The sequence below is a fragment of the Prinia subflava genome, chromosome 11, assembly GCF_021018805.1.
Source record: "Prinia subflava isolate CZ2003 ecotype Zambia chromosome 11, Cam_Psub_1.2, whole genome shotgun sequence".
Taxonomy (NCBI): Eukaryota; Metazoa; Chordata; class Aves; order Passeriformes; family Cisticolidae; genus Prinia; species Prinia subflava.
Window position 1 is genome coordinate 17,909,738 of NC_086257.1, and position 144,179 is coordinate 18,053,916.

Genomic DNA, 144,179 nt, shown 5'->3' on the forward strand with positions numbered 1-144,179 from the left:
CCTGTCTGTCAAAATCAGCTTTGTGGGCTAATGTGGGTTTTCCTACTGCTGTGAAATAAGAACACAAAATTGAGGCCAGAGTCAGGAACTCAGTGGAGTTATCAGGTAACCCTGGTGCAGGTGAGGGCACACACAGCCCCACACAGTGCAAAATGGAGCTGCCTCTCCATTCCTTTCTACTAGACACAGCAAAAAGCCCTAGGAAGAAAAAAAAAATTCTCCTCTAAAAAATGTCAGTATTTCTGCCCACCAAAGGCTGAGTGGCTATTTTTGAGCAGCTTGTTTTAAGTGTCAATGTGTGTTATTTGGCCTGCACAAGACAGAGAGCTGATAGCTGATGAAGCAGGCAAGACATGCAGGAGGAGTTGGAAGAAATGTCTTAAATTTTTGAGCCTGTCTGTTTTGCCAGTGACCCATAGAGTGAGGAGCTGTGTCAGCTAATCACACAGCTGGCCACTGCTGACAGACAAATACCTTATGGTGACATCTGATGGAGTCATTACAAAGCACCAACATTTCAGGGCTTGGAGCCAAGGCTGAGCCAGAGCCTGGTGCTTGTGTATAGCTCCAACAAGTGCAAAACACCCAAAAGTGTTCAGATGAATTCCTTAAAGAGCAAGCATTTATGTTTACTTGGACATTTTTACCCTAAACCAGTGATGATAATTAACTGATTAAAGATATCACAGTCATCAAAAGTGACAGCACGTTTTCAAGCAGCATGCAACAATAGCTCACTGCTTATAAGGCTTTAACTGTAAAAGCAAATAATTACATCCTTTTCAGGGCTTGAAGAGAATTGCTTTCAACTGTAAACAGAAACCATGAAAATTCTCCAGCACAATACTCATTTTTAAATGACCACTTTTCCTAAAGGAAAAAAAAAAAAAAAAGCTTGCAACAGATGGGTTTTAGGAGCATAATCAGGGACTAATTACTGATATGGACAGTACTCAGATAATCAGATGAGGCTCTGATCATCATCAGGGTGTCTTGACCCATTGATGGAATTGGCCCCCATTATTATTATTTTTTTTTCATCACAACAGGGCTCCACGTGCAATGCTGGTCACACTGAGAGGAATCAGATGACCTCAGGACTGAGTCAGTTCCTCTATCAGTACTGTACAAACCAGTGCAGTGACTGGATCACTTTTCTTCTTTCCATTTCTCCTCCCAGCATCTGCTAAATCTCATATTCTTTGTGCATTGAGAAATAGCAACTCATGGAAAATTCTGGATGCAAACCATAGAGGAAGGCAAAGTGTGAATGCAGCTCTGTTTGCCTCACAAACCTTTTATATTCTGATGGACTTTGGTACCTGGGCTTGATCTCTGTATAAGCTGCACAAACAAAACACAGGCCACAAAGGACCATCCAACAAATAAACCTAATTACTGATACCCTCCACCACAATCAGCAGAGTTTTTACATCAGCTTTCTTCTACCCTAACTTCTCTGGGGTCTGACCAGTCTCCCCCAAAGTGGCAACAGAACAAGATATAACTGGACTAGGTTTGAATGGAGCTTTGCAAACATAAGTTATAACACATTCAGTAAACGAAGTTTGATATCAGAACTGAAGTGCTTTAAAAGTCCATTTTTAGCTGCTTAAACAGGAGCAGGCTTGCCAACCTGTGAGGTATGAAGTGTATGTGGAGTGTGGAACTGCACCAAAAGTCCCTTTCACATCAGCAGTCTCAAGCACTCAGCACTGAGCATTGTTGCTTTGAATATTTCCAGCTCCTGAAGCGATTCCAGGCAGACAGGCTGACAAAAGAATAATTTTATCAGCATATGGCTGATCACAGCATCCAATTCCACCAGTATGAAATGGCCCCGTAGCGCACACCAGCATTTCTGCACACAACTGGAACAGGTGCTGCAGAGATCAATGTAATAACAGTTTAATTAATTTTAGTGTCAAAGTCAAATGCTTCCTTATTTCCAGTTGACACGTCCCTAATTTCATGGTTGGCTCTATAAATTTTGGAAATGGGAGGAGAAATTTGATTTGAGGGTTAAATACTGCAGAAAGGCCTTGAAAATGCAAGAGAAGCACTTCATAGTATTCATAACCTTGAAGCCATAGTACTATTCATTGTCCTCACTTTGTTATGAGTGTTCTGCAGTCAGAGTTTCATTTTCACAAAACACACCCCTTGCTCCAAGCAGTCCTCTGGCATAAAAGTACAGCAGCATCCTGGAGCTCCAAGCCTGGAACAAGGTCCCACTGCAGGTGACAAACAGGGCTAGGAGTGGAGAGACTTGGCTCCAGACCTCACTCTGCAAGCAGTGAGGTCTGTTGGACATCCTGAGAATCTATTTACAACTAAAAAAATCTCATTGCATCAGAGTGAGATCTTTTACTTCACAGCACTGTACAGCAGTTGTTCTACTCCAAAATGGTGCTCAGCAGATTAGCTGGACATGTGGAGGAGAGGAAATATGTCCTTGGACAATTTTTTTTTATATTTCAGGTCACCAAGCACTATCTGTATATTACAACAGTGGAAAGGCTGCCTGTTCTGCATCTCTTGTTATTGCCCTGCTGTCCAGCTCCACAGGACAGACAGAGGAACAACAGCATGCTAAAATAAAAATACACTCAACAAGGAAATATTGCACCCTGACATCTGGTCAAGGGAAGTTAAGCAACCTATTAATAAAACAATTCTAGGAGCTATTGACATAGTTGTGTTCTGAGTAGCCTTTGGATTGTCACAACACTGAGGAGAGACAGAAGGTGGTGAGAGATTGCTTGCTGCACAAAGTATTATTATGCTGAAATGTGTCCAGCAAATGTTTGTTCCACAGGCAGGAACTGCGAGTGCCTGATGTGGTCACTTAGGCCTGAAACCCAAGACTTCAGTGATTTTGTCTGAATGCATTTGCGGAGCACTGGGTGACATTCACCAACACAGGCAGCCTCTCAGGTTTCAGCAGGAACTACTCTACCATCCTCCTGCATCTCTCACTTCCAGTGACCCACACTAAAGAGCATCATGCACACCCTGCCCGCTCTGACACTCGCTGGGCTATCACCTCACAATTAGGACTCTGCTTCTCGAGGCATTTCATTAGCAAGAGGTTGCCAGGACTCTGCACACGTTGTCAAACAAAGAGTGCCCTGATCACAGCAGGCACTGCCACAGAAACCCCCCACCCCTCCAGCAGCCTCCTCCCATCCTGACACAAAGGCAGGTTGAGGGCAGAAGTGATGGGGATGGGAAAAGGGAAACCTTAGCAATGCTTGAGCAAACACTTTTGGAATGAGGCTTGGGTTACTACACATGTCAAGGGTTTTTTTTCCTCCCTCTCCTCCTCATCATGTTGGCAAACTGTTGATGACCACAGGCATGGAGGGCTCTCAACAGGGGACCAGCAGATACCAGAGGCAAAAGGACCTGGGGGTTGGTTGTGCAAAGGAAAGCATCTGACAAGGCACATCCTCTGGGTGCTTTTGTTTGAGGGCTATGCTTCACTAACAAATCCTGTTGCACTAAGATCGCAGGCTGCAGATATCCTAACAAAAACAAACCCAGGGTACTACCTTTACATCCAAATGATTTCAGGGAAGAGCTGTTAACAGCAGGATGACAAACACCGCAGCCCTTGAGCTCGTGTGTGCAAATCTGGAACAACTGCTTGCGTTAGGATATCACACAGAAAAATCCCACAAATCAAACACAGTAATACCAAGTGCTTGTATAGCATGTTTTACCTGCAGCTCTTGGAGCGATTACAAAGAGAAATGAAGAAGAAAGGCTCATTACCACCATTTCATAGATAAGGAAACTGTGGCACAGAAAGGAAGTGATTTGTCCTGCAGCCCAGTGGAAGAACAGGGCAGTCAAGTCAAGCCTCTTAAGTCCCAGTCCGATGCCCTCTCCCCTGAACTATTGTAGCCGACTCTGACCCTGCAGGAACTTCACATTTGTCATTATGCTTTACACCTTGATCATGAGGCTGGGTGTCTTCAAAGCACTGCCCTCAGCTCCTTGGCCAGGAGAGGAAAAAGCTCCCATGTACCTAATCAAATATAATTGCCATTCCCAGAGAAAAGAGATTCCTTCTCAACTCCTCTGGATGATAATTCACCCTGTGTTCAGGTGTAAATGTAATGCTATATGTAAGCCAAGATAAAAGTAGCTCCTCTGACCACTTTTAACTCAACATCCCTTATGCAGTAAATTTCATACACAGCTATTGAAATAGTGCCAGAAATTGGCTGTAATTTTGTTGTCTATTAATATAATTTCATACAGCAGTTTTAGAGTATTCTTACTAAAACGTAGGCTCCAGGGAAAGCTTGTTTAACAATAAAAGCCTTTCACCTTTAAACACACAGATAGCAGAGAATTAGTTTAACTATTGAACTGCAACTGGGGGACAAGTTTGCACCACGGCACTGGCCCAGCATCCTTGGAGGCTCAGGTACAGCACTTGTACCTGCTACAAGCTGCAGGTTGTAGCTGCAGTTGTGTCACACAGGAACAGAGAAATAGCCAGGACAGGAATATGGGTCAAAATCAGCACTTAAAAGTTAACCTGGAAATCAGTAAATCACCAGTGGGTATTCCAGAGTGTGAGCACATGGCACTTGCAAAGAGGGACGCTGCTTAACAAGTCTCTGCAGAGTGTCACTCCCACCATCAGAGGTGTGGGTTTAGGATGCAACATGAATACAACCTCAGGAGACACATGAGAGCATCCTGGTGGTAGACAGCAGGTTTCCTCCCTGTGCTGCTACCCAAAGGTCATTACTGTGACCAACTCATGCAGTTAAATTATCAGATGGGAACAGTTAACAAACAGGGCTAGGGAGGAAGGGATGTTTTTCCCTTAGGTGCCTTGGGTAAACTTAGAGCCTGCTATGCTCGAAAGGTGGCCATAGGTGACTTGTAATCCTGGCCAAAAGCAGAAAATCACAGGATTAAAAGTGGGTGGTCAGATCATTCATTTGACTTGCAGGGGAATAAAACCCCACGATATCTGCTCGTAGACGACAAGCAGTTTTGCAGAGAACAAAGAAATCTCTCTCACAGACAAAATTGGTCTGCCAGGAACTGAGCCCATCTAGCTCCTCACCTCCCCACCACCCTCCCCATATCTTCCCCTCTAAAAGGATCTTTTCTGGGATTCAGGGAATGCGTGTTTATAAAATAGTTCCATTCAATTAGGGCACAGAGTACAGCAGCTTTATATCAGAGGCAACCCAGAGCGAGAGCTCTGTGGAAGTGCAGGTACATGGTAATGATGACAACCCTGCACTGGTTGTAGTGTCATCACCTCTTATTCTTAATCAAAAGGCTTCCAATCCCTTCTCGACATGTGCACTCGGAAATGAAGGGACTGCTGGAGCATCATTTGAATGTGGCAGCCCTAGATAATGATGAAACGAATAAAAGACTGACTTTTTTGTTTAGGTTTGAGGAAAGATTCAGGATTCCTCTCGTGAAAAGGCAGCAGTTTAATAGCACTGAGGCAGAAGGGCTTCTCGTTATCCACAGAGGCTGCTGCCAGCACAGCACTAATGGCCACGGCTCGGGCTTCCCCGGAACGCTCCCTGTGCCGCGGCGCCCGAGGAGCCCGCGGGCCTGGGGCTGAGGGGACACTGAGGGGACACTGCTTCACACGCTTGGCCTGGGGCTGGGAAACAGCACAGGGTTCAGCTGCATGGGCTTTCCCTTGTGGATAAGGCAGGGACAGAGTTTCTGGGGTGAGTTTCTGCCCCGAGCAATGCAAGCCACACAAACCCACAGCTGGGTGGCCAAGGGTGGGGTGTGGGCACCTCTGCCCTCGATATCCTCATCCCTGCTGGGGAAGCAGCTGCTTCAGCAGATGTGATGCTGCACACAGGGGAAAGGCCCTGCAAATCAACTGTGGGGCAGGAGTCACTCCCATGAAACAGGGGCCTTGGGCAGGCACATAACACCTCTGGGAAGCAGCCTCTTGATAAGCTGTATCTCTCTATTCACTGCCCTGCAAAGCTGATTTTGATTCTGGATTTGAGTGAAAGGAATGGAAAACAGCTGAACGCTCTGCTTCTCCCCATAGCTCATACATACCTCTCAACACAACCTTCTAATATCTCTTGACATATGTTTTTGCAGTGTCTTTTGTATACTCGAGGCAGCAGCCACTGTAAATCTTAGGATCTATTGTCTGAGGAAGGTGAGGGGCTGTGCTGAGTGACCTACTGCATACCTGCTGCTTCCATTTGGGGAATACCAATTCCGTGCCAGGCAAGAGTGAGAGCAAAGGCTTTTTTTGTTTTGTTGCTTTAAAAGAGCATTATTTCAGAAAAGAAAGTTGATTAACAAACACTTTCTCAGTGACTTAGGAACTTCTAATTTCTGCTTCTGTTTCATTACTGGCCTCTTTGTCTACAAGTAAAGTTTTCACAAAAATAAATTTTGACAAGAACAAAATTGCGACTATCTTCAGCCATTTGCTCAGCCCTTCTCAGGCATTCACATTTATCTGTACCAGAGATAAATACACAAACCAAAATTCAAAACAACTTCTGTTTAACATCAGCTAAAGTTACTCTGTTCACTGCAGTAACATTTGCCCCAAATGCAGAGCTGGGCAAGGTCAATAGTTTCACTTTTTGTGCTCCAGCTACATTAATATAACAGTTTGCCATTCCTCTCTATTACTATATACGTTCAAAGCCTCATGAGCTATCATGAGCAGCCTGATCTCTGACACACAAGACATGTTAACAACAGCTTTTCCCATTCAGAAAGCCAGCAAGGAAGAGAAGTCAGACCTTTCAATGTATGTTAAGTAACAAATACAAGATCTCCATGATGTCCTACATGATGAAACACCTTACAGCAGGTTAGAAAAGGAGGTATGGGGAATCAATACATTTCTTCTCACAGTTACATAGCTGCATACATCACCACTTTTAACTTCACTGTCTTCAATCTAGCCCACTGTGTCCACAAGTAATATCATAGGGACAAGGCTATAGAAAAGCCAAGGACATTATAAATGAACAATGTGGTTATTCAGCACATACATCTAGGGTTAGGGCACAGTGACCAGCCACATGAAAAGCCCAGAACACTATGATGAGATTTCACTGCACAGCAATACCCGATAGTATGAACACCTAATAGGAAGGAGCAGCTGATAAAACAAGCTCACAGAACGTGCACAAGAACCTGTGTTTAGTCAGGAGACTAAATGTAGTCAAGCATAAACACAGAGCAGATATGTACATGATTTCAGGATTTCCTCTCCCCCTCCTCAATCACAAAGCCATAGTGAATGAATTAGGACATTTGGTTTATGTGGCACAGTTTGGTAGTGGGAGGTGCAGGGGTGGCCCCTGGGACAAGAGGCCAGGAGCTGCCCCAATATGGGGCAGAACCAGCTCCAAAAGGGACCTGGCCAAAACTGAGCCCAGCAGCAGTGCTGGTGGCATCTCTGTGAAAACACATCCAAAGAGTGACAAACTCTGCCCAACAGCTACAAGAGAAAGGAGTGAGGAAAATGCAGAAGAACAGCGCTGCAGACACCGAGGCCTGCAATGAAGGAGAGGCAGGAGGTGCCCCAGGAGCTGGAGCAGATTCCCCTGCAGCCCATGGAGAGGCCATGCCCAAGCAGGATGTTCCCCTGCAGCACAGGAGGGCCAACAGGGGAGCAGAGACCCTGCAGCAGGGCCCTGTGCCTGAGGGGAGCTGCAGCCCTGCTGGAGCTGCTCTTGAAGAGGAGCATTCCTGCAGGACTGCATGCCATGGCAGGGACAGTGGAAGAGTGCAGGGAAAGAGTGGCAAGGACAAAGTGTTGTGAACTGACCACACCTCCCCCATCTCCCTGTGCCAAATGTGGGGAGGGGGTGGAAGAGCTGGGAATGAAGGAGTGAGGTTGAGCCTGTGGAGCACAGGTGAGGTGGAGAGGATGCCTTTTTTTTTTTTTCCTTCTCTATTTTTAAATTGAAAAATGGATTAAATTATTTTCCCTAAAACCTAATTCCTTCTGTTTTGTTGGTGATGCTGATTGGCAAGACATCCTCTTGTCTTTATCTTGACCCATAACCTTGCTTTCTTCCCCTGCTCCATTGAGGAGAGGGAGCAAGAAAGTCGCTTGGTGGGCATCTAGCAGAAAGCCCAGGTTATTCCACAGAACAGCATTTGGCTCTAAATGCTAAAGTACAAAACAAAGCTCCACAGCTCCCTAGAAAATGAGGTTTACTCATTACAAAAATATACCTTAGACCAAAAGAAGTAAAGCTATTGTCAAAAAATAAAAGGAAGAACAGATTAAAATTCAAATAGTTACTACTTTTTTTAAAAAACTGTAAACCAAGTAAATTAATACATCCCATTAATAAGTCTTACCTTTTTAAGAGTTTAAATGCTCAATTTCTTTTTTTTTGTCTCGAATTTCTTCTACTTATTTCTGACAAAAATGCCTTCCATTCCTCCTTCAATAGCCTCTCCTCCATCCTGATACACAGAAAGTGACCTCACCTGTGAGTTAATAAGCCCAGCACCATCTTTTTCTATTAGTCTGCTTCTTCCTCAGTCATTTTCAATAGAGCAATTAAAAGGCTCAGCAAACTCACAGTGCTCTCCATCTGATTTGCAGGTAGCTTGGTGAAATGCACAGCAAGGGGTTGGCAGATGAATGTACACACGAACTTCAATAGCATAAACTGCTGAGAAAACATTTTAATCTTGGATTATAATAACCATTTCAGGTTGAGCTGAGACTGTTTCCTAATCATTTCAAGCTTCATCAGTCATAAAAATGTCCATTCACTTGGGCGTGAGTTTTATGAACCCAGCCTATGATCTCATAATAAATCTCTTATAAACTAGTTGAGGATCAGCCCTGATTATGGACATGGGAAGGATTCAGCAAACACAAGACATGAGAAAATAGACTATATTTGTACTGTGCTTTAGTTATTAGATTAGCTGGAGAAAAGCTGAGTTGAGAAAGGCCATTGTATCCTTAACTGGGTAGAGAAAAAGTCTCTCTTCCTATAGCAAACACATGAATGCCAATAAAGAAGCCGGGTCTTCTCCTGTTATCTGACCCCTTTGGCATTCATGTGTTTGCTGCAGGAAAAGATGCTTCTCTAGAGTGTGATGAGATGCTTCTCTCCCAGCACTGCTGGGTGGGTGTGTGCTCTTTCCAGGGTAAATGAGCGTCTTGGTTAACTATAAATTAACTGCAGACAGTTCAGCACCCTGCTTAGCTGTAATCCCCTATTTGGATTAGAATGTTGCTCCAATTGCATGTGCCATTTTGGGTGCTAATGAGTAAAATACAGTGTATTTTACTTACACTGAATGAACATCTTGTAATTAGTACTAACCCACCTCGTTGCAAGGCTGTGTTCTCCCACAGATGCCAGGAGCTGTTGCTGGTGGATAATTGCAAGGGCACGTTTTGGCCACAAAACAGCAACTTTACAGCACAATCCTGATAATCACTTTTGACAAAACCCATGTCATCACCAGCCTCTCATGCTAAGGATCCTCCATGGAAACTCCACAGGGACCCCTGGGGAATCGAGCGATGGAAAAAAATTAATCTTTCTGAAGAAGCCTAAAAGTGACCGACAAATGCTTCTGAAGTATTGAACTGAAAAACTTGGGTGGAACTCAGTGAATTATGCAAGCTTCAAAATATCAGTGTGTCAAAACATCAGACTTACGTAATGCCATGTTCTGCTTCACAAAATTCCAGCGTGTCTTCTCTAGAGGCAAAGTATTTCAAGGCAAAACACTCAGAGGTGTGGAAGCCACCGACCTGAGCCCTTTGCAGTCTGGGGTGCTCCTGTGGCAGCCGTGGATCTGAGCACTGCTGGGTCCCCGAGGTGCTTCCCTCAAGGTGTTAATCCTAAAGCTCAGTGACAGAATTTTAATATCACTGCTCGTCACCACTGCAAAGCCACCACTAGTCTCCTTGTAAAATAGATGTATTTTACAAACCCATCAAAGCACTGTCCTACTTTGTTCTGTCCAGAGAAGAGATCAGGAGTGGAACTGCAGCCAGACGTTGCTCATGCTTGGTGCTGTCCTTTCTCTAGACACCATCCTTGGCTTTCCATTATTTCTTTATGAGTGTAGTAAAAATGCTCTGGAGAGGCTTTCGTGTTTTGCAATGTGAATGAGCACAGCTGACCCAAAAAGATTATTTCAGGCTAGTTTGGAGCAGTGATAAAAACTACATTGTACTTCTGTTTGCTTTAGATGATGTCTGCTGTGCTCATACATGCAGGAAAAAACAGAGGGGAACAGGACAGAAATAAAAATTTGTTGCAAAGAAGGTCTAAATTTAGTCCAGAGAATTAAACCCCAATGTGCCAACATAAATGAAACAGGGCCTTCTTTAGAGGTGGAGGATCCATAGCCATGTCACAATAAAGTTGTTGTTCATGGGCTGAAAATAGGGTAAATTTGTCACCTTCATTTTCTTCCCTCTCAAGGCAAGAAAACAGGAATGCTGCAGCACTGGGAGTTGACTCCTGTGGGGCAGTGGCTGAGCAGCAGAGCCTGAGGGAAGCCCAGCTGCCCCATATGGGATAGGAAATCCCTGGCTGAAGGAATGACAAAATATACCACCCCTGTCAGCAGATGGTCCTCTCCTGTGCTCTGAGGCCCAAAGTGAAATAGAGTCAGAAGAGGTAATCATCCTGACTTTTAATTTAAAAAAAAATATACATTAATGGCATAGTTAAATACAGCAGGGCTGCCACTAAGTGCTAGCAGTGTGCAGTAGAATATTTTCAGGCTACTGTGCTTTTATTTTGGGCTCAGACCTGGATCCTGTCACCTGCAAAACACTGCACCTAATGCTTAGCAGGATATCTTATCCTGCATTTTGCACATCTGTATCATTAGCTGGAGAAGAGAGGAAAAAGGAGAAAGAACAAAAAAATCCACCTTTGTATAAATAAAAACTTAGTGCTGTTTGTTTAGTGTGAAAGAATGATTAGCAATTTTTAGTGAATAGCAATTTTCTCCCTCAGGTGTTTTTTCTGCATTCCCATAGAGCTCACAAACATACCTGGTCTGCCAAATGGGAAGGAAAAGCTGAGACCCCAAACATCATAGTTCATCTTTTTTGTTTTATTATTTATAAACATCAAGTCTAATCAACAGAAAGAATATAGTCCTTTTTTTTCTAAATCACCCTGTGTTTGTGGAAGCTATGTAGTTACCTATAGATACCCATATATATGTATAGATATAGATAGAGGGGAGAGCAGAAAGCTCATCTAGATGTCTCTATAGATATAGATGGATACAGATGTAGATATACAGATATCTAGGTGTGCTTTACCCTGTTCCCTGCATTGTTTAGAACTGAACAGAGATGAAAGAAGCATCTTGGTTATGCCAATTTCCCCTCTCTCTCCTCCCTGTGACATGCTGAGGAAATTGTACTCTGGTTTCCAGGACTGGTTTTCTTTGCCCCATTGTGCAACAAAAAAGTGATTATTTTTAATGTGGTCAAGAAAGAAGCATTTTTTCCCATCTCCTTTTTCCAATTGATTCTGCTGCAGGAGGGATCTTGCTTTATTGTATGAGTAAGGAACATGGGGCCAGACTCACACGTGGGTAACTCCTACTGATGATGCTGGAGTTACATCAGGGATAGATTTGACCTGTGATCTGTTATTTTTTTGCCTTAACTACAGCTTGTCTGCAAAACCTCAGTCATTACACCTGGTTAGACTAGAGCCTTGACAAACTGTGTGGCCTCAGCATTTGCTTTTTATGAATCATCCTTTGTCTCATATAAAGAAATCCAAGACAAGCTGAAAACGGCTGCTTAGTTTGATGGCAATCACACATTTTGCCCACCTTAGGGCTGTGTGTCTAACCCTTTCCAGGAGCTGGGAAAATATTCTCAGCTTAAACCATCCCATTTAGTGCTGCTTTTAGAACAGGAATAAGAATATTCACTGCATTTACTGCAGGGAAAGGTGCTGGAATGAAACCATTGTAGACTGAAGCTGTACACATCCAGAAGTGGTGCTACCTCTTCCTGGCTGCCTCATTAATTTCCTACCCTGCCAGCCCACCCCAAGGAGCAGGAGGGCAAATTAGAGTCTACAGCCAGTCACTCTTAAACCAGTAAAGCCAGCAGCAGTGGTGGGTTTTCATGTACTTGTTTCATGTGAAAATGACCTGGGATCTGCTAACATTATGGAGATTTCACCCAATGGGCCTTGTGTGAGCCGGCTTCCAAAGCTCCAGATATTTTCTCATGGTAAGGCACAAACTCCTCCAGGACTGGATGTGAACCATTAATAGAAATAAAAAGCTTATTTCATGGCACTCCTGGAAAATCTGACTGGGCAGCTGGGAGGGAAGCTGAGGAAACATGGAGTCTCTCACAGTTCCTCCAGACCTTCTCTTCAAATTTGTTGAGATCCTCGAGCTCACACCATGCAATGCCCTAAGCTGAGTCACCCTGAGAAACAGTTAATGAGCTAAACAAATGCTGCACAAGCTGAAAAGCAGATTTAAACAGGGAGCTTCAGAAAGATGATGAGTGGGTTTTGTTTTGTTTTTGCTTTGCTGTTTTGCTTTTGATTCAGAGGAAATGATTAGCTCTTCAAATTTCCCCAGTACTCAGGAATGTGACTGCTCAGTGGCCACCTTGAAGGATGGGATGCAGACAGAGAGATTGGAAGCCTTGGGTTTGTCTTTTCTTATCATTTTTGTTTTAGATGATTATGATGCTGCTCATTTAAATGGGTAAAATACAGCATCTCATGTGCACACACACACAGAGTTTTCTACAACCAGCTAATTTCCTCAGCTTGCCTCTTCCCCGGACCTTCATTTGCCCAGACAGCCTGAGGGATGGACATTAATGTGATTATATTTTTATATCTTTTCCTGGCTACCAGAGATTCCTCAGTTACTTGGGCAATGCAATTTGTCTTTTTGGCTCAATGTTTGCCCTCACAGTTGTCCTCTCCCACCTTTTGGTGCACGTGTGTTTAAGGGATCCACACAGGGCTTGGGAGCACTCGTGTGCGCTGCTGTCACAGAGAAAGGGAATCTCTCATGCAGGCAGCAGCACTTTCAGCTTCAGCCACGCTGCCTGGAAAAACCTCTCTTGAGGCTGTACCTGCACCTCAGGGGCCTGGCAGCCCACCCTGGTGCTGTCAGAGCACAGGGAATTTGGGAGCACAGGGAATTTGGGAGCACACGCAGCCAGGGGCCAAGCAGAGCCTCCAAGGGGTTTGCTGACAGCAGGGATGGTTCCAGCCTGGGAATGTCAAGATATTTGGGCTGTTGTTGCCCACTGCTGCAGAGAATGCCAGCCCTCCTCACACTCCAGACTAGATGTTCTTGGCTGAAGAAATTATGAATTCCTGGTGGAACAAGAGTTACTTTTAAAAATTATTGTGAAATTTCTGCAAGTGTCTCTGTATAAAGAGGCAAAAGAGGATTCCACAGAATAAGTAAATTTTAATTTGATTAATATTAGAGTTAGCAGATATTTACAGAGGAGGATGTCTCTCTTGATGAGAGCAGCTTTCCAGGTCCTACTTCTATTTCTTCCTTCTACTGTTCCCAAGAGTGGGAACCTTGACCTAGTCAAGCTTTTAACCCACTGTTTTTTGGACTCACATGGGAACATTCTGACCTCATACAGTGCCACTACATCTCATAGTATCACTCAGCAGGATAACTCTCCATTTATACTTTATTGACCAAAGGAGATATTATCACCTTCTCTTTGAGAAGGGAAATACGATAACTGTCTGATTTAGTCATGGTTTGACTGTCTGAGACAGGATTGGTAAGAGAATTTCTCAGAGGTCCCACAAATAAAAACCCTGTGGGAAAGTCAGAGTAGAATTCAGATGAATGGAGGAGTAAACTGAGGCACAGAGTAACCAAAGTGATGTAACAAAGCCTGTTCCTGCCAGTGCCCACAGTGGGGACCAGGAGAAGATGGTGCCTTCCACGGATTCAGTCAGTGGGAACTGGTCCAAGAAGACTGGTCCAAGTATAAAAAAAGAACCATGAAATAGTTTGGAGAAAACTGCTTGAAACTGAGCAAACACAGTTATGCCAGTGTTTGTTTTGGAAACACAGTGTATGCTCAGGTGAGAAAGTGTCCTGACTTGCAGCATATTTTGGCTTGCCTGTAAACAGAGCTCCTCTGGGCTTTACACAAGAATCACTTTCCCTCCTTTGGAGAAGAATGACAGACCATCCATTTAACATATGACAAAAATAAGGAAAATATAGGCCAAACACAAACTTAACAGAACAATCTGTCATAAGAATCAATCACTATTTTCCTATTATTTGGAAGATAATTAAGTGCTTGAGCTCAGCCTTACTGACCTATGAAAATAAAATATTTATCATTTTAACTACAATTCCAACATTTATTCATACTTATTGCTTTTGACCAAAGCCACATCAATGTAAGACCTGGCTATAAATGTTCAGTTTGAGAATGCTCACAGCCAGCCTGCTGAAGTTCAGTGATAGAGCAATCCTGCTCTTCTCCACGACTGATGTCTGTGTTAGGAAGATGCTGATAATATCCTGAATTTCTCCTGGGTTTTCCCTCCTGCTGGCTCTTGGACATGGAAGAGCCATCTCTAGGACCATGCTTTTGCTCCCCTTCACATTCTTGTCCAATGTGAGGAAAGGAGAAGGGTATCAGTGGGATTTTCAGAAAAAAACCCCAAATGTAATTGTAACAAACTGCAGTGATGACCTTACAGGAGGAGGAAGAACAGGGATGGGTAGTGATAAACATAAAACCTCCACTTTCCCACCCAACCTGCATGAAGCCAGTTAAATGCCTGTCTTTGATTTGTTTAGAAAATAAGTTACCTCAGTTCTCACCTTTGCTGCTTGAATTTTACCTCTTTCTTTCCTCCAGGAGTTTCCTTGACTCTGAAAAGCTCCTTTCCATTTTAGTCTCAATTCTGTTTATATTTATTTCTTCCTGAAGTGCTCTGGTTCAAATCCATCTGGACTCCAAGGGATCCTGACAGCAAAGTTAGTTAGAAAGCAGAAACCTAAGTGCTGCGAGCGGTGTTCAGGATATCCAGCCTCAGTTTAGTTTTCAGGAGCATATCCTTCCTTCCAGAGCACTTACTCTTGGTTGGGGCTATCATGCCCTGATTTTCTGACCTGTTACTTCTAATTCAGAAGGCTCTCCAAGGCTTATCTTATCTCTTGCTCTCTCTAGGAAGTTTTTCTCATAGATAGCTGCCACCACATCCCCAAAGTTCTCATCCCACCCTCTCAGGATGAGAGATTTCTTAATGGAGATTATACTCTTTCTCCTGCTTTCCAATACACTCTGCCAAATCTGCCACCTCAAGGACTTTGCAGCTTGGTGGTTTTTTATTTTTTATATTTTTAAAACCTTTACTGCTCAGAAGCCTCAGCTGATTGGCAGACACCTCCTGGCATTCTCTTGTTTTCTGTGCATGAGAGGGGCAGCTGATGGTGCAGGAGATGATGTGAAGTCCAGAACACCTTACATGCAGGAAATAAACATTTCAGGATGTGCTGCTATAACCTTTTGCTCTTCAGGCACTGAGCTTCGGTTCTTTTCCTTTATAGCTGATAATGGGGCTGGATTTGCGCCCATGCTGGTGACAAATGTCCCACTCAGTGCTGGCCATCAAACCCTGCGACTTTGGATTTGCAGCCATTTGGCAGCGATCCCATTTCTCACTACAGGGCTCCTTCCAATTTGAGATAATATTTTTTTTCTAGGACAAAAAGGAAAAACCACACGGCCAAACTTCTTCCACAGTTTATGACAATCGATGCTGGTTATCCACTAGGTGACACTGTTTACCTACAGATTTTGTTGAATTTGTGTGAAACTCCACAAATCTTTCAAAAGTAGCATACAATATGTTTTGCTCTTAAAGAAAAAGGAGACTGGTTGCAGAAGAGAAGGAAAATGGGCTGTCAGTGAGGTATAATTAAGGGCAAACCTACAGTTATGAGACTTTATGGTCTGGTTTCAAACTATTTACTAAAATGCATTTTAAAAGCTACTCTTTATCAGCCCCATTTCAAAGCCTTAGGAAATTGTTTTATTTAAAGAAAGAAAAATAGAAAGAAAGGCAGGCACTCACCATCAGCACAAATCTCAGCCTGGCTCAGATTTTGTCTTGGAGAACAGCGTGAACAGAATTGCCTGGTGCCAGAGCCAGGGAGGAAGGAGAAAACAGAAGAATTTCTGCAATCTCATCTGAGGGGAGCTTGGTGGAAAACTGCTCTCCAACCTTGCAGACATTTCAGAATTTTGCTTTTTCTCCTCAGTCTTAAATAGGATCATAATTGGTAATCTCAATTTCTGAAAACTGGCTGCCTGAAAGAAAGAAAAACTGGTTAGATGCTGATTTGTTTCATGTTTAAACATTATTTTATCCTTAATATATTTTCCTCTCTAGAATCTTGTGCTCCACTTTGAAAAAGAATATATTTCATTACGAAATGCTGACCAAGTAAAAATGTTTAAAACTGAAAATTAGGTGGGCCAAATGCAAGAGCTTCCCACAAGGTGTATCAGCTTTTAATTAATATTTTTTAATTAGAAAAATACAAATCTGCTTCTGCACACTAATGCCTCTGGTGATGGTGTTAGGGAAGTCTGTGCTAGACCTAGCTGTAGTCTGGAAATCACACTTGCAAGGAAGCCGGATGAGTCTGTTTGAATTGGGCATGCACTCTGGAAAAACTCTGCAGAATTCCATTCTTTCTTCTCATTTCTGCTGCTGTCAAGCCAAAAGAAACATTTCTCATCTTCAGCCTGTAAGTCAGGCTTTCAGAAATACCAGCGACCTGCAGGTGTCAAGGGAAGTGTCTGGGGCCACGGGGTGTTCAGGGTCTCCAGGAGCAGGCTGGGCACCCCCAGAGCTCAGGGAGGACTGCATGGGAACCTTCCAGCCTCATGCTCTCCACTGTGAGTCAGCTCTTTCTATTTTTTTGTAACCACAGCCCATAAGTAGCTTATGGCCCAGTTCATAAACATGGCCACAGATCACCTTTAATTCCACTGTCTTGCCACATTCAAATATAGGTTTTGGCTACAGCTCCAATCAGCCTCATGAAACACAGATTTGGGGAACATTTCTGTATGATATTGTTCACACTTGCAAAGGAAGATCTTTCTCGTATAATTTTGGCTATTGGGCTTTTCTCTCCTGGGTTCTGAAGGAAAAGACTAGCTAAATTAAAACTGGGCATTTATTTTCTGAAGCCCTTTCCCTCATCTGTCCTCACCAGATCCTCCCCTTGAAACCCTGAGGTGTCCAGCCCTGGTTAACATCAGTGAGGCAGAGCTTCAAAGCTCTGAGGTGCAAACCCACTTCCTACACCACACTCTGGTACCTTTTACAGCCAAACACTGCCCAAATACCCACCCAAAGCAAGATCTCCTCATCCTTTCTGCTGAGCACGGGGCTCTCTCTTCACGTCTAAGCTGCAGCTCAGGGGTTTTCTAGATATTTGCACATCTCTGGGGATATTTTATTGCTGACAAAGTTTGGTTTACCAGCAATAAAGATGGAACAAGAGGCAAATTTTGCAGTGCTTTTGTGATCAGAGCACAGAAGACAGGAGGGAGGAGAGGTACAGGGATGCTGCAGGGATTGCGGCCCTGACCCAGGAGCAGAATTGAGGTGTGCGTGGACATCCTGTGGAGGAGGCACAGCTGTGCTTCCACCTCCCTCTGTGTGATTTGCTGCGTGGCCCCTGTTTCCAGCAATGCCTTTCTGAAACCCAACCACAGAACTAATTGATAATTGTGCAAAAAGCCTTGAGAGCTGGACAAGATAATAGTAGTTTTCCAAGAACCTGCAAGGCACTGAAAAACTTTTATGGTGTTTTTGATGTAAAATTATTATTTTTCACCGCTGTTCAGTGCACACAGTAGCTGCTGGCACAGTTTCAATGGTTAGGTGGATGACATGTTATTTTTACATTTTTGAAGTGGCTTTGGGGCCTGATTCATACACACAATACTTGGAGCAAAAGAGGAACAGAAGAACTGGTGTTAAGAATCAGTGAAGCCCCTGATTTGTCTTGTGGTATGGGCAGAAACAGATTTTATTTAGACTGTAATCTCTAATATGACTTTTGTCTGTGTCGCTCTTCCGAAATTGTTTCTACAGCATGAAGAAATGCCCAGGAGAAGGCATTGAGGTTAAGGGCCTTGTTTTAAGATGTGGAACAAACAGCACAGAGGAGATTTCCCAGCAATGTTCCTCAGGCTCAAATCTGAACATGTGCATTTCAGCCCTCATTGGGGCTCTCCTTCCCCATGAGTAGTACAGACAGAAAATATTTCAAGCAAAATATCTTTCAAGTTAAAGCTTTGTAAGGCAAAGTAGGGGGGTGGGAAAGGAGAAAAAGGAACTAATTCTCCAGAGAGCTGAGTCTAGGAGGCTCATTGCACTGGTGACACTGTCCAGATCCGAGACTGCACCTCTGAAGGCAAAGGGCAGGAGCCAGTTTGTTTAATTTTGCATATTTGCATATCTCTTTCTCTCACTGTATTGGTATCAGATCTGCAACAACCTATTAAAGCTTTCATTTGAATAGCCATTATATGCCTGAGAATGGAGACTGGGCTCCTTGGGGGCGCTTAGGAATAAACAAATCATTTGTGGCACATGTGTTGTTCAAGCTTCAAGCAAGGTAAATGGAAAATACAGATTATGGTGCCTCAAGTCCTCTCCATTTTCCCCACTTGTCAAACATTCCCAGATTCTTCAAAAGAAGAATCTAGCCATATTATTAGCAATAAAATGGCTTATAGCTGAAATTTTGAAAAGATTTAACAATGTTCTTTGCAGGAATTGTGTTTCTCATTACATAAATCTCCAGGCTCTCAGGCAAACCACCACCACCACAGCAAGCCATTATGTCCTGCTGTGGCGGTGTCTCCACTTTAAAAAGGTAAAGATTCAGGGCTTTTTGACTTTCTTGCTTTCTGTTCTTATTCCTTTTGAAGAAAAAAAAACCCAAAAAACCACCACAAACCCACAACAAACCAAACAATATATTTACCACAGAAAAGTCTCTGCAGGTTCATCTGCACTGGGGCAGATCAGTCCCCATTAGCAGCGTGGCCAGGGGTGGCTGGAGACAGGACATGGGAGAACAGATGGGGGACACAGGGATTTCTGGGTGCCCCTGGGAGTGGGTGCAGGCTCCTTCCCCATCTCCATGGTGCTGGATGCAGCTGCAGGTTCCCAGAACACCAAATACACGGTTCAATGGCAAAGCCAGGAGCAACCTCCCTTCCCTCCACCCTGCAACTGCTCTCCAGAGCAACTAAAAAGCTGAAACTGCCTCCTGCCTTCAGCCAGAGTGTTTCTGTTGGTGCCCGTGGCCTTTCCCAGCCTGTAGGATGTCTCATAGGCTTTCTCCCTGCTACTGATGTTGGCTGTGTTTTGACCTGGCTCCTGACTTCTGCACATGGACTCCTGAACCTGAGATGTGCCTGGGCAAAGGCAGGGTGGGCATTCTTGGTCGTCTGCTAACATGGCTTGGAAAGCAAATACTGGGAACGAAGTAAAATAACATAAAGTGAAATCCTAGCAAAAAATGCTGAACCTGATGCAACTAAGTTTTTTAATCTTCAATTGAAAAATATGCCGTCAATTGCCAGGCAAATTTCTCAGGTTGATATGGCAACTGGAAACACTGGAAATTAAAAAGCTGAGCAAATGTTGTTAAAGGAGAAAAAGAGTCTCACTCCTGATCAGCAGGGATTTCCAAACTCCCTTCCTCAGCCTGCCTTCTTTTAAAATCACAACCTACAGGAACAGGTGATTTTCTTTCCATCACCAGAGGCTGTTCCTTGGAGGGTGCACTAACAGCTTTGGGCTTTTGTATGATGTCACAGCTTAGCTCTTACTCTCTTTTCAACAGCAGCATCCACTTGCTAGCAAGGCCTGATGTCCCCACAAAATTAATAATATCACTCTTTTAGATAACCCTGTCAGTATATGGAGGGTAGTTTGGGAAAACAGACAGAGCTCTGGTTATCTGTATTATTGCCTTATCACCTATATTTCTTCTAGTCTCAGCAGAAAGCTGATAATGTCCCTGGGGTCCTGGTCCCTCCTGAACAGGTCTAGTAGCACAGCTCAGTGGGAATGGGCCAGCAGCCCATATGGAGGGAGCAGCCCACACTGGGCAGGAGAGCTGCTCCTGGCAGGCTGGCTGCAAACAAAGGAATTCATGACCTGTAGGTATCCAAAGAGCAGTCACAGGAGGAACATAAACAATATTTGCTGAGTTTATGCCCTCCCTCTCCTCCATGTCCAGCCAGTTAAGTACAAAAGAGGAGAAGGAAATGGTTGTTAAGCACCCAAGGCTGCCCCTTGGGAAGAAGAACTAAACAGGACTTTCACATTTACAGGCCAGCTTCTTACTCCAGAAAGATTTAGAGGAGTGAACAAACAAGATGACCAGAAAATTATCCGCCTCTTAAGATGGACAAAGGACTGTACTAGTCTAGTATCTAATAATAAATACTTTAATTTCTAACCTCTTGTTTTCAACTTCAGTTGCTTGACCTGTTCTGGGTATGCCAAGAAAAGTGATGGGTACAGCTGTCCGAGATAGTGGGCAAAAGGAGACAGTTCCTGCCATAAGATGCTGTGGTCTGTGGTAGGGACTTTACTGCCTTGTGCTAAGTTTTGGGGCAGGTAGAAAGAGGTGCCTGCAAGGTGCAGATGGCAGAGCTCTGCACAAAGCTTTGGACAAAGACAAAAAACTCTTGGGTGTGCTGTGATCACCATGGGGTGTGACTGGAGCACACAGTCCCACACAGCCTGGGATGCACGGGAAGGAACTGGTGGTGCCTGGGGCACTTTCAGGCTGTCATTCCCCCTGCCCCTTGCTGGTCAGTTGTATCCTGGGACAGGGGCTGTGCCAGCGAGGCCAGCAGCACTGCCCAGCACCTGGCAGGAGCCTGCCCTCTGGGCACACCTGTTCCAGGGGACAAACCCCACCTCCCTTTTGCTCCTTCCCTTCATAAATACTGACAGCGTTTGACAATTAGGTCAAAACATCTCAGATCCAACTGGCCATATCTTCTCAAGCCACAGTCCCACAAATCAGAGCCAATTCATATTTATCCTCTGAAGGGGACAAGAGAATGTTTAGGAGCCCACCTCAGAGAGAGCAATTAGCTGTTATTTCATTATTTATTTTATCATTTCTTTAAACAAAAGTTTGCTATTCTTTTCTCTCCCTACAACTAAGTTAATGGATTTATTCATCAAGTTTTCCAAATTTAGACATCAAACTGATGTTTTTCTCCCACTGCTAATTTTATTCTTAGCAGCACTTACATAAAGGCAAGTATTGCAATATGACAAAAATACAAACCTCCTCTGACCTGGAATGTACCAGCAGGTAAAGTACAGGGGAAAGTACAGGCAACTTCTCACCCAGGCTCTCCAAAACAGCAAGTCTTTAAATAGAACTGAGAGGTTTTTTAATGCTTTTTTCTCTCAAAATCTACAACTGACCTATCTGCCTTTGTAGTCTGGCCCTGGACTACCAGGTTGTGCCCTCACATTACCACAGTGGTTTGGGATGATGCTGTGTTTTGCAGCAAGGCCAGAGTTCCTGGTCTCATTTCAGCACACAGCATTTTGTGTCCTTATGGGGTCTATCTCTGTTCGTGGAGGCCATGTCCAGGCTCTCAGTCCTTCAGGTGTCAGTCTGCTGATTTTTCTCCCCACCTGTATTCTCTGCAAGCACAGTTGTGCTCGCACTGAGCTCCCAGGAACATGCCTTGGGTTTGCATTCTTGCATCTGGCCCAGTTTAGATGCTTTGGGCCCAGCCAAAGCAAAGAGACTCCAGCCCTCTGTGCTCCTCCAGCCTCTTGTGAGTACAGCTGATGCTCTGCACTTGGAGTGGTGCCCAGCAGTGCACGTGAGGGAGAGCTCCCATGGACAAGCTATGCCTCTGGTGACTCTTCTTCTTGCAGAGCAGGCAACCTGCAAAAACACTTTACAGTGTCTCTGCTGTCTCCTTTTTCTTATTTCCCAAAGTGATGCTGTTTAATGTTGGTGAAAATGATGCCTTGGACACTGAACTGTCTGTTGAAAAGCCAAGAATGCTCCTGTGCACATGCCCAAGAGAAAGAGCCACTGGGCCAAATTCAGACCCTGAATGTAGAGACACACTGAGCAAGAGTCAAGCCCAAACCTAGTTTTAAACCCTGCTAAGCACACGAGGCACTCTCACATGTAATTACCACTTGAAGGGGGCGGTCCGGCACCAGCAGCGTGAACCTCCCTGCACTGCTCATTTCTGTTCCTGCACACCCCATCCCATGGCATCCCGTGACTTTGCCTGGCACAACAGAACCCAGCCCCCAGTAAAGCTGCAGGTTTCCACCAGCTTTTGCAATGCCTCAGTCCCACACATTCCCATTGGCCCCGGTCGTGCCTCATTAGTTTGGCTTAATCAAGTGACGAGCAGGCCGCTCAGGGCCGGGGAGCTGCCGCAGTCAATGGGGGCTATTCTCCCTGGACAGACACATGTCACAGCCATTAGTGTCAGGGCAGTTACAGATGCACAGCGGAGAAAGGCCCCAATGTGTCCAGGGCGCATTAGGGACGGGCAGAGGGGTCAGTTCAGCCCTGGGGTAAGGGCCTGCAGCTCAGCCGGGCCTCGCAGCAGAGCAGAAATTCAACTCAGCCTCAGGCTGGGCCCGTGGGATGAGCACCAAACAAGGAAAGAGAACAAACAAGAAACTGGTGTCAACTGGTGGGTGACTGAGTCCCATGGGACACCCCCAAGCAGTGGCTGAGGGCAAACAGGTGCCCAAACACCGTCAGTGTGCCCCAAGCTGAGCGGCACCGCGGCTCCAGCACAGGGGCACCCAGGCTTCAGGGCTGTCATAAAGGGATAAAGGGATATTTATCAGAAAAGTTAAAAAAATAAAATAAAAAAAAAGGGGAGTGCAGCTGGGAGACACCAAGGACAGGCTGGGGGCTGGCAAAGAGAGCAGGCTGAGTGTCAGCAGCAAGTATGAGAGAGGGCCACCGTGTCCTCTGTGTGCGCCCATGCAGGGCCCATCCTTGGTGCACAAGAGGGGGATTCTTCACTGAAATCAGCCTGCCCCTGACAAGGGTCTGGCCTCCTAGGAGCTGCATCTCAGCCAAAATAGTCAACTGGCTATTTTGAGTTTCCCAATTTTGGGAAGCTTTTTACTTTCATATTTCTTCTTTTTTTAAAAATTAATTTCAGTTTCTATTAATTCTTTGTAAGACTTAAAATTTTAAAATATTTGAAATTTTGGAAAGGTTTTTTAAAAATATTGTCCTAACCTGGGAGTTCTCATCTATGTCCCAGTGAGGAAAGAATGAGCCTGCACATGTTTCAGAGGTGTGCCTAGCAGAGATGTTGGGCAATTACACCAAATGGTTTTTAAACATTTGCTGTTCAGTTTGTGCTTAAATGAATGCAACCCCATAACTACTGCCATTGATGCTGTTTCATTACCTAGACATGGGACACAGGACCCCTGCATCTGCACCATTCCCGTGGAAATTTTCCTAGAACTTTGGTGATATTTGGCTTGCCTTACCTTTTGTGAAAGAAAAGTCTAGTCCAAAATGTGTAGCTCTATATCAGACTACAGGTACTTCACTGGTACTCCTAGAGTTAATAGCCCTAATATATATCCCAACAAACTGTCTTTAGCTTTCTCCATATGTTAATTCCCTCTAATCCTGTTATCAGTACAGGTAGTTGGACAAACAGTGTGATAATAAAGCAGTATTTATAATACATGTCCTTCAGTCCTAGATTAACCACGAGATTTCCCAAGCACCTAGGGATTTGATTTACCTACTGTGTGCAAATCTCCAGTAAAAAGAAAGTATCCAGGAAAATATACTTGCTCCCACACTGTATTGTTTACCATCCACTTTTCCCTTGATCTGTATGTGTGTCTGATCTGTGCAATTTATTTATTCAAGCCCTCGATGATAGTTTAAAGCGGGGTCTAAAGAACAGGGACATTATCAACACACTGAAGGAGTTTTCTGTGAGCACCAGCCATCCTCCTTCTCACCTCCCAAGTGCTGCCCCTAGCAGCACAACCAAGATTTTAAAAGGCAAAAGAAGAAGAAGAAATGAAGAAGCTCTTTTCCCCATGACTGCTACAGGTGCTTACTTAGTTCTGGATAAATGCAGCCCACTTCCCCCCCAACCCACCACCATTTTTTTTTAATTCCTCTCAACGTGTCGTAGCTTTATATGAGGCTAATGGAGCAAGGCAATGCTCAAACGTCAAATTAAACTGCACAGCTCTGTAATCACTCAGACTGACATGGCATAAAAGGATAATTAGTAGTTCATTACATGGAACATTGTTTGTTCAGCTAAATTGATTTCTCTCAGCTGCCCATGTTTTCTGTTTACTTAGTGAGTGCTCCACTGCACATTCTTATTTGTGAACTAGGAAATCCCTTCCCCTGAACTTTTTCCTTCCCTCTAATCAGCACTGAGGATTTTAAATATAGTTTGCTGGAGGTAGATGAACCTCCAAAATTACAGACAGGTGCATGGCAACAATGGCCTGTGTGGAGCAATATGGAGTGCAAAACAAGCTGTGGTGGCTAAGGAGACATACCCAAGTATTCCAGAAAGGGCTGTGTGTGTCCATCTGCTTTGTACATAGAAATTCCTAGCCTGCTTATTTGCTTTTCAACTTACAGTGAACTTGCCTTATTGTCATATTGTAAAGAAAAAAAAAGTGGGGCTCTAATCCTTCAGTGTTTGGAGTGGAAGTTCTGCAACAAAGTTTTCTTTAAAGCCTCATTTTTGCTCACTAGGACCCAGAGAAAAGAGGAGACTGTTGTTTTAAACATGCTTTTCTTTCATTTTGCAACTAGGGCTGCAGCAGTACTACCCAATTTCAAATGTTTCTAAACTGGCTGCCTCATGACACCTCTCCACTCAACTGAATTTCAAAATCCTGACAGTAGTTACAAGTAAAAGTGTTGGAGCTATCAACTCCCACGCCCCTAGTGTCAGTCTCAATACATTTCTATTTTGCTTAAAGCCCTAACTTCTGTAGTCATTACATTTTAAAAAGGATTCTTGTTTAGGTAGAAAATATGATCCCTAATGAGTCAGAACACAGGAGAAAAACAGACAAATTGCTTATTTTTTGAAGGCTGTTTGGAAACTTTTGATTTAATGCTGCCTACAACATTCCAGACACCACCAAAAGACGTGCACTGCCCCCTTTCCTGTAGCCCCTGCAGATATCACATTTTTGCTTCTGAGGTGTTTGAGTTGGAAGGCACAATTGTTTTAACATTATTTCTGAAAGAAGCTTACAGTTTCTCATGGTGACCCTGTAAGAAAAGTGGTGCTGGCTTTCTCTGAATTTCAATGACATTTGTGGACAGGCTCCTGATGGCAATATCAAACTAAGATATTTGATATTCCCATGCCCTGCTGCTTGTCACGGCCTCCACTCCCCCTTGGAAATGTTGCCACAACACTGAAGTGGATTGCAGAGCCAATGCAGCTGAAAAAGGATTTTCCATTTGTGCCAGGTTATTTTCTGGGAAGATCAGAGCCTCAGCCAGCCCACAACACAGACCCACAGACAGCAGTTCTGCCATCTGGGAATGGGACAGGGGGAGCAGCCAGGACCAGTGGATAGGTGGGATCTGTTTGGGCTCATGGCATCATGAGAAAATGAACTTGGGTCTGTGGGCAGATCAACCCCTTGCCACACTTTCATCCTGGCTTTATTCACTGCTCCTTGGATCCCAAGGCAGTGCCATGATCCCCCAGCACAGCCCTGCCAGTCACATGAAAAAGCAAAGCACTTCTAGTGCCATGTAAACCTCTCCAGATCTTTCCCTCTTTCCCATTTCCTCTTGGTCTCATGGCAGGAACCCCTGTAAGTAATAAACAGCAATAAATCACTTCTTTTTGCTTTCAGCACTGTCTTTTTCTATGTGTTGATAGCTGGCCCCAGCATCCTAAGCACCACCACATCCCATCTATGGGTAGAGATCTGTAGATGATCCTTTTGATAGGAACCCTGGAAAATCACCACATGCTTCACCTGTACTGGTGTTTCCTCAATTCCCAGGTTCTCCCTTGTCACTAAGGGGCTCCTCTCTGCTTCTGGCTGCTTGTCAGAAAAGCAAATTTAGGAAATGGACAGATCACCTTGGGCTCACTCAGCTAAAATCTCCAGCAAAGTGCTCAATCTTAAAACTGCTTTCAAATTTTTTTTAATTTGGTTCTGTTGTTTGGTTTTTCCAAAATTTTTTCCCCCCACCCTGGAAAATTCCTGCAGCATGTAGCCCTTATTACACTGTCTGCCCTGGACAGTTTGCTCACTTCAACTAATTGCCTGGAAATCATTTGTTTGATCCAAGACACGTCTTTAAAGGGAGTTTCCACAGACTATTCCTGGCATCTAATACAACGTTACCAGTCATAATGAGAAGCAAACCAATCATTAGCTCATCTTCTAGCTCAGCTGTCCAGACATTTTTTCTTTGCTACAAGGGTCCAAATTTCTGAGTGTTTGGACAATTGCACTGTGCTCCATAGCTGTCTCCATTTGAGGGCAATTAGGTCATTTGGGTTTGGACACCTCACAGATTCTGAACGTGTCTGGTCTAGTAGCAGTTTTGCTGGAGCCAGGATCCACCATCCCCACACACTTCCCAGACCCTGCTGCCCTTTCAGCAAGCAAACTTCTCCTATGGCTGTTTAACTCCGTAAGCAAAACAAGCATTTCTGCAAGCTAAAGGAGATAATGAGGTTTGGTTTCTTACACATTTAGCTCTCATCATTGCCTTTAGTGTCTGAGGACAACATTTCAGTAGAAATATTTGACATAATTGGTAATTTATATGGGCTCTTCCCCCTTTCCTAAACTGATTTTTCAGAGTATAGGCCCCTGCCTCAAGGCTAATTGAAAACCTCTTGAGACCTGTAGGAACTTATTGACCTTTGAGACCTTCAAGAGTTTGTCAAGCTTAGATGAAATCAGTATATAAGTTAAAAAGGCCTTATCAGGGATCACACAGATGGACATAAACATAATACTTTTGTAACCCTTTGGCCCCACAGGAAAACATGGCACTAATTCCCACTGTCCCACCTCAGCCTGGCACAAACCCTTCACCAGACTGGGGAAAGATGCCCACAGACACAGACAGTCCTCCCTGACCTCCAAGAGTCTTTTAGATGGCATTTCACAGTACTGGTGTGCAAGTGAACTACTCCCACTAGCACTGCACTTCTGCAAATTGTTTTTATTTGACTAAATTGACATATTTTCCACCACTGTTTCAAAACACCTGAAAGCAGAACTGGAGTCCCCTTTCCCTTCTTGCATCCTGGACACAGTTTCACTTGCTGTGCTCTTTTTTATCTTCCACAGTGGCTGATTCCCCTAAAATCTTTCACTGAGATTGAATGATGCTGAGTAGGAAGCTGTTTATTGGTTTTGCATATCTTTGACGGTACCAGATAATTTTTACACCTGAAACATTAGCATTATCCTTCCAAAAGGATTCCAGAACATTAACAGACATATATTAAAAAAAAAACCAAAAACCAAATATATTAAGAGACATATTAAAAAAACCCCGAACGTGTTTAAAACATGTTAGTATGCACAAGTAGACTGGAGCAAGCTTCTAATGATAATTCATTTCTATCCCCAAAACAATGACTGATGCACAACATTTTTCTTGCAGATGGCTGACAAGAACACCATGAAATTTCGAATGCTGGTGACAATTTGACATCAACAAGACCAAGGACCAGCAGATTCACAATGTGGAGCAAACTCACTCTAAACCATTCTGAAAACAAGCAGTTGATTTTAACTGGTAAGTTTGAAGAACTTTAGCCTTAGTTGAAGAGATTTATAATCCACATATAAAGCTCACTAGTGAGCAGGCAGTAAACACCACCAACCACAAAAAAGTCCCCTCTCTACATGGCGTCCAGCTCCCTCCCTTCTCTTGAAGTGTTCTGCACACTACAGCAGTGCTCTAATTAATAATTTTCTTCTGCCAATGAATACATAATTAGATCATAAATGCATCTCAGTCTTGGAGAGTAGAGTTGCCATCCACTCTGTATAGTGAAGGCTGGAAAGAAGCTAACTCACCTGTCAGCGACTACATTCTCAATTACTTAAGTTTGTTAAGGAAAAAAGCCCCCAAAAAGGGCCAGAAATGCAGCAATCTCTTTGGACAATGTCAGTGCCACTTGCTCCTGTGCTGCCAATCCCAAGACCCAGAAGCAAGTGCCTCTTTTCCCACCCCTCACCTAAGTTACTGCTTGGTGATGGGACAGAACACAGCTCCTGTCATCACACCAGAACTGATGAAGTGCTAAAGCCCTGCGAGTGCTTGGGGCTGCTGTGGAGGCTGCACAGGGAGAGAAACCAGTCCCAGGGCAGAGCCAAACCCACAGCTGCCAAAAACCCCCCAGAAATGGGTGCTGGAAACTCGAGGCAGACCCTGGGGCTTGTTGCTCCTCTTGGTTTTAGACCCTGATCATACAGAAATTCTCATGTGCCGAAAGTCATGAATAGCAATGGTGTCTCTGAAGCCAAGGGAGCTCTTCACATGAATAGATTTTAAAAGAAAATGCAAGGATTTACGGGATTAGGACCTGAAATTCTTGGCTTTATGTCTTTCAATAGAGTTGTACAGTGCCAGTTACACTCAAGGAGTGCTACCACTTTAAGAGACCAAATGTTGTCAAATGCCAAGAACTTTGCTGGGGATGAGATTTGGGGTCTTCTTACTTGGCCAACCTGATGAAAGAGGATTAAGCTCCAAATGAGCCAGATTGCAAATTGAGGCTATAAAGGTCAGTGATCATTATTTTCTGGCTTCTGAAAATAGCTGTTTCCTCTTCTGTCTTTGATAATTTTTAACAATTATTGATATCCTGTCCTGACCTAATATATAAAAAATGCTTGTTCATATATTCTGCTTATAGTACCAGACTTTAGCTTTTATAAATAGCTTTCAAGGAGAGCAGAAGTGTCCACTTGTTTCTGAGCATACCCTGTTTAGCCATATACTAATTCAAGGCCACATTTCTGGAACTTTGGATAAATTATATCAAAAATGCACCAAGAGACACAAATATCAATGATAAATCGAATAAATACACCTTATTTCCCCGCACTAACAGGCCTGGTTTGGAAATATCCCAATGAACAACTCTTTGACCTCCCACCCTGAGCGTTATCTCTGCATCTTTTCCTTATCAATTACCAATGTGCCACCCTGTCAAGGGATTTTGCACCCAGACTAGGTACAGGAATCATCTCCAAGCCTTTCTTGTGAGACAGATGGCAACCATATCATCAATAATTAATCTGTTCATCTAGGATTAATAAAATTAAAATCTGCTAAAATTTAACTAGAAAGGAAAAGCCAGTATAAATCAGTGCACACTTGCAGAATTGCTTATTTTGGTCAGGCATAGAATGATCTCTCCCTTTCTTACACTGCAATAGAAGTGTTTTTTTGGGCCTCCAATTCCTGGCAAGCAGATCCAAGGCAGGGGGAGAGAGGGGCATGTGAGAGTGTAGAAGGCACACAAGGTGCAAACTCCAGGAGTTAGGAAATGGGAGTTACAGAGCAAGATGGCCTATTTTTTGTACTCTTTAATGTGAGGCCTGTTTTTTTTTAAACCTCTCAGCAGGAATAGCAAAGTTTTCCAAGTCATCACCTAGCAACAAAACCCAGAAAAACATTTGCAAAGCAGTTTTGCATCACTGCCATCCCTGGAAGAACTAACTTGTTGAAGGCTGAATTTGCTATGGAGAGGGATTGAATGCTCTGTTCTTATTCAGAGTGCTGAGACGTGCAGTCCTCTTTCACTGAGAACAGAAATTCATTAATGCACACACACACACATTAAGTGTTGCTTTGGAGGTGTTCTCAGAGTTTTTGGACCACAGGGGTGTGGTTTCAACTGAAAACCGTGTGAAAACAAATTGAAACAATTTCTTCTTTACAGGATGTCATCCCACATTACAGATTGTGTTTACACACACTTTCTGTAACAGGATCAATATTTAATCTCAAAATCTATTCTTAAGAGTATTTAATTTCAAATTAAAATAATTTTGATGAGTAAAACCCCACTTCTGTAGCAGATTACCTTTGCAAAATCTCAAGTCATGGTGAACAGCCTCTGCATTTTATGAAAGTAATTAATACACTCTGTATTTTATGAAAGTAATTAATTTCCATCAGCACATTTACAAAACCCACCCCCATATATTTGTTGAAAAATCATATTTTCCTGGTAAGATTCCTCTTTTTGCCTTCCCCTTGAAATCAAGGACTTTTCATGATTGTGAGGTTTTTAACTGCAAAGTCCAGCAGGAGCAAGGCCCTACAAGAGCTGCTGCAGAGGCTCTGCCCACACAGTGCAGACCTGAACTTTCTGAGGCACCTTCCAGCCTTTGCTCTCAGCCTGCAGAGACACCAGCTCAGAGCCCAGCAACAATCTGGCCCTGCCAGTGCAGTGTTAGGTGGTGTGGGTCAGCCCAGGCTCACCAGTCCAGTTGCACCTCTGTGCTGACTGGTGCTTCTGGTTTTTGTTAGCACCACCTCTAAAGTGTCTGTACCACGTTGCACTGCACAGTGTAAGCAAATAATGAATTCATGTTTCCATATTTAATGGGCAGAGAAGGTATAGATATTATTGGACCAGGAAAAAAAACCCTAAAACTGAAGTTACTCAGGGATGTTACTTGCATTTACAGATTATCTTCCCTTACTACTCTAATGGTGGGAATACTGCTAATGGACCAGCCCTATGGCCACTATGTACAAGGAGTATAGAGCTGAACAGAGCAGTCCTATTAAATTCAGTATGGCTTTTAACCTCCAAATTTTCCCCTTTCAAGTTGTAGATACATTTTTGAGAGGCATTAGTAGTTCTCCCTAATCACTTTAGACCAGGGTCTGCAGAAAGAAGAACTTACTGGAGGATATGGATGTCACCCCACAGTGGTTATACATAACCACTGTGCAGCTTTGCATAACGTTTTATTGCAGGATTGGTTGCATCTCTTATTATTGTGGGAGTTTTACACAGTTTCCAAATATTTCCTGGGATGTTTTTGGTTATTACAGCTTTGCTGCTTTTGCAGCTTTCACCAGAGAGTGAAAAACATTTGGAATTCCACAGGACTTTCAGAGAACACCTCACTCATGAGCATTCCTATTTTACAGAGAAATGTTTGCCAGGACAGAGCCTGTTCTTTCCTTTCTCTGCTACTAAATAAATGGTTAAATGCCGAGCTCTTAAAATCCTCCCAAAGCGCTGGCAGGCCTTGGGGAGCACGGATGCAATCTCAGGTTTGTGACCCACGCAGGGGGGGTTAAGTGCTGCTGCACGGCTGGCTCAGAGGAGCCACTGCTCCTTTGCTCCCAGCTTTGTGCACTGGGGGTGTCACACACGGAACCCTGGAGCAGCAGAGGGAAGGATCAGCCCTGCAGCCCTCTGTCTGTCCTCCTGCTTTGTCAGCCCTGCTTCCTTGCACAGCCAATGCCCGAACTTGCAAGCATAAGAGGGAGGACTGACCCCTCGAGTCCTCATTTCTCTCATTTGATCTCAGCGAACCTTTCATCCCGCCACTGCTTCCTCTTGTGCTGTGTCTCATCTTTTTAACATCCCTGTGTAACCTCGACTTAGTGCCCATTCACAAGGCGAGCGAGGGCAAACGCAATCTATGGAGGGGTTGCTTTCCCCTCCCGAATCATCTTCAGCTTTACCCCTCTCTGTTCCCCTTGCTCTGATTTTTCACCTTCGTTTTTCTTCCAAACTGGCACCAGGTGGACAGTGGTTGTTAGGCTGGGATGGGAAGATGGGCCTGTCTCAAAAATCAGCATTTCTGTGGAGCACACACTGCTGTCGTTCACAGGCTGCTGGATGAGCTGCCCTACTGGTAGTCCCTCACCAGAACAGGTGAGAGAGAAGACAACAACACATGACAAATATCACACGTACACCTGTACTTTCTGTGCTTTCTACCTGATACCAACTTAAGATCAGAAGTCAGCTTTTTTATCCTGTCATTAAATCAGAATATGTGGCCTACAGGTATGAATGTGTCTGCAGCACTCAGAGGAACACATTTCTGAGAGGCCAACAATTACAGTAAGGGCCTGGGTTTGGCTACTATTGCTTTTCTTTAATGTGTTGCAAAATAGGAACAATGCTTTCCTGTGATATTCTTCAAGAATTCACAGGACTCTATGCAGTAGAATTATATTCAGAAAGATCATCACAAAGCAGAATTCAGTGAGTTGGGTGCTGTGGTGGAGACAACTTCATTTTAGGCAGAATTCATACCTTCAATTTCTATCCAAATCACAACAAAATACTCCTGCCCTTGTTTCATCAGGTGCATGTGAGCTGCTGCTCTGTGCAAGCTGCTGCTCGGGTCAGCTGCAGCTCTGGGCCCGTTTGCCTCCTTCAGTCTTTATGCATTGCTTCATATTAATAAATTCTCGTTTTCTTGTGTATTAATATATTCAGAATGACAATTGACATAGCTGCCAGCTGCTTCATATTGAGACAGAACCACAAGCAGCAGCATTTTAGGGCCATATTAACAGCTTATTATAATAAAGATGCTATCTTGGAGCCCTCATTAATGTCAGTATTGCAGCTGTACATACTGCAAGTAGATGCATCATCATGATATAAAGTGTGTGTACAGCAGATGGAAACAAGATAAGGTGAAATCAAAGCTGTAATCTTAAATATGTAGTCTGCTGCTCAGTGAAGCCAACAGAATTCCTGAAATATCTGTGGCCTAAAGAGCTCGGTGTAAGCATTTTAAGAAAAGCTTATTAAGAACACACAAACTACAGGTCACACATATGATCATGACTAGACTGAAACAGAGAAGTGCTAAATAAATATGTAGAAAAAAGCAGGAAGTGTCTGCAGCTGTATCTGTTCTGCATGTGGAAACCAGCAGGAAGATGCCACTTTCTTACTGGGGTGCTGGCATTGCACTAGAAATAAGGATGGGACTCTGCACCTACCAAAGCCAGACATTTTTGCAACACGAGTGTGGCACATCCCAGAGTGTGTGCAGCACACTGGCTCTGTGTGTACAGAGCTGGTGAGAAATGCCCTGTTAAACTTACCCCAATGTCAGAAAACAGTGGAGAGAGACAAAGAGAGAAGCAGCACACTGAGCTACTGCTCCATCAGCGCCCTGACACTTCTGGGGTCAGCTCTGCCAAGGTGAGGTCCCTGTGAGGCAGTAGGCTTGGCTGAACAATGGACATTATGTTGAACTTCCTGCTTCCCCTCTTTTCGTTGGAATTTATTTTCAAAGCTCACTACTAAGTAACAACTCTGGAATATTAGTCTCACCAGGAAATTTAGTTCAAACTGATTCTTAATTCCAGTTATTGCTGGTGAGGCATGAGTGGTGTCCAGGTCTGACTAAATAAAATTGTTTTAGGAAACCAAACTGTACAGAGGTTAATTAAGAGCAATCCCAGAAAAGTAAAGCAACAGTTTGTTTGGTATTTTAATAACAGATAATTAGTGCCAAGGACATAATTCATACCTGTGTATGTATGAATCTATTTCAATGCAGGTAAAGAATTAGAAAACCTGTCTGGGAGATATTTTTGGGGTTTAAAGGACAGGGGAGAAGGATTATGGGGTAGGCTCACAAAGACAGTTTGTTAACTAAGTTACTAATGAATTTTTCGACTGTTAGTGAAATTTTCAGTGAAAACTTCTGTTAAGAGGAATCACATATACACCTTCTATAGCTCAAAACCATCTTTGTGATGAGTTCAGTTTTGAAGGGAGAAATACCAGTTAGCAGGATACCTTTAGCAAGATGCATGGAAAAAATGTAGAAATATCCCCTCATGGTCTGAACTGCAGAGTTGTTTGGTTTTGGTTTTTTTTAATATTGATTTAAAGATTTTTACCAACCACCTGGGTCATGATATACAATTCTCACTGATAAGGTTTCAGCAGACATCACCAAGATTGGTTACTATTACAGAGTGAGCTGAATCTCCTGGTCAAACGATTGTGATTCAGTGTGGCTGCATTTAATCCAGCCAAATGCAAGGTGATACATCTGGGAACCTGGAGGGCAGATTACAGCTGTAAGATGGAAGATTCTGTCTTGGAAAAACGTGACCCTGCGTGAGACTGAAAAAGTCAGAGGAGATAAGAGCTTCAACATGAGCTCTCAATGCAAAGCTGCAGCTCAAAGGGCAGGTGTGTCCTCTTAGGGGGTGAGAAGGGAGGTATCGGGTTAGAGCTGGGGAAGAGATCCTGCCTCAGAGGGGAGCGACCCTGAGATCTCAACAGCAAACCCGTGGCTAGTTTGGAGGTCCACTTGTGTATCTGGAAACAGGAGAGGGAGTTTAGGTGGGAATCACACAAATGATGCAGCAGCTGGAGAGCCAGGCCTGTGGGGGAAGATCTGTGGAGCTCAGTACACTCAGCTGCTTGAGGAGGAGCTTGGGAGGAGACCTGGTCATTACAAATGTTCAGAGAAGATGTTCTCAGAGGGAACAGGCAATTTCTGCTCCCAGAAATCATTTCAGCAGAATGTGTTGTCACAAAAGCATAGCAGAGCCTTCTGGGCTGGCAGGAAAGAGAGTGCTACCAGCAGCTCCTGGGAAGGCATTTCACCTGATAAAATTTCACACTGGTGCATGCTGTCAGTTTTATCTGGGCTTCACATAACAGCAGAATTATTTGACTTTGCTACACAGAAAGACTGTCAAAAGAAAGAGTACCACACTGCCATACTCAAACTTTTATCATCTGGCCTTTAACTGACTGCTAAGGATGCCAGGTCTGTAGAATAGAATGCTCTCAGCTGTAAAAGAATTAGTATTTTATATTTTTAGTATTTTTATCAGTATTATAATTCAGTGATCTGGTCTGTCCTTAATTATATGTGTATGTATAACTACATGTAAATACAGTAACTTATCAGCTGAAGGAAAACAGGCTGTGAAGACCATGGTGCTATCAGATTTCTTCCCCTCTCAACTATCTTAGTCAACAGAAATCCTAAGCTTTAAATTCAGAAATTACCCTGCTTTATAAGAAGATGCTGAGCTAATTTAGTTTCTTGTCTCTTTGAGGATCTACATCATTTCTAGAGAAATCAGAGTGCTTCAGGGGACACTTGGAGTAGTTCACAAGAACTTTCCTCAAAGAAAGCCACAGAAACATGCGCTGCACACAGCAGTCACTGTCTGAGTGTCCAAGTGATGCTCCCAGTTCTGCTGAATGATGGGCAGCTAATCCCCAAATACCTGCAGTGGTAAAACCCCACCCACTCACTGCCTGAAAAAAAGATATCCCAAGTCAGGTGTTCCTCCTGTAGTAACACCTGGCAGCAAACAGAACCCAGACATCATTTCCTGACAAGCTGTACATGATGTGTCACGTTGCAATGTGAGGGAAGAGACATTTTCCATGTTTGCCACCCACTGTTAAACTTGCTTAAAGAAATGCTGTCTCCTGAGTTTGCTTGGCAGAGAGAAGCTCTTTAGACCTTTCAGTCCTTAGGCTGCCCAAACATTTTAGGAAAGCTGGTGACTGCTCCCTTAGAAAAACAGATTGGAGGTTTTAAAATAACCTCCCACATGAATATGTTTTTCCTCAAGTTCTAGGCATTAAAGGGATTCCTTCCTGCCCCCTTTGGAATCCCCTAAGGATTGTTTTTGTAGCCTGTGTGAGAGGCAGCACCAAAGGTCTGGAGTTAATTCCCTAAGGATGAGTGCCCCCAGCTCCCTGGCACATCCAGGCTTTGCTAGTGCAGACATGAGGTCCCAGCCACTGTCCCTGTCACACCTGCCTGACAGGATTCAGCAGATCACTCTCTGCACTTCCATCTCTGAGACTGGGGTGTTTTGGGTACCTGAAAATTAGCTCAACTGCAGGTGCTGAGCCGCATTCACCCAGTGACTTCATGTTGGTGCCTCACAAAATCCCTGCAATTTTGCAGACTGGCTCACTCAGCAGGAGTTACGCAGCCTTTTGTGAAAGCCCTGCAAGGATGTCACAGAATATGTTCATAAATTGCTGTTGATAACAGATTAAGGAAAATGAATGCTTGGGTTTGGAAACTAAATTGCTTTTTTCTGTTTCAACTCAGTGGCAAAGGCAGAATAAAGACATCTGAAATGCCAAAGTTTTGGTGGTCATAGATTCATTTTTTGTTTAGTCAAAATCAAGAATAGAGCTGAAATCAATGCAGAGTAAAGTTTGACTGCCCTGAGGAGAGTTGCTGAGTATCTCAAGCACATTGTTGAAGAGTCCTGATCTGATGGCATCAACAGAAGGCTCATGGGATCTCCATAGTTACACCTATCTGCTTTCCTGGGAAGAGAACGTGGGGTGCTCAGGGAGGCTTGGGGGAAGTCAAGGCCCAACAAGAGATTACATATAGGAAAAAGTGAATATTATGAAGGAAATAACATCAATTTTTTATCCTCTTTATCTGTTGCCAAGGAATGTCAAACCAAGCTACACAGGAACCTTCCCTGGGTCTATTTCTTGTAATAATCCTAATTGCAGCTTAGTTGGTGTGTGCAAAAATCCTTCTCCCCATTTAGCAAAATGAAAGGTTCCATCAGAGAGAGCACATCTGCATGTGCTAAAAATGGAAATGCAAGAGCAATGCAAAATCTATTAAATAAATATTTTATTTTTTTGGGGGGGAGGGGCAGGAATCTAAAAGTGCCAGGGCTGAACCACGAAAAAAGGAGGCAAGATAAAAGCCTGTATCAGAAGTTTTCCTTGCCAAAGAGGTGTGCACAATAGTTGAAAGTACTTATTATGCTGCATTGTTGTACTGTAGATCTGGCATTATGAAAAAAATCTCCTTTAACCATTTAGTCTGAAAGAAGACCCACATGGTTCAGACTTGCACTAATATGGAAAAGTAGAAATACAAGTCCATAGAGAGGCTCTGGGGAAAAAAAATGAAAGAAAAAGGAAAGCCATATTTCACTCAATGCCTTTGCTATCAGCCATCCTTGCAGCTGTCAGTCAGTCCCTCCAGCTGTATGTGACTGACGTGGGCAATGGGCAGGGCTTTCAGAGCAGCAATTCTGAAAGTCCCCAAACCATCCAGCCTTCCAAGCACTAACTAAATTCTGCAAGAGAGAAGGCTGGGTGCAAGTGAGGTGATTTGAGCAGCACCTTGACACCAGGAGCCATCCCCCTCCAAGCTTGCAGGCTGCTATTGCATCTTCATATGTTGCCAGATACAGGGAAATCCTCTTTCTGCTGCATTACTTACAGTTTTATTAGTGGTGCTGCTGTCCTCAGTGTAAATAAGATTGATTTCTGCAGTTCTGAACTGATCTGCACCGGAAAAATCACTTATCCTTAGGAGACACAGAAAGTCCTGTTTCTGCAGAGAAAAGAAACCCTTAGAGAAAAGGAGACTGGAAAGTTTAGAATTCCAGTACCTTGATTCCCAGTGAGTTTAAACATTCAGAAAACATTAACAAAACACTTTCACCCCTTAATTGCACATATAGCAATGCTCATGATAACATCCTTAATATTTTTCCAATTAGTTCTTTTCAAAAGAAAACTGCCAGGACCTACCAAAGTCTTTAGGGACTGCCCTTGCCTTTCACAATCCTTACCTGCCTGGCCATACAAAGCCCCATGTCCCATATCAGCAAGAATCTGATTTGTGGCTGGTATGAATCAGGTTCTGCAAGAGCTCAAGATACCATGCAGCCTGAAATGTTTAAAGAGTTGAACTGCTACATGCAGGTAACTCAGTATATCAGAGGCACATCATGTAGGTTGATATGTCTGTCACATATTTTGGATACCTTCATTTACTCCACAGTTCATTCAAAAAGTGTGGTTGCCTTAGAAACCACAAAAGTGCAGAATAATTCTAAGATAAACCCAACTGATAGAATCACTCAGCAGTGGCTCAGAAGTACACAGCCTTTCCATACACTCAAAAAGATATATTGCATTAAAAGCAGGAGAGAAGGATTATTTCCTCATTAAAAAATAGGGGCAGAGAGAAGTGGCTGATTACCCAAGAGAGGATGACAGATCCCGGGATCATGTTACGTGTTCAGGCAGCCTCAGCCTGGGAAATGCCCCTGGTCATCGGGGTAATCCTGTGGGAAAGGAGGAGGCTGCAGAGGATGGGGAGAGCTCCAAGCCAGAGCAGGAGTCATCCTCTGGGCCACAATTGCCCTGCAGCTCTGGGAGGATGAAGAAAAGGAATATGCAGATCTCCATTTCCAGATGTTCCCTACAGACCAGGCTCCCTCTGCCTGCTTCTCCTGCAGGGATTTCCCCATCTGTGTGAAGGGCTTCAGTTAAAAAGCTAAATCTGCTCCCCTTCCCTGCCCCCCCTTTTCTCAGTGCTGAAACGCTGAAACTTGTCTGCACTAAGGTGATGATTTCCTATCTGAAGGACATAAAGTTAGCTCCCGAATGGAATGTGAGCTCTTCCAGCTAGTAAAAGTTTTATAACCAAGGACAAAAAACCCCTATAAAAATAAAATAAAATCATGCACCTCAGCTGGTGTAAATCAGCACTGCCTAACTCCAGTGGAGCTTGCCTTAGGCAGGGATGGAAATTTTGAGGTATTTCCAGTACATGGATGGCAGGTTTATTGGAAGTCATTAAATTGGAAACTGTTTTGTTTTTAAAAAAGAAAAAAAGAAAAAAAAAAAAAAAGAAAAAGAAAAGAAAAAAAAAGAGTAAATATGACCACTCCCAGGATCATCCTCCATTCAAGATCCCTTCAGTCAATCACTGGAAATGCTTAGACAGGGACACTGAATTTTGGTTTATATGAGTACATTAACAAAATAATTTACACCCACCGTAGCTAATCCCTGGTTTAGTATGAATAAATATAAAGCCTCATTACCAATCCCCTTTCTGTATTACCTCTTCCCATTTGTCTTACATGCTTGTCTTCAGCTGGCAGAACACACTGGTGGCAGGTATGACTGGTATCTCATACTTGAGGCAAGATATTAAAAAGAGTTTCCCTTGGAAGGGGTAAGAGTCCCCAGTTTTTCCCCACTAAATGGCTTGGGATCTGCATGGTTTTGCTCTGGTGCTTCAAATGCAGCCACAGTGCCTGAACAGAGGCACTGCTACGTGCTGGATCTCACCCATGGCCTCTCCATGGGTTCATCAGGGAGCAAAATTCACCAGTTTACTGACACACTCAGGTGACTTGGAAAAAAAATTGGTTTTGGTCTTTGTTGGTTCTTGAACAGTAGCAGACTGCTGACCCTGATGCTGAGAGGCAGCAGGGGCAGATTGGGAACAGGGCACTGTAGCCACCAGACATGCAAAAGCTGATTTATTTCCCTAATAGTTGCTGCAGTTTGGGTCCTGCTTTAACCAGCCAGAGAAGAAATCCAACACCATCTATGATAGCAAAGTGACAGTTCATCCATCATAGCCTGGAGCCTGCATATCCCTGCCTGTCCTCAGCTATTTGCTAACTGAGGTGGTTTTTTGAGTGCAGCAGTCCCAATATTCAGTTTTACTGGATAAAAGAGGAGAGATCCCTATGATCCCTTAAGAACTAAACAGCAAAAGAACCTCTGTAGATGGCCAACTCTATTTGACTCTAATGACAGTAACTTGCTTTGCTGTTAAGAACATTAAACCTTGAATAAGTACAGAAAAGTCAAAGCAGTACATATAGGCAAAGGAGCCACTTGTAAAAAAGGTTGAGAGAATTCCAACAGTCCTTTATTTAATATAAACAAAGAAGCTGATCCTTCACTTTGATCTCATCTATTCTTCCCTCCCCCAGAAAATAGAGAAGCAGAATACAAAGACCCAAGAAGGCCAAACAGGGGAGAGAGAAAAGAAAAAGCCAGATCACCAAGGTAAATGATTGACTATGAGTTATTCACTTCACAGGATGATGACACCAAGTCTTGTGTGTGGATCCTCCCTATCTGAGACAGCCTCTTCACTGAGGATCCCAAAGCCTTCTGTACTCATTTCACTTCCCCTTCCTGCTGCCAGTGCTGAGGAAAAAGCCATGCAGATTTACACTAAGAAAAACAGTTCTCATGAGGTATGACCAGAAACAGCAGGGCTGAAATCATTAGGAAAGGGCTGGAGAGCAAAAAGTACTCCCCAGAAGGGAGATGGCTAGGCAGGATAAAAGATGTCATGGATCCACTTATATATGAAGCCCTTCTGCCAATCAGATAGTGTCTAGAGGGGCAGCTTGTCCCTCTGTGGGAATCTAATTTCAGACACAAGATCACTGGATTTCCTTTTTCCTCAGAGCAGGCTGTATCTGCAGATCAAAGCCCCGCCGGGAGCTGGTGCACAGAATATTCTCACTTGCATGGAATTGTAGCTCCTGTGAATGCAAACATGGCAAGAGGAGAATACATCCTTTATGTGACATTTCCCATGTTTTTCTGACCACTCATATTGCTGGCCAGAAGAAACAGATTTAAAGGGCAGATTTAGTCAAATTCTGCTCTTTGTGCTTTTTCTCTGCTATTGTGGTGCTTTATTAAGGGTGATGAGGGATCTACCCCACCCACCCCAGTCATCCTCCAGAGCAGGTAATATATAACTCCATTCATTGTGATGCTAACGAGTTCTATTTAGCTGTATTTAACTGGATATCATGACTCCACAAGATGACCTTTCACTCCTGGGAAGTAGTTTTAAATTTGATCCACAGCAAAGGAAAATCCCTCCAATTCATTGGCTGTGAAAGGTCACAAGTGAAATGTGTTTTGATGGTATCTGCTTGTGGTTCAGTTCTCAGTATACCTGAGCATGGAGCTGGTCTGAATCAGCTTTTGTGCTGGCAGTCTGAGCACCAGGCACCCTGAGAAAGAGCTGTGCAAAAGGCAGCCAAGCCTCTGGCAGTGCCAGTTTGTGTAGGCACTGCTTGGAGAGGAGATGCCCCATTGAACTCAAGGCATGTGCTACCCTGGATGAAACACAGAGGGCCTTCTCAGCTGTTTTTTGAATGAAAATATTAAAAAATGCATGTAATATTCAATGTTAGATACAAGCATAGATAAGCATCAGATAGCGAAGCCACAAAATACGCTTGTAAATGCGACTTCCCGGACAAAAAAGGATAGAGAGAAAAGGAAAAGACTAAAATTGTTTTAACACTGTGGTGTTAAAACTTCGCTGGCACCTCTTCTCCCCTTGGCTGGCAAGTCCAAGCAAACCATTCAGCTTGGAATTTCAAAAGAAAAGACTGTCAAAAAATTGTCTTGTCTTTCCTCCCTCCTTTGTGGCCATTTCCCATGCAGAAGTGCAGAAACTTGTTTAGCTCTTCTCACCAAAAAATACTTGGCACTGTGGTATGGTGTACCATATACAGGGTGGGAAGAAGTGTTGTTTACCAATTTCTCATTACTTAACGTTGCCATTATAGCAAAAACCTGGAGCTACTGGTCAAAAAACCCAATCAAACAAGCTGGCCACCCCACCAAAGCAATAAGAAGGTTATTCTAAAAGCTTTCAGGTAAATGGGGAAGGGCTGAGAACTCTCAGTCCATTTTTACACCAAGAACAAGGGAGACACAGGTGGCTGAAGAGAATCCCTCTGTCACACCAGCCTGTGCCAAAGCTCAGATCCTGACTTGGACACTCCTCACCCGGGTCACCCTTCCAAATCATAACAGGTGTATCAGATGTAACAGAAACCAGAGCTTAAAAAATGATGAAAAGCACCAAAACCAACATTACAATGGGAAAGCTTAGTCACAAAGTTGTGGCAGAAAAGCAACTGTTTTTACATTGGCTCTGGTCAGATTTGTACAGCAGTGAGCTACTGCTTAGACATTATTAAATGAGGTGTCTTGGTATTTAAAATTCTAATGAGTGTCCTGAAAGTCAGTCTGAAAAGCAGCCTAAAAAGACCTTTCCCTTCCCTAAAATCTTAGAACATTTGAAAAACCCTGCTCAGACAAGGTTTGAGTTCACATTAGTCAACATGAGGAAAAAGAACAGCCTTTACCCCTGCCTAGACATGTCCAGTCTATAAAAGAAACCAAACCAGGCTCAAAAATTGAAATGGAAGGCAACCTGAGTTACATTGTCAGTAACTGACTCCCCTGCTGATTTCTGTCTGTGGCAGCATAGGAAAAACAAGCAAGTGAATGCCAAACCTGCCAGAGACAACGAGCAGCCTCAGGGTTCAGCATCCAAGGTGTTGCTGCCATCAGGATGGTGATGCTGAGTCTCAGGAAGATGGTGAACAACCAACCTCTGCTGCCATCAGCACGGGGATGTCTCCTTCCCAAGGGAGCAGTGCCAGCTGCATGGGGCAGGAGGCTAAAAAGTATTTGAAGTGCAGGAGCTTAGAGGCAAAACCAACTATGTGACTAAAAACGCATTAGTTTGTCTCACCTAGTGCCAAATCCATTCATTTACAGCATGCTCAAGGCTTCCCACAATTCACTCAGTTCCCAGTGGGGTCTCTGGGCTCATCCAAGGAAAGAGGACAGGCAGGAGTTACCAGAGAGGATTGTCCTACAACACACACCAGAGAGTCCTGTATCCACCACGTGCTAGAGCCGTGCCCAGAGCAGAGTGCAGAGTGAATTCTCACTGTACTGTTGGCTCAGGCCAGAGGGCAACTGCACCCAGCACAGGAGAACTGGGATGGGCAAAAACAAGGATGCAATGTGAGCTCTCAGTCAGATCAAATTCAGGTGACACAGACCTGTGGCTTTGGCACAACACTGGGACAAAGCAGTACAGACCGTATTCCCACCTTGAAAGCAGAGCCCGTATTCCTACCTGGACACCTCCACTGTGGAAGAAGGAGCAGTGCACAGCAGAACAACTCCAGCTGAGAGCTCTCAAGAATCTCAAGTTCAGCCAAGTTTCAGATTTTAGTGCTGTAAAAAAACCCAAAAAACCCAACCCCGCAAAAAACGCCAACCAACAAAACCTTCTTCACAGAACAAAGGCACAAGGCCTAGTCCAAGTGTGACCCTGCCTTTGTGCTACAGTCAGAATAAAAATAAGTAGACCAGGGCCACTCAGCCCTTGAAGTTTTTGACCTAAAATGCAGAAGAAATACACAGGGTGGTGAGTTAATAAAACACACCTGCAATAACTTCTTTTGGAAACATGCCTCAGCTGAGGTACCTGGCTTCACTCCCAACACTTAGAAACAATCCCCAAGTGTCAGTGACTGCTGTTTAACAGACAGCACCATTTCCAGGGGGTCCTAAGAAAACCTGAACTGACACATTTCTTTTTGAAACACTGTAATAACTTATAAAGCTGTCAAAGTGGAGTTTTATTATTATTATTTAAAACATGCTCCTATGTAAGTCCTTGTATGACAAATTTTAGCCAGCAGGTAATTTTTAAAGTCAAGACTCAACATCAACTCAAGAAAGCTGAAAATCTATAGAAGTTCTGACACAGCTTTGATTTGAGTTTTGTAACCAGGTACAGGTAGATTGCTAAAATGTGATTGGTCTGAGGCTCTTCACTTTTAAGCACAATTAACACCTCTAGTATGTGGTTCATAAAATGCTTTTGTGCAGCTGAACAGATACATCTTTCTAATACAGAGTTCAAAAGCACAATCATCCTAAAGAGTCCTTATCTGCCTCTTGTGTCTTTATTCCCCTTTGCTCTTAAAGAGTACTGTAGGTTAATTAAGTTTTGTTAACTGGAATTCTTACTCCTGAGAGGAAATTTAAAACACAAAATAGAGTTGTGACTTACAAAACTACTTTTTGACCATTTTAGACATAAATGGACCTGTGGATCCAACTAAACTTCAAGCTGCCTTTGCCTTGGGACCTTACTTTGACTTTTCCCTCTGAATAAATAAAATTATGTACTCTGCATTTACAAGCTGTTGCTGAGGTTTCTTTTTCAAATGTTCCTGTCATTCCTGCTTTTACACAGCTTTTTAATTCCTTACTGCTCCATTTCAGCTGTTTCTACAGACCTGCACAAACCATTCTGATTGATCTCACCTTTCCCTTGGAATAGATTTTTGTGTAATTCTTTCATAGTGAGTTCCAAATCTTGTCTCACTTCTGATGTACAACTACTATGTGATCATAAAAGAAGGCCTAGTCTGGCTTGGGTTATAGCTTAAGAAATAGTTAGATGTAAATAAAACAAACAAACAAAATGTGCATTCTTTGTTTATCTTTGTGGAAGCTTTCATAACCCTTACAGATGTCCTTTGTTTTCAATTCTGTCAAGTACTTTAATTTCCTCATTTAATTTTAAACCCCAAAGTCTAAATAGAATAACTAAGGGAGAAGTGCTGAATTTTTGGACATATCTAACATGTAATACAGTGCAGAGCTGTCTGAGTCAGCATTAGATTATCCAGTCTAGATGTCAGAAATTATGGATGCACCAGGGCCACTGAGCTCCCTCTAGGATCACTGATACATCTCAGAATTCTCTTCTCTGTGCTTCACAGCCATCCTCAGCTACAGCCTCATCTCTGCAAGGTGCTGAGCACCACCACAGCACTGAGCAACTTCCAGAGGAGCTGAAGGGGCTCAGGACCCTGCTGGGCTGAGCACAGGCTGAGTGATGTTGTGGGTGGATGCTTCCTGAAGTGCAGTTAAATTCACTGAAGCCTGGGTTTTCTGCCAAATAAACGCCAGCTGAGGAAGTCATGCCTGCCCAGAGGCTTTCTTCACTGTACATGTTCTAGTTAAAAAAGAAATTCTACTGTAAGTTTTGTGTTCATAAACTGATGTTCTCCTTTTTCTTCCTCTTTTGCCCTCTCTGACTTCTGCCCTTGCTCTTCAGCTGCCAAGAAAGTGCCCCTTTGTGTATGGAAATGCCCAACAGTTCACAGAAGTTAACTAGAAAAGACACATTCAGCCACTTTCTGTCAAAATGCCTTGACACTCATTCTGTCCAAAAGACCCTTTTGCTATGGAAAGGCCCCATTGAACACCTCCCCCCTTTCACCTCCCTCTTGAACTTACCCTGCAACAACAATGCAAAATAAATAAGTAAAGGAGGCACCCTTCTCCCCCGCCCCCTGCCTTTGCTGCAGTATTTTGTTGTTGCCATCTCCACTATTAATTTCATGCAAGACACTCCCAAAGTCCAGACTGGTGCAAAGCTGCTGCTGCTTGGCGTTATATTCACAGAAATTCTGTTCCCCTTTCATGGCATTTTGCTGTTGCCTCGGTGTTGTTTTTATTTGGTTTCTTTGGCTGTGGGAAGAGATCCCCCGGTGCACAAACCCCTCTGGGAGTGCTGGAGGGAGGGACCCTGTCACACTCTGCACAGAGAGCTCCAGGGGCAAGGCCAGAGCAGGCAGGAACAGGAACTCCAGGCTGCTCCTTTGGTTTGAAAACAAGCAAGGAGTAGATGGATAATCTCAAAATCAAACCACAGCTCTGGAAGATCCCATCGTTTTGATCAATGTTTCAAAGTCCTTTGGACCCCCATCTCTGCTCAAAGATACTCAGTGTCTGGTGGGACTCCTGTTAAGCTGTGATATGTTAAGACAAGTGCAAATGGCTCTGTTTAACTAAACCTTAGCTTTTTTTGCTGTATAAAACTTTCTGAGATAGGCCCAGGAACAGGTCCTGCAATGGATAAAACAAATGTGTTAACTCAGATCCCGTGCTAATGGGTAAATTTAGTTCTGGATCCACTTTGGCCAGAAACTGAGAGGCTCTGCCCAATGTGTATAATCTGGCTAGAAATTACTGGAGGTTTTACACAAGGATAGGCTCTTTGGAATTTGTAGCTATGTATTTTTAATACTGTCAATAAACTACTTCCTTGAGACACAGAAGGGCAATAATGGGAGCTGTTAACAAAGTGTGAAAAGAAACGGGCAAGCAAAGGTTAATCACATGGCTGTCCACTAATGACCTCTCCAGCCCTGAGTTTAAACCCTCCGCTACTTGTAAAGACCAATCACGTGAATAATTTCCTGTCTGAGGTAGTCTTTATGGTTAAGAATAAAAGCTGAGCTTATTGTGAAAAGAAAGTGCTCAGCAGGGGAGAAGGTTATTATTTTTAAGCTGATCTAAACACCTGGGTTTCTCAGTAGACCCTATTAAACTTCCTCCATTATGTCTAAAGATTTCAATCATTCCTACCACAGTAGTAAATTAGTGTATTACTGCTTAAAGCAGATAAGCTGTAGTGATGGGGACATCCTAAGCTGATGCTGCTCACCCACCCTGAAGAGAGGCCTATGCAGCCGGCTCCTTCACCATAAATAAGGCAACAAGGCCTGATGCCATCCCAGAATATCGTCTCCTTTCAGTGTGTTGAGGTGTGAGGGGAGCATTGACTCTTGCTGCCTGCAGGGCCACAGCACAGAGCAGCCCTGGGGCATGGGAAGGTGCCTGTAAGCGGGTTGCTCTGGGAGCAGGCTGTGCCTGAAGCTGTATGGATGGGAAAGCTTGGCAAAACCTTGCTGCCATCTCTTCTAGAGACCTCCAGTGACAGCCAGAAGGAAAGTAGAGAATACAGAATTGTGAGATATTCTTGCTTGAAGGTTTAGCTTTTGTAGCAAAAGGAGTTCTGTGAGTGAGAAAAAGTAACGCTGTCCTGGCCAGTGGCTCTCTGCCCTCACTCCCTCTTTCTTATCTTCTCACCCCCACATTATTGATGAGACTTATTTCATTTTCTTCTTGGAGGTATAACTCTGGAAATCCCTGGAGATCAGACTGTGCACAGAGGGAGTACTCAGCCTCCATTGCTCCCATCCCATCTTGCTGCTGCTGGGATCCCCACAGCTCCCCAGCACCCCCCACCCAAGGCAGGAATCCTCACTGGGGGTAGCAGAGCCCAAGCCCTGGCCAAGGAGCCCTCCTGAGGCTTCACACAACGTGTCTGCTGTCCTGACTGTGGTTTGTTTATGGGCTCGTATATAAAGAGTGCCAGATTCTCAGCCAAGTCCAATTTATCTCTGGGTAAACTCCACCTATGCCATTTATTTCAGTCCTGATTTACACACATCAAACAAAATACCTGCAAATCTTTTCCCTTCTCAACTTCCCAAAACGTTTTGCCTGGCACCTTCAAACCAAGACAGTCTGCAAGAGTTGTAAAGTGAGTGTGAAATTTTAACTCAGGTCAACACAAAGTGCCCACCTTACAGTCTCTGGAGGGAATGATATTATACCTTATTAACCTGCTGAAAATGCTGCCCAGAAACGGTTTGATATTGCACGGGTGGTGGCACTGCTTTTTCTACTTAACAAATGGAGTCCTTGAGTCTTCCAAGGGTGCACGAGAGAGAAACTCTTCTGTTCTGTAAACAACTGTGTGTCCAGTTTCCATGCACGGATACCCAATTTGTGCATGCAACTGTAGTTATTGTGCATTCAAATGGGGCACACCACTAGTCACGGGCCTGGGCTTCTTGCCAGTTTAAAAGTCAGCCCTTCTGTATGTAGAAAGAGAAAGCAGTATCCAATAGAAACAGTGCTCTGCATGCACTCACAGCTCTTATTCAAGGCTCTCAGAACAATGTCTAACTGTTAATCTTCCCAACACTGCCGTGAGGCAGGGAATATTTTATCTACATTTTACAGTCAGAGGAAACTGAGGTTAAGTGACTTGCCCAAGGTCAAAAGACAGATTTAATGACAGGCTCGGGATCTAGCCATGAGAATATGCTGCCCTGACACTGGCTGCTACACCTTGGAGTGGGTGAGGAGTAAATGTGTCCTTCCCGCAACATCCGAGCACTGTCGTTTGCTAAAGGTCTAATCCAAGGAAGCGCAAACAAAAATCTGCAGTGGTGCCAAGATTAGGGAAATATCTCCTCTGTGGTTGGGCTCTTTTTGTGTTGCAAATGCAGAGGCTGAAATTTCCAGAGATGTGGATGCCCAATTTCCGCTAACATTAATAAGCTGATGTGTCCAAATCCTGTAGGCAGCTTTGAAAGCCTGTTTGTGCTTTCCCTCTTCCTACTATTCAAGCATAGAGTAAGGTCAGGGCTTTCCCATACCCTCTCCCTTCTCTGCCGGTGGAAAAATTCTGGCCATACCTTCACTTACTCGGCAGTGAATGGATAATGTCACTGGGGATTGATTGATCTAATACCCACAAAAGGCCAGAGGAGAGATTCCCTTGGTTGCCACAGATACTGGATCAGGACCTTATCTTTTTATGGCACTCATATCACTCTCACTATTTTAATATCTGAACATCTCGTGGTTTATAATATATTCCCCTTCCTAACTCACCCATGAGATAGAGGTAGCATTAATCACTTAATCCCATTTTACAGATGATGAACTGAGGCACATCAGACTCCATACTCATTTCAGTCTGAACTACTCTGAGACACTCTTGGCATAGGCAAGAGGATGAGATAAGCACCTGCAGCCAGAGATTTAGACACTGTCTTAGGAGGGATACTACAGCAAGAACGAGCAGCCCTTTGGAAAGTGCCTTTTTTTACGTTGGCTGCAAAGGGAGCCCGGATGATGAGGTAGTTAAATTCCCTCCCTTCGAGACAGATACTGCTGGGTCAGGCGAATCCCTTCCTAAATGACTTGCCCAATGCCATGGAGAAAGCTTGTGGCAAAGGAAGAAATTAAGTCCCAGACACAATCACAAGGCTATTTTCCTTGGACTGAGCTTTGATTTCAGGTAAAGGATTTTTTTTTTTTTTTTTTTTTTTTTTTTTTTTTTTTTTTGGTTAAGGCAGAAAAAATACTAATAAGTTTAAAACTATCAGCTTTGCTTGGATTAGTCACTGGGAATCTCAGCAGCCGGGCTCTTGAGCTCTGGCCTCTTTGACTTTCGTATGTTTAGATGTTCAGGCCCTAATGAGTTGATCTCGTTGATCTTTAGGTACCTATTCATATGCAAATCCTGGCATTCTACTTTTGCTAAATAGTCTTTGTATTAACACATGAAATAAATTTTTTAAAAAAGAAAGTCAGGCTGTGGTAAATCCTCATACTTAGGTTTGTTTGCATTTGGATAAATGATCATGGTCCCTCTTTATATGATCTTGCTGTACCCCTGTTAGGAAAAGATGGGGGAGGGTTGGGTGGGTATTGAGAAATCCAACTTTTAATCTCTTCCACATCATTGTAATGTTTTATCAAAGGAAAAAAAAAAGTCCAAGAACTGAAAGATAAAGATGCAAAAATATGTGTATTCCTGTTTCCTCTTTGGCCAGATTTTTAAGATTACCACAGAAGTGTCCTCATTCCAGTGTCCTAAGTGGTTTGTCTACTAAAAAGACCAAATGTGTCTTCTAAGGCTCCAAAAACCATGTCCTGCCACGGGGAGGATGCCTTTTCACAGCAGATTTTGCAGGTTCATGGTGCATGTGAGAGACCTGTACCTCACTGTGCCATGCCAGCGCACACTCGAGAGATTGTGAGCATGAATCCTGACCCCAATAGTGAATGAAAAGCACTCAATGACTTCAAAGGGTCTGGGATTTCACCCATCATTTTTCAGACTGAAGCTTGCGATCATTAGTGGTTTGTTCTAAAAGTGGTGGCTGCAGAGCAGTGAAGTCATATGGGAATTTCATTCAACTCTGTGACAAACTTCTACTATTTCTATTTAAAACTTGTGTATTGTGCAGCTATGCATATAATGCCTACAGTACAGTTATATGTTTCATATATATATATATGTATTTAACTAGATTAGTCATGAAGAGTAATCTGAAACACAGAAACACAAGAAAACTCTCGCAGGGCCTTGAAACCTACTCTGGGCACTACATATACACTTGTATGTATTTATGGACGTGTGTATGCACTTAAACCTTCCAAAAAAAAATCTCAGCCTGCATTTGAACAAGTTGCTTGGAGTTGTAGCTGAGTTTCCTTGGCTAAAGAAAAGCTGTTTAGGAGCAAATGCAGGTTGCAACAAAATGTTAGGAACAAACTGTCCAGGATCTTCTTTCACAACAATCCCACGCGCTTACAAATCTCCCTTTAAGAATAAAGTGGTAGTGCAAACACCTAATTAAAAAAACGGCTTGTATTCAGAGTTACTAATTAAAAATCCTCATGTTCCCCCGACTTTTTCCCCCCTCTGTGGAAATCTGCAAGTTATTTAATTGAAGTCCCATTTTGTCGGTGCAGATGCACGAAGTGTCTGAATCATCAAACAGATTTAGGGTGTTTTGATTGTTGTGTGTGCCTCATTGCTATTCCCAGAATGTCGAGCTGAGCTTATGCTGATCGGCAGGACTTAGAAGCATGAAACAGTAAAAGAGTCCTTTCTTCTCATCCCAGCCCCATCCCCCTTGCCCCCCTGGATTTACATTGAAACTTTGCCAATCTCAGATCGCACTCTGTCTGCTGCCTCTGCATTAAAATGGAGCTGCTTGCCTGTTTCTTTGGCCCCACGCTCCATCTTCAGATTCCCCTCGGCTGCCCCAAGACGCCCCTCGTGTTTCTTCAGAGAAACTTCTTTAAGAAGACAATTTCATTTTCTGTCCATTTTTTTCCTCCTTGTTTTCCTTTTCATTTTTTAAAATAAAAATCCTGCTCTGTTTTTACGTTTGTGTGCTCTGTGAAAAGAAAGGAGACAGAGGAGGAGAGAGAAGCCTGTTTTCATCTAGAGGTGAAAACAGCCTGGTGAGCAGCAGGTGCAAAGCCCCAAAGCAGCTGCTTTCTGCTCTCAAGTTGAAGCGCCTTGGTCCCCCACCCTCCACGCCAAGAGCACTTCATATAATCCTCTCATGCAATTCACACTGTAATTGCAGATATCCAGGCTGCTAGGGCTCATTTTATTATTATTTTTACTGATAACAAGATCTGCAAACAGGGGACCGGTCGCAGTAATTAGTTGTGTGTCGCTAGGCAGCTTCTGCAGAAGCAACTTGGATTCTTTTCCTTTCTTTTTCATTCTTTTTTTTGGGAGGGGAGGACACGACTGCTTTGCCCCTTCCTACCTCTCCTGGTTTTACCCCCTTGAAGGCCACTCAAAGCAGCACATGGGGAACTTTCCTGCTGGCTCTGTTAGGTCCCTTTATTACCTCGCCTGCCTCTTTCACTCCTCGAGTCGAAGGCTGTTGGATGGGTGCTAGCAATGAAGATTATTGCCTTGAGGACCAGCTTGTTTTCTCAAGGCTCTGCTCGTTACATTGCTAATTATGGGTCTATGGGATCCTTTTCTGATATTTGACTAAGTGGCATGGATTACTGTGTAATCATTTCCCACTGGGGAGGGGGATCTTTTTTATTATTATTATTATATACCTCTGGACAACTTTTCAGTTGCTTTTATTTAGGTAATTGCTCTTCCCTGTAATCCAGGAGTTCTTATTTTTTTAATCATATTATGGATTTCACCAAACACTAGTTAACATGTTAATTACTGGTAAATACACACTTTTTCCCTTCTGTTCAGAGTGAATACAGATCCTATGAATGTGCTGTTTGTCATCTGTACCCCTTATGTGTTATCTCTGTCTAATAGGACACTGTTGTTTAAAGAATGAAAAGACTGAACATGGACATTTGGCTCCAAACTTTTGTTTTAGATTAGGGCTTAATGAGTTTATGCTTTTTTTCCCCCTGTTTTATTTTTCAAGCCAAAATATAAAGGAATAAAAATCAGTTTGATGACATAATTATTTTTAATAACCTGAACAGATTTTGCAGTGCTGAGACACCATACAAAAGCCTGAAAAATGGGATCCTTTATTTAGTTGCAGAAAGCTTGATCCAGCTGCCATGAAGTCAAGGCAAATTTTCCACTGAGTCAGAGAAACTCAAATCAGTGTGGAAGACCAGACAAGTTTCTTCCAGAGTGTCCTGGTAACACACCAGGGTCCAAACGGACAAGTGTGGTTCAGACAGAGGGGAGTGGAGTGGGGAGGAGATTCCAGCATGATTCAATTACTAGAAATATTTTCAGTTTGCCTTAAAATGGCTTATTTTCCTGGCTTATCCCAACTGTGATTTTTTTTCAAAGCTTTAAGTTACTGAGATCTTTCTTTTATGCTGCAGTCCCACGTTTTTATAAATAAAACTACTGCTAAACTGACCACTGCAAGGAAAAAAAAAAGGGTTGAAAGTTTCAAAAGCTCCAATAACCCCACTGTAAGAGTGCTGAAAATGGTGCTGGGGTACAGTGGCTTTAAGGAACCTCAAGTCAGATTGACACGGAACTGGAAAGGTAAAATAATACCTTATTTTGGGTACTGGATAAGTGAATTCAGACTGAGATGTAAATGAGAACAGTCTAAGGCTGATTACATCTGTGCCATTCTATCTAAAATGTCAAAGACTCTTTCTGGCAATGAGGAACACCCCAAAGCACTGGTGCTCTCTGGGGACTCTGGAAACTCTTCTCATGGGCATGGTTCATATGTCAGGATGTTGAGTTTCACACCTTTTTATGGGTTTTTTCAATCACTCCAAAACTGGTGTGGCAAAAACTTTCAAATGAGCTCTGCAGGCCAGCTGAGCATTGTCAGAATCCAAAGCACCATGACAATAATCCAGCCAAAAGAAGTTGTGCTGGTGCAAACCCTCCTTATTTATTACATTGTTTGATAAACAGATACTTGCCTAAGAAAGCATAACAACTCTGAGCTCTGCAGCCTCTGGTATGTTTGCCTAAAAAGTTTCATGGCTTAAGACCCATTTGTTTTTAAAAATGGCTTGGTAGTCTCTTCTCAAATTTCAGCCCAAAGGACTGCTGGGCTTGCAGCAAAGTAAACACAGTCCAATACTAATTCTCAGCAGTCAGTCCAAAAGTGCTTTTCCCAGGGGGGGCCAACAGGGATGTCCACAAGCTTTCAAAATAAACATAATTCAAGGTGACACTGGCACACCAGGACTTGCATTAGGGATATGTCACAAGAAGTAAATTGCAGGCTGGCAGAGTGGGAGAGAGCAGGTCGAGTGATACTGTAAAAAAACCCCGGTGTTGGTTCCTATAAAACTTCCAAGCAGTTCAATTGCTTCAGTGTAAATGCTATTAGTTGTAAAACTACTCTGGATTTAGTCTATAGTGTCAAAAGAGTTTGCATTCCTTGCCATCAGAAATGTGAACTTCTTAGAGACATTCCTGAAGGTGAGATTTATTAGGCTAAAAAGTGACAACTCCTGGCTATTTCCTGGAGAAACGTATAATTCCATCTCAACTAAAATTAAAACAGGTCAAGTAAACAACTCTGAAAGCTGGAAAACTCAATTTCTTGCCCATCCAATTATGCCCAGCTAGGCCAGCCCGTACAATTTTCCATTATGACTGTTATGAGCTGTGTGTGGTCCCCTGACTGTACCATACGAGCTGGAGCACTGGAGCACAATAAGGCACGTTAGAGGCTGTCAGCGTGCTTTAGGATCTCCTAATTCTTGCTCACTGTAATCACACTGCTGTGTACAACATAGCAGCTGAGATGACCCTTTGGACAAAATTTCTTATTTACATCTTTGGAGTTTGGAAAAGTTCAGTTTGAGAGAAACTGAACTTTTTTTCATTAGATGCAATCAAAACTTTGAGTGCTGATATAGGAGCATTCTCCTTGGTCCTAGATTATGGCCTTAACTGTGCTTTCAGGCTACCCTTTTCATGCATGTTTATTTATGTATGGATTTTTCTTTATTTTTTTTAAATTTTTTTATACTGACCTGCTTTGCCTCATGATCACCTATCCGGTGTTGCTGTAATTTGTTTGTTTACTCTTACAGTGTTGCTTGAATAGAACACTGCAAAATCTTCTTAAGCACCAAATAACCTTCAGCTCTTAAAGAAAAATCCATTTTTATTTAAATCAAAGCAAGAAAATCCAACCAGCTTTTCTTTCTCTTGTTCCTCCCAAGGCACACGTACTTGCCAGCAGTTACAGAACTATAGAGCCATTCTACAAAAAACAGCTCATATTTTTATCTCAGCACTTACCAGCTTTTTTTAATAGTGTAGATGGGCTGCAAGAACAATCCTTCCACAGCAAATTGAGAAGTTATAGCACTGGCTCAGGAAACCAGTGACAGGAAGCAGCAGCACAAGCAGGATTTTCAGAGGGTGAGAATTCCCTCGTCACATGCAGAGGTACAGAAGATATTTCAGAAAGGCCAGCAATGAAGAAGGAGAAAATGTCTTGTTTGGCACAGTCACAGCTTTGTGCCAAGGGTCTGTGGGGGGCATATGCTCAGGCTGGGAGCAGGGTGGGGTGTAATAACTGCTGGGAGATGTCTGGAGCAGTGGCAGGGGTGCAGAGGTCCTTGGACAAGCATGCCCTGTCTCATTTCTCATTTTGGGACATCACTGCTTAGAAGGACAGGGCTTCATGTGGAGAGGCTGCACTCAGCCAAAGTGGCATGAGGCCTGCAAAGCAGGCATGGCATCAGAAATCACATTAATTACAGTCATTGAAATACCATGCAGGAATAAGAAAGACTCTGTAGCTCGATGTCTACACCTCTGTGTTGCCATCAGCCCTTTCCCTGCAGGTTAGCAGCACTACAGGTGTGTGTCTGTGGGGACAATGTGAGGGAGGAGGAGGGAGGATGGAGGAGCTGCTCCCTTCTCCTCTCCTTTAACCCCTTGCAGTGCCAGGGTTGGTTACCCAGAGGTCTCCTCACACGCCACTTGTGCTTCAAGTGTCTCCTCCATAGCTGGTCCCTTGTCCTCATATCATTCCCTCATTTAGTATCAAATGGCTAACCCAGCTCCTGGTCCACTCTGGTCCTTGTGATGATTTCAATCAAAAATATCTTTGGGCTCTGCCTCTCCCTTGGGAGGACAAATCTGCAAAAACTGTCCCACCAAACACTCAGAGGGGTGGGCAGTAACTCACCCACCGGGGTGCTGACCCCACCCTCAGCCTGCTCTTGTGGGGAGCTCTGGTGTCCCCAGCCTGCCTGCATTTCTGCTGTCCCTGGCACGGCTGTAGCATCAGGGAAACTGGTGCTTGCACAAGTCCTGCTCTGTGCTCAGAGCTCTGGGATTCTATAATAATGCAAGATGTAACATAAATAAGAGCAGTATGTGGGCAGGCAGACACCACCCAGTGATTTGCATGTGCAAATACTTGTACCAAATTTAAAGGCTGCTTGTGAAACAGCCTGTAAGTATTGCTGAGGCTTCAAAGCAGTAAAAACCACCATTAAAGCAGTCCATTAAAGCACAATTACACACAACAGCAACACACCTAACTGTTGTGGGTCCAATACAGCCATTTCTAGACTGGTCTGAAAGATTTCATGTGGTGGGTTTCACATTTGGTGCAATTGTTCTCTACTGGTTTTATCTCTGTATGTATTAGAGTAACACTAGAAAATACTCTGTAAAACTGGGGCCCCATCCTGGTCATCAACATAAAAAGTCATAGGAAGTGATAGTTATCTTAATTTCAGCAAATTTAAATACACACGTTGAGGCAAAAAGGTGGGAAAGGACACAAAAATGGGTTAAGGGACTTGCCAGAGGTTATAAATTAGGTCAATACCCAGGGCTTCAGAGCAGTGGTGCAGTGACACATCCACTGCACAGCCCTGCCTCACACTGCCCCAAACACTGAGAGTTTGGTTTCCTCCCGCCTGCACAACGCTTACGACACCTACTAATTTTCTACTCTCACCTGCAATGAGGACAAAGGGCAGATGACTGGATTCTGTTCCTCTGTGACTGCCAGCTTTTCACAGCCCTTCCACAAGCTTGAGCAGCACATGTTGCATCTGGAGTGCTGAGAGCCATATTTTAAACATCTCAGCACCCGGCAGCTCCTCCAGGAACACTGTTGGGAAGCAACCACCAGCCAGATGTTCAAAATAGCTCACTACCAACTTGCTGAGGCCTTTGGCCATTTACACTGCGGCCTGAGAGAACAGAACAATTTTGAAAGTCTGCAAAATGTAGCCTGCTGGGTATTTTTAGTATAAATATTCTTAAAGATCCAGTACTTGTAAGCCAAATATTTAAGGAGCTATGATAGATGAGCTGTGGGATATCCAGTTATAAAACTCACCTATCCATGGGAAAATGAACTGTTTTGCTTTACAAAAAGAAGTGCACAAATTCTGTGCCATGATAAAAGGGCTTTTTAAAAAATTGCCAATAGTAACATTTTTTAGAGACAGGTAAAAGACCTACTCCATTCCCCCACATTTTTGAATGGAATACTGTTCTCTTTAAATTCATAGAAATTATAAGATGGCAAAAATATCTTTCATATCATGAAGTCCAACCATCACCCAGCACTGCTGAGTCTTCTGCTAAACCACATCCCTAAGCACCTTTTCTACACTTCTAAATACCTCCAGGGATGGGGACTCCACCACTTCCCTGGACAGTGCTTGACAACCCTTTCAGTGAGGAAATGTTTCCTAATATCTAATCTAGACCTTCTCTGGTGCATCTCGATGCCATTTCTTCTTGTCTTATCCCTTGTTCCTTGGAGAAGAGTGTAATGCTCACCTGGATACACCCTCCTTTCAGGGAGTTGTAGAGTGATAAGGTCCCCCCTGAGCCTCCTTTTCTCCAGACTAAACACCCCCAGCTCCCTCAGCTGCTCCTCACAGGACTTGTGCTCCAGACCCTCCCTCAGTTCTGTTGCCCTTGGCTCACTCCAGCCTCTAAATGTTTTTTTTTTTGTAGTGAGGTGTCCAGGGCTGGACACAGACCTTGTGAGCTGTGGCCTCACCAGTCCCACTACTGGGGACAGTCACTGCCCTGGTCCTGCTGGCCACACAACTGATGGAACAATCCAGGTGCCATTGACTTTCTCAGCCACCTGGGCTCACACTGGCTGATTGTCACCCACATCATCACCATCATTAAACTCTGGACAGTCAAACCACTCCCTAACACACCCAGGACCTCTCCTTCCTCACCTGGCCCTTCTGAAGAGTTTATAGCCATCCACTGCAGCCCTCCAGTTGTGCCAGTCACCCCACCATGCTCCATGATGGCAAGGATGTTGTGGCTTTCCTACTGCACCACGGCTCCTCCTGTTTGTCACCCATGCTGCCTGCACTGGTGTCCCTCAAACATCTGTGTGCCTCCCCCAGGCGTATCTGCTGTGAGCCTGGGGGCCTGCACCCATCTCATCTATCAAACAGAAGGGTGGCTCCCAGTGTTAGCAGTGCCCACATTCAATTGCCCCTAGTAAAAGCCAAACTCTAGCTTTTAAGTGCTTTTATTCATTTTTATAAGCCAAGAGCGACGTGTTCACCAGAGTTCATCGCAACTCTATTTCTCCCCAACCCCCTCCCATTTAAGTTTAAAGAGGGGGGCAGCCCCAATATTTGAAACTCCTGCTCCATTTCTTTTCATTCTCTTTTTCTTCCTTCCTTCCTTCCCCCTCGCCCCCTCCCTCCATCTCCTGCTCTGTCCCCTTCAGAAGCCCCCAGGATGACACCGCTCATTGATGCTTCTCCTTCATTAGCATTTCAGCAACTTGGCTCAGTAGTTTCAGAGACAATCCGTCATGAGAAAACTGAAGAATGTGCCCCATTTGCATGATTCTGTGCCAGAATGCAACTTTTTCTCAGCTGTTCATTGTGTAATTTCCCCTTAAGCCTTCAACTTTCCCATGAAGTCCCAGAAATCATATTATAGAATTCCAGACCAGCTGCAATGCACCAAAGATTAGTTTTATGGACATTTTAACCAATCTCACAGCTCTACAAAGAGAATCACATACATAAGAAACATGGTTTTACTTTCTGTTGTTAGGAAAGGCAGAGTGCCTACTTGAATAAAGTTCTTTGAAACTACCAGAAGGAATTTATGCCCCATGATGAGAATGATCCAATAACTGTTGTGAATTCTTAGGCATATTTTTAACTTCCACTTGTACTGCTTTAATTATTTTATTCCTCTTACAATTAAATGTTTGTAATCCATTTTGAGAGTCTTTCTGAAATGAATGGATATGCAAACAACTTGATTGAAATGCTCAGTGCATATGACTAAAAGTTACTGGCTCTCACACATCAGCAGAACAAATCAAGCTTTTCGCTAGTTGGTTTTAGAAATCAAAAAGTGCTTTATAAAAAAAGACAGGCAGATAAAACCTGCTTCTAATTACTTTCTAAAGGGCATCTGAGTTTGTAGAAATAGAAGAGTTTATTATATTAAAAGTAAGCAAGGAACTGAAAACTGGTGCAAAGCAATCAAACTACTTTGTCAATTAAAATGTATCCCATTAGGAAAATTAGGCACCTGTTCCACAAAAGTTAGACAATGGAGCATGGGAGGAGAACACTGCATTTTAACAATCTGGTTGCTAATTAAATTCTTTACTTTTTCCTATGTATGCCAATAACTATCACTTTTCCCATGTAATTTTAAACCTACTGAAACAGAACTCATTTTTTAATTATTCTACCTCTTAAAACCACCAGATCTCTTCAGTGCTTTCAGAACCAGAAATCTAAGTGCAAACATTTAGATAAATATTTTAAATACAGTCTGGATACTTTCTAACACAGATTTTTGTCTTCACCCCTCCCCTTTCCAGGAGGGTTGGCTGTGTGAAAACCATCCTTGCTGCCTCAGGTTAATCTATGAAACAAACACAGGCACACACTCACACTATGTGAGTATATACTTATATATATCCTTGCATTTTTGTGTGTATGTATATATAAATATATATGGTGCAAAAATCCTATGGAATTAAAGTTTGCCAAGGTTAAGACTTCATAAACAGATAAATTAGGGTTCTTCCGATGTGAAAGATAGGTGGGTTTTTTCGGTGAGAAGCTCACACGGTGATTAGAGTGAGGTTGTGGAAGATTTCATTAATTATAGGTGACTGGTTTTCCTCTCAGAGGACAGCTCAGGTCCCCCAGCTCCCCCTTGGCAGCTCATCTTAAATTGTTGTCTAACCTTTCCCTTAATTCAGCTCATCTTGAGCTGATGGGAACTGCTTTCATTCCACCTCTTGTGGAGGTAATGAAACAATCTTCTTATTCACTTGGTTCCTCTGAGCCGGTGACACACAACAAAAAACCCAGGGCCCTGATTAATGGCCGCTAATTAGCAATGTTAATGACCAGGTGTCCAAGAGCATGGCCAGCTTCTCTCAGCATGGAGTGATCCCTCAATGAGGGCCCTGCAAATCCAGCCCCAGTGACCCTTCCCCTCAGCTGCCAGTAATGAAGCTGAGCTCTCTCATTACACCCAGGAGAGGCTCAGGGGGAGGCCCAGGCCTTGAGAGCCAAACCCTTTCCTTCGGCTCTAGTGGGCCTTCCATTAATTAAGGTCAGCATTTTTGCTCTCCATCCCCCCCCAGCCTCAGCCTTTTCCCTCCTTAAAAAAAAAAAAGGCAACAAAACAACACCAAAAATCCCCCAACCCTCAAAGGTAAAAGATTTGGATGAAGGAAGGCTTAGTTTTCTCATCTTCTCTGCTTTCCCTGTGATAAAGATGTTGTTTCTCAGAGTGTTTGGGCTGTTTGTAGCCTCTTTTTCCCCTTCACGTTTTGAGCCCTCCAGCTACAGACTGAGGGAAATCTCTGCTGGCTGCAGTTGCTCTCTGCCAAGCCCTTTACCTTCTACCTCCCACAGAAAAAGAACTTGTAAGAGCACAGAGGTGGAGAGATGCTTGTGCTGGCAAAGGAAAAAAGTCCTGCATATAAGCTAAAACCCAGACTTGCATCTCCACAGGTCAGGCTGGCTGCACAGAAACGGATTCATGTATTATTTCTCAACACTTTTGTCATGTTTACTACTCCTAAGTTTAGACACATAAAAAGAGACCTTCAACATAAACATCCAGTAAGATACGGCTGCAGTTTGTAACTCCTTTCCTGCAGCACGAGGTGGAGGTGCTGTCTGCTCTCTGCCTGTGGGCTTGGGAGAGCAGAAAGGGGAATTCTCCCTGTCCAGCTGTGGCCCCAGTGCAGGCAGAGCTGCCCAACCCTCTGATCATCATGACACAGCCCCCCTCTCCTAGGACAGGCTGGGGAGATGGCAAGAGTTTATAAATTCTAGAAATCGATCTTGGTTTTGGTGGGAGGGGGTTTTTAAAGGATGGGAGATGTTACATCAGCGTGCGCGCAGTACATGGCTACAAAAAAGAGAGAAATGTTTAACGAAATAAAGAACTGTTGCATTTTTGCTTTGTAACTTAGCAAATGTAGTGCTATATGAGTGAGAAAATATTTGTAGTGCACCTGCCTGCAGCCTGTGTGCTAAGGATGAGTGCCTCTGAAGTTTCCAGAAACTTCAGAAGTCGGTTTTATTAGCTTTGACAATGCAAACCTTTTCTTTTAATTGGAAGAATATTACTACAAGTCTCTAATTTTTTTTCCTAGTTGTGCACTGTGAAATGAAGACACAAAATTAACATGCATTGAAAGAGAGCAGTTAAAGGAGCTGATAGGGTGATAGGAAGCCTTTTACTCTAGGTCACATCTTGAGCTGGAAGTGACAGAAAGTTAATACTGCAAGAATGCCATTTGGTGGCTGTTCTAAGATAAGGGGGAGCCAAGCTCAAACTTTAATGTGTTAATGCCTTCACAAATACATTAGCAGTAGTTGGGGAGGTAGCTGGACACCATACTGCATCAATTGTTTTCCTATAAATCCTTAAAGGGGTGATTTCCATCTGTGTAATACTGTCTCCTTCCAAAGGACAATTATTCCCTGCTCTCTTGACCGTCTGGGCATTACAGCAGTGACAAACACGGCAAATTAATATCAGGATGATAATGCATTTGGATTTTTCCAGTAAAATTTAATGAGCTACAGAAAAGAAAAGGTGCTGCCTTTTGACATGGCTGCATGCTCGGGCACAGGAGGTGACACTGCACCAAGGCTGCACTCCAGCTACTGGACTTCTATGCATAAACAAATTACTAAACCTTTCGTTCTTGCATTTTGAGACAATTTTCCTGGCACCCAACTTGACTAGAGAAAAATCTTGCAAGATGTACTGGTTCATTCCCTGTCCATTAGTTGCTCTCTGTGGGTCCTTGGACTTTCTAAGTGGATGCAGCCTTGAAATTGTGCTGCTTTCACCTTGCACACAGCAGGTTATTCAGTAAGGACCTGCTCTGGCTTTGGCTTGCTTCACCTGAAACTGTAATCCTACAGTAGGTCAGCTGTCTTTTAAAAGGTGTTTTTGAACCTGACATGGATTTTGAATGAAGGTTTACATCTATTCCCTATCTAGAAGTGTGCATTGACTGTCATTACAGTTATGAAAGGTTCAGTTCCCAGTTCTCCCAGAGACCTCCTCAGAGATTTTGGGTAAGTTACTTATGGCCAAGGAGGGTTGCTAATGAAAAGAGGATACAGTGATAGTGAGTGCATCAAAAATAAAAATGAATTTAAAAAGCTGATTGAAAATAAAACTCACTCCAAACCCCAAACCAAACCAGGGGAAAATGTAGCTTGACCCTTTGCCTTCCTGTGAACAGTCATAACACCATTGATTGCCTTTATTTTCTGCCATCAAGACAGACTGAAGCAAGGACTGACCCTTCCTGTGCATTTCTGTGGCATCAAAATCCTATGGGAAACCAGTGGCAATTGAGGGCTTTAGCTACATGACATAAAGAATAACTGGGTTTTCAAAATATCATTCACTCCTTGTAACATCATTTGTAGCACCGTACTGTTCGCACAGCCATGAAGAGCAAAGCACCTCCTGCAAACTGTAAGAGCTTTTGTAACTCCATCCTACACATCTAATTGATCAGCTTTGCCAAAAAGAACAAAAGTCTTTCTATAGCTATAGTTATTCTATTACAGGTTATGCAGATAAGGTTACAGCTAGAGCCAGACACATTTTTTTCCAGATAAACGTTTCCACTGACAAATACACATGATCACAAACTTTTCATGAATGGGTGTTGAGTTCATCTCTTTTCTAGCTAAGAGTCTGAAAATGTTTTCAATCTAAATTTACTTGCAGTTAATTAGAAATGTCTAGGAAGATTCAAACGATGAAATATGAAATTTTTTTTCAGTGTTTTAGTTAATCAAAATTTTGCCAAAAATTTCACTTCAGGCCTTCACCTCTGTTATTTCATACACACCCCTGTTATTGCAGAACCAGCTAGCTGAAGAGCTTCACTGGCCTCCCTTCTGCCTCCTGGAAGCTTCTCCTTTCAGGCCGTGGCTGTAATGCCTTTTAAGTGTATCATCAAAAGTATTTCCTTCCCTATGTTAGAGCATTGCTGAAGCCATTGCTTAAATAAAACAACCAGGACTCTGACTATTCATTATAAATTGGGAGTTCATTTATGAAGGGAATAGGGATCCAAAGCAAAGTTTTGCCTAGCTCCAAACTTCCACAGGCATTTGGACACAGCTTCTGTTCTGTGCCCCACAGGGAAGGAAGGAATGAGAAGCACATGAAAGCAGTGACCATCATGTGGGCCAAATCCCAGTCACTGGCACCAAGGAAGTTCTGACACCGACTTCTGTAACAATGAGCTGGAGCCTTTGGAAGATGGAACTGCTCAGAGTTGTGAAATCAGCTGACAGTAAAGATGCTCATCCTCCTTAATCCCGTACTGCCCCTGTTACATGCAGTATTCTGTTTAGGAAACTCTTCACTAACAGCAAAAATAAGTCTACAAAACTACTGAAATCTTCTTGGCACTGGCAATACTTTGCTTTTATACCATCTTGGTTTATGCCTGCTATAAAGTCTCAAGAAGGATAAACCTGAGGAGTGCACAGCAAGCATAGAGTTTGGGATAAATGTTTTGATTGCTGAGTTACATTCTTGGGTTATCTGACAATTTACTTTGCAACTACAGTTTGTTAGGATTCCATGGATGATTTTCCATTTGCTTTTTCTAATCACTTTCCATTACAATCTTTTGCCTCAGTTTTCCCTGTTGAAAAATGGACGTGGCACTACCTTTTCAACAAGACAAGGTAAAAATTTACTCGGTAGTGTTTGCAAAGCAATTTGCAATGACTGGTTTGTAGCCGTGCTAAATACAATGTACTATTAATAAAGTAATTAAAGAAAAATAAATAAGGAAGGAATTATGTGGATTCTGATAAAAGGCAACTGGTAACAAGGGAAGAATTTTGCCCATTATTGGAGCACATAGCTCCATAGGCAAATTAAAACAAGGGCTCTGTCCTCAGAGTTTTGGGCAATCCAGGCTACATAATTGATTTGAGAAGAGCTACTCCAGGCTACTGTGTAATTACAGAAGTATTCACTCTTCTGGCTCCCACTCTCCTTGTCATGTTCTACCTCATTGCCCTTTATGCTAAAGCCTTTGTTGATGAGGGAACGGAAGGAGTAAGGACAAATAAAGCAATTAGCAGGTAGGGGGAATGCTACCACTGTTTAAGGATAACACACAGCTTGTGTTGGGACATTTATTAAGCAGAAGTCTAGATCCTGCAGGTCAGAAGGAAAATACAGGTAATCCAGAAAAACAAACAAAATTTTAAAAAGATCCCTTTTCTTATATATGTAGCATTCAAGAAATCTTGGCAGGAATAAAACATTTTCAAATAGTCTATGTAAAAAACATAATGATTTTACTTAACATATTTTTAGTGAGATTAGCCTCCAGCTTTCTAATTTTATTTCTTTTTTAAACCAGAATCCCATCACAAGAGTGCTCTTCTCTCCTATTTCAAGTGTGCATTGGCAGTAAGCAAACACCAATTTTTTGAAGGGCTAAAATCTCATTTAAAATTGCTGCAGAGCCAGCCAGGAGAGGGAGCCAAGACCTTGAACAAACCTTTCTTCCTGGCTCTCTGACGCCCTGGGAAGGAAGCTGAGCCATTTTGGCCACGGCTCCTGTGTGCTCTCAGGGCTTATGTGAATCCATTGCATGAGGAAAGGACAAAAGTGACTGGGAAACAAAATTACACATGGAGTCCCCAGGCATCAAATGTTGGATGACTCATGGTATAAGGAGAGAAGAAAGCAAGAAGAAGATAAATGAGGATGGTGGAAATGAGCAGTACTGTAGTTTTTCACTTTTCATGCTGCCACTGCCCATCAGCAGACCAGGACTGGAGGTTGTTAAAGTCCATGGACCCTGGTTCTCTTTGTAACTCATTATCATTTGAACTTGAGATGGGTGTGAAGAAAATCCTACAATTTCTGCTGAGTGTAGTAGACTGAGATAATGGACGGTCTAAACTCGGATCAGAACTTCAACCCCAGGCACTGCAATGTCCCAAAGTGCTGCTGCTCCTCCAGTGCTGGGGAGGAGTTTGGGTTCTGAGCTCCAGAAGGAAGTCTAAACTACCCTTTGTCTCCATAACACATCAGTCCAAGGGGCAAGGACATTGCATGGGGAAAAAATAAAGGAAACAGAGAACATGAAGAACATGAGTGGACAAAAAAAGCCCATTTTAAATGTTTAAGAGAAGAAATATTAAAAATTAAGAGGACAGTTTCATTCAGAGCCATTTGTCATATTTTTCTAGCTGAAAACTAGAAGAAAGGAGAAGATTCTGAGACAAATTTAATGTTATTTTTTCCATTTTCAAGCTTCCAGTATTTCTAAATATAATTTCTGTTCATTTTCTTCCAGTAAAATAAAAGATATTGGGACCAGTCTATAATAGAGAAAGCAATCATCAGAAAAATTTTTAAAATATTTCTTGCTAATTAAGTTTGAGAACTAAGAATTAAGTATTTCAAACTAAACTTTAACAAAAATGTCTTCATTTTGATTCCTTTGTCCTGAAACTTCACTCTGAAATCATTAGATAGTCAAAGTGTACACTTTTGGGGTTTTTTTCTAAAAATCTTTAGGAATTTCATTTTTTTTCAAGCATTTTAAACAATTATAATTATTGTGATTGTTACAATCATTTATTTGTAGACTCAGATAACAAATTAGTTCCTTACTACCAGATTGGTTTTTTTACTGTATGGTGTTGATTTCTTTTTCCTCATAGTGCAGGTAGCAACTTCTCAGAAGTGCATCCAAAATAAACTAATGATGAATGGCAAACTGAATGGAAAACAAAGAGAACTTTTTGTTATTTGTTAACTATTCTTATCTAACAGATCAAAGTATTTGGATTGGAGACAAACACATTACACTCTATTTCCTGAACTACTTTCTGTTTGTAGAAGCCTGTCAGTATTTCTTCAGGCACTTCACCCAAGCTATGAAATGGTGAGTTTGTCCAGATCCTCCAGCAGGGAGGGAGGGATCAGCTCGGAGATGTTTCTGAACACCAGCCCCAAGAATAGAAATTAGTGGACAAACTTCTCACAACTCATTTCAAGAAGCTCAGGGGAAGTAAGTTAATAACTGTGCCTAAAGTTAGACGCCAGGAGCATTTTTTACTCCTTCTGGTCTCTGCAGAGCAAGATCTTCCTCAAGATCAATGTTGATTGGTATCAACATTGATACCAATCTGCAGCAGAGAAAACTGAGGCAAACAGAGAGGCAACCCTGCATGGAAGTGGTTGGCTGGAGACCTGAACCAGATATCTGAAATCCCTTTCTGCTGCTCTCTCCTTGCACCACACCGTGCTGTGGTGCAGGGAAATCTGCCTTGCTCCCCTTGCTTTGTACAGAAACACACAAGTTAATTTCCCAGACTTTAGAACCTGGCCAGGTGCTGCAGAGCTCTGTGGATTATTGTGTTTCCAATGAGGGGAATAAAAGGCAGAGCCTGCTGTATGAATGACTGCAGACCGTGTCCTGTCAGAGGCTCCGTGGCAGCGGCAGAAGCATCATCACGAATCCCTAGAGCCATCCTGTAAATCTTCATTAAAGTCAGGGGAGTTTCAGGTCTGTTATTAAATGTTCAATTGCACTCTGCAAGTAACTACAGAAGCAAATTGATAAAAACAGGGTAGGAGACAATAGGTTTTGAGCAAAGGAGATCGCTAAAATATGTTTGTGTAGAGAGCCTGGAATAATATGAATAATGAACAAATTTGTAAAAATCAAAGTCTATTTGCAGATGAATAATAAACAGAGAAAAGGGCAGGATTGGTTGAATGAATTATGCATTATGAGTCATTTAACAAGCACTGATATCTATAAAGATAATGGTTCTAATGTAAATAACAAGCCTTTAATATTTATGCAGCCTTAATAGTCTGGGGTGTCTGTAATGATAGTTAAGAATTATACCTCTCCTCAGTGTTTTTCAATGGTAAACAGGTTTATCACAATGTCACAAACCCAAAGCAGTTTCATGCTGGGTTTGCTACACCTTTAGCTCCACTTTGGACCGTGTCTGCCCTAATGCTGGAGTCTGGGCAGAACCACCACTTCTAAGACAGCAATGCCATGGCAATAAAATCAGGGCCTTCTGAACTGGATATCACAGAGCTCTCAAACAGTGACAAAACTGGAGATTGCACTCTCCTTTCCGCTTTGAGATAAGGATCTCTGCACTGACCTAACGCAATCTCAGCAGCGAGAGAAGAAATTAAATGAAAAGTGCCCTCCCCTCTCCCCTGTGCACAGCTCTGTGTGGGAACAGGAGAGCTCCAGAAAGCCCTGTGCAGTCACAGCTGGGCTGTTCACTGCCTGTGCACTCACAGCTGGGCTGTTCACTGCCTGTGCAGTCACAGCTGGGCTGTTCACTGCCTGTAGAGTCACAGCCGGGCTGTTCACTGCCTGTACAGTCACAGCCGGGCTGTTCACTGCCTGTACAGTCACAGCTGGGCTGTTCACTGCCTGTGCAGTCACAGCCGGGCTGTTCACTGCCTGTGCAGTCACAGCCGGGCTGTTCACTGCCTGTGCACTCACAGCCGGGCTGTTCACTGCCTGTGCACTCACAGCTGGGCTGTTCACTGCCTGTGCACTCACAGCCGGGCTGTTCACTGCCTGTGCAGTCACACCTGGGCTGTTCACTGCCTGTGCACTCACAGCCGGGCTGTTCACTGCCTGTGCAGTCACAGCTGGGCTGTTCACTGCCTGTGCACTCACAGCTGGGCTGTTCACTGCCTGTGCACTCACAGCTGGGCTGTTCACTGCCTGGCCTGGGCAGTCACACCTTGCTGCTCCTGTGCCACAGGAAAGGCCACCCAGCCCAGCAGTCCCTAGGCAAAGGCGGGAAGGTTTCCAGAATTTCTGTGTGTCATTCTCAGCTCATGGAAGTGCCAATGTGCCAGCATGGGCACGACCCTGCCTGGACCCCACGGCTGACAGCAGTGCTGAAAGTCAGGGACTGACTGGGAAAATGTGGGTTTCTCTACCCCCTTTTTGTTAAATTGAGGTTACAGCCCAGGAAAAAGCATTTATTCACAGGGGCAAAGGCAGCTGAATGCAGCACCATGCACCTGGCCCCTGGTCATAGCAGCAGAGGGCCCACTTTTCCCAACCATTCTTTGTCTTTCAGAGTGACAATGCTGATTCTTAAAAAATTTTCACACAGACCTTGGGGAGACAAGGTTGTCGTGTTCATTTTCCTTCTGGGCAGCCATGGTTTTCTGCAAAACCTACTTACTTGGAGGTCTGATCTGGTACTTGGAGGTCTGATCCCTGGCTCTTAATTCAGATGCAAAACTGGCACATGCTAAGGGTGACACTGAATTGAATTGCATAGAGCCTGCAAAATATGTTGAGGTTTTCTTTTTTTTTCAAATAACTTGACCTGCAGGATATTAATATAGTGGCAACTACTCCTGCAGGATATAAAACTGGCACTGACTCTAAGAACTTCCATTAGTGTAGTAGGTTTCTAGGCCTAGTAATGGTCATTTCATCTGAACATGTGGAAATAAAACCAAACCATAATAGGACTTAAAAAGGATTCAATGCATATTTGTCCATAAACACATCATATAAATAAAAACTCTTTTTAAAAAAAGTGCCAAATGAATCAATGTGTATTCTATTATGGAATACTAATATCCTTTACCACATGTGTTGCTGAGGAAAATAACTTTAGCTGGTATGATAGTATTTTCCACTTTGTGGTACAGTTTATATTTTCATCTATTGATTAAGGACCTGCCCCTGAGAAAGTTAATGATGAGAGTTCCCCAGGCTTTAAAGGAGAAGGAGAAATGTGTAAACGATTTGGCTGAAAATAAGGAAACAAATGTATTTCCTCCTCCCCTTTCTCCTAGTGAAGTGAGTGCTGAACACAAAACCAGTTGAAGACAGTGGAAAGATTTGCTCCTTACTTCAGCAGCTTTGGATCTGGCTCTAAGAATGTATGTGTGAGATCAATTTTGGCACTACTGGAAGCCCCACCTCATACCTCCCACTGTGAACATGTCATCCTTCTATGTGCTCATGCATGCCAAAGATTTATCTCTCTTGAAATATTGCCCAGAATCAAGCTATGTTTACTCAGGTAATAGGGAGATTCACTTATATGCAATAATTTCTTCAATGGAGAGGCTGTCTTTCCGCACTTGTACTTTGGACTTTGTTCCTAGTTTAGCTTCTGTTTTTCTAACTTGATGATTTTATCCAGGCTTGACAAGAGGGTTGGATTTTTGGTGAGTATTTTTTGATTTTTTTTTTTTTAAGTTACACACCTGGAATTAGCTTTTGCTGCCAAGAATTACAGTGCACCTGGAAGTACTAAATCATTTTAATCTGTTTTTTAGTGGTTTTGCACAATGGAATTGCATCTCTTTAAATCTTTCTTACCTTTTGCAAAACTAAATTGCAGCTCTAGACAGAGCATTTTATGAGTATGTAGATAGTGATATCATGAGATAGTTGTGCCCTACTGGTGACTGCCTCTGCTGATCCTGGAGGCAGTTAGCTGAGAACTACATCTCCGGGTTCCTTTCCTCTGCATGGCTCTGCTTACCTCCATAACCTATGGAAATGTGAGCAGATTGTTTGCTATGTTTACACCAGTTCTAACACTAATCCCCATTAATGTTTGATATTGCTCCCAAAGAGTTTAAATAAATGTCAGGCCTCAGATCCATTGCATACGTGTTAGGCATCGTATAAACTTCGGATGGAAAGATACCGAAACGCTGTGGGGTGTCCTTTTTTAAACATTGCTTTTACTGCCTGGATTAACCTCATCAATGTATGCAAAGCCCTGCTACTTTCATGATTTCTGTCATCACATTTAAGAGCCCTATTTTCAAGAAAAACATAAGCCAGTTTCACATCACCTTAAAAGTCCACTGTCTTGGTTCTGCTCTCAGTGACTTCCATTTATCAAATGTGTGAGTGCAAAAAGAAAAACAGCTAAATGCACACTAACAAACACAAAATTTCTTTCCTCTCTGTTAAAAAATGTCAGACACAGCCATACTAGCTGCACTTTTCTGCAGAACAATAACCACCAGGGTCATGGCAAAGTTTGCCCCAGGCTGTGCAGCCCATCCAGCAGCAGCCTGGGTGCCTCAGCTTGTAAGAAAATATTGAACTGCTGTGCAGAGAGACATGCAAGAGAACAGCCTGCAGACCACAGAAATGACAAGTGCCAGGCAAATTCCCAGCTCAAGCTGTTCCTTTGACCAGTATGAGTTAGATGTGCTTACTGGGATTTTATGTTACAGTAGAGAGAAATCTAGAGATCTTCATTCTTTGCCACATGGAGAAGCAAGAGGAGAGGAGAGGCCTCCTCTTTTCCAGGTATTCCCTTTCTCTCTCACCTTCCTTTCCCAATCTGATTATTTTACATGAGGCTGTTTCTCACGATGATTTTATTTTTGTTTAAGTTACTGTTTCAGATGCTCAGCTCTGAGGCTGCAAAACTTTCCGGTTAACCACCACCACCTCTGTCAGTCAAATTTGGGATGCAACCACTTTACATTTAGAGGACTTTCTTATTATATATTTCCATAGTGCTCAGTTCAACAAGACCTAGATCTTAGCTGGAGCCTTTCTGAAACCCTTGTATTATCATACAGGCAATAGCAACAATATTCATCTACAAATTCACCAGCACAAATACACAACACTGTGGGAGCGTGCCTGGGGACAGCAGACAGTCAAGAGCAGAAAGTGGTTATTGAGACAGGCTTGTAATTGAACACAGCTGATCTGTTCCTTTAGGCTAAAGGCAGCTAATTCTTACTTCACCCAACCACAGAAAAAGTAAATAAAAGCTGTAGACAAAGCCATATCTCTTAAAACACAGCGTTGTTTAGTAACAAAAATAATTAGACTTCACATGTTAATAGGTTTTGCAGCAGGAGATAATTTGATGTTAAATGACTAAGCTGTGTCTCAACCTTTGCTGGGCTCATTATATCCTTTAAGTAGTTCAAGTTTCCAGATAACCAGCAGCAGAACCAGGTAAGCAGGCAAAATTAGTATGGCTGGGAAAATTTGTATCTGTCACACAGGTCTGGTTCCCACACACTCTGGTTACATCATTACTTAGTCTGTTAACTAGGAAACCAATTAGGCCAGAGAGCCACTGTCAGGTGACCAAAACACGAAAATGCACAGGAAACCCTACCCGAAAGATGGGATTTCAGCAGAGGCCCGCAGATAGCTGACTCCTCTTCTGCTGCACTGCAATTTTCGTATTTCGTTTCGCCTTTGCTTTCAGGCTGAGCTCTGAGGTCCCACAGATTGATGGTTGAAGGAGCCTTGTTTCTCCCCTCAACAGGTGTGCTGAGAAAATTGTTTCCTGCATCAAAAATTACACAAAATTAGGGAATAATTTCTCTCGTTCCCTCTGGCGAATTTCCTTCTCCTTCACACCTTTTAATCTACAGGGTGAGAACGAGGCAGTAGGTACAGAACTGAATGCTGCACTGTGGTTAACAATATGTTCATCTTAAAGGAAAAGGGTTTACAAAACCAGAAAGCAGCTAAAATTCAGGGCAAAAACACCTTCAGCAACGATTGTTTGTTTTTCTGCAAATGCTGAAGACATTTCTCCACGCACAGAGGAAGCACAAAGGTCTCTGGGCTCACCCACAGCAGAGAAGTGCAGGGGCAGAGGAGGCCAGCACAGGGCACTGGGAGGAGAGGTGAAAGACAGTTTCCTGTAAAGCATACGTAAGAAAGGAATGTATGTCTAAATAAATATACCTCATCTCTATATTACATCACTATCTGGCTAAAATGCAGCTTACAGGACTATAATAATTTTTCTATGCACATATTGTAGACACATACACATATATATAAATGTATATGTATTACATACTACCAGTGGTGCAGATATTCTCTAGCTTGCACATCTTTCTTGATTCCTGATCACATGAGCAGCTCACTGATCTAAGTCCTTGCTCTTATCCACTGCAAAAACCTGCAAACACCTCCAATACCTTCACTCCGGGCCAAGAGCACCAACAAGGCCGTGTGCTCTCTCTCTCTGTTCTCCAGGTTTGTTTTCTGTTAGGACAAGGAGAAAGAGGGAGAGAGCTGATTAAACCTCACCTCAAAAGCCTCAAGAGGAGAATTCATGGACCAGGGGAGGGCAGGCTGAGGGCACGGGGGTCCTCCCCCACTGGAGGGTGATACTCGAGTACCAGCACTGCTGTTTGATCTGTAGCACAGCGCCTTGGGGCTAAAGGGTTTGCCCCGGGGTGGCCCCCTTCATTTCTCATGGCCTGCCATGTTTTGGAAAATTTTTTGGGGGGATGTTCATCAGAGGAAGCAAACTAATCAGAAATACTTTCCTTGCCAGTGGTTTTGTTGAGCAGACGATTTGATCAGTGTGCAGAGAAGAGCAGAGCAGTCCCTGCCAGCTCGGGGAGCCAGGCTTTGCATGTTTTCCAGCACAAGCACCTCATTATTAATTCATGCTCCAGGTCCTCTGTACATGCTGTTACTAATATTAGGTTTCAACAGAGTAATGAGCAACAGCAATAGACTGACTATCTTAATATATTTTAAATAATGTTTGAAATATTAAATTTGAGTTTGGATTTTTAATTAGAGCCTGGGCAGGGTATTGACAATCTTCCTACTGTTTTGCAGCCAGCAAGCAAATAAGATAGGGATTGTTCTGATCTGAACACTGAAAGCCAGTCTGATTTAGGGGATGGATCTGAAATACAACACCAAACTTTAAAGCGTGAGGGAAATTTGGCTCTGGCTTCAGCAGACAGACTTTGACCCATCCCTACACTAAAAAAGGACTTTTGATATGGGACTTTTGTAAAAGTAAATAGTTGTGAGACCAGCAGTTATGGATATGCTCTGGAACATCCTGTGACTGAGGTGCACAGGGACAGTTTGGCTCCCAAGGACACCTCTCTTATTAAATAAAGGGGACACGGTGTGGCTGGACATAGAGAAAAGTGGTTGTTGTGGTATAAATATAAATATATGGTATAAATTGATATCCTTAGGACATATACAGTAGAAAAAAAAAAATAAGGCAGGCAAACTGTTTGTCTGAAATGCCACAGGGCTTCAAAGTCCTTCCCACTGCTGTGCTCCAGGCAGGAGCAGAGGTCAGCATCTCTTCCTTGCTTGGACATACACATATTAAAGGACTCATTTAAAATTGGAGCTGGGTAAAGAGCTAGAGCCATTTTCCTGAGAGCGTGCACATTTCTGAATGTGCTCTCTTTAAGGGGGAGTTCGCAGTGAAGATTTTGCTGTTCTGGAACTCTCACTTCCACTTGGTCTGTTGGGACTCTGAATACATTGACCTATGGGGCACATTGCAAAGCCTAACTATTTTCCCAGGATTTTTCTGAATGAGTGACTTGAGTAGGTAGAGAGAAGAATGTTTCATTTGTACAGTACGTGGAGGCTTTTAATTAATAATGTTCCTATTTGAATGCCTATTGTATTTTTAAACGTGCTTTTTACATAGACCTAGAGCATCGGTTAACTGCAGGGGTTTTTTTCCAATTAAAACAAAAATAAATCCCACAACAATGTGGCATTGCTGCTACATGTCTTTTCATGATATCTTTCTACAATATCTAGCACAGTAGTCCCTGATCTGGACCATGACTGCTCAGTTCCAGCACCTGGGCAGAACTGTCCAAGCTATGGCAGGTCTCGAGGAGATGAAGTTTCACACCAGTTGGAGAATTTGGCACTGCTGATCACCACTGTAAAGTTGGGGATGTTCTCCAGTCAGTCACTGACATCAGAGCAGTGCCCAGGCTCCTCAGGGTGGCTTTACCTTCTTGCTGTCTGGATTTGGAGCTCTTGAGAGATTGTGTCTTCTCTTGGGTATGTTGGTCGTTTCATATTTTTATAACAAGAGAATCAGCCCAGTGAGTCTTCTCACAGGAGACAGGTTTTATTTGTTGAAAATAAAGGTCTTTGTAGGAGTTGAAGTTTGTACTGGTTCCTACAGCTCAAGTAAAAATTTTCAAATTTTTTTTTTCCTTTTTTTTTTTTTTCCTTTTTTTTTTCTTTTTGGTAATAAAGCCCTTCTTTTGGTAAAAAGATACTCAGCTTTGATATCACAGATTTCCATTTTTTTTGTCTGCTTTGGTCCTCCCCAAACACCCTGATACAGCCTGAAGATAAACATTTTATATTTTCATTTTAAAATGTCTCTGAATTTAAAATTTTCCTACAGAGATATTTATTTAGCTGTTGAGTCCAGTTAGTGATCTGCAGGTCAAATCTGACTCACGAAAATGTTTTTATATGGTCCAATTCCTTCTCCCTGTGGGAGATGCAGGCACCTTTCCTGTACTGCGTGCTTCTAAAGCATGTGAGTACATCCTTCTGTGCCTGGTCACCACATTTTTCTGATTTCAGTCTGCTGACTGCTGCTTTCCTCTAAATCTACACCTGGACCAGTGTATCAGATATTTTGTGGAGACAGGTGAGGGCGCTGCCAGCAAACTGGAGTTTTATTGCACAATTCATTGTGTTTAAGCTGTTTTATTGATTAAGAAGTTGTTGTGCAAAGACAAGTATCCAACAGCCTTTTTCTACACTGTGTTTGTCCTTCTTTCAGTTGTGTGTTTTGCTGCTGGAGCAAACCACCACCCTCCCTGAAAGCCTTAAAACCCCCTCCTGCCACCTCCGCTTTTTCATTCCTTTTCACTGAGTAGGCTGCCAAAACTGATTTCTGATTATTTACTGCAACATCCTTTTCTCCATTGCCATGGGGCCTTCCCTCCCTGATCAGGCAAGCACAGGGCAAAGGACCTGGTGAACTCAAACCTGTCTCCAGAATCTTAATGCAGAGCTCCCCTAAGAAACACCAGGCCAACCACGCTGTTTTTCTTCCTCTCTGAAACCCCTGTGAGAGTCTTACACTTAAATCAGGTATTGCACAAGCTTCCTTATGTGGCTCACTGCAACCCTGACCTGCCCTACTCCTCTATATCTATCTCCCTTAGGAGAGACAGAATGGTTTGTACTGAACTGTGAGAACAGCTCAGATTATTACAAATTCTGCCCTTACGTGAGGATGCACAAGGTCAGTTACAAGGAGAGGGCAGGGTTTAGCTTTAAGCCAAGATAAAACACCACTTCCCAGAAGAAAAGACCTGAGGAGATGCGTTATTCCACAGAGTAACTAATCTCTTGCAGGTACAGTGGTCAGCATCTTATCCTATTTCTTGATTTTACTATACATGATGCATCTTTGACAGAATTAAAACCTCTCAAATTTCCATTGTTTTTGCAGAAGATTTTGACTGGAAAACAAACCCCATGCTTTTCAACGGGAATGGTGACACACAGGAGGAATAAAAGCCCTTCCTGTATAAAACGTGTTTAAAAAACTAATTCACAACAAACTGCTCTCAGGCAGTTGAGATTTACATCCAAAGGGATGAGGTACAATCACACGTTTAAAACATCCAATGTTTCTTAGTATAGCTGTTCAGCTGTGCTTACTGATGCTGGCAGTGAGATGCCACCAAGCAAAGGAATAGTTTACTGCAATTGCCTTTCCCTTAAGGAGTCCTCTTTTAAGACACTTATCTGAACACATGCTATGGTGGAGACGGTTGTGACTGAATTATTCAATCTGTTTTATGTTAGAAATCTGTACACAAAGTCAGAAGGATGGGCAATCCCTGCTCTTCTCTGATTATGCTGAGTGTGAAGAGCTCTGGGACACAGCCTTATAACTGTGCTAGGAGAGAGTGACTGAACTGACTCCAGAGTCTGCAACAGACAACAGCTCCTCAGAATCAGCCACACAGGCAGTGATAACCCCTTACAGACAGACACCTAACTCCCAACACTAGAAAAGCACAAGTGATAATGGGAAATGTTTACAGTGGTTCACCATGGGTGTTTACATCAGTCAAAAGCAGATGTTTTTTCTCCAGCTAAACTGGACTGTAGTTTTGGTGTTCTCAGGTCCACAGCACCCATGGATATTCAGGCAATATCCCTGCTTGCTGTGTCCATTCCCATCTCGTCTGGCTGTGAGGTGGCGAGATCTGTATCATATTTCTGTAAGCTGCAGATTCCAGATTCAGCTGCTGCAAAACATTTTACATGAGTCTGAACAAAGAGATTCCAGCTGGTCCAGGCTGAAGCAACATGTTTGCTTCCTTCTCCTTTCATCTCTAAGCTCATTCATGCTGAGAGTGAAAATAATTGCTCTCTATAAATACATTCAGGTTAGGCACTAAAGCGAGAGAAAAGATACTTAAGCAAATGGACAATGATGACATAAGAACAAATGATTACTAATGAGCAATTAATAAATTCAACCCATAAATTAAAGTTTCTGATTATCAAACGACTGAAGTTGTGTACCACCTTTCCATTAAAATTAGGAAAAAAAGAAATAGAATTGTTTTGTGAAGCTTGGTAAATGTATAGACTATGAGATGCAGTTGCTTACAGCAGCAGAGGAATGGACTGGGTGATCTACAAGATCCATTCCACTCCTATGCAAATACTGAACACAAAATTTAAGTCACTGCCTGGAGTTTATATTAGCCTTCTGTTTTATTTCAAGCCCTTTGGAATCTGATTTTTAAATGTTCCACCAAAGTTGCTCTTGCAAAATCTCTTACAGGTTCTTGTTGATGTAAGGACCAACACCTAATCATTTTTCTTTCTGATTTGCCAGATATCTACTCCTTGAGCATTATGGCTTATCTTGCTCAACTTCTGTGAAGGACTTTCTTCATCTGGCTTTTTCTCCTCTAGAAGTTCCACAAGTTCTGTTGTGATTCTTTTCTCATGTCCTTTACACCTGATCTGAAAATGTAGCCCTTCACAGAAATATCACAGTAAATATTCTATTCCAAAATTACCTCCTTTTCTCTTCAGATTTTGCAATGGACAGCTTGCTACCACCAAGCACAGTAAATTCTACAGATGGCAAATAAGAGCCCTGAAGCCTATTTGGAGAATTTGTTATGGTGTCAACAAATTTTTATGAATTAGTCTGAACCACTCTGGCAGAATCTTCTTTCTACCTATCACCCACACTTATGATATAATTTCTGACACTGTTCTGTCTTTTGTTCCACCTACTGCCATTCCCTGTCCAACAGTGAGTCCTGCTCAGGGGTTTCTGGTCTTTACTTTCTGTATTGGACCTCTGGGACTCCCTCTGCTTTGCTGACATTCCTCATGAGGCTTTTTCTCTGGAAGAACAGAACTGTCAATGCACTGGATGAAGAACTAGGATATTTTTAGTGAGAAGACCACGGAGGTGAGTTCAGGTCATCCAAAGAGCAAACTGAGCGTGTCTGACTGTGTTGACATGGAATGGAAAATCGAAAGGGAACCAGTAGAGTTGTGGTCTATTCCCAGCTCTTTTGTGGCTACTTTGTTGGTGAGGTCAAAATTTTTCACTTTTTGGGAGTCCATTTCCATTTGTGTTTTGATTGCCTTTGAGATTTCAACTAGAATCTTCCAAGGGAAGGGACAGTAACATAATATTTTGAAGTCCCCAGCACAAACTCTTTTAAGTGCTACTGTCACCTCCTGCCCCAACATCTTTCTGATAACTCGGCATAATTAGATCCTGAAAAGTGGCCAGTCAAAAACTCCTTCTTGCTGAGGGGGAAGCTGTGCCTTCTTTTGGGAAAGATAGATATAGCATGGAGCTGGAAGTCAGCAGGTCCCATGCTGATGGTAGGAATGGGCAGCCAGCAGCCAGCAAGGCATCAGAGGGGACAGAAGGAAGGGTTTTCTTTAGTCTGGACAGAATTAACTGCAATCCAGGGTCCCCAAGTCAACTGTTACCGGGCATGGAAGCAAGGACCTGCCAGCAAGGATTTTGTAGGGAGGAAAAATGCTATAAATGACTGATTTTTATTTTAGTTCTTACCCAGCTACTTTGTGTTTCCTCTCATCAAAAGATTACCCTTCTTGTTTGTGCTCTGTACAACCTGGCTTTGTGAATTTAAAGTCTGACAGACTTCTCTGGGGAGCTCACTTTTGGCAAAGGTCTGGAAGGCAGCTCGAGCTCAAAGCTCTGGCCAAACCAGAGTCATATCACACCTTCACAGCACAAAATCCTTGACCTAACATTTTTATTCCTTTCCATATGGCGTAGTAAGGGGTGGAAAATATATTAAATATAACAGAGTATTGATCTTGGTAATACTGTACCCCGTATACCAAAAGCACTTTAATGCCATAATGACTCCATTCACAGGGAATAAGTTCAATGAGAAAATACAGGTGTCTGCCAACCAATTCACCAGAAGAGGTTTGCCAGTCTGCCAACTGCAGAGACTCCTTCTGAGCTCTTTTCCTTCCCCTCGATAGCCCTTAGGTAAAAGTTTGCAGGAAATTCAAACACCCGTGAGCTGGCAGAGCTGCTGCTTCACATGCCCTAACAAACGTAAACACTTCTGTTTCAGCACATCTGCCATTGCAATACCTACAGCTTTTCCAGAACCAAAGGATTAACTTTATTGTGCTTTTGCTCAGCAGATCTGGTAACACAATATTGTACTTCTAAGCGGACAGATTACTCACAAGTTTCTGGATGCGACATCTTTAGAAACTCACTCTACTTAAAGATAAGTGTTGAATCTTGCAATCCCAGAAACATCCAGCTGATGTAAAAACCAGCGATACCAACGGCCAGATGGATGCTATTTTTCCTCAGGTTATTTGGATATTCCAAAGTAATGGTTCTATTATTATTTTTTTCACTTTAATATTAAACAGATGCAGCTTGTTTGTAAAGACTGTTATGAGCCACTTTTTCTTTAGATTTATAAAATAAAACAATAAAAGATGTAAGGAGTTAGAAGGGGTTTTTGTATTACTTTATCATAAAAGAGAAAGAGAGACTTTACATCAATATAATTACATATGTATTAAAGAGCACTTTATGGATCTGTACAGAGATCCCCATTGAACATTTCTAGAAACCAGGTGTAATGCCACAGATATCAACTATTTTATTTTTGGTAGTGGTAGATTCAAATCTAGAAAAGACATATTTATATATTTTTGCCTGCTTGTGCAGCTGAGCACATCAGACACCCCTTATTAAATACAGAGACACTTACAGAAGCATTTTCCTGGAAAGTCAGGTGCCACTTTAATTTCTGGCTTATTTTTCAGGATGGTCTTGTCCCAGTCTAAGGACTAACTATGAGAAGTGCTGAGATCTCCCAATTTCCACCACAGCCGCTGAGAACTCTGCTGCACATTGGCCCTGCTGCCCACTGCTAGCAAGGCTCAAGGAGACTACAAATAAACATGCTTTTGTATCAAAGGAAGGAAACGTGGCTGACAGCCTTCAGAGCACTTTGCCTGCTCATCAGTTAGGAAGTTTCTCCCATAACTGTGCTCTCCCCATTCAGCTGATCCCTTCTGTGGAGTGGTTCCCCTCTGATCTAAGGAGAACCCAAGGCTCTCAGTGACTGTGGTTCACCAAAATGTATAGTGTGAGTGACTGATTTATTTACACAGACACGAGGCAGTCTAATTGCAAAAGCTTGGACAAAAACTGTCTACCTAAAGTAGATGCACAGTGAGAATGTCCACTCAGCTGAAGGCATTCTATTCCTCACAACCCAGAAATTGGCCAAATTGATGAGCTATTTAAGTGTTTTGTGAATAGGCTTCCTTGAAATGTGAAATATTTAATCACAAGAAGTATAGTTATTGCTGCTATGTATTTCACTTTGTCTCCAGTTACTTTACTTTATTAGAATATTGGGATTTCTTCTCAACCAGATTATAAAACATATTGTAGTATAAAAGCTTAGGTTCAGGTAGTGATAATTTTTTAAACATTCATTTTGCCTTGGCTGATAATTGCTATGCTGAGTTCTCATTCAAAAGCAATACTATTATTATTGTTGTGAAATTCAAACATTAAGATTTCAAACATGAAGAGTGAATGACAAAAGTACAGTTTCCAAACTATAAAAAGATATTGTGACCTTAGTTCTTACAACTACAATGCAGCCAACATGGAATGGATCCATTCCATTTTAATGGGGAAATAGTCTTAACTGAGGAATTAGCACTTAGTCTGGCTGTGAGGTAAACTGGGTTTACTTGACTGAGTTCTGAGGGTTTAACTATCCAGCCTGTCAGCCTGGTAGGCACACAGTTGAAATGCAGTTTAGAGTCCATGTTGGCAGCATGCTGAGCCTCCTCCCTTCCCAGGGGCTGTGGGAGGGTTGAGGCAGCTGAGAACTTCTCACAAGTTTCTGCTGCATCCCAGATTTGTGTCCATAGGGTCACTGGGCTGTGTGTGGGTAGAACTCACTTTGCTGTACCATCACTGACTGGTCCTAACAGTAGCTGGCCTGAACTTCCAAGTATTAGAATAAAAGGAGATTTTGAATTCAGGTGATGCCATATGACTTTTAGAACCATACCATAACACAGTTCCTTGCTGCTTTTACAGAACAGAGTGTCTCTGTGTCCATGCCTCTGAGAAAACTTGAAGTTTGTTTGTCAGTTCTCTCTCTGCCCTGACAAAATATTTCCCTGTGCCAAATACCTAATTTACCAGTCCTGGATGCAGATACATCATTGACTCTGCAGGGTTTGGTAGTTACACATAATTCTAAATTAATTGAAGGTATAATTCAAGCTGAGCAGTCCAGGTCTGAGCTTTTCTAGACCAACCTCAATAATAACACCTGTATTATGAGCTTGTAGGCAGTTCATAATCTGCATCTGTGTGACCACATGTAATTTAGTCCTACAGAAGTTTGCCTCGGGCAATATGGCAAAACCCCAGTAACACATATACAGAATAGAAACTAGTCAAGATGACTCTGAGTTTCACAACTCCCCAATGGCATTGGGGAATTGGTTTTGGTCAGGGGACCAAAATGGGCTTTGTGGATCAACCTGGAGTCTCTACAGAGTGTTACTGTCTACAAAATCCCCTCCTGTCCTGCCAGGGGGCCACTGGATATACCTGTGTCACTGTCTGCAAGGATGAGCATGGTAAAGAACACCCAGTTTGGTACAAGGTGGGAGATGTGGGTTGGGGTACAACTCCTCCTCTTTCAAAGACTCCAACTGCGAGTTTAATAAAAGGCACAGCCCACCATGGCTCATCTTGCAGCATAGGAACCCCAGCCCGTCCTGCCAGGAGCTGGGGAAGGTGACCACACACACGGGGGTGATGCCTGGGGTTTTGTTCGTGGTGGGGGCATCAGCCCCTAAAGGCAGGGTGTGGGTGGTGTGGTGCCTGCAGGACCCAGTTCCCCCTGCATTCTGGGGAGAGGGTTTATCCTTGTTCCACCAGAACCCACCAATCAACGTGGGATAAGGGCACTCTCAACATCAAAGGGTATTTAAAGGTAATTGAGATCAAGGCAGGCCATCTGCCAGGCACCATGACAAATCCTCTCCATCCACTGTGCAGGGAGCCAAGGTCTGTACATTCCATAGCAGGTATTCCATTCTCTGAGCTGCCTGGCCATTCCAGACTTTGATGAGGTAGGCACTCTGAATACTGCAGAGAGATGTTCTCAACTCTCTAAAAGCTTCAGGCACTTCATTCTACTTCAGTGCTCCATTACCTTCTCCAATGGCTTTATTTGGCAGAGTTTTTCTATGGATTCTCCAGACCAGTGGTCCTCTCCCTTTGGCAAAATGATTAGTCAGGACTACAGACCCAGTTCTGCATTAATTTTTCAGCTCTGCATATAAGGAACATACTAATAAATATCTTCTATTCCAATAATATTTATCCAAAATCAAGATGGAAACCTAACATGTGCAGCTGGGACCACAGCAACTTACCATTAGTTTTATAAAAGTACCTAGTAGAGATCTGAATCTATTTTGCACAGTTGGTTTTTTCCTTTCGGGGAAAAAATAAAATTCAAGATCAATCGCCAGAAGATGTGAGTATTGACTTTTCTGGCCCTAGCTTTGGGAAAGTGCTTCAAGAAACAGAGCTCTGCAAAGAAAAATTAAAATGATAATAAACTCCTATTGAAAAAAGGATCTTGTTCATCTGATTCATAGTTCTAACAATTAAAAACCCATTTTCCCTCCACTTTAAACAGTTTCAGGCTAAGGTACTAGATTTTTCCGTAACATAACAATAAAAGCAGAACATGTAGTGATAACCAAGACCAAAGATAGCCTCCACAGAGTGTTCACAGAAGCAAAATAAAAATCAAATACTGCAACAGCCAAGACTTTATGCTGGCTTGAAGGCTCTACCTGCTGAAAAGCAGCTGCTTTTAGCTGCTGTGGCCTCTTTACCACAATATCTTAAAACTTCACACCTAAATGATCACATTCTCAGAGAGGCACTATTATCTCTAGGGGAGTTGAAGCAAATACAAGGATTAAAGGCTTTTTCACCAGGGTATTCAGGCACTTATATCCTGATTGTTTTCAAAGGGAAGGTAGGAGCCTGAGTATCTTCAGATTTTCTAGGTCTGTGTGACTCTCTGGAGGCCACAGGACAATGATGTAGCAGAAATTTAATGCAGGAAAGAATTTCAGCAGGAAATTTTACCCAAATTAATTTTTAACTCTGATCTTCCAACTACTGGCTAATACCCAATCAACTAAATCATCTTTCTTGTGCTTTGCATCGTCCTCATTTTCTAATCCTGCTCTACCTCTCCACTCAGGTACAAATACACAATGATGCCACAGCAGAAATGCTCTTTATATCTCTTTGCAAGGTGCAGACACCTGCATTATCAATGCTGCCTTGCACACGTGGCTCTAGAAAAGAGCTCTGTAAATTGTTCAGACTCTTCATCCGTTTTCATTTTGACCAAAGGGCTTGCTGGACACAGCAGCTGCTAAGGACACAGGGCACAATGATTTGTACTAGAAAAAGTAGTTGGCACCCTATAATATTTTAAAGATTTAAAATTGAGAAATGAATTTGCATTAACTTTTGTGTCATGTTATTACTTGGGACAAATACCAATAGTGTATTTTTTGTCATCTCCAACTCACTGTATAATTTACTTGCATTCCACAGTGTTTCTTGGTTTTGATCTGACACAGAAAATAAAGAGATTTATACAGTCAATATTTAAATGATTGTAGTAACTATTGTAACAGTAAATTAGTATAAATAATAAGTTGAGCAAATATTTGCATAGAATTTTGAAATCCCATAACCTCACATGCTCAACTTTAGGATGGACAAGCAGACAGATTGCTTATATTAAGTGTCTTTTTTAATATGCTGTTCTTGCAAGTTTACCTGCAGAACAATGAATTTCAAAGGCTTACACTTTTCTTCTTTATTTCTGTTGGTCCTCATAGGAAGATACCAGGGTCTTCCAGGCATCTATGAATCCCAGGATGAAAACTATTAGCTTACATGCTTAAAATTAAGCAGTGTTTGGAGGTTTGTTGAATCAGCAAATACAGGCTTACATTAGTTATTTGATGAAATTAATATTAATTTTTAAATAGCTTCTTAGATGAGTGTAAATTGGTTGTAATGGTAAACTTGTCTCTATTTCACTTAGTACTCTTTGCTTGGGTAATGTGTACTTGGAAAGTATTTCCATTTTACCACACTGCTAATATGCACTAATCATGTTTTTTCTTGTTGTAAGTAAATAGCTGGGATGTTGCACAGAACTTTTTGATCGGTGTAGTATAATTTAAGAGAATGGTTATGCCTTTATTTGTCTCATAATCCTACTTAACCTCTGTATGAATCATTACAGTAATGTGTGTGTTAATAACAGCTTCGACATACACATTTATGTACACAAAATTTAAAATTTTAGCTGCCTTTTATTTCAGTAGATTTAAAGTATCAATGTATTTTTCCCTTGAAGCAAAATACTGAAAATATTTTACTTATCATATGTGTCTTCTCCCCACAGTGACTTTTGTGTCACTTCATGAGTGATATCAAGTTATGCATGATTTCAAAATCATGAGCATTCTGCGTTTCAAATCCTCACGTGAGAGGAAGGCCACTTTTGTAAGTTCCCAAGCTGCACCCCTACTGTATGTCTGGAGTGTCTGCCAGTGCATTTCCTGCACCACAGCTGTGCCCCCTTCAGAACTGGAGGTGCTGGAGGAGGCAGATCACCGTGTCTTAAGAGAACATTGCTTAAATCCATCCACGTGAGCCTCTGTGGTCTTTTCTTTCTTTCATCACCTCCTTATCTTTGCTCTTCCATAGATTCCCCAGACAAAATCTATCTCTGGGTTGATCTAACTGTTCCATCCTTATGGCTTGATGAAATGCAAACATTTTGTTTTGCAACAGGCCAGTCAGAGTTTGATTTGTCACTCTTTGCATAGAGAGAGGCACTAAACCCCCGAGATCTCTTCCTTCCCCACTACGTGTCATGGGCTACAAACTCAAAGGCTGTAGTACCTTGTCTTTGCTTGGTGCCAGTTTTTATGGCCTCTTTTCTGGCTTCTTGCCACAACAGCTTGCACAGATTGGCCCTTCTCAGCAGACCACACAGGAATAATGCACGATTACACAACCCTGCTGCTCCCTATTGTAAACACCTCTCTCCATCCTTCCAGGCACCATCTCACTTCTTTTGCACTTGGCTGGAACGTGCTAAGCTTGAGTTCCAAAATGTTAAATAATTAGTTGCAACCTTGACTATGAGAGTGCAAAAAGGAGGAGAGAGTCACTGCTGAGAAAGAAGAGGTGCATCATGCAGGGGTGTGTGCCTTGAACAAGATGCAAACAGACGTGAACCTCGTCTGTGACCTGCCTGCTGGGCCTGCCTGCTCGCCTACACAAATCTCACCTCAGCACTGACACGTCCCACACACGAGTTCTAGGCGAGAGCCACAAGACAGGGAGCAGGAAAATGCCACTTTAGGTCCTGGCATGCCCTGCTTGGACCAAACAGCATGTTCACCCAACGTCCTCTGGAAATCCATCATTTCACTCCTGAAACTCATGCAGTCACTTGCCTGGTGCCTCTCCCAGATTGACCCTGACACAGACCTACTCAAAAGAGAGGCCATGTTTTTAATATAAATAGAACCTTTAGGATAAGATTAATTAAAAATATATTTTTTTCTGTTTAATCAAGGCACTATTTATAATGAAGTGAACCAAGTAAGAACCAAATTATTTTCTCTGGTGTGTGTACAGTATCACTTGTTAAATCCTCTGCCTGCAAAACCACTGAATTGTTCACGTATCTCAGCCAACTTAGTTTAGTTTGTCTTAACCTATTTAAAAAAATGAATATTCATTTTTACAAATATCATCATATTTTGAGATATAAATTCAAAGTACTAGAAAATAAGTTTAGAGCTTTTCCACTTCATTGGTAAGTAGGTGATTGTTTCCTGGTACATCCTATTCCTTCCATAGTCTGTGCCAATCCAGATTTGTTACCTGCATTAGTGTCCTCTCAGCAGAAGATGCTGTTTTCCTATAAACTAAATGAAAACTCCTTTATGTGCATTGACATGGGAAGCAATTGCTAAAAGAATATCTTTCTTTTTTTGTCTCACACTGCCCCAGGGCTGGGCAGATGACAGTTGTGATCTTTCTCATTTACTGATTATAAAACTTGGGAAGAAAAGAGAAAAACCTTCTGATAGGGTGAAATCACAATCCCTTCTTGAGCTGCTGGGCAATTCACCTCACATTGCTAATGCAGTTAGATATATATGGTTTTCTGCCTTTAGGATGGGAACTCAAAATAGAACTGCAAGGTGATTACATGGTCTGAAAGGAGTTTCTAAGCAGTATTTACAGGATATCTCTGCTATGAAAAACATTCATTCAGAAGAAAAAATGCCATAGGGAATATACAGATTTGCAGATTATGAACAGACAGACATGTAAATTAGAGGTAATCATTAAATTAGTAAAAAAAAAATCACTTAGGAAAAGAATATCAAATGAAGAGATCAGTATAAACAATGGTAAAAAACAAACAGAAAAGAAAAATGCCTGCCTTTTTAGGAGGAAGAGACAGACAATAAGGCTAATGAAAATGTTGGTAAGATGAGAACAGGGCCAAGAAAACAGAGACATGAAAGAAGAGTAAATACTTGAAGTATATCTCAGTTAGCTACCAAATGAAAGAAGTCAGGAAGCCACAGTGGTGGTCACAAAGAAGGAAAGATATCAAGAGGGAATCAGAAAAGATGGACATCAGCGGATATTGTTTTCTTTGAAGAGGGTGGCAAAATCCTCCTTGGAGATCAAAGGAAGTACAAAGGAAGTGAAAGGATTTATTGACCAAGTGCCATCCTTAGCTCACATACCCACTTGTCTAACTAGAAAACAGCTGAAATTCTTCATCTTACATAATATCTCATGTAAGTACAAGCAGAATGTCAGCTCAGAGGAGCAAGCAGACAACAAGAATATCTAACAATTTCTTAAAACTCCTATCAAACAGCAAAAGAAACTTCTTGAGGATGCCAAAGAAGGTCATTTTAGACTCATTTTGGAAAACAATTACATAAAGTGTTATTTGAGAACTTCCACATTGGAGAAAAGTTGAAAAGGAAAAGGATTAACTTCTATATAAGGTTAAGTTTGAGCCCTTCTGTGTTACCTTTACTGACATTTGAGATTGAACAAGAGATTTCACTTTTGTAACAGCTCTGCCTGGAATTTTACTAAAGCCATAATCTTAATAATTTTCACACAATTTCTTACAACATCATAAATGCATGACTTCAACAAACAAACTATACCTGAAAAAAGCTGTTTGCATTTCAAAGGTCTCAAGTAGATTTGGATGGTTCCTTAGCTGAGAAATTATTACCATGACAGCCTAAACTGCAACAACAGCACCATGAATGTGTTTTCTTCATTAAAGCCTTTCTGTGTGGAAATGCACTCTAAAGATCATAGGGGCTGTGTTGTTGTCCAGACCTATGTACAAGTGTGATTTCTGCAGGGGTTATGTCTGTAACTGTGTTATCTGTGCTACACTCACACCCAGCCCAGCAAGACTGAGGATTTGTTATGCTGAGCAGCATAAAGAGAAGATGTCAAGGCAGAGTTTTTGCCCTGGGGGCTCAGTCACTGGGTAACTCAACAAAGAAAAGATACAGAAAACAGGAATGAGTTGAAATTTTCAAGGTCCAGCTGTGAATCAGATTCTCCACGAAGACAGTGGGGATGTGACAACTTTGGTGCCATTTTTCAGGAGGGTATAAGAATTGAGGCTGATGAAATTATAGAAGGAGAATTTCCCAGTGTTTGTCACACCAGTATTCTTTCCTCACAGTGTCACATCTTTCCACACTTTAGTCAAGTCTTTTATCTGTTTCCCTCTTTTCCTGGCTCAGGTGCCTCCTTTTGCTTTCCCTCTCTTCATAGTTGCCTTATGTCCTCTCTTGTACCCTTTGCTACTTGCTCCTGGGGTGGGGAAGCAGGAGAGGAAGGGATTGGGATTGGGATTCTTGGTGAAAGCTCATCCCTAGTGAGACAGACTTGGGCAAAGTACCAAACTCCTCTTCACACAAACACCTCACTGGACAATTGTACCTCTAATTTGCCATTTACACAGGCAACTTATTCCCTCTAATCAGGAAAATTATTTGTGTGAGTAGTTACTGTATTATGGGAATGAAAATCAACATTGCAATGATTTATTTACTTAGTTGCCCTAAAAAAAATGGTGTCAGCTTTCATATACATTCATGGCACTTGTCTTACATCACCAACCATCAGTAAAGTTAGCGATTGTCATTAGCAAAAGAATCAAACATTGACTGACAGTAAAAGCCAGTAAAATATTCACTTGTCAGTAAAAATGGCAAGATAATTTAAAACTTTTCATTGCTTTGGCATGAGTTCCTGGACTATCTGAGTACTTTTAATATCAAAGGGCTTTATTTATCGTTGTTGAAATTATGTGTTCTATAAAAATTGACACATATGACCATAAACAGAAGTAGTAGGAATCCCAAACTGCCTTGAAAATTGTACTCCAGACAGCACAAGTTAAATCAAAATTTAAAATCTAGAAATAAGTGGGAAGACACAATCCAACTGGAACAAGTTTCCCAGAGAAGATGTGGATGCCCCGTCCATAGAAAGGTTCAAGGCCAGGTTGGATGGGGCTCTGAGCAACCTGGTCTAGGGGAAGGTGTGCCAACCCATGGCAGGGGGATGAAAACTGATGAGCTTTAAGATTCTTTCCAAACTAGGCCATTCTATGATTCTATGTGTTTGAAAAAGTGTTTAAATTGAGTAAATATTTTGAGAAGAGTATTTTCCCCCTCCCCACTGAGGATCATTTTCAAACCCAACTAATTTAGGAACCTCTGTCCCAAGTGCTTTGCAGATGTACTCTCTAATGTTAAAGCAAGGGTTGCATAGGCTTGGATGCAGTGGTGATTGCTTCTAGGTATCAGGACCTGTATTCCCTGTGACCACCATGTGAATTAACAAGGCAAAGCTCAGTTTCAACACCACTGCTTGACTCATTACCACGGCCCTCCTAGTAAGTGAGGTGCTTCACAGGGGGCCTGCAAAACAGCTGCCCTCTGGGTGTCTTGTTTTGGCGGCCTTTTCCATCTGTTTTACCTGTTTCCCTTTCTGAATAATTTATTTCACCATCTCCCTAAGTAGAGCACCTGGCCTAGGGCTAACTCTTTCACCTAAATTATTCAGAGCTGAAAACTCTTTGGTTTATACTCAGATAATGTAATGACTTAACAGGACAAAACCCTTAACTTTGAAGCAACTGTGAATGTTTCTAAGCTCTGGACTCTGTTAGCAGTTTGAAAGGTTGGCTGTGTAAACTATGTACAAAAGAACCGCAGAAATCCTTCCTCCTCAAACGTCTTCAAAGCCTTTTTCAGCAGCTAAAACTTTCCAAAGCAGGGTTCTTTTACCTTGATGCCTCTCTGCCACATCTCCGTCCCGCGGGAAGCCAGAGGATGCCTCCGTGTGTGTGCACTGCAGCTGGCTTGTCCCTAGTCTTTATGCAGGAAAAGACACTGAAAATTGGCTGCAGGGCTGGACTTTGTGCACGTCTGTTCTCTTCACAAGCGGGTTTTTGTTCAGAAACACCAAAACCCACCCCTGTGCAGCGCTCTTATCCGTGCTCCATACTTCCCTATCTTTATCTCATGAACTGTACAGTTAAAATAATTCCTCCCTGCCTCTGTTCCTAATGGCACGGACAGCTGCCACACTCGAGCAGAAAGGGGCTGATCAAGGTGCTGGCCTTGGATGCCACAGACCAGCTTTTCTTACACTGAAAGCTCACCAGTAATTTTGGGTGCAACTTTGACTATCCCTCTCTGTACTGACCATGACTGAGGGAAAGTTTCAGCTTGCTTTTAAACATTTGTTCCATTTGTTTTCCCACAATGTTTTCACTGGTTTTAGCCTTTTAATTATGCTTAAAAAGCCTATGATCAGCAGTTCTTTCATTACTTTTGAAAATCTTGGATTGATTGTTTGGAAGACAATCAATACCAGGAGGTGATCTCTTGTCTTAAAAGATACTTACTTCAGCAGGTGTCTTTATTTCTAAAGTATTTTTACTTTAAAAAGTCACAGTATCAAAGGCATAATTTGAGATTTCAAATCAAGGAATATCTTAAGACCTTTCCCTCTTCAGGTTAAGAGGGAATGATGAATTGTCCTTGGTGAGAAAATGAATGAACAGAATATTCATAAATGAAGGAACAGTTTTTGAGGAGACCTTGCAGTAAAATATTTAAAAGTTAATTAGTTCAATTTCTATCTGGGTTATTCTGGGTTTAGCTCAGTGTCACAAAGACGGGCATGGGAACAGAAAAAAGAATTATTAAAATGAAACCAGTTTTGGAAAATCAGCGCATTGTCACATCTACAGTCAAGAAATCCCAAATATTTTTCACATTAATGTACAGGAACCAGCACAGATGCTGTTGAGAGAATAAAAGGATCATACAGTATTTTTATCATATCCTACACAAAGCTAAAATTATTTTCAGCTGGATTTTTTCTGCATAAGTACCAAAGAATTTACATGTTTTGCAGCAACTAGCATTGTCTGTTTAGGGATGTGCATAATGCCCATCACTGTAGTTCTTATAGGCACTATATGAACAGTTTCATTTTCCTCTCAGAAGTTTATCAAGTATCAGGTATTTGCTTTTTTGCTCCAGCTTGGGAAATCAGGGTCATGGATTTCAAATGAAGTGCTTTGTACTCTCCAAGGGCAGTGAGAAAACACAATAGTACAGACAAAATCTAATCAAAGTATTTTGGCTTTTTGCCTCCTTTTTATTTTACAATGGGAAAAAAAAATTCAAGGTGCGACTTGAATCCCTCCAGGAGTTCCCTTCCTGTGTGCGCTGGCTCTCGCCAGAAACACGAGACTGACACAATGATAAAATGTGCTGCCAGCTCCTCTGGCCCATTCAAAGACCCTCCCTCAGGTATCAGGTGCCTTCCCTGAGCTTTGAGGTCAACCAGACACCTCCCTGGAGGCTTACCTGGGCTGAAGGATACATCTACCCGAAAATCCGCTCAGGTAGAGCAGCTGTTATCTGAGCTAGGATCAAAGCCCCCCTCTGCACTCCAGAAAAAACATCTTCCAAGCTGGTCGTCTTTCTCCATGATTCAAATGAATGTTGAATGAGTCTCTGGGGACAACAGTTGTTGTGCTGAGGAGAGAGCTGTCAGAAATACTTTATCATGAAAGTTCAGTTCCTTTCAGGGCCTTTTATTATTAATAGTCATCGCTGCGGGGGAGCATTAAACACAGACCCTATTTACTGTACAAATTGATATATTATAAACCACAAAAGCCATCCTGGTGCTTTGCTGCTTCACCTTCCCTTTCAGCAGGCTAGCACGAGGGAATCTTTAACCTTTGTGTGGCTAGAATACAGACAGTGAATTTTGGTTCAGCATGGCTAGCCTGAATTGCTCAGAGCACCTGATTTTTTGAGCATTGCTGTCTTGAGGAGTGGGCACAGTGACATCTGTACTGTATGAAAGGGCAAGGCAGTGACAGAGTTCATCGATACAAAAAGTCAAAGGCATTTATAGCCCTGAAAAGGCCACAGGGTGTCCTCTACAGGAGCTGATGTTTTTGTACCAGATTTCAAGCAGCTCCCTCAGCTTTCTGCTGCCTGCTAAGGCATTACACCTCAAATAAAAGGTGGACATATTATCTGTAGGTGGGTAGCAGCCTGATTTCTTCAGCAGTAGCATGCGATAGAGGTGAGGGAATAGCTGCTCTGTGGCATAAGAAAACACGGCAAGATGAGTCTAAGCTGTGGGGAGAGCCCCCCTGATTCCAGCCCATCGTGGCTGTGGTACCACAGGCAGAAGAGACTTTGAGTTTACAGAGCAATATTGGATTTTAGCAGCTGGGCAGAAAGCTCTCAGAAATGAATCATGCAAGGAGCAGTAGAAATGAAACCCAGCACGACAGTGACAGCCCAGAGGCAGGGCAAGTAACAAAGAAATACCACAGTAAAAAAAGACAGTCTATTGCACTTAGTAGTAGACAGGCCCTTGGCTTTGACTTTCTGTCCTCTGCACTTTGGAATCAATTTTAAAATACCTCCCAGGCTTCTCCACAAAGCCTTAAAACCCTGCTGAGGAGAGCCAGTGCTCTCCCACTGGCCACATGCTGCAGGGGCAGGGGGTGGATGTGTCACAAAGACTCCACTGGGCCAGGTGAGGAGCCAGGACCCTGCAAGTGGCACCTGAGCAAGCTGCAGCCCTGGAGCATCGGCTCGGGGAGCCACGGTGCCACCACACAGCCAGGCAGCAGGGGTGACACAGCCTGTGCCTGTGTGCTGAGCCAGCAAGCCACAAAGCACCTCCTCAGCGAGATGTGATGCCAGAAAGTCACAAGAGTGAGTGACTCTGCAGTTTTAAAAGAGATAAAAGCAGCTCTAGAGAGCAGTTTAAGTGCAATGCACCCATGCTAAAGAGGTAGCACTGCATGGCTGACATAGTTTGGCCTCTGTGACATGTCTCAAAGGCCTCATAGCCCAGGGGGAGCCCATGGGAGGCTAGCTCTAAACCCAGATTCACCGTTGTTATAAATGGAGAGCACCAGAAGAGACACAGGGAACTGGAGGGATGTGCTGCCTCTGCTGCTCCTGCACTCCCTAAAGGGATGTCCCTGGAACAGGTTTGAGCCACAGCCCCAGGGAGGGTGGATGGGGGATCTGGGGAGCAGCTGCTCTGTGTGGAGAGGGTGTTGTTCTCTGAGGCTGTTGATCTGGTCTCTCATGAATATTGTATTCAGTGAGAAGAGCCAGACAGCAAGGGGGTGGAAACCGCTGCTTTTTAAAGTACAGAACATGTACTCAAAAAAACAATGTTCAGAAGTGCTTCTTCCATTCTACAGTATGCTAAAGATTGGTGCTTGGTACATTTCAAGGATGAGAAATAAAAAAATCACATCACTCAAGTTTTTTCAGTTGAAGAGTTTCTGATATCCAAAAAATGTTGTGTGTGCTTCTGACTAGAGTCCTCAATAATAACTGAAACTTGAGCCTTTTCTTAGAGAGAAAGCATACTCAGTCTCTTCTTGTTACAATAAGAAAACCCCAAAAAACAGTCCTGTAATTTTGTAACCAGACTTGGACAAACTTCTGAGAAGGACCACACACCAGATTAGATTATTTAGATTTGTTGTGAGAATAGTTGACATGTGTTCCCTTCCCTTTCACTGTCCAATCTTTGTTGCAAAAGTGGACTCATGTTGTGCCAGTTGAGATTAATATTATAACATGAAAGGGCTGGGTTTGTATCATTTTCCATGTTTGTTATATTCACTGATGTGGGAATAGAGTTATGTTCTACCTGAGCCACTTTGTGCTTTATGGCCAGGATTAACAGCACACAAATACAGTCCTAGGTGGGTAGAGCACCTGCCCATTGGCATCAAATGCTTTGAGTGTCAAAGTATCTAAGGCTTTCTTTCAGGCTGTGAAATACCTTTCAGATTACTCTAGAAGATCTTCTCATAGGTTCTTTGCCCTAACACTTCTTTTGCTCTTTCCTTAACAGGACATGGGTCATGACCTCTTACTCTGCCAAAAATTCCCCTGTGAAGGTTGTGCTGGTTCCATTCAAGCCTGTATTCCACTCAACATATTCTTATTACCATCACTGTCACCAGATATAGACTTTGTTGTGAAGTTTCACTACTCTGGTCACTGGGCACACAACCTTATTAATGTGAAATAATGCTCCATCCCACAGCCATAATTTCAAATATTTCCACTCTTCAGATAGGTGATACTATTTGTAAAACCATTAACAGAATTTTATTATTTTCGTATGCTTTTTTACTTTTAAAATCTAATTCTTTGAAAGTACTGTTATGGTTTATTCATTAAAAGTGAGACTAATGTTTTATGTATTTTAGGTGTAACTTGAACCCAGAAAAAGCCAAACTATTTACATTTATACAAGCCCTTGGAAGCCATTTCAAAATGATATAACAGGAAAATAGTTGATACAATGGTTAGATAACATCAAAGAGTGGGTTGGAAACACAAACCATGATCCTTGTGAAAACTGATTCCTGAAGAATTAGCCAAGAGAGTTCCAAGTGCATTTCTTCTTACTTGTTGAAATATGATGTTTGTTCTTATTCTTCAGGTACAACCTGGCAAGTCTGTATTTGCACTTGTTGATCTTTCCCAACATAAATCTCTCCATTGTATTCGTATCAACAATATGTTTTCTTTACTTTAGCAATAAAATTTCTTCTAACATATGCTCTTTTAGACTCTGTGTGCAGTATTTATCAAGTTCTTCAGGTTACAGTTACAGAACATTTCAGTATAACACGCAAAGGACAATGGAACTAGCACAGGTGTAAGATCTCTCTGATCTTCTTTTGCCATCAATTAAAAACCACCTACAGGTGTAAGATCCCTCTGATCTTCTTTTGCCATCAATTAAAAACCACCTACAGGTGTAAGATCCCTCTGATCTTCTTTTGCCATCAATTAAAAAGAATGTGTGAACTTTGCTGCAATATGTCCTAATAAGCATGATGATACATCCTTAACCATAAAACACACACATAGCTCTTAAAGACTCTTTAATCAGCTAACAGCCCTAATCTCCCATTTTGCTGAAATAATGCCTGGATACATAACTGCTCCTACTCTGAAATGGACACTGTAATTTCCTTGCCAAAACATCAGCAAAGCTTGGGGTACTAATCTTCAGATATGTTACTTTTCATTTAATAATTTACTGGGCAAGTTTCTAGAGGAAAGATTGAATATAAAATCACGATTTTCTGGGGAAAATATTATCTGAAAAGCTGCTGCAAAGTTGATCTGTGTGTTGCTCAACACTTTCATAGCATGATAATTACTTTGGAAAATGTGTGTGGGGAAGTCACTTCTTGTCCAGACCCACTTAAGCCTGAAGTGATTGTCAGGGATGTGCCTTTCCGGGTCTTATTTTGGAGGATGATGAAAACCCACCAATATCTTTTGGATATGGTTTGTCCCAAAATCCACTGTAAATGTATAAAAACACAGACTTGACCTTACCCAAAATGTGTGTTTGCCTCTCTGTACGTATATACACAACTGAAATACACTGACCAAGGTGGTCCTTACTGACAGGTCGTAGATGCAAGGCTGTGTCTAACTCTCCTAACTCCAGGCAAAACTCAAGAGTTTAATGTGCTCATCTCCATTTGGCCTGGAATTAACTGGGATGCATTTGAAAAAAGGCAGCTTTATTGAGTTTCTCACAGATTTAGCCTGATTTCACTACGTATGAGAAGTTGTTTGAGATTTGCTACATAACCAAACAGAGAAGAAATTAGAAACTTGGATGATTCTTGTCTGGGTTACGTACTGAGGAATCAAAATTACCCTCCAGATATGAGCAGGAAATGCAAAAATATCAGACAGTTTATACTGGGGTCTCAAAACTCACACACAAATAGCGAGCACTGTTCTAGTTGGGCAAAGAGATGTTTTTCCAAGTAAAAATAGAAAAGCACCCCAAAAGGTATTTACTTGTATTTTCATAGTGCCAATAGCAACATTCCTAGAAAACACACAGGTCCTACATGAAGATCTTGCCATCTAAGATAATCAAATTGTGCAAGAGATGAGATCACTGTGTGCTGCTTCAGAAGAAACCAATAAATACCAGATACACCACACTGAAGATCTCTTTGTGTACCCACTAACACAGTAATAGATATTTATTTCAAATAAACCATTTAGTTATTTGCTCTTTTTACTCTTGATAGAAGGTGTATGCCCGTGCACATTTCATAATATGTGCAGGATGCACGAGTGGTCTGAAAATATTTTTTAAATAATCATCAAATTATGCTTTTGGAAAATTAAATATGAAACTTGGAATGTTGGAAACAAACAGGACAATTTAGAAAAGATTAAAAGCAATTGTTCTGTTGCCTTGGCAACACATTCAAGGTGCAGCCAATCAGCAAAGTTGATGTATTGTTTTGACATACATGCACATATTTCTAACATAAATAGCAACAGAGACTTAATAACAATAGGTTTTAAAACTAGGAACTGATGTCATTTTAAATGTGTCAATCAAAGCAACCTATGAAAGTGTTTCTTCTATCAAACTGACAGTAAGTATATGCTGGAATGGCTTTATAAGAGATAGCAGACATCTGACAGGTCATACAGAAAATGCAAAATCTGTAATTACATTCTAGTTTCTAGGATTGTGTCCTTTAGTATGTCTAAAAAACTTTGAGAAGAAAATAAAACTTGAAGGCTATGATATATCATTCATTTCTGTAAACAAGTTACCAAAAAAGAGCAGCAACTCTGAGAACGGAGATGAAATATCAGACTGAAAGAAACTGCCAAGCCCTCAAAATAGAGGCACTTAAACTTCTTGTCTTATTTTATGATTGACTGGTGCCAGTGAGGTTCTGCAGTGTAAGTTTTCAGGGATACTAAAAATTAACAATAGGAGAAGTGTACAGAGGAAGATTGCTGATGGGATACAGAGCCTTTCACCTCTCGGTCAGTGGTTTGAGTCTGGCCTGTGTCAGCAGTAACAGGAAACCATTACTTTTTGACAGGTGTCAGAAATATGTGTGGAAGGAGTGCATCAGCTATCCTCCTCCAGACCCTGATGCAGACATGCCCAAAAGCAACCCTCAAAATGAGAATTCTTCTTGACAGCCTAGAAATAAAACTTGTGTCTCCTCTCTTTCCAGGGGAGCATTGTCCCTGCCCTGAGTCTAAGACCACAGTACCATGGACTGGCCTTTCAATCAACACTGGGCTTAGAGAACCTCAGTTCTAATTGAACAATGTTTTAAAATCTCATTTACAACTAAAATCCATTTGGGCACATTTGTACATTTCTTCATGGGATCAATGGTCTTCAGGAAAGCTAGGGTTTTACCTTGGATTTTCCACTTCCAAAACACTAACTTAAAAAAAAGGAAAAAAAAAAAAAGGCACACATTCATAAAATCCTCAGATACAGAAACAAGCACCTTATTCTGTCATTGGGTGGGATTAAGTTACCCACTCTGGCACATCATCTTTTTTCTTTTACTTTTTCCAGATTTATATGACTCTCATCATAGCAAATGCTCAGAGAGAGGAATTTCCAACTGGAACACATTGAAAATAGAAAGGAAATAACTCACTATAAACAGCACTGAGGAGAAACAAGTGAACATGCAGGGTACAGTATAATTCTTTGTCAGAATGTGAGTGGTGTACTTTTGTCTAGCAGCCATTATCTTTCCTTAAGAAACATTGACCTTTACTTGGAATTTCAATCTACATTTTGATTGATTTCTTTTTCAGGATATAAGAAGAGTGATGGAAAGGACTGGGGATAAGGACAAGGAAGAATAGAACAAAATAAAAAGTTTCCAGCCATGCTGTCAGTTTTGGTGAAAACAGGGTGAGGATTAACTGTTTCAGTGCTGTGGAGCCTCATGTTAATGGAGGCAAAAGCGATGGAAAGTTTCCTCATGGATCAATCTCACAAGGCTTTAAGCTCCCAGCCTTGTGGTAAAATCTCTGCACACAAAACACTGCTGAAGTGGGACAGTGACAGTCACAGTTAAGACTTGACAACAAACAAATACTACACAAATATAGTTCTTAATACAAAGGACAAAACAAAAATGATTTGGCCATAAATTACCCCTTCCCATCGGTACTTTACTTTCTGCAGCATATTTTATGGAGCCTGAGATAAGGCAATTCCAACCTGACACAGTGTGAATATATTGCATCAAAAGACATTTTTCCAAAAGGTCTGCTTGTTAGAATTTGATTGTCAGGTCAGCTTGGACCTGAGCTTAACACACTGTGCAATATGTGTTTCTCCACAGTCAACGTGCTTCCTATGTAGGTAGATACTTTATCTAGACAAATCCTGTCTTGTGATCTAGGATTTGATTCCTCTCCTGGTCTTTCTGCTTGAAATTCAAATAGCAACACTCCTCTCCTTCCTTCTGATGAAGTATTTTCATAACCCCTTTTTGCAATTGTTTCACATATTCGTTCTACATATGGAGCCAGGGATCTACACAGAGGACTGAGCCCAGGGGCTGATGGAGATTAACTAACTAAATGATTTTGTAACTGGAAACAGAAAAGTAAATTCTTTTAGCTAGAGGTAGGGCAGGGAACTGTCCATGAGATCCTGATTACCTTAATGTCAGAAGGCAATAATCTCACACTGTAACTCCTGACTTTCATGCTACAACATTAGAGACACGAAGGCTTGATATAAGAAGTTGCCATGGCAGAGAACCCACAATGTCTCCAAGTGTCACAGGTTAATTATCCTCCTTAAAATATAATTGATTCTATTATGAATGTCTTTAGTTTCCATCTTCAAGCCACATATCATTATATCTTTTTCCTCTAAACCTGAAAAGTTAACTAAGAGTAAAAAATCTCTACAGTGTTTAATGCCTACAGTCCCCTCAATCCAAGCAGAGGGTGATGTATAGCAGGCCCAGTGAGGAGGAGGAAGAGCTGTGTATGGTGAGGATTGTATAGGAGGCAGTAGGAATTCAACAATTGTACCAGAACACTGACATTTTTCATAACCTATAAAAAGATGGATGTCTTTTATAGAACATGTATTTTCTTGTTTTATCAAATATTTCAAAGATATAAATGAGTGTTGACTTATATTTCTATAAACCTACTTAGAATTTACATCTCCTACAGTCTCCTCCCATACATTTAAATCTCCAGCCCACACTTTAATACTTTCTTTTTCCTGATTTCTTCCTTTTACCCATTATTTTCATATTAAGAAGCAGTGATGGATCTAGGAGAGCTCTGTGTGACTCAACTGAGAAGTCTTTTCCTTTAGAAAATGACTCTTGTAATTGCTCTGAAAGCAAAGCCCCCAGAAGTGATGACTCAGTGCAGGAGGCTGGACCAGGCAGCGCTGCTGAGCAGCAGCACAAGATGGATCTGGGGTGTCTAACAGCAGCTCTGGGTGCCAGCAGAGTCAAACTGGCTGATTGACAGCACACAGGAGTCACAATAAACACAGGGGTGCCAAGTCCAACCTTGCTGTGTCTGTCCTGAGCCGCATCTGCAGCAAAGGACATTGATCTGCCGAGCTGAACATTCTGCAGGTGTTACCTCACACTGCTAAACAAAAATCCCTTCCATTCCCCAGTATCAACAGCTTAAGCTTTGCCAGCCTGTGCACGAGAGTTCATGGGAATCCACTGCTGTGCTGCCTTCTAGTTATTTCCATTACAGAATCCCTCAAGAGGTTCCAGTAAGGAATGAGGGCTCCTTGGGCTTCTTAAACTGCCTGGAAAGTCCCAAAGATGAAATAGGTAGTTCTAGTCCTAGAAGGTTCAAGGTAAATTTCAAACTTGAGCATCTAGAGGGTCAGACCTTTGTTGCTATTTAAATATAGCTGAATGGAGAATGAAATCCTGCTGGAAATGTGAGTGTAAAGATATTTAGAAAAGAGAGAAAGCTTTAATACACTTAAAAAGGGATTTAGTGCATGCTGGCTGCTATTTTGTTACTAATGTTTTTTTGTAATCAAATCAGAGCCAGAACAAAATGCCACATCTTCTTTTATGAATGGGTTATTAAAGGAAATAGAATAAAGAAATCTGAGAAAAAAATTCTCCAACAATGAACTAAAGTCCTTAAATTAAATAAATTCCCATGAAATTTGCACATGGTTGTACCTTGTACACATCCCTAAACCAAACACAAAGAAAAAGAATAAATATATATGTATGCCTCCATCCAGGGGTTCTCCTCTGTCTTTTACAAGCTGAAAAAAAGAATCCACAAACTTTTACTTCTGAGTCTTTCACTGAATTATTCCAGAAGTACAAAGACAACAAAGGCAGTATGTGCCTAAGTCTGTCAGTAGCAAGGGTGCTCAGTGTTTATAAACTAAATTTTCTTTATTTCTGAGACCTGAACAGTTTACAAGCACTGACTAAGCCTTGTGACCCCTTCATGAAGAGGAGAGTGTTTTTAAACCTCAACAGACAAGGACAGGCAATGCGCATCTAATGGAGAGAAGCAAGGGAACAGATTTGGGAGAGCTGCTGCAGATTTTCACCTTTACCTCAAACAGAGCAGTGAATCGCTTTGGCCCAAAAGTCACAGCAGTTATTCATTATTACACTAAGACAAAGCTAGATAAATGCGAATATATATGCCTCTATTAATGGGAACAATAAATGATCTTGCTCAGAATATATTTCCAAGACACAACAGTGACTGTAGACCTGGTAACATCCAGAGTTATTATCTACACTGAGATTCTTGGCAGTTAGACCCATTCTTTAAACCATCAAATTTTGTAATTTATGATAGTACTGTAAAATAGTTAATTTCCTAGGCAGAAACACATCTTAATATTATGAACATAAAGTTCTTACTAATGTAATATATTTGCCTTTTCTATGAATCGAGATGAAAGTGAATAATAATTGTAATTATGCTGTATAAAAAGGAAAAGACCTAAAAGAACAATAGGTCTCTTAAAGTGTTGTCTACCCCTAATTGTAATCTCACCTAAACTAAGGAACAAGGCATTCTACACACAGTGGTGAGCAAGTGCCTGTTACGTTTTTCACTGCACATTCTTCATACTTTTCCTTCTCAAACTAATTTGTGACATCCTGCAAAGCCCTATCCTTCCATAAAGTTGAGTACTATGCTACATGAGACACAGTTCAACAGAAATATAGGTCAATCCTTGAAATAGAATGGGCTTGCATTTGACATGCTAAGGGGCACAGAGGAAAAAATTAATTGTGTCTGATAGTCTTCGAAAGTGTGCTAGGCCTTTTAGCTTAAAAGCTGCCGATATGGAAACAATAGGAGATATTAAACCACATAAAACCGAGCAGAAGTGATGAGTCTGAGAAGTGTGATGGGTCAGAGGAGCCACTGAAGGATGCTGAAAAGCCCTTTCAGGTTAGGTGGATGGGGGAGCACAGAAGGAGAGCACTGTGGAAAATTAAAAAAGATTTCCCATAGCTGGGCTAAGAAGGGGATTACATAAATAAATAAGCTGCTCACAGTGAGCAATCCCCATAGCCCTGGGTGCCTGACCCACCACTTGGTCACTGCTCCCTTTTACAGGCCCTCCTGATGGAGGATTTGCTCAGCTGAGCCCTGCATACCTGGGCTCCCTCTAATCCTCAATCGGGGCTGACACCTGTGGTAGCTCAGGGACAAAATGTTAACCCCAGCCTTCCCAGAGCCTGGGGGATTTGTACTGCAAAAGCACAAGTCAAAAAGCTGGGGAGGAGGAATTGGCTTTTGTGCTAATGCTCTAAGGCTAGCTAATGGAAAAAAAAGGCTACCAGAGATACAATTGCATGGTCAGTGTCTGGGATACCAAAGAACTTTGGCTACCAAAGAATTCTCATTAACTCTAACTTACAACCAAGATGGAAATATCTACAGTGCAAACCAAAAGAAAGGTCTTCACCAAATGGACAAACTTAATTGTTCAGACAAGTTTGAGGGGAGATAGACGAATTGACACAGACCCCAAACATAATTATCACAGAGCTTAATAAAATCCTCTCTCATTTCCAGGACTGTAGCAAAATTTTGTTGTGAATTTGCAGCATGACAAAGTATGGCACAGAACTGGCATTAGGTCTTTCTAGAAGATCTAAATCACATCTCATGAAGGCACTCCACCCTCACCCCCAGTTTCTCATCTTACACTTAATTTGTCCAAAATCAAATACTAAAGGCAAAACAACTCTCAGGAATTTCTGTCTGCCTTGCAGAAAGTACTGGATTAGGAGCTGACAGCAAAATGCTGAGCTGTGCCTCTGCAGGTCTGAAATTCTGGAGTGCACCAGGTACCTGGGGGATTCACTGACAAGGGGGAGAGGAGACAAAAAGGAATGTTCAGGTTGCACAGCTGGGTGGGGAGCACCTGCCCTGAGTGGGGTGCTGAAATCTGGCTGTTCAGGGAGAGCTGGGATGTGAGCTGGAATGTGCAGGCATCCATGTGCAGGGATGCCTTCACCAGGAGGGCTTAGCAGAACAAGAAGGGTTGCTCTCCCTCTTCCTTGGGGGAAGTTAAAATAAGCTGTGTGTCAGTGTGGCAGACAAGGGTTTGGCTGCTCAGCACATGGGTCTCCTCCCAGCCAGGGAGAGTTTCCTGTTTGGAGATTTCTGGTAGCTGGCTCAAGACCCCATCACAGGATCTGACTTTCAGAAAGGACAGAGGATCCAGTGCACTGAAAATCAGGTCAGATAAAGATAACTCAGAGTTAGATCTCCCAAATCACCAGCTCTTCCTGAAAGCTGAAGTCCCAATCCCTTGGTTATACTTTCTGTCTCATTGTTCCTGTGGCATCTCTCAACACCTTCAACTGAGACAAAGCCTTGGCTCTAAAACCCACCCAGAGTCTGTGAGAGGTATATAGGAAACCTTTGAGGATGAATCAAATGAAAGAAAGAACAATTGTTTCTTCCAAGACTTCAGGGTGTTTGGAATCTGTGCCCCTCTTATTCAGGATATATTTATTCATCCTTTTCAAAATGAAAGTCATATCCTTTTGATTTGTGGGAGGGGTTGCTGCAGCCAGGAACTGAAGCCTCCCTTTTATTGTTGCACAAGATCTAAAGGAATAATAACAATTAATAACACCAAAAGACTGAAAGGAAACTGTTTCATCTGAGCATTTAGGTGAGGTCAGGTGGATGAGTCTTTAGCTGCAGGGTCAGGTTTAGGTCACCTTTAGAGCTGGAATCAGGGCAGGTTTGCAGTGTTGCACCTGGCCTGCAGTGCTTTGGTGGAGGGGCACAGACAGCAAATGGAGCTCTTGCCTTGTGCCCTGACAGCACAAGCCATCTTCTCCAGAAACAATCCTGGGTACCCTGTTCTGTCAATTAAAAGTTTTAAGATGAGGCCCAGGTTGAGAGATGAGAAACTGCAGCACCTGACATTTAAGTAATGTCTCTGTTATGTTCATGTACTTTTGTTGAGGTGCAAACCCTTTGCATACACAGGCCTAGCAGAAAAGAGCAGCCCCTTTAAGTTTCCTGTGTTCTGGCAGCTTTGACCAGAAGTGACACCTCCAGAACAGGGACCAGTGCAAGCTTACTGAGCTCAAAGTGTTTCCTAATTCCAGAAGTCAGATTTTGCTACTGTTGGGTTCATCCCCAAAGCTAATCCTGATCTTGAGGAGCATCAAACATCAGCAACCTTTCTGTTTCCTACGACTTTCATCCCTATCACAGCCTTAGAGCACTTATGGCTCAACCCCAACAAACTTTTAGACCAAAATATATTCTGCTGTCTTTTTAGGACAAAGTTGAGGATTTGTTGATGTGGATATTAAATATTCTGCCCTAAAAAGATAAGCTAATGAAAATAAAGTCCAAGATGTTTTTCAGAATACTAGGATTTTACCATAAAACAGTGAAATAAGGGTGGTTTTTTTTTTGTTGTTTGACTTTATTTTAGATATCCCAGAGAAAGCAACTGGTAACTAACTCATTGATTTAGCATCTAGAAACCTCCCTGTAAGTGCCTAAGTTCTTGTAATACTCCCTTTGGGCTGCATTTTGCATTGTTTGCTTGATTGTCTGTGCAAGGATTAAAAATGGATAGATTTGGATCCTCCTTATATAGTTTCAAGGTCTGAAATTTATATTATTAAGTCCAAATCTATATTGGAGCTCTCTCATCCATTTCCAGATAAAAGAGAGCTCTTGGCCTGAAAGATCTTCACTTTAAGCACACAGAAGGAACAAAAGACGTGTCACTGTCTCCATTTTACAACAGGGCCACAGAACTTCTAAGTGACTCTCCCAAACTAAAATACTCTCATTTTTCTAGAGACTACCATGCATCTCCAAAAATTTACAGAAACCTAAAAAAGATGCACGCTTTGGAGGACCCAGGAAATTCCTGAATCTATGTTTAAGCTTGGCAGTTGAAGTCCTTCAGACTTTTAAACTCATTCCAAATTTTCAGAGCTGCACAGCATGCAACTGAGAGAATGATTTGACCGCAAAGATCAAGATGATGTAAGTACTGTTCAAGAAAAATACAGCTGAAAAAGATTCTAAAAAAGTATCAGGGCTACTTTTAAAGTACTTCTTTAAAAATAAAAATTATAAAACTACCTCTGTTGACTCCTGCTGTTAATGTGCTTTTATTCAGCTGTTTGGAAACAAAATTAATTTGCAGAGTAGACAGCTACTGTCAAGGGCAGCTTTCTCATTTGTGATCGTTTGTTATGTACCGTGAATTTGAGAACTAATAATGTGCATTCTTCAAGATGGCAGAGAAAACAGGCCCCTGACTGCACAAAGAGGGAGAATAATTCAAAATAGTTGGTAACTTTGATGCTTTTGAAAATTTTAGTGAGATAACTTTTAATTAAAGCTTGAAATAAACGTTTAACTTGTCTTGCCATATGAAGTTGCTTCACAGACATTTATCAGCACACATATATTTAGCAGCTGCCATTCAGTGTAACATCCATGTCTATCATTGTCTACTTGAAGCTCTTTTCATGCACTTCAAGTGTATTATGAAAGAGCAATTTTCTTATTAATGAGCAAACTCTGATTAAGTTACTTAAGCAGTTGTCCCACCAAATATTGAAGACAAAAGACAGATTTTGCCAGGACCCTGGCTCAAAAGCACAATTGAGAAGGACAAGTGAAATTGCTAGGCTAGAAAGGGAAAGCTGGTATTGAGTGCCCCTTCCAGTAGGAGAGATCCCATCCATCCTTTTTGCCATCCTGCAATGGATGCATACAGCTTCAGCCCAATAGTACCCCCAGAAATATACATGTGGGTAAGGATGAATCATCTGTAAACTATTTAACAACAGGGCTTATTCTTAAAATGCATCAAAATTATGATACTATGTAAGATTTCTAATTTTTTTTCATATCAGATGCAGTCTCTAGCAGTAGAAAAATACTGTAGACCATGGTCTCCAGTTTAAGTTTCTTACAACTACATTTTGCATTTCTGTTACAATGGCTTCTCAGTTTCCACTTGAGGAAGAAATCCAGTAGTAGATCATTTGCATTATTCCATATATGCCATAGATGTATTTAAAGGTCAATTTGTTTATAGGAATACTTCCATTGAGGATTAATGATGACACTATTTTGACTCCTCTGACCTTGATGGGCAGGAATGTACTTTTCAAGCATTCAGAGCCCCTCTTCACAATTTGTCTAATCCCACACCTCCCCTGCCCTCGCAGGCTATTTGCTGTTAGTGGCCACAATAGACAGGCAATAGTACCATTATAGGCTTCTCTAACAAAAGATTTTCATGATCATTTTCTAGTGGCTTGAAGATTGACAAGATCCCCTCCTGTTACCCAGATGCATTTTCCCCTCCTTCCTGGTGATTTCTTTTCTTGTTTCCACGGAGGAAAGTGCCTCCCTGAGTAGCGACCTCTCTCTCTGCACAGAGACCTGCTAGAAACCACAAACATTGCATGTTAAACCTCCACCGAGAGGGCATTATGTACAAATGGAGTGCCAGGTCTTCTTTGATAAGGTGTACACCCGTGGCACAACTTAAGAATCAATTCAATTATAAAGACACAAAAATGCCTTTTTGAAGAATGTTCCTGAGTGAGTCAGAGGCAGAGAGCACAGCATATATATGAGTCTGACTTTGCCAAAGTTATTTCAAGGAAAGAAGTTGTACAGAATCACTCCAGCAGCCTGATTAACTAAGTGGGCACTCATCTGTTGGTGAAACCCTGAGTGTGGAAAACAAAGCTATCTCCCTGGCTTTCTCACATCGGTTGTCCTTCAATGCACTCAGAATTTCACTTTTCTGTGGGTTTTGCTTACTTTCTGTACAAAATTTGATCTATCTAAGTAGCGTGTTTGTTTTTGAGAGATGCAGAATGTTTGTGCCTGTCACTGGTACATGAGAGCAGGTCTGGTAATGGAGCCCTGCATCACCCAGGCTGGATGCTCAGAGAGCGAGGTGCCCTTTCCCTGCCCCAGCCAGCAGTCACTTGGGAAAATTTCAGCTGTGCCATCTTTGTGCCTCTTTTGTAACACGAGTGGGTCACAGTACTGGCCCATGCTGGAATATTTTCTGAGGGTCACAAGTATTTTGAGATCCCTTATAAATAGTAGTGAAGATTAAAATAGAAACACAAATATTAAAGCTTATTTTTTGCCTATGATTCATATGTAGAAAATAATAAAAAGAAGACTAGTCCTGACCTTTTCATATGTGGCACTGGACAAGGTAATGTGCTTTTGAAGTGTACTATATATATTTTAACACTCTGGACACTTTATAGGAGCATCTAGTTGACATGTTAGTCTTTGGTTTTCATTTACTAAGAATAGACATTCCTCTGTATTGTCATTAGTAGAAGGAGAAGAACAAGGAAGCCAAAAATAGCATTATTTCAAATCCTTGGATTTCAGCCCCTTCTCTTGCTGCAGGGCCCCTGGTGTCCCAGGGTGGGGTTGCTGGGTGCCTGCAGGGTAAGGATGGCATGATTCATCCTCTGCTGCAGCTGAAGGCAGAATCAGCAAAGGATTCCACTGAAGACAAGTAAAGAAGATTTTGTTTAAATTTGAATTAGGCTTAAAATGAGATTTTATGACACACACACAGAGGGAGGTCTGCACTCAAATTTGGGCTTGATGGTTTAATTTTATGTGTAAAGTTATTTCCCTGAAAATGCTTGAGAACTGCCATTGTCACCAGATTTCCATTACACTGGTTCAATATTTTGTTGTAAATAATTCAATAAAGAATTGGGCTCACACCAAGAATCCATAACAAAAGTTACATCTTATGAGGAGGATCCAACTTCTGCTGGAATTGAAAAACATTGAGATTCTCAGTTGAGTCAAGGTGGCCATGTTACTTCTTTACTTTCCTTCATTTGAGCAATTGAACTTATTGAAGGTGTCAAGAGACCCATTCTCAGTGAAAAGCTCAGCAATACTCTAAGATCCAGTAATTACATAAATAGAACCTGCACAGTGCTGAAGAAGAGAACAAATTGAACTTTCCCTAAAAATGCATGGTTTTCCTTTTTGCTCTTTATATTTATATCTTATCTAAATATATAAAAAGCAGCATATAATTATCCTAGTTAATTATATTATTGCATACATTGTTGTATTATTATAATAGATCAGATATTTCATATAGTATTATAATGGCATATATTGGTATCAACATTACATAATATATAATACATCTTCTGAACATACAATGTGACACCATTCCTGAAACAAGTTAGGTTTTGATTAAATGTTCCTGAACTGCTGAGGTTAGATGTATTGTTCTTATTTGTTTTTATGGATGCCAGGGTAAGTTTTTTATTGGAAAATTCTGTTCCCAAATTAAACTTATGGTCCTTCAATTAAAAAAAAGATAGATTGTTGACCTCTACCTCTAATGTTACCTGGGAAGAAAAAGATTGCAGTATATCAATGCCAGATTAAAGGCAATCAAAACAATTGGATTGGATTCCTTTGCTCTCTCTTCTCTTGCAAAGATTGTTTTTACAGGAAGAGTTAAACTAAGGGCAAGGCAACAAAATTTGTCACTGTTTTTTTCCTTTTTCTTTACTCGGTTGATCTCCTCTATTTAAATACAGTTAGTATTATTCTAATGTAGTCTTTTTATCCATATCCATAACTTCTCATCTTACTGTTTGCTAATATGATCCTTTCAACCGAAAGGACATCAATACACTCAGCAAACTTATTAACCAGCTATTCTGTCTTACAGGGAGGCAACCGAGTTGCAAAGAAAGGCATGAGTCACTGGAAGCTGTGAGACACCAAGACTTTGATGCTGTAGGCAAAACAAGCTGCTTCATGACATGGTTTGTAAAGTGCTTGCACGGGAGCAACATTCTGCCAAAGAGTGTTCAGGAGAGTTTACTTAGTGCAGCATACAAACTACAGAGCATCCCACACTATGTGATATTTACAGACATTTAACAACTGTGAGCTTTCCTTCAACAGCAATGGTGCCTCCCTGGTAGACTTTGATCCTGGATCTTTTTCTAACACATAGACTGCAATTGCCAAGGGAAACCTCAGTTTCTGTTCGTTTTTCAGTGCTATGTTCAGAAGAAACATCTTCAGGTACCAGGAAGAGTAAATAGGTCTCTCCAGTAAAACCATATATTGCCCCTACTCTCTTGATCAGTTCCTTGGTGCCAGTTTCAGAAAGTCTCAAAAGCAGAGGAGGGAGTCATGCTGGCTCCTGCAATGTTAGCCCATTGGCAGCATTGTTCCCAGATGGGAAAGCAGACCTCCAAATGCTGGGAAAGCCTTTCACCAACCCTGGCTGCCCCTGGGCTGAGGCACTTTAGAAGTCTAACTACATGCAGCCACACTGCACCAGGCTGGGAAGTTAAGGAGAATGCAAGCAAAGTGCCACTGAAATCTTGGAAGGAGGTGGAAAATAATAAACACTCCAACTGAAATTTGGCCTGAACACATGTTATTTGGTCTAAGTGCATGTTTACATTTCTTTGAAATGTTCCTAAACACTCCCTCTGTCTGAAAAGAAAATTTCAAAACCATGATGAAAAAATCTGTTTCAGATCATGTGTATTGGTTTTAAAACCAGGCATAACATTGCAGCCGGCTCTTTTATCCAGAAAAGGTGCAACTGTCATATCAATTTAGAACTTCAGTCATGTTATTTTAAACCTGCATCAGTAAAACCTATAACAAAACATGTCTCTGTTGTCCACATCTTGCATCTGGAGCAAAGTTATGCTTAAGTCTGATCTCTAAAACCAATATGGAAATTATATCTGGTATGTTCTGCACTTTGTAACATGGTCCATGTGGACTTTTTCACTGTGGTGATAACACAGCTCTATAGCTCACCTGGTAAAAACATTATACATTAAAAATGACAGCGAATATACCAGAATTACATAGGAAAAGGTTGCAATGTAAGGCTAAATCCAAACATCTACATTTATAGGCACTATCTGGCACCCTACTTTTAAACAAAGGTATCTTACAGTGTCATTTTAAAGGCTTAGTAGTGGGTTTTCAAGCTGGGAAATAGCATAAGACCACTGTATTAAGGAGCTGAAATTTTGCTGACATTATGGAAGCTCTTACTAGTTGGTCTCCTACCACTTGATAATAGTCTACAGATGCTGTGGAAAAACACTATCAAAAGGCAATTCTTACAAACAGAACCTCTCAAACCACAGCCAAACACGACTCCATGCAAGCAATTCAGGAACTTATGTTACATATGGCAAAAGTATTTATAAATTAGGATTAGAATACAGAGAGGTGTCCAGGTGAGACTCTGCTGTCACCTCTTTGCACCAAGTAAAAGGAGTAAAGCATCTTGCAGTGCTGGCAAGGCCACTGCTGATGCCTTGTGGATGCCCACAGTGCCTGGTGTAGGTGCCACACCAGAGATGAAACTTTGCTCAGCTGTAGCCCCAAACCTTGTGATTGTTGTCCTTCCTCATTTTATCCCAGGAGATGAGGGCACAAGGGTTCAGCCTTGAAAGCCTTGCTTGAAAAACAGGGAGACAAACTGATCTCATGGTGTGATGCTGGAAACAGCATGTTTTTACAGAAGAATACATTTCTTCCCAATTTTACCCTTTCTGCAAAGCAGAGTGGAAGCTCTTGAGACTGAATTCCTTGCTAAAACCAAGCTATATAAAGAGAAATTTTCCCCACGAAATTATGTGAGAAAATTTTAAAATTGCACAGTACTGTCTTCCATAAGAGATTTCCATCCTCAGTTTCTTCCCATCTGAAGGACCCATCATACTGCTAAATGTTTGTGATAGTAGCTATAAAGTTACACATCTATTGTATGACATACACACAGAAGATACCCACTGAAATGCTTAAAATAGTACATGAAATATTACCTAAAAACACCTGACAGCTGTTGCAACCAGTAGAGAGATAAAGATACCTTACAATTTGCTAATGAACAAATTTAATATTTCCAAGGTTCAACATATCAGAAAATTCCATAGAAGGAATTTTTTGTGAGTACAGACCTTGTTTTCACAACTTTAAAACTTTAAGTAGCTGACATGGTGCCAACTTTTGGGGGTAAAGAAATCACCTGTCTTATTTCCAAGCTGACACAACATGTTTCAAGTAGATGAAGGCTCGGTTTCATTACATTAGCAGTGTCTCTAGGTGCTCTTTGATGCATCCCTCTCCTGCTTAGTAATTTAGTAACAGGTTGGAAATGAGCAGAGGGGTAAAACGAGACTCTGTTGCCAGAGCAACTACTGCACACCTCTAATTTTTGAATCAACAGACAGCAGAAGTTGAGACTTTACCACACAGTATGAAGAAATACCTTTCAAAATGTTCTATGAAAGCAAACTTGTTTTGTTCCAGAGTGGCACTTCCAAGAAAACAATTTCCTAAAGATAGCCCAGATCTGCTATTATTGAGCTAAAATGCTAATAATAAATATTTAGCTTTATTTTGACCAAAAAATCTGGCCACTTGCTCAAGTGCAAAGCTCTAGGAAATAATTCTGTCACCTACTTTATTGTCCAAAAAAGAGAAGCATTTTCTAATGGTGCGGACACTGAAATTTTGCTGTGTGTGAAAGAGAAAAATTAAGCACAACAACAAAATAACTTGGTTTCATTATTCAAATGAGTACATAATATAGAAAAAAATCAGAACAAAACGAGTGAGATGAGTAGGATTTCTGCCTTCTCAGTATTACAAATACCAGGACAGGCTAAGGCCACACTGCCTCAAGTCACTCACCTGATTTACTCTTTCCTAGATGTCTGGAGACCTTGTGCCTGACAATATTTCCTTTAAGCAGTTTTGCTGCTGGGGAAAGTTATTTTTTTTTATTGACCCAGGGGCAAAACAAAATGCTTTGCTGTCCATTTCCTGGTAGATCTTAACAAAGTGAGCACAGATATGGAATGAGCTGAGACTGGATGGAGCTGTGGCCTTGCTGTTTTGTGATTTCTGCTTGGATGTCCTGTTCCTTGACTCCCAAATCGGGATGTAAATCCTCCTACCTCAGGAAAGATTGGAAGTTTCAGCTGGAAACGTGAAGCCACTGTAGTGGAAATGCAAAGCCATCAGAGCAGGGACACTGTGCTGAGACAGCCTCTACCAAAGAGCTTCTCTCTCAGCACTGTGATGGAGCCCATTTCAGTAATTGCATCCCATTGGATTTGCTCGACAGTACATTGGGATAAAGACTTTAATAACACAGGAAGTAGCATTTTAATAATCTTTTGCCTGATTTTAAGTGCTGTTATGCACTGACTTCTACCAAAATCCTTTCATTGTACAGAAAGCACCACATTTTAAGGGGTCAGAATTCTCACAATGTATTTAAACTCCATTTTTGCGTATTTCACATTCACTTAAAAATGCATTACCATCAATTCTGCTTCACAATCCAGTTACCCAGAAGTGAAATAGCAGTTTCCTGACAATCTACTGAACTACAGATTATTTTAAATGTGGACAAATTCTTTTTCTCTCACCCCTCATCTCCCCATCAGGTGTAACAATCCCCAGGACCTATTGCAGCTCCCATCAAAGACTGCCAGAGTTTGGTCATTGCCTACATAGAAATTGAAAGCTGTTTACTGTGAGTATAAAATTCTGCCAGCCTGAGCCAGAGGCTTTTTGCTGCCACTGTGGCTGCCTGTGCATGGAGTCATCTTTCCTCTTATCAGCCTTTTGGTCTAAGCTACTCTGCTCCCTTTATAATCTGTGGCTGTACAGAGAAAACCTCAGAAAGGGCAGTTCATCACAGCTATTTAGACGTGTATCTTAGGATGGGATGCAGCTCCCTGGAGAGGTGTCTGTTTCTCTTCATCAATAAAAAACAACCTCATTGCCTAGTTCAGACTCCACAGCCAGCTTTCAAACGATGGGGGTCAATGGGAAGAATCCCACTCAAAACCTGATGGAAAAGGAGTCAAGGCCCTGCAGGGTCAGTGGGAGCAGCCCCCAGCCCCCAGCAGAGCATGCAGAGCATGGCAAGAAACAAGCAAAGGAATGACCTCTCTTGGTGAACTACATTGCTTTGTACAGCACTTTTCCAAAGGGTAAATCAGCTTTCCTTCCCCAAGGAAAAGAATATGTCAATGGGAGGTTGACTAAGGGGAGCTGGAGAGAGTGGACTGCTTAATCCCTGGTGTTTCGTCCAGGACATGCCTACAAAAGAGTCTCTGCAAACTTGCATCTCTCTGTACACACATGTGATACTCTCAGTATAGATGGCAGCACACAGGGACATTTAATGCCAGCCTGGAAGAGCAGGCATCAGGCAGACCTGCATGATGTGTATTCCCATCAGTGCCACAGGTGGGCAAAGCAGACAAGACTTTCAAAATCTGACAGCTGATGCAATTTTTTAAAGTATCAGAACAGAACACATGGAAATGTGGCTCCGTTCCCCTGCTCCCCTGCACTCTCCCAGTTTAAACCTGTACAGTACTGAACCAGATGCAACTACTATGGCATAAGACTGGAGTCAGTAAAGAAGAATCCAGCCCCTGAGATTTAAAGCATTTGTGAAGAGTTTTCAATTATTGCCAGTATCAGTCTGAGTGCTCTAAAACCTGTACAAATCACAGAAAGGGAAACAAAGAGCTACTCACTCAGATGATCCTTTTTGAAAACTGAGTGTGTGAATGTGTCTGAGAATCTGCTTGCATACCTTTAGTACATGGACTTAATACGTTAAGAATATAACTTCTTCAAATTCCTTAGATTCAAGAAGGTTTTACTTTCAAGAATGGGATGCATTAATAGCAATGTAGGAAGGCAAATGCTCCTTTAAGCGTTAAACTCTTCTCCAAAGAGGAATTAAACCAAGAGATTTACAGAATGTGTTTCCTAATGCATCAATGGAAAAAAAAAATATCAGTGTTTTAAAGTACTTCTACTAATGTGTTTTTATGAATGGAGCAGCCACACTTGCTGCCTCACTATGCCCAAGAAGCAGATGCAATTCCAATGCAATTGCACTGCACGCAAACAGAGAAGCTGGACAAAGGGGACTCAACCATGGAAAATATTTAGTGAAACTTGTGGCTACAGAACAGGTTAGTAAATCCTAAAACTGTTGAAGTATTTAAGATCAATGATAGTATTTAAAAATCTGTCAAAGGCAGGTATAAACATAGGGCAGTGAGGTAGCAATACTCAAAACTTTTCTTTATCAAGTCTGTCAAGAAGTGTGTGCTAAACCATTTATAAAGCCAGCTGCATTCATAATTTGAGTTATGGAGAGATTTATGCTTTCTTATATATTTTATCTCATACATGTAATCCAGTTGCTTATTTGTATTTCAATGTTACTTTTTAAAGATTCCAACAATGGACAGCATCTCAATGACTGCATCACAGTATCCTCAAAAATCTGCATCTGTGTGTGCTCAAGGGCTCAGTGTGGAACTGTGTGAACACCCACTAATCCTCTCCCTATCTGTTTGTCTTTATGGGAAACTATGTGCACAAGAGGATGCCTCTCAGTCTTCCAGAAGTGCAAATGTGCATCCTACCTAATCAGGCCTTGCCAAGGACATCACACCCCCTCACCAGTTTCTTGAAGGGCTTTGATATGTCAGCTGAACTATCTCAGTTGCTGCAAGGGAACCCCTGGCACTGGCATTTCTATGTCCTCACACAGCAAGGTTTTCTAGGCAGTGCTCAGTGCATTTAGGTATTGAGGGAGGCAGTTATGACACCTCAGGTGAGTGAAAAAGCATCACTCAAGAGTCACAGTCATCATGGAACTCCTTAATTTCTATTTCTTACACTCAGTGATACCTTCATAAAAACTGTAATTAATTTGCAATTAAAAGATTTGTTTCTTGCTTCCAGTTCAGTGTAGGCTTGAACAAAAAAATTATTTCTTTTCTTTCGAGACTTATTAGACCACAGATCCATCAAGACCAAGAGAAAAGGAGGTGCAGTCTGTCCCCTCCTGCACAGAGAGGATGGTTTATCCATCTGCATTCAGCCACACCTGGGAAATCTCTCTGAAAGTAAGGGGTGCCACAGACATCACTGTGAGTCTAATTCAACCTGTAAAACCTTAAATTCTGGTGATAATGTGCAACAAGGAAAGAAGCCAGCTGGAGCCAGAAGCAGTGGCAATTAGAAATAAACATCTTTGTACTGGTAAAATAAACACATTTGATGTGAGAAATCAGTGTGAGACAAACATTGAAGCCCCTGATGTTACCCTGACAGTCCTCTTTACAGGGGAGAATGATATGTTTTTTAAAAGACTGCTCACAGATTTTCTTGCATGGGAATAATGCAAGTCCAAAACCAAAGAGTTTGATACAACCCATCGACAGGCACTGCTGGAAGACAGAGATCAGGATGAACTAAAGAGCAGAGTCTGTATGACAGAGGGAAGAGAAGTGGTGAAAGATTTCAGTTTTAGTCAGAATTCAGTTTGGCAAAAATTCTCTTTCAATTCTATTCAATCATATGCTTGAGTAAGTTATTCACCCAGGCCAGTAACATCTGTTCAGGAAAGGGGCCAACTTTAAAATGTGTTTTTTTCATCCCACAAAACAAAGCATAATCTAAGCTATAAATATACATGTTTTTACTGTGCTGGATAAAGTATCTCATGAAGAAAAAAATTCTTTCGTTTAGGACTTTTTGTTTCTAGAGATATTACTCATCTGATCCTGGAGCCTTTACATATTCAGGAGGCTCACTGCTTTCAGCACTGTCCTTGGGACTGCAGGGAGTTTTCTCAGACTCAGAGATGTTCTGGCCCCTTATGAGATCAGAACCTCCCAGGTCCTCTCTCCACTGGCACATTTTTCATATCATGCCCAGTAAGAGCTGTTTAGCCTTTCTGATACATCACTACAGACAAAAAAACACTCCAAAAGCCCCATTGTCACTTGAAACTAGTGAAAAACTTTCAAACAATTCAAAATAAACAGAAAATAAGATATTTTCCACTTTGGGTTTTTTTGTTTTGTTTTGGTTTTTTATTTTTGAGATGCTTGATGAGGTCAGTATATTTTAATGAGACACTTTCAAGCAGACATACACACACAAAACAAATACTACAGTGTCTCTAAAAAAACACGTTAAATTGATAGATGAGTGTTGGCTTTGAAGAACCTGACCATGCAGTGGCTTGAAAGCACAGAAAGAAAGCAATCTGCAAATGCAAGTCTGTTTCTTTTGGCAGCAGCAGGACTTGCTAATGGATTCATCATTTTCTGTTCAGCATGAGCATCAAACAAAAAGACATTTAGGGCTCTATTCATCTGAGTTTCCGGGTCCACACTTGCCAGCCATGGAGGCTCTGTGGCTTTGTGCTCCAGTTCTGACTCACGTTTCCCAAGTTTGGAAAGGAGGGACCAACAAGACACGGAAATCACAGGGTCAATCCTTGTCCTCCCTTCCGTGCCTCTGCCTGCACCCACACAGCACTTTGAGGTCCTACTGACCCCACTGACCATCTTCTCCCACTTTACTCATCCTTTAACAAGTTCTTAGGCAGAAGCTGAGTGATGGCAACAGATCCTGAAGCTGATCAGCCATGAAGAGCCACACAAATGCACCCACCAGCTCAGAAGAAAACCACTAGAAAATTATTTGCAATGAGAAAGAGAGAACTGGAAGTGTATGAAAGGAGGAGAAGTCCAGCAAGCAGGAAACAGGGCACCAGAGGAAAAAGAAGATAAAAAAGCCCTATTAAAAAGATGTTTGGCTTCCTAGAGAAAGGCTTATTAGTGCAGATGCTATTAAATATGTTTGTATGTTACTGTGCACACATTCAGGACAAGGGAAAACACCAATACCAATTAACAGATCATGCACTTGGGACACCTCATCTACTTCAAGCCAAGAAGCACCTTTGCCTTCTGCCTTTTCAAAAACATCTGAAAATAAACAATGTGAAACTACAATAGCTTGTCTTTACTTTTTGCAGGGCACTCACATGGTGTCTAATGTGCTTCAGATGAGTATTTTCTTTTTAATACATTGGAATCAGCAAGATGGGAATCTTTCTGATGGAAGGATGGAATAAAGAGAAAGGGTGTTAGTGGAAATAATTTCACCATTTACTACTAAAATACTTTACTGTACAACAGGAATAGTTCATGGCAGGGGCTAAAATTACAGCATTACACTGAAATATGTCATTAGGGTTGGCTTGTTGCTGTCATTTTTTCCTTTAAAAAAATGACTCTCTAGAGAACAATTTACAAGAGATTTCAGACACCCAAAATATTACTCAAACTCTGCAGAATCATATTTTAGATGTCTCGTTTCACTGATAGTTTCAACAAGGAATGCACAGAATGATCAAACCACATATAAGTAGTGGCAATTATTGGTACATTTGAGATGAGCACAGCACGAAGGATAAGTCTAAAGAAAGAGTAAGACCCAAATACTAAGGGAGGAAAAAAAAAAAGAAAAGATTGAGCAAAAAGGCCTGAAAAGCAGGAAAGGACTAGCTGTCTGCAGGAAGCTTGTATTCTTGTGTGAGTGTGAGTGACCCAGTGTTGGCTGGAATGTTATCTCTATGTGATCTACAGAATTTTTCTCTTAACTGCAGCAACTGAAGAAGAGTGAATTAAAGTCTTAAAGAGAAAAAAATCAATAAAGGAAAAAAAAAGGAAAATATGACAGAAGAGCCTTTCAATGGCTATATAAAATGCTGCTCAAATGATCACGGGGAGAAACCCCAAATTTAAGTGCATGCAATGGAAGTACCTTGAAAAAAAACCAACAACCCAAACACAAAAATGAGGATCTTTTTCCTTTTGTTTTGAACTCTATTTGTCAGTGAGTTTCTCTATTGCATCACTAGGGCTGACACATTAGGTCACAGTAGGCTTTTCACTGATTCTTCTAGCCCCCAAAGTAAACTTCTGCCTGTTCTTCCTTTACGATATTGAGTTTTAACCCAATTTATCTGTTGGAATAGACAATATTTAGCTAGAAACTCCAGTGGGAAAGTGAAAAGGATAATATCTGGCTCCTTGCAGCCTTGTCAAGCCATAAAGGTCAGTGGAAAGGTTTACTCCAACCACCCTTTCCTGCATTCAGTTTCATCTTTAATAGAGAAGTCCTGCTCTCTGTGCATCTGAGAGTCACCCTTTAATAACCCTTTGTAGGTTCCTTTGGTTTGAGCTGCACTGAGCCCTGCTGTTCAGGCTCTTGCTATAAATCTGTAACCCTAAATAGAGCACCTCTCTTCTGAGAGGCAAGGCTTTGTATACCTGCTGTCTGCAGCCAGCTGGAGTATTTCCCTTTTCCCTCCAGACTTGTCTTAACCATTTCCCCACCAGCTGCATGAAATGTGATATATCCTTCATTACCTTGAAGACGAGGTTTTTTCCTTAATCAGTAGGAATTTGCCATTTGTATTCTGCTGGGTGATCAAGGTCCTTTTGCAAACTTGAGGTATGTGAAGAGAACGTAGAAGGTCTTAGGTTCACCACAGCAGTTACTGCCACAGTAATCAAAATAAACAGACCAGTGTGTCCACATGTTCCCAGCTCCCATCCCTGCTTGTAATTTCAGGAGAGGCAAACCTTCCTAAAACTGATCATTTTTCAAGCCCTCAACTGAAAAATCAAATATTACTGCAGTAGAGTAAACAGCCATAAAAAAACCCCTTCCACTTCATTCTGTCTGCCAAAACACCATGGAAGACCAAGAAGTCCAAGCCCAAGAGGACAACTAACTTTAGAAAAGGTAAAGACATCCATGAGCATCTGAGAGTCGCTGCCAAGACAAGAGCATCCTTTCTTAAATTCTAGGGAATAGGCTTTTACTTTTCCAGGGCTGAAAATATAAGCTACTCAAAAATGTAAGAACTGGGGCTACCTCTATTGTCATTGAGAGGAAATAAAAAAAGAAGAAAGTGCCAGAGAAGCTTTAACAGAAGAAAGGCTTTGTTTTTAGACAAAGAAAAAGAATAAATATACTGCTTCTCAGCAATAATCTACCACCCACCACTATATCTGTTCATGAGGAAATTTTTTATAAAATAAGCAGATTTACCAGAAGGTCCATTCTGTATCAATGGAGTAGTGCCTGTCTATTTGGTAACACCAGAACAGCACGACAGATCCAAGAATGCCTGCTTGTGTCTATAGGAAATGACCTCATCACCCAGCCCCTGTGCTGGGATTTACCTCACTTCTGTGCCCACTTCTAACACAGGGGGAGTGACTTTCCTCTTACTGCCCAAGGTCATACATCTGGTAAATGATTCCAGAACAGAATATGGCTCTTGGTGCCACTTAATGACCCCTCAGAGTGTGATCATAGAAATTTGCCCAAACAAAAAGAGAAATGTATGAGCAAGAGGTAGAAATGAGAAAGCTGCTTTTAAAAAGAGGTGGTGTTAAGTGTGCCTCATGTGGCTTTTCAAAACCAACTGTTTAAATACACAAATACTGCTGTTCAAATTTCATCACTCTACAAAGCTCAAGGGTCAAAAGCAGGCCAAATATGAATCACAGGTGCCTATGTTTTATCAGATCCCTGCATTAGTGGGTGCTGAAAAATATTGGGTGTTGGTTTTCTTCTCAGGTTTTTTCTCCTGCAACCTCTATCACATCAGTGTCATCAACTGAGTCAGTTTTCAATTTAAATTATGAAAGAAGAAAACATTTATTTATTTGTATTTTGTAAGTAGGTAGATTATTTAATAGTGCTATCCCCAGTCTTTTAGGTTTGCCTTGGCAATAGAGATAATAATTTCCTTAAATGCAGCCAGAGTTTACATCTAATGTACATCCATGTTGCCCATTGGTAAATCTCATCTATTTTCCAAAACTGAGGTTAAGGTATCTGAAGGTCACTAAAAAAGGGATAATTATTGTTAGGACTTGATTTTTCCTTGGACCTCAACTGCAGGTGCAGTCATTTAATTTCATGAATTACCAAAGCAAACGTAAGCAGAAATTCTTTTTCCATTAATCCAAAAATTTTACTGACACACAGCCTCTAAAGGAAAATACTAAGATTTTATAGTGTTTTGAATAAAAAAAGGAAGTCTGAAATACGGTCAGTGAAAGAAATTGAAGCTGTTTTCATTAGTATTTGCCATGTCCTGCAGGTGGGAATGCTTCCAGCACCTGGTGTGGGAAGCAAAGGTCTAAAAGCAGAGGAGAAGACATGAGGGCAAACTGTGCCAGTGGTGCAGGGTGTTCCTGGAGCTGGGTGCTGGGAATGGGACAGGAGACAGCTGATGGATGCACTGGGTGCATGGAGGAAACGTCTTAATCACCCACTTTGCTTCAGACATTGGGAATAATAGTTCAGTGGGAAAAATAAGTGTTAATTAGACTAGTTACCGTAATTGTGTGCCTAATGGTCGATGGCAGCGTCTCACCCCGGGACAGTTTGTCACACAACCAGGCTGAAGGGTTTGTGGGATTGCTAACGAGACCCTGCTCATCCCAAATGCTCTGTTAAATACTTCAGGAATAAGCCCTCCCCAGGAGAAAACCAAATCAAATGACACGTGTGGAGCATGTCTGGGGCAGATTTCTCTGGTACTCTCACATCTGCCCTGTGACAGCCAGCAGAGGAGTACAAGTTTTCGCTGGTAGAGAGCAGGGTTGCCATACATAATATCTGAACAAGCTAGGCAGGTTTTAACATGATCATTTCATATGTCATGACAGCTCAAAGAGCAAAACAGTCACCACAGCAAGTGTTACATCAGGTTTGAAGTGGCTGCTGGATACTGGCCATGGAAGAATTGTCACATAGAGAAACACAGCTGCTACTGATCCAGTAGTCAGGGAGGTTGAGCTGGTATCAAGTCATAAATAAGTAAAAATTTCAAGATTTTTAAGCCAGTTATGTTTTCCTATAGTGAAAAATAAAAATCCTGCTTGAAAGCATATCTATTGCATTTATCAGGTACAAAGGAGGTCAGAAGGCTTCTCAAGACACTTTGATTTCAAGACAGCTTCCCAGTGCAAATGCTGCCAGGAGTGAGCCTAAGAGGTTCAAAACAGAGATTGATCTATTTACTAGTTTTCCATTTAAAACTGGGAATTTCCCACTAAAATCAATTTGAATTTTTTTCTATGACAATCTTTTCTTTCTAGTTTTCGCAGTGGAATGCAGCAGCTGGCTGCTCTCTTTGGTGGTGCCTGAGCAGCCCAGTAAACCCTTGTGAGCTGAGGGAAAGGTCTGTCACCCAGCCAGGAGTACAGAAACTGAGAATCATCAGTTGCACAAGAGGGAGTGAGAGCAGTCCTGAAGTTCCAGCTCTGTCCCAGGATGTCAGAACTGGTAGCTGGCCACTGGGAGCCACACAAATTTGCACTGGGTCTGGTCTGGTTTGACAGGTATGTCACTGGAACTAGGACTTCTCCATTTCTTAAATAAGAACATTTTGCTCAAACCGTATCCTATTAAGATGTTCCTTCCCTTGTCAAAAAAAAAGTGTCAATGAAACTTTGAAGGGATTTTGGGGTGGAGGGAGATTGGGAGAATGAGTGAGAAGATGTGAGGAGTACTTCAGGACAGGGGAAAGTTAGAAAAGTGAAGGTGTGGGAAGGGAGGGAAAGAAAACCCTTTGAGACATGAGAAGACAGTAGAGCAGCTAAGCTTGAGGAAAGAATTTGCCAGCACAGATAGTGGTAATCAGGGACAGAATGTTTTTTGTCTTTTCTTACACAGTGCTTTGGTTCCTGAGTGCTCCATCTAGCATGTGAGGCCTGCAGCATGATGGCTTTGCATATGCTGTATGCAGAAGGAGTGGAAAATCCCATCGCAAGGGAATTGCCAGAGCAAAACTGAATTTAAAGTCCACAGCAGCTCCTATAGTCAAGCCCAAATGGAAAGTCTCCTCTTAAGGGTTGAATTTATCTGGGAGCTCAAGTGCAGGACCCACCTCCCAGTCCTAGCACTGGTTCCCTATCCCAAACCAGCATCCTCAGGGCATCTTTCCAGGGAATTACCCTTTCCAGATCCCATCACCCAGCCAGAAGCAGGAACACAAATTAAAAGAAGAGTGATGCCTTCTAGCAAGATATGCTGACTCAATAACAGTCTCCTTCTGTCCCCTGGCAGGGGAAATAACGCCAGCTGCAGAAGAAAGAACTAACAGAGATAAATGACTGCAGTCACATGCAGCCTCCTCAGTTGTCTTTTGAATGGTGAGACATGGACAAGAGCGTTGCACCCTCACTGGGCCCAGCTGGAGCTGGAGCCTGGCTCTGCCCTGCCTGCACAGAGCCCTGCAGGGGCTGAGCAAGGTGGGCACAGCCCTCTAAGTAGCCCAGCCAGTCAACATTAGTGAAGCCCTTGGTTTCTAAACACTGAACTGCACCGAATTTGAATGCTCCACTGATGACTGAATTGGTTGGGAATACAACTGAACAGCAGGCTGAATACCCAGCGAGGTATTGTGGGTAATTAGAGATTAATTACAATCCCATAGTTTGTATCATGGTCCGGGGTCAGCACGGGGTCAGCGCACATGGCAAACTTAGAGAGCTGTGGCTGGATGGATGACGCCAGCTCGGAGTGGCTCAGCAAAGTGAAGCGTACAGAAACCAGGAGCCAGGGAGGCTGGGGACAGCACTCGCAGCCAGGGCACTGGCGACAGCAGTGACACTGACTTGTGGGGCCTGCAGGCACTGAGAAAATGTTAACAAGCAGCAGAGAGAATACAGCTGCACTAACTATCCAACTGCAACCCTGACTTTTCCAATTAACCTTTTCCGGGCTTTCTAAGATTTGGGAAATCTGGGGCACTGTCCTGTTGTCAAAGAAAGCTCTTAAAGAAAGAAAAGTAGTGGGGGAAACTGCCAAAAAGGGAAAAAAAAAAAATAAAAAGGAAAAAGGGAAAAGGGAAAAGAACCTCTGCTATGTAATATGGCTATTAAATTTTTATTTAAGGCTAAACCCAGAAAAACGTTTTGTCAGGCTGCAATGAGCTTTTTGGTAGATGGCATTCATAGGAAGTGCAGAATATATGCTTGCAGTTCAAAGCCCATTTATCATTAAAACCCTCCCCCTCCCATTGCCAAGAACAATTTGTCATATTTTTATCAACAATCAAGATATGCAAATAGGCTAAGACAGCTGAAAAGGCAAATCCGTAACCCAAAATTGCAAAATAGACAAGTGATAATGTAGCAGGTTGAAGATACAGAACAGAAGCGTTTGGTGCAGAGAGGAATAAATCAGTATAAAACTCCCAAGTGGTCATTTTTGGCAGTTAATTATTTGCAGGAAGTTTTTCTCTTTCAAATAAACCAATTTTTTTTTTTTCCAAAGATCATTAAACTAAAAAGCGAGCCTGTGGCGTTGAGAGGAGGGTGAAGAGGAGCCTGGTTCTTGCGAGGGACAGCTGGTACGTGGAGGATATACCCATCCTCTTGTGTGCCCCCAGCCGTATCCGCAGGTGGCTCCTGCTGCTGGGCCTGACTGAATGAGGATCTGTGTGAATTCCCAAACATACCAACATCAGTTCCTCTCTCTGCAACAAGGGAGTATTTTCCCTTCTGCCTGGGTTTGATTTCCAGAGGCATCTGTGCGTTTGCCCAATTCCTGCCCAGTGCTAGGAAGCATTTCAAATTATTCTTCTTAATTTTGAGGGTGGCAGTAATATTTATGCTATTTCAATAATAGATAAAAACATTCTTCTTTTTCAGGTCTGGTTCTCTGGATATGAGGTTCTCAAGCAGTGTAAAGTTTGTGATTGCATTGACAAAATAATACTGGGGTTTATTTCATAATTTGCATCCATATATATCAGAGCTTTTAATACAAAAGCAGGTCTCTAGGATTACCTCTGTTGGCAATTGAAAACAGGGGAGAAATGAAGTGAATTGACCTCAGTAGAGCAAGAGGCAGGAGCAGAGATGAGATCATTACCAGTCTTGAGCCCTAGACCAATATCCTTGCACCAAGCCCCAAGGATAACAATCCATAAGAATCATCATTCTTTTTATCTTCCAATATGCTTGGTATTACCTCAGGGTTCTTCTTCAAATATCTAAATCAGAGAAATGAGCCTGTTAAACCCTCTGACTCCTGAGTGAGGAGGGGTGGCAGTGACTGCAGGAGCACAAATGTAGAAGAGAGAACTGAGAGCAGCTCACCTGCCCAGAGGGCTGGGGGGCCTGAACCTCCCAGGGGAGAGGCAGCAGCACGGCTGTTCAGAAGGAGAAATGTTGAAGCACAGCAGTTTGCAGACCAGAAGTGGCAGTGACAGCTCCTGTCCACCACTTTCCCACTTGTTTGAGTCAGCTATTCCCTGAGAATGCAGAGATCTCACTTTTCAAGATGAAAACAGTGTTTTCTGCAGTCTGTACTCTGCACAAATGCTACACAGTTTACACAAAGGGATTTCACACCATAATATAAGTAGTATTTGAATTTCTCAGCTAAAAGTACCAGTCCAGCCTTTCAGCTGTATCAGATGAATGTCACAGCTACTCTGTTATATTTACAAGGCTTTCTCTTACACTTTCCCTAGTAACAGGTGATTTTATATTCTTTCATCTCAGGGTTACCGAGTTCCACAGAGCCATTACAGTGCAAAATCAAAGAGCTTCTGCGTTTAACATTCTAAAAATGAATAAAAAGTACACAAAGTGCAATCTGAAATGCTTCCTGTAAAAATGCCTATTTTCCAGTAGTGTACAAATATGCTTGGACCTGTGAACATCTTACCCATGGCTCTGGGAACTGGGGGATTTCCTGGTACTAAGCACTAATGCTGAATGTTTTAATGCTTAGTGGGAGTGCCTGGCCTGCCTGTGCCAAAGGATTAAACCCAGTGCCACATTTCTGCTGACATACAGCACTGAGCTGGGATGGGAGTGAGGGGTGGTGGGTTAAAGAGAGGCTGGAGGGACATCACTCTCCAGTCCCTCCCATTATAACCAAAATTAATTTATAGTTAAGGGGAACTTCATGGCTGAGACGGTGATGATCCCTCTCCAAAGATCACTGCAGGCTGTCCTTTTGTATTTCATTGCCATGTCACTGCATTCCAAGTTTAAATGAAACAATGTCAGTCACAGAGACAGATGTGTGCACACCTTGGGCATACACAGACACAAATGGCACATGAAATTTGCATTTTCTGTGTTACAAGAATTTAACAGATTAAAAATAGGGACTGACTGTTTCTACAAATTCAAACCTCCTAGTTTTGGAAAGAACAGGTCCATACTAATTAATTAAGCTTAATTAATTTGCATTGTACTCAAATGCAAAATGTCTTACTTTCTTTAAAAAACACAGAATTGTGCATCTACCTGTAAACCTCTCAGCCCCACAAGACAGGAAAAAATCTGACTTATAACTGTTAACAGTTTTAATAGAAGTAATTTTCATCTGTGAATAACAACTACTTCATATGAAATGTTTACTGTTGTCTTCAATTTCCCTCTAATGTAGCCAGTGACCTACATTACACCTGCACAGGAATCCAGCCCTGATTCATTCCTTGTCTCTGGGAGCCACTTTGGGAAAGGTGTGCTTTTGGCCTGATCCCAGTGCACCGTTGGAGCTGAATTCCATGCTGGATTTAAACATATTCATTGTATACAAACACAAACTGTTTTGACTTATCCATTTCCTTGATGTCAGGGATGGTGAGCCAGTTTGTTCCCAAAAAAAAAAAGAACAATTCTTGCTAGTGTTTGCCTTTACCCAGAGAGTGATTCTCCAGGGGCACAAGAGAATAAAGGTTGCAGAGCATCCACAGAGATCTGCCATTTCTTCTACAGCTTTTTGTTCTTTTCATGTAAACCTCTCCAGATATAACAGAGTAAGAAAAAATGGGCCAAAATGTTTGTTGCACTGAAATAAATCAAAAAAGTACCACTGGTGCCAGGATTCCTCCCTGATTTTCAAGAAGAATTGAGAATATCCTCAAGGAAAGATTTATCCTGCAGTAGAGGCTGACAATGAATTACAAGAATTTAAGCAACAGAAAGAGAATGGTGTCTTGGAACCAGACATTTAATGCAGTTCAAGTGTGAAAAGTATATTTGTAGAGTAATGGATAACTTCTTGTAATTTTCCACTGATTTTCAATGATTTTCACTAGAGCTGTGCATTGAAAAGCTGTGAAGGGGCACAGCCTTTTGCAAGCTCTCTGTCAGCTGAGGACACAGCTGCATTTTCCCTTAATTTCTGTTGTGATACCACTGTTGCCCCTGCAGCCAAACTTGTAGCTGAAACATTTGTCATTCCCAGATCAGCACCTAAATGTAAAAACCAACAGAGCAACATGACAAATGTGTCCATATGCCATAATTTTCCCCAAATGATCATTGATCTATGTCTCTGTAGAAGCTTCCAAAGGTGCAGCAGGCTCCTGGTGAGCACAGAGCCACAAGCCTGTGTTCACACATGGAAGCCTAAAGAAAGGAAGAAAAAGCCCAAACTCAGACCAGACTGGCTGTACAGCTGATATGGGAGAACAAAAGGCAGGGAAGGAAGGCACCTCCTACTCTAAGGTCCCAGGTGCAAGCACAAGGAAACTCTTCAACAACAAAGGAATCAGAAGAACAATTTCATTAAAAGGCAAAGAGGATTTGCCAGACCTTGGGAGCTGGGGACAACAAACAAAGCTGATACAGCATTGCAGAGCACCCTGGCCTTGGGTTCTGACAACTCACTCCATCTGGGTCTTACACACCGAGAGCTCCAGGAATTGCTTACATGGGCTGTCCCTCTTCCACAGACCTCCTAACAGACTCTTTCCTGCTGTTTTAACTGGGTAAAAAGTATCATCCAATGCAGTCTTCTCAGATTAGAACAGATATTGGTTGTTTTGAAATCTGAACTTTTTGATGCAATTTGAAATTTCCCAGAGAATGGAAATTCTGATTATCAAACATTAGCAAAGGGCAAACGTGTTACAAGGAAGAGAACAGCACAGCTAAGGATTGGATAAAATGAATTGAGAAAACATACCAAAATGTATGTCTTGGAACACCTTTCTTAAATAGAAACTCATTGTACCAGGAAAAGTTGTTTCAGTCATGAAATAAGTTAAAAGAATGTGTGGTTGGAAAATTCTCTGAGCCCTATTTAGTGTCTTTTGCTGGAGACTTGTTCTCGTTTTGAATTCCTACTCCCATGCAAGGTGAACCAGTGTATTTTTATCATGTATACATGGTTACATTGATATATTATTAAAACAAGCTAATCACTACAGTGGAAAAAAGTAATATAAAATAATTAATAAATAATTTGAAAGTAAGGAGCATATCCCTATCTTACTGTCCCTCATTCAACTACCACTAATAAACTTTATTAATCATCACTGTTGACCAGCCAGTGGCAAACCACTGTGTTACTTGAGACTTCCCAGACCATATTTCAGAAATTTAAGAAAGACAACTCATGTTTCATGGAAGTAATTAGACAGGCCAGTGGCTAATTATCTGGGAACATTGCAAGAATGATTGACTGTCATTTACTTACTATGAGATGAGGTATGTTTTTTCCAGAAATATATCTGGATGTTGCATTTATACAAAAGATCAGGCAGACACATTCACAGAGAGGTGACGGCAGCAGTGATCAGCAAAGTGATCCCAAGCAAATGGAAGTCCTGGTGGGAGCATCTGAATCTGAGCCTTTCAACGCTATTAGCAGCATTTACAATCCCACCATAGCAACCTTGCCATTCAAACTTACATCCTTGCACCATCCCAACCTTGCTCCCTGCTGTTTGTGCCACTAATTTCAACAGGGTTAGGTTTCTAATACAGTAATGCTAAAAGAGGGAAGATCATCAATGACAGGGTCTTCCAGGAGAAATCAGAGGAGAGAACTGATGGATTCTCTGATGGATTCATTGCTGGCCTAGTGCCCTTTGGCACTGTGAGAGGGTCGTGTCTTCGGGGATGTCACCTTAGCACACAGACAGATTTGGGTTTAAACTAAAATTTACCTCAGCACATTTTAGAATTGCATCTACCTCTTCATTCATTCATCTAATTTCATCTAAGTGACATCTTCGATGAAAATTCAACAAGGTCTTAAAAATTTGAAGGAGTTTTTAGCCAATAAAAAAATAGCCAGTAAAACAATTACTTACTTTTCTTAATCAGGTATGTACTTATCACAAACTCCTGAAACTCAGTTTGGTAATTTCATATCTAAACCAACTCCCTTTGGAATTTATTTTTTTTAGGACTTTCAAAACAACTCAGTTAGAAGCATTAGAGAACAGCTTGCTGTCTGATATTACTTTCTACTTCATTTTTGCAGGTGGCATACTAGCACAGAAAAACATTTCAGACCAAATCACTCTTCCATCTGCTTCTGTCTTTGGTAGGCATTTAAGCAGAACTTACTTATTTTAATCTTTCCATTTGACTGACATTTTCTGAGTGGGAGAATGACACACAGTACCAGTTCACAATTCTTTAATGGCCAATTGAGAAATTAGAGAAAAATCATGATCTCTGAAAGAATTCCTGCTCCAATAAGATTATTACTGCAAACACTAATGACTTTCTTATTATCATTTCTGTATGACAGAAGCATCAAGTGACATTACTTTACAGGCAAAAATCACTGACAGCTGCCAGCCTTAATCCCAGTTCAGGCCTGCTTTAGGCAACTCTTACATTCTTATTATTGAGAGTTTGATTGAACAAAGGCAAGGTCAGCACTTTCAACCAACAACTCATTTTTCACTTACCATTTTAAGCTTGTGTATGAACTACCTACGGTATTAAAAGATGAAAAAGTTTTTGAGGAACAGACAGTTTAGTGGAACTCTGTGGTTACAATGCTGCTGTTTGTCAGGGGTAATTTTATTTACTGTTCTTATCAAACACTGTTATGCTGATGGACAAATTTACAATCCAAACAGAGAAATTTGGGGTATAAGAGGAGGTCACACAAACTTACAGAAACTCATCAATAGCAGGGATCAATTCTCATGGTTGTGAATTTGTACCCCAAAGGGATTAGAAGTCTGTGGGCTTCAATTCTGCCAGTGAAGTTCACTCTAAAGCACAGGTGATGAACACCTTTTTGTAAGATTTTAATGGAAACAAAAATAGACTCATGCATTTTACTTCTGCATGTAGAGATTTTGAGTAACTGTGTGGACAGAGAAGGACAATTGTCATGGACATTACTATTCTATGCTGATTAAATGGGTAGCGTTAATGATAAAATAGAAAGGTGATTTTTTTTTTTAAAGAAAGTTGCACACTTACTTTTTCTAAACAAATACTTTTTTTTTAAAATGCAACCTATCATTAAGTTTACAAAATTCACATCTTTAATTACCAGGCTTTTCCTTGATGGTCAAATAAATAATTTTTTTGTTCAGCCTCTCATAACAGTCACGCCAGGGCAAGTACAAAATTTACTTATCTATGGGTAAATGCTCATGCCAGTTTAGTAAGGCTGAGTGATTCATTTCCACTGTGGTATTCATGTACTATAGATAGGCTTCATAAGAACTTCAATGATTACAGTTAATAAAAGTGAGCTCCAGTGACAGCAAAATACACTGAGGGTACAATTAGTGACTAAGTATTGGATGAGTAATGAATATGAAGCTAATTAAAATTCTACTACTCACCAAAAATGGCTGCTAAAGTGTGATTCAGTGCTCCTAATCATTCTTTAAAATATTATTACTGTACGTGTAAATAAATCCTTAGGCAGTTCATTACCTACTTTATATAATGGGATAAATTTCTGTCTTTAGAAACTTAGGGGTGTTTTACCCTGTATCTAAAGGCCAGACATAATTTGTCAGAATGAACAGAATAACAGAACTCTAAATACCTATTTCTGAATATTTGCTAATCATTTATTCTTCTTACATATGTCAATGCTGCTGAATTAACTGGGCTTGTGACTGGGAAACTAAATGTAAGCCAACAATTTATTGGGCAGAATTTTGCTGTAATTTTCTCTTTGAAGGGTTTGATGGCTATTAAACCTGGACATACAGGTCACATCAAGTAGCTCTGAAAATTTCCCCAGACAGTGAGAATATCGAGAGGTACCTCCCTGCATGATGGACTCTGTCCAAAACACCCTTAGTGAGCTTAGAAACATGAAACACTCTGTTCTTCCATCCCCTATGTGTGCCTGATACACAGACAGTGAAAGGATAAATCATACCAGGATGGCTAAGAGCTGTAGTGCCCTAACAATATATTTTTCAGGCTTGGAGGGTCATACTTTTGTTTTCCATCTCAAAATTAAATTCTCTATAAATTTCTCAACCCATTTTTCACTTCACATTTTTCACTTTCACTTCACTTCACTTTTGCAAGCATTCATTCCACAATTAAAGGGGAATTAAATCAGGAAACAAATCAGGAAACTCAGATACCAATTTGCATCTGAACACTGACTTCTCAAACTGTTAGTTAGCCTTGGTGTCTCACTCAGGGCAGGGCTGACTCACTGTGTCTGCTCCCACACAGAGCTATCACAGGAAACAAGCACAAGAGTTACAAGACGAAACAGAGCAGCCTGCAGAAGTCTCCAGAAATCAACTGGAGGGACTGCATGTCAGGGCTCACTTCAGCAAAACCTAATTCAGGTCCTGTTTGAGGCTCATACCCCAGGGTTGGGCATTTCATCAGGCAGAAAAGCTCCATGCACTGCTACAGCCAGGACAGAGGAGTCACATCAGGCACAGCTCTGCATTTCTAATCCTCTTACTAAAAATGAGTGCTCTGCCTTGGACAGGAACAGGATTGCTTTGGAAAACAGGAAACAATGCAAGAAACATTACTCAAGCAAGTCCAGATGTTACCCACGGTACTTGGAGGGCATACATGCATGACAGTTTTCACGAAATTGTTTCACAAACACACCAGAGCTACTGAAAATAAAACTCATTTCTAAATTATTATAATGCTCTCTTTTTTATGGGAATACATGGACAGGAAATCTGTCCCTCAGTTCCTAATGAGTGTGACCCAACAGTCTTTTGTGACCCATCTCTGTGATGCCGCTACAAGGGTAGTGTCCAATTAATCATCATCTTCCTCCACTGTCAGCACAGCCTTGTCACCAGTGATTTTAGTTAGTTACTTGGTAAGAGGTCTGATATTGGACAGAAAATGACACAAGAATCAGTGCTGAATAACCTCTGGATATTGTTCTTTTCTTCCTATAGACAACAGATATCACTGGAGAGAGACTAGTAGGGGCTGTAGTCATAGTGACATCAGATATATTTTTAATATTTCTTACATGACAGACTGTGTACATTACATTAGATTACAATGGAAACTCTAAAGGCTGAATAGTTACTTTTGACAAATGAGGATCTATCCTTTTCTTTGAGGTGTGCAGATCAGATATGTTTTTATTATGGTCACTGTTAATGGTCACATAGTGTCTAAAGCAGATTCAAAAAAAAAGTAGGAATTGAGTCTGGGCCTGTCAATTGTTTGTACTGTTCTGGAGAGTTCCAGTAGCCAATAAAGCTTCAAAGATGTCAGCAAATGACACTTGCTAAAGAAGCCACTGTTAGTTTTTTCTTTGCAGTGCAGTGTGCAAGAAAGAAGAAAACATCAGCCCACGACAGTTTGAATGTCAGAGCATTGGCTGAATAGATTTGCCTTTGCTCAGTCTCTGTCTTTCACTTATTCACACCTATAAAGGCAACCCTGGATGATCTGTGGTCAAAGGAGACCTGAATGTTTGGATCCACCTCTGCCCTGTAACTTCTGAGTCTTCCAGGATCATGTCCTAATGCAAAACTGGCAAATATTATACCATGGATTCACCTGCAAATCTTATGGTGTCCAAAGTGAATCTCACCTCTGCAAAACTGCAGAAGACCAGATTCGGAGCAGGAGTCAGGGTGGAGTAGGTGAATGCAATTAAGAAAGGGACAAAGAATAAAACCAAATGTTGGTCTTTTGCTAGACTGGTTATTTTTTCCATACTGCAACACAGTGCAGTGTTTTCTGAGAAAAATACAAGTGGAAAAGTTTATTTTCATAAGCAAGATTCGTTAAATTTTGCCAAACTGGCAAGGATTACATTCTTTGGCCCAGGCCTTAATTTCCTTCAGAATATACCATTTCATAATAATTTAAATTTGCCAAGAACTATTTGGTGAAAACCAAACACTTGAATTTTTGCTCACCTTGCCAGTTAAGCCCTGCCCTTTGCCAATAACAAAAGGTTTTAAGATAGAATCTGGACTATTTAACCTTCATTAATCATTCATACTGTTCAAACACATCATCCAGTAACTGAAGAGGGGTTAATGGTAGCTAACTTGAGGCTGTTGTCAAAAGTAGGTTTAACTTTCTATGAACTCACTGGACACAAAGAATGCAGCCTGCTCACTATTCTGAATGTCACCAGCTCACAGCAAACTGATGACTACTAATGGTAATTAAATACCTCTGCAGCTATTTGTACCAATAACAAAGAGTTACTGTCAGAACTTGAATGAGGTCCATCTGCCCATTTTTAAAGAATGTTAACATTCTGCAAGTGATAAAGCAGATGGTAACCCAAAAAGGGGAGACAAAATCAAACTTCTGTTATAGTCCTTTTCTGGACCTGCTCTGGATTCCCTAATGTTTTTCCTCAAATGCAGAAGCTTAAGAATAAAACTGGCCTACAACTCTGCTTTTCCAGTGCAGATTACCCCACTATCTCCTTTTATCAGATACTGTAAATCCTCAGTTCCAATGAGATGATGGGGAAGGGCCATTTCACCTCTGCTCTGTCCACCCTCACTTCACCATGGATGTGGAACTTGGTGTCAGCTGGATTTGAACAGGGGATGGAAATACAGCTACTTTTGGTAGAGTGCAAACTGTGCAGGGGTCAAGTGTGTACATTTGCAAAGACAGCACAAAGGTTCTTCCAAAGTAGTCCAGCACAGTTTTATTTATGTGCTCGACTCTGATGACATTTGCGAGCAGGTATGGAAAAGAATTTCTCTTTTTTGCACCTTAATTATAGTATGTATTTTTCTAAAATCTTTCACCCTAGGATTTACACTCCATTCAGGAGAATTATTTAGACTGAACCCATCTGGGTTTGCCCAGTTAATTTCATTTGCAGATAGATTAAATGTTCAGCTATTTAGTGACTCTCCCTATTTATTCAGGAGGCAATCCCCACACAGTAGGCAAAGCTTTGACTAGGCTGGGCTCCTACCCACTGCAGAATAAACATTTTATCCAAGTGACTCCTTGGTGGTAGCAGCTGCAGAGTAACAGAGAAAGTCAAAACTTCTGCAGTTATTTACTGTATTTATTGATTAACTGTTCATAACAGGCAAATTTATGCTAATGAGAGGAAACCACTTATGTCATCTGCCACACCAGCAGCCCCACAGTGCGTCAGCAGTACCTCAATAACCAGATTTCTCTCTGTATGGGAAATATTCTCACTCTCTGTAACCATGTCCACATTTAGTTCCAGGAGCACTGACTGTGGCCCACCACTGCCACATCTCAAAGACATTTGTGAAGCCAAACCTGAAAAGACAGATTTTGTTCTTTGTAGGGTCACCTTGGCAGATTACTGTATCGATCCAGTAGTGTAATGAAAGCACACACTTATTACTACCATTTTACAAATAGTGTATCTGACTCCATAAGGTTTTTCTACTGTAGCAAATAATACTACTGGCTGCAAATAAATTTTCAGCTTTCAGCCAGAATTAGAAACTGTGAAAACACTGGTTTTGATTGCAACGTTTTCCTATTTTCAAGGGAAGGAGCAGCATTGCTATCATTACTTTAGATATTCTTCACATTTCTTAAGCTTCTGCCTCATTATTAGATGATTACTCATACTTTTCATTGCTATGTTTGAGAAACGGTTAGGAATTTTTTCCTGAATCAAAATGAATAAATTAGAATAATAAATGAAATTATGCTCTGGAGCAGGGAAAGCCAGGGACAATTAAGAGATAAAATTCTCACCTTCTTTAGCATCATTTTCAATGTCCCAACTCTTGTCCAGATAAAAAACCCAACTTTTCTTAGGTCTTAATTCAGGCAGGCTCTAAGCATGTGCCATGTAATAGTCATGCTGTCCTGGAGAAATGGAGCTCTTGGAGGTCAGCAGAATTATCATGTGTCCATAGCCATGTAGGCTGCTGCCTGTCCTGCTAAGTCAGGAACTGATATGATATTTCAAATATTCTGTCTGCGTTTGCATCCACTGCTGATGCTCAGTGATGAGCTTGTGTGATGGCTGAGGCTGGGTCATGCCTGTACAGCACCATAATCCTGTGCACGAGGTCAGAAGGGACATTCACAAGTTCACAGATGTCCCTCTGTACCCATGGCTGCCTGTACAGATGTGTGCTTTCTTCCACCAAAATCTGCAGAACACACCTCTGAGCTGATGACATACTCAAACAATTTCTGAAAGTGCCTTTTGGCTCCTAGAATCACAGAAATCTCCCCAAACTCCTAGTGCAAGCATATATTCAAAACATTATCTATTTCATACTGCCTTGTGTAATGTATTTTCTTCTTGGAGATAGCAAAGTTTCGTTATAAACAGATTGGAAATTCCATTATCACTCAGTGTAAATCCTTTTGTTGTGCCAAATTTGTTTAAAAGCAGCTTCTGGAGAAAACACTTGGAATCTATCTACATTAATTCTGGCAAATTTAGTATAGTATGTCCCCATCATGCCAGAAAGCTGGCAGAAGTCATGTAGGTAACATTACACTGGTGTCAGACTGTGTATTCACAAAAGCTGTTTTAATTTACCTAAACTGACTTGAAGTAAACTGATGCAATTTCCAAGTGTTGATTGCTCTGATGGAAAGAAGGGATGTTTAAGGTGAAAATGGGTCACTGACTTCATAGACCACTCATTTTACAGCACACTTTATTATCATTTGTGTTTGATTGTTGTGCTGCATATTTTTAACACAGGGGCAGAAATATAGAAAATAATAAGATTTTGGCTGTTCTAGTGAAGTGTTCAGCCATGTAGTCACCCAGATTCTCAGGGAGGAAAGCAGCTGTGGCCTAAATGTGTCACTGACCTTCAAGGACTGACTTTATAGATGCATCCTCAACTCTTTTTCAGAGAGCAGCCCCCTGCCCCTTGCTCTGGCAAAGGTGTTGGACAGGCTATAACAGACCCACAGCCTCCCAGCACTTCACAGCCCTCACTGTACTGCACACTGAGACTACCCAGGATTTCGGAGACGTGAGCTGGTGAGCTCAGACCCCACTACTTCAAAAAGGACCCCCAGGCACTAGAACTAAAGGAGAATAGCACTTCACATCAACTGAAGCACAGCTGACTTCCCACACAGGGGAGAGCAAAATAATTTTTTAAAAAGTTAAGCGAACTTTTTGAACATCACCAGCGGTTCATCTTTGAGATCACACTGAGCTCCCTGTGAAGATCTGGGCAGCCTCATCTCCTGGCTGGCAGTGTTGCAGTGAGCCATTACTAAGCAGATAACGATCCAAAAAGGGGAGCAAACCTCTCCTGTGCTGAGTAAGGAAATGTGTTGAGATGTCAAACACGGGTGCTACACCTCAGGCCTGTGTGAGCCTGCAGGTCCAGGGTCAGATACAGCGTGTCCTCACTGAGCCATCTGAGCAAGCATCACAAATGCTCATAGCCTTCCCCAAGCGGCCAAAAGCTGTGCATGAAGGTGGTGCTGAGGACACTTATCAAAATGAGAGGGGGAAGCAAACCTCTGCAAATATCAGGACTCGTTTCTGCTCAGGTCTGCAACCTTTCCCTGAAGGGACACTAAAAATCAGCATTCCAAAAGAGTAAAGCTGCAGGGTTACTCTGTCACCTCTACCTTGAGGGACTAATCATATCAAATGTACACATTGATTTAATTAATTAACCAACTCAAATATTGCATCAGTAGCTGTGAACCTCTAACAAAGGCAGGCACCAGGCAGACACGAGGCAGTCAAATGAAGTTAGAGAACTTCTGCAGTGAATGATTCCTCCCTGTGATTAGATTGATTAATCTGCTGGTAAGCATTTGTTTCATTAGGAACAAAGTGCAACAAACTGTTGATATGTCTGCAGGATGTGAATTCACAGTGCTCCTGAATGGGTTTTGAAGCTCATTTGTGAAGTTGTCAGGCTCAATACAGATAAACATTGTGTTTTATATTGTTTTTGTGGGGAGAGATTTGCAGATTACATTGCTAATCCATCTCTGAAGGGAAGAAGCATTTATTGTCTAAGAGAAGTGAACTTGTTAGATGACAAGTTTTGAAGATAAAGTGTAAGTACACAATATTTTTCTCTAGTGGATGTTGAAATTTATTCCTCTGCTCTGGGAAAAATAAGTAAACATTTCCCTAAAATAGCAAGAAGAAGCTCATTATGATCACACAGTTTACAAGAGCCCTGTATATGTTCACACTACCTTCTGTCTCACTGTGCTCAGGTTGTAGTTTGGTCCTTAAATTCTTCAGAATATCAAGATGCAATTTATTGCTTTTTAAACTGCACATGACAGTTCAAATAATGTCCCCACACTCGACTAGAGGTTGACATAATGTATTAAACCCAAGTATCTAACTTGATCCTGTAATGAAACACCTAAAATATATAAGATGAGTTAATGTTCTCTTCTTTGCTCTTTTGTGCACAGAACTACACAGGGCTAAGGAACTGCCTGTCACCTTCCTTTGACTTTGTTCAACTCTTCATAAATTAAGACACTGTTATTTATCATCATGGATATTGTTATTCTACTCAGAGCATATCTGAGGCAGGATAGTGACTTCAGACTCATTTTGACAATGTACAAATCCTGTGCACCTGGAATCATCTCCCTTTTTCCCAACTCTTTTACCTGATCAGAGATGTTATCCATCCCTAAACTCCTTTTTTCTCTGATACTCTTAGACTAAGAGTACAACATAAATGTCGCCCTACAGATAATTTCATTTTCAAAACATGTACTCAAATACCTCAGTTCTTAAGGATGTAGTAGACCAACTCACGGACATCTCCCCCTAAAAATATTATTTGAAGGACATCTTAAAACATTAACAAAATAGTTCTGGAAATAAAAATAGGTTTGTTATTTCTCACTGGTGGGATGGGATATGTGTGAGAACTACTAGAAAATTAACATATTCCCTGCTCCAAGGTCCCTTGTCATAGTCCCATCACACAGTACCTGGACATGTTCTGTCTACGGGTGCAAAGTTGCACTGGTGCCACTACTGATTTTACTATCTTAATTTCTGAATAACTCCCCTGAAAGAAAAATGGCATTTTTTCCTTAAAACATGCATGCAACTAATACCAGTCATGCAGAAATCAATGCTGAAGAACACAAAGCACCATAAAGATTTATCAGCTGTGTTTGTAGTTCACACTCTCTTTGTAGGAAGAGCTGACCTTATACATAAAGCAAAATAATTGAGGTCATGCACATCACAGACAACAGCAATAGTGGTTTTCCTGCCTGTGTGTGCTCTGTGCCTCTATTAGAGTATTTGCAAATAGCTATGGAATTCTAGCACCTTGAGTAACTCAATGAACCAGTAGAGACAATAATGGTAGAGGCACATCACCTAACTTGAAGTCCATAATTCAGTCAGATAATCTCAGTTATCCCTTTAAAATCACAGGCTTCTCCTCAGAATAAAGCAAGGCACTGGAGTCCTGCTGCATAGGGTCAGCCAGAAACTTCCCTGCTCTGACTGTAAAGGAGATATAAAGTGACTAACTTAGCCAGCTGAGAGAGGTGCCTGAGGCTGAGGTAGAAATACCTCCCCTAGGATGGGTATTTTTAGAAATGGGTTGCTAGAACTATTAATGCTAAAAATAAAATTTACAGATTTAGAGTTCATATTGCTGCTTGCTATATAGAATATAAGATACTCCTGCTTTCACCCTCAGGTTTTACAGGAGGTTGCTTTGTTTTTCTAAGGATAAGAATTTTCTCTTTCCTAAGTCTGCCCCAAATTTTCCTGCAAATTAAGATGCAGGACTCTTGGGCTGCAGAAAGATATATTGGGTAGAAGAAATTCAACAGACCTTGTACAGCTTGCAAAGAAAGAAATTTACATCTCCTTACACCAGCCAGCACTGAAGAATACCACCTCAGAGAGAAACAAATCTTGACTGATGCAGACTGGAGGAGAGACACCCCTGTGTAATACACAGGTTCACTGACATGCACTGCAGCAGGGATGTGTCAGAGAAAATCCATAAGAAAAGAGTGTTTTCTCCTCTGCCTGTTTCCATTCAGGCCATGAGATTGTGGGGAGCAGGATGTAGAAGGGAGGGAATGTTGTTATTCCACATTACAGACACAAAGCCCAGTGACAAGTCCACACTACAGGCAGCACTATACCTTGGAGACAGAAGCCCTTGGCTCTAAGTATTGGATCCCTCTTTCTCCTCTGGATCCTCCTGGACCTCCATCTGCCCTTGCACAGTCACACTCAATAAATAGCACACACTAAAACAACCTGTACAAGGCAGGCCTTACAGCCTTTGCTTTCTCTGCAGAGAAAATGACACTGAAAACAGCAAAAAGAGAAATCATGGGTCAGGCCTGCTTCTACACTGGCTGAAGTGGAATGGTAAAGCAGAGAAGCATTCCTACATGTAGTTTAAGGAGCCCAAGGGATTACTGAGCCTTCTAAACAACACCCCTGGCAATTTCTCAAGCACAGTGAGCATGACCACTACGGAGGGCTTTGTGCATAAGCTCACACCAAGAAAGAGTTGGTCGTGTTTCTGACATGACTGGTGCTTTGGAGGGATTCTTGAATACAGCTACGTCTCTTGTTGGTTAATGAGGGCTTTGAAAAATTGCTCATCTTGGCCAGCACAAAAACAAGCATTCATGGAATGGAAACCTTCCCCCTTTAACTGAAAAGCTCTATGTAAGCAAAAGGTTGCTTCGTGTTTGACACTGTTTAGCAAAGCGTGGCAATGAGTGAAGTCTCCTGCCCCTTTACAGAGCTTGGTATTTAGATGTGTTCTCTTTTGTGCTAAAAATAACAAAGGCAGTATTTGGAAGAAATCAGAATAGATGAGCTGATACATTATTGATAGAAGTTTCAAGCAGCCTGCCACTCTGTTTTGTTATGTGGTTGAAACTCAATTTTTAATGAAGCAACCTATGAAAATCTGATGGGGTGAAAAATGTGACCTCTAAATGATACTGTACACAGAAGTTCCCATCAGATAGTTGAACTGCCCTCTTTCACATCCCATCGGAGATTTACCTCAGCTTGACCCTACGCTTTACAGGCAAGAGAGACAATACCCTGACTCAGACAGGAAAGGTGGCATTAGAGGGATGCACAGCTCTGAAAGAGGACTAAACAAACTGGCCTTTTCTCCTATTGTGAGGAGTTTCCATCGTGTGCATGCTGACTAATACTCCATCCTATTAGAAACACACCTCCAATTTGTTGAGAACTTGTTTACTAAAACGTTGTTTGCACAGAAAAATCCATGGGAATCATAACATTAAGTGCACGAGGAGAAGAACAGCATGACAAGGAGGTACACTGAATACCCAGAAAAGACTAGTAGAAACAGGTTTTAAAACATATAAGCATAGGATTAACTGAAGCCAGTTCTGGAGCGTTTGTTCTTGATGATGCAAGAAAGGAGAATTTATGCAACTGGGGGTTTTTTGTAAAAAAACTCCTCTATCTAGAGTAACTGTTCTACTGTCATTCTGACCTATTCCTTATTCCCCACAGCTGGGATAACATCCCCAAGCTGCAACCAGAGAAACTGCTTTTCCATCTTCTAGACCCATTTTCTAAAATCTAGAAATAAAACACATATAAATAATCCTCTTTCATTCAATTACCTTCTGATCTGATAATGAACCAGTATGTGCTTCTCTTTACCAAAATACTAATACTTCCACTATGAATACTGGCTATTTTATAGTTGCTGCTCTGTACACAAAATGTAATCCACTGGCCTGGAGTAAATATACATTGATGATAAAAAGATTACATTCTTGGGGTTATATTCAAGAGTTTGCTACTCAAAATAAGGAAAGAATTGATGAAAAATGCTTTCATAAAATTAATTATGTGATCATATGTCAGGGAGAGAAGTATAAATGATTCAGCAAGACAATACATAAAAAGAGAAGCTCAACATACTTTAAAGAGAATACTAAGTGATGAATACAGAACTTTATATAGTAAAAGCCAAATTTTTCCCTGGCCTTCATTAATCAACCTTAATGAAGGCAGTGGAATCACATCTGCAGATTCCAAGAGGGACCTGACTGTACAGGGCTCTCTACCTGCCAAGGTAAACTGTCCTTATTCAGTTTATGTTCTCAGAGATGTCATGGGCTGGGGCAAAATCACTGATCTGTCTTCAGTGACTTTTCTAGTTCTTGAATCAGCAATTTTTAATTCTTTAACAGATACTATTGCATTTCTAAATGATATTATATGTTCGTATTTTGTACCAATCTTCAGAGGAAATTTAGAAATGTTATAGAGCATTCAAGTGGCACTTAACAAGTGAAACTGTTAAGGTACAACACAAACACACTATAACCCTCCCATATTATAACTCATGAACGTGGAAAAGTATTCCTAACATATTACTCAAAGAGCATCACTTGTTACCACTAATCACTTCACAACAGAGTATAATCACTTTGACAATGAAGAACAAGGAAAAGGGGAAAAGAGCGAAAGAAAAGAAATAGAACAATACTTGTCAAGAAAAACGTCAAAATTAGAATCTTGATCTCCTCTGAGTTGCACTACTGAAAATCCACCTAAGAGCAGAGAGACTTTTGCTAAGTGTTGCATTCAGAAATCACCTGGCTCTCCAAAGTGACCTACATTCAAGTCATGCTTAATCACAAGACCCCTCTTCTTGCCAGACTTCTGAACTCAGCTCCAGCAGGATATCTTTTCTTTCTCCAATTTGTTTTAACCACTACACTTATGTGCCTCTTGGACTGAGATTCACAGACAACTCTTTTTAAATATTAAGCACCAAATTAAACCTCTTGTTTTGCTACCTAGCAGAATGGAAGAATGACCTTGTGATTAAAAGGGCTGGACTGGGATTTGAAACTCTGCTTTAATTCCTCACCTCATCAGAGGATCCTTGTATGACTTCATACAAATCACTTACTAAATCTCTTTCCACTTCAATTTCTTGTCATAAAATAGGGATAAATGATTATATTATCCCTGTGGCCATGCCATGAAGATTTGCACAGCCTCTAGCTGCCCAGTGCAATGGTGTGTCAAAGACAGCAGCAGACTGCAATGATGACTTCAGTTCCCTTCCTGGAAATTGTCCCACATACCTTGCTAGAAAGCTTAGGCCTGCTACCAAACCAGTTGATATGATTCTCTTCAACCAGAATGAGAGCACGTTTACAAAATGGGAGCTGAAGGGAGGCCCTCAAGCCTCCTGGAGCAGGCAGAGCAAGATGTGCCATGAACATATGACCATTCACACCCAGCCACTGCCCGGCAGTGGTGTCATTGCTGTCACCACCCGTAGTGACTGAACCCTACTGCCTGTGTTTTGCTTGTAGCAAGGGACCCCACTATTTGATATGAGCTATCATTAGAGTGTTACAGCAGCACAAGCTGGCTCAAGCCTGAAATTAATCTAACCAGGAATGGCTCCAAAGGGAAAATCTGTACCCTGCACAAAGCATGCTGCGAGCTCTGGGCTGCTGCTGCTGCCCGTGGCCTCCGTGACAGGCACAGGGCTGGTGTCCCAGGACACTGTGGGGTGGCATGGACAGCCAAACATGAGCAAGGGTGAACAACACCGCTCCACAAACTTGGGGCCTGGGATTCCCTCCCCCTCCCCTGATGCTTTTAGGGGGTTAACTTTCTCACAATCAGATATTGGGACAATCTAGAGTTTCAGGCCCACAGCCCGTCCAACAGCTTGAAGCGAGGGAGTTAAGCGTGATGCCCCTGATAATTTGTGTGTTTCTCATGCAGTTCTGTTTACCTCAGAGAATAGCTCAGATTCATGTGGTGGCTCATCTGTTTGTTTCCCAGGAGTGTCCTCCTCATCAGGTACAAATGACTTGTTGTTTCCCCGTCCTGTCTGCCTCCTTGGTGACGGATAGATGAGACCCGTTCCCTGTGCTCTGGGACTCTAATGTGATCTGGGTCGCGCTTGTGGCGGGCGGGGGCGGCGCGGGGGAGAGCAGTGCAGGGCAGGGGCAGTTAACACTGTGAGAACTAAAATCCCTTTGTAGCCCAGCGTGTCCGTGTGCATTTCCAGCCTACCTGCAATGCGCCGCCAGCTGCTGCACCGGCCCCGACTCAGGGGAATAATGGCTCAGGAGCGACGCTGGCAGAAAAGGCAGATCTAAAAATAGATCTTTGGAGGGCTAAAATCAGAGGGGCAACATTTTGAGAAAGTGTTATTTTAGTGGCTTTACTAGCAGGTATATTTTGTGCAGAATGCAAAGTCACTGTGTTTGTTGCCTTGAACTCTTCGTGCTCTCCTGAAGGCCCAATTCTACCCTCACTTAGAGGCAAATGGAAAGTCACCAATCCCTTCCTTTTACTTATTTACCTTAACAGTTATGCAACTTGCAGCCCAAGTCACAATCTACTGTTTTGCTGGCTGCCTGCCTGATGACAGAAGATTCCATTGTATTTATAAAACCAGCCTACACTCCTTTCATTTTTCCTTTAGAAGCTCATTTTTATAGGCAGTCTTAATTTGGCAGTTACACTTCAGCAGGGATCACATGCACATTTTTTCTTTTGATTCACATAGTTTCAGATGCCCTGCACTCCATTCAAATTCAACTCCATGCACAGCGAAGCCAAGTTTCACCAGCACTATGACTGAAATCATACATTTCTGGGAACATCACAGTTTCAACAGAAAACCTTAAACTGACCCCATTTCTGTCAAATCTGGCTAGAGATTCATCAAAAAAGTTCACAAAGTCCTTAACAAAACCGAAGTAAAAGCTCAGTCTCGGCTCTTAATGATATCCACATGAGTTGTGTTGCTGACAGCTGAGGCAGCAGGATTGGGATCCCAGTTAATTAACCTCCACATTTTACACTGTGCACAGAAAACATTTCACACAATTCCACTTGTCTCAATCAACTGGTTCAATTAATAAAAACAGATCTGGGAACATGCTCCCACTGGATTTGGGGCAGCATCTTTGGCTTGCTCGCATTCTCTACATTCTCTGGTAGGAAATCCTGTTGATTTCATTTTCCTCTTTCTCTCTCTCTCAATTTGAAAATAGAATCTATGATTTTCCATCATTTCCACTTAGATAGAAATATGTTGTGAAAGGTAATTTTATTGCTGAAAAATAATCTTCCTAATGTCAGCCATTATTTCACTCTCAGTGTGACAACTAGGGTAAGTGTTGGAAATCACTGTATGTTTCAGCTAAAGTATCTTGACAACACAAACGAAGAAGAAAAAGGTAGTCTTTTTGTTAATGAAAACTGCACTGTTATTTTGGTCTATAATGGAGAGATTCATGTAAATGATTGCCTGTCGTTTATACTAAAGTAAAATAGGCAAAAACCACAAAATCCCACCCAAACCAGAAAGCAGGAATAGTGGTTTCTTTCCTTCCTCCTTGAATTTGCTTATATTTACTGTGATCAGGCCTTTCACAATGTTTGACCTCTGATATAATGTTCATAGTTCTCCTAGTAAAATAAATAAAAATCCTTCTCCAGATTGAGGCTACCAGCTTTACAAAAACTAGGAAAACTGTAGGCATACACTTTAAGAAGTAAACATTATCCTATTTATAGATCTATAGGCATGTGGTATATAATATTATACAGTAAAACCATCCCAACTCATATCTCTGCAATTAACACAAGCACCTGTATATCAAGTCAGAGTGGAGGATTCCTTCCTTTTGGGGATTGAGGGACAGATGATATCTCCTACTGCTCTCATCCCTCAGGGCTCTTCTGCAATGCTACAGTTCTCCTCTTTCTCCACTGCACCTGCAGACAAAAGAGCTGTCCTACTGTGTCAGGAGTGCAAAATTTGAGTTCAGAGGCAGGGAGAAAGAAAAATGTCCATAAAGTTCCATTACTTAATGGGGTTTTGCCCAACTTGAAAGTTGAATAAAGGAGAGAATTTAAAATTTTTCATAGCTTGCTCCTCTTTAGTACTTAGTGAATGAGAACATTGCTATTAGCTACATAAACAGGCTTTCAATTAGCTTTAGCAATCAGGTCTGCAAAGTCCAAGTAGCAGAGAGGGCCACGAGAGAACTGAAACCACAGTGAGCAAAGCAAAACCCTGCAGCATCTTCAGTAAAGATGTTTCAGTATCTCAGAGCTCTGATGACTTCCTGTGTCAATTACTGTAATTTATTCACATCTTAAAATTCTCCTCTGGTCATCAGATCTGCCCTTTGCAATCATATTACAGTCCCTTAAATTTATGCTTTGCATTCAACAGAGAATTTCTGATGAAGTTTTTCAGCTTGATTTTCCAACTATCCAGAAACTCCAATTTGTGCTTAAGGAGATGGAATATGTGAAATTTTTGCTTCTTGGATTTATAGATTGGGATGATGCATGCTGGCATTGCATTTGGGCAAATCTTACTCTCACAAGTAGTCTTTTCTAATGGAAATAGCTTCATTTAAGGGGGAGTGAGCAAAGAATTTGCCGAATTGGATGAGAATTCCCTGAATCTATTCCTGGTGCAGATCTAACTTTCTTTTCACTGCCTGATGAAGAAAAACAAGTAAAAACAAATTAAGAAACCCTCCTAGAATTTTAACAGAATGAGGGACACAAATTGACAGACGGCAGTGACTCATTGCATCGCAGTTCTGTAGAACAGCAAGAAGTCCCCAGGCTCTTGATTTCAGGAAAGGGAGCCTCAACTTCCTGCTGGGGAAAAGATGGAGCAAAGCCACTCTGGCTTGGCTTCCTACTTAATAATACTGCCATATATATATATATATATATATATATATATATATATATATATATATGTTGACTATGAAAAGCACAGTGTAGGACAATGAAAATACAGAGATTCTATATGAAGAGTTTGGACCAAGTCTGTGGCAGCTTGTTAATGAAAGAAAAGTTGTCTTTCACTTTGCTGAAAGACACCATTTTGTTGCTGGGGCAGTGAAAGACGCTGAGAAGGTTCACCTGGTGAGGGAGAGAAACTAAGATTTGTGCACTGGTTCTTCTTAAGTTGCTTCTAGGATTTTCCTTTTTACATGCAAAACAAAAGCAAACCATCGGAAAAAAAAAAAAAGTTCAACTATTTGGAAGCATTTCCCATATCAAACAGCACCATAGAGTCCATTGTGCCTTACCAAGAGGTTTTCCCATTAAGTTTTACTGCAGCAGTGTTAGGCAATAGACAGGGACCTTTTTAGCCTTTACCTGCTCTGCAGTCTTTTACCTGTCAAAGTCTTGAAAAATAAATTCATTTTTCTATGCTAATATTAAAAGCAAAGACAATCCCTTCCTTCAAACGACAGCCCTTCCCAGCTGAAGAAAGACCAAAAGCCTGGCAGCACTGAATGCTCTTGCACAGAAATGTAGAGGTCTTCCACAAGCTGTCAGAACCTGCCGATGTCCAGGAAGGTTCCTAAGGCCCTGAAAGTAAAAGTTGGAATCTCTACCTCTGCCCAAACATGTACATGGTTTCTAAGCTCAGGAGTGGTCTAGCAGGGAATTTCCCAAAGTAAGAAGTTATAGCAGAGGCAGGTAAAGATCCACAGTTTGCCTCAGGCTATTTTCCATCACCAGCAGACTGCATCTGTAGGGGCACGTATCTAAATCAGGGGAGCCTTCCCAGCAAGAATGTAATGAGCCACAGGAAACCTCCTGTGAAACAGGACATTCACAGAGGTCTGAGAAATCCCACCAGGAATTCCTACAGGTCCCATAAACCTGCCCATCCTCCATAGCCTGTCTGAGCTCCCTGCCAGGAGTGTAGAGCTGCTGGGCACCGGCTGCTTGCACACACACACAGATGCTCACCTGGACTCTCAGCACAGGGAAACATAACTCACGTTCAGTCTCTACAATTTAACCCAAGCATCCCAGCAGGAAGGAAATGAAATTTGTTATTTCCAGTACTTCAGACTCCCTGCCCCTCTTTTGCTGTAGCAGCATCCCTGTTCTCATGCCACATATGCTCCTTTCCTTTCTCCTCTGTGAGCAGTTTTTGCTCTCACTGGTTGTTGCAGGCCTAGGAATCGCCCTCAGATGGTGAGGCAATTCCATTTTCCCTTCAGCAGCAGTACTTTTTAGGGAACAAGTACCTTAGTGCAGACCCACAAATGAAAAATTAGAACTTCAGAGAGAGCAACACTGACCTGTGCTTGTCCAGTACAACACATTTTCCTTGCTGGAGGAGAGGGAAGAGTGGTGTTATTCTGTGAAGCAACACTTGCATGCATTAAACAGTAACTATATCTAGAATACAAAGCTCTGAATTTTCACCAGAGTCAATTTACCAGCAGTTCCAACTCAGATTCTGGGAAGGCAGAAGCAGCAAACAGCCCACACAGCAGGAAATGGGCAGAATGGGTCACACCACTGCTACCCTG